The 130,905-nt window shown below is 39.3% G+C and overlaps 4 protein-coding genes across 6 annotated transcripts in view; 2 read left to right on the top strand and 2 right to left on the bottom strand.

Moving 5' to 3' along the window:
* tamm41 (TAM41 mitochondrial translocator assembly and maintenance homolog) overlaps positions 1-1,436 on the bottom strand; it is a 5,921-nt gene extending 4,485 nt beyond the window's left edge. For both annotated transcript variants that reach the window (XM_069146209.1, XM_069146218.1), the window contains exons 1-2: positions 1,075-1,436; positions 1-138 (exon numbers count right to left, since the gene is read on the bottom strand). The exon at positions 1-138 is cut by the window's left edge and continues 45 nt beyond it. In XM_069146209.1, the coding sequence (XP_069002310.1) occupies positions 1-138; positions 1,075-1,212 (276 nt within the window). In that variant the 5' untranslated portion in view covers positions 1,213-1,436. The remainder of the gene's footprint in view (positions 139-1,074) is intronic.
* A 9,615-nt stretch (positions 1,437-11,051) lies between these two features.
* On the top strand, positions 11,052-89,192 carry syn2b (synapsin IIb). Of its 2 annotated transcripts, XM_069146170.1 has the most exons (13): positions 11,055-12,111; positions 52,465-52,522; positions 53,880-53,971; positions 59,583-59,739; positions 60,045-60,134; positions 74,964-75,026; positions 77,645-77,787; positions 78,146-78,220; positions 79,485-79,587; positions 81,960-82,136; positions 82,421-82,487; positions 85,972-86,833; positions 87,207-89,192. In XM_069146170.1, the coding sequence occupies exons 1-13, from the start codon at positions 11,681-11,683 to the stop codon at positions 87,358-87,360; spliced, it is 2,472 nt and encodes an 823-aa protein (XP_069002271.1). In that variant the 5' UTR covers positions 11,055-11,680; the 3' UTR covers positions 87,361-89,192. The 2 variants fall into 2 exon arrangements, 1 of the variants encoding a protein (XP_069002271.1); XR_011178123.1 differs by lacking the exon at positions 87,207-89,192 and having other exon boundaries at positions 11,052-12,111; positions 82,421-85,129; positions 85,972-86,060.
* LOC138196296 (metalloproteinase inhibitor 4-like) lies at positions 61,019-74,033 on the bottom strand. Its single transcript, XM_069146197.1, has 6 exons — positions 73,859-74,033; positions 73,511-73,741; positions 65,833-65,930; positions 65,121-65,235; positions 64,465-64,589; positions 61,019-63,079 (listed from the first exon to the last, which is right to left on the bottom strand). Exons 2-6 carry the CDS (start codon positions 73,647-73,649, stop codon positions 62,882-62,884), a joined length of 675 nt encoding a protein of 224 aa, XP_069002298.1. The 5' UTR covers positions 73,650-73,741; positions 73,859-74,033; the 3' UTR covers positions 61,019-62,881.
* Positions 89,193-111,455: 22,263 nt separating the features above from the next.
* On the top strand, positions 111,456-126,830 carry pparg (peroxisome proliferator-activated receptor gamma). Its single transcript, XM_069146185.1, has 8 exons — positions 111,456-111,752; positions 112,100-112,266; positions 115,568-115,706; positions 120,577-120,776; positions 123,431-123,548; positions 123,979-124,178; positions 124,879-125,122; positions 126,493-126,830. The coding sequence occupies exons 1-8, from the start codon at positions 111,461-111,463 to the stop codon at positions 126,738-126,740; spliced, it is 1,608 nt and encodes a 535-aa protein (XP_069002286.1). The 5' UTR covers positions 111,456-111,460; the 3' UTR covers positions 126,741-126,830.
* Positions 126,831-130,905: the final 4,075 nt, after the last annotated feature.

The raw sequence follows: 130,905 nt of genomic DNA, 5'->3' as shown, positions 1-130,905 counted from the left end.
GCGGTCATTTTGTATGGAGCTGATCATGGTGGGGCCCAGCAGTTTGAGGATGGAGTAGTGTTTGCGATTCTGCAGCAGATTCATGGTGTGCCATGTCACTGGATCGTCCACCGCAAACACAAAGTCCAGCATGTTCTTCTGTTTATATTCGAGGTAAACATCACATTTTAGAGTTTAGCATGCAGTGAGAGAAGGAATCATTCATTATTGTTTATAAACTCTGACTGGAATCAGGTTGTGATAATGTAATTGTGCCAATAAAGCTCTGCTGTCCAAATTAATTTAATTTAGTCATTTCTGTATCACATAATTCATGGTTTTCAATGTAAGGAGTTTCATTCCCCAGAGTTTTGTTGTTTGCAGCATAAACTTAGGCTCCATTAACTTGAACAAATACCTCAGAAAGAGCCCCGTTTCTGTTTGTAATATCTTACATTAAAATAGTTTTACAATCTATTTCCAAAACATGCTTAGGTGTGCTGCTTTAAAAAAAAAAAAAACAACTAAACTATCCGTGATTCATGTCTTTGCTGTCAAACAGGCAAATGGATTTTCAAACTAAAATGACACACCTTTAACTGACAGACTTCAATGTACTCAGCCTTGTTCCTTATTAAACAATTTTAACTAGTACATTTCGAAAAATTTGTGTTTACACATTGAAGGACGTGACTACATATCCTCCTGCGTTATTCTGGCGTTTACTTTTTAAGTGCTGCCTCCACTCCCCGTGCAAACATCATGTCAACCACATTGTACACCCTCTGCTTTACAAATACTGAATCTTGCTTCTAACAAGATGCACATGTTTTCTGTTCGTCTGTGATGCTGGAAACCTACAAATCCCCCCCCGCCCCCCAACACTGCAAATTGCACACACAAAAAACAAGACAATAATAATTAAAAAAAAAGTGTAGGAAATACTACAGAATAACGTCCCATTGTTTTCGTTACTATGACCAAATGATACGCAACTTTAATGTCACTATACCGATGTTGTGTAGCTACCTGACATGTGCATGTTTTAATGTCACGAGTGCAGTTTAGAAACTGTCAAGACAATGCGTCTCGTACCTCCATTTGACCTTGGCTGGTCCCTTGCTGCTTAAACACGCCGGAGCCATACGCAAAAGCTAAACTGATGTCCTGTGGAAACTGTGATAATATTCTCCGGTAGAGCACGCCGGTGTTGTGCAACACTGGAAGAGTCATGTTGAACCAGCTACGACAATTGTTCAACAATCAATAACACGGGCCGGTCAGTGGCAGGACAACAAACTAAAGCACGCGTAAAACCAAAGTATCGGCTGCGTATAACGAGAGACACATTTTAAACGGAGAGGTTGAGTAACACTGAGCCCGAGCACGGCTGTAAAAGACTAAAATGAACCGTTTTATCGTTAAACTCCGTCCGTCAGGTCGGTTTGGGTCAGCTGTTTGTTTTAAACAAACAGTCGACTAAAATATGCGTCACCAGATGTCGCCGCGCATCTGTGGGGCTGACGGGAAATGGAGTCGGAGGTGGAGGGCGAACAACCGGAACCCCCCAAAACAACGTTTGCCAAACAAGCCCAAATGTAAATGTTTTGATTATTTTTAAACGCGTGGTTGAATACTTAGACGCATTGTTGTAGTTTTACTACTTGGAAAACGGTTAAAGGAAATGTGAATGGCTCTAAATTTAGCCAGCAGAGGGCGGTTTTCCTCTACGTTTTGCTGGCAGGGAATGCTACTAATTTGTGATGGATAAGCTACCTGCAGCAGCAACGACACGTGTTTACCCTGTTTTCGCAGCATGTATGTTTTGTTACAAGGTAAATTACTTTTTTTCCAAAATTATTGAATTAAGTTAACATGAGGCCACGTAATCCTTTGACTTTGTTCAAAGCTATTATAAATGCACTCAGTTGCCAGTTCAACAGCTGCACCCAGCTCAAACTAGTGAAATCTTATACAACCGTAGACTGTATATAACTTTCTTCTAGTAAAAACCGACCTGCATTTACTTGATAATGTTCAGTTTATGTTGCAACTGTTTTGGAGGGGTGTTTCTGTTATGTAGCCTTGATACAAAAGGGGAGGGGGGGGGGGGGTGGATACTGGACAGAAACACCTGTTATTATAGTGCTGTGCAATTTACCACACAATAAACTCCATCCCCAAAAATAACAGTACAGTTGAACTGACTGTCTCTGAAGTAGTTTCAGCAGAAAATACACGATAACCTCCATGAAGATAGGATTTACGACGGGATGGCTAATAAACCCGAGTGTAAATTCCCTTTATTCTGAAAATCACAATTTCTTTTTTTCTTTTTTTTAACATAACTGTATTTATTTTTCACAGGTCAAGGCAACAGGGACTGTGAAGATTTTGGGTAAACTTGCTGCCTTTCTGTTGGTGAGTTGAAGCACGTGTTTTGATTTCTTGTGATGATTTTTTATTAATTCGACGGATCAAACTCACTCCCTATGTCTCAGTAAAAAATAACCACTTAGCTTAATATTTGTGACAATTTTGTATTCTTTTTGGTTAAATATTTGGGCCAAAAAGACAAGAGTCACCTTACCTTTGGAAGACTGTGTTCTCGCAGTTTTATTGGCTTGTGAATCAACAGATCAAAAATAGTTATTGAGCTTCTTGGGTCTTTGTAACTTTTAAACTCGTGAAAAGTGCATGGACTCACTGAAATGTACAGTGTGGATATGTGAGTGGAGGTTGTGCATCAGGGTCTGTTGCACACTCTTTGGCTTTGTCATTAATATGGATCTATGTTCGCTGATAGGTCTGCCTTTCAGAGTGGCTGTGCAAAAGCTATTGTGAATAGTGTTTCCGCACTAATATCACAATGAAGATAACTGAAGCTGACATACTATTTTGAGTATTTAAATAAACTGTTGAAATGCTAACTTGGGCAATCATAAAAGTTAGGAAGGATCATCCCAACTAGTTTTTGTCTATCACCAAGTTTGTGTGGTATTTTAATAAACACATCCTGTTTCATAAATCTGAAAATGCAATGATACAGATAGGACCATGGTGATTGCGCCAGACGTTATTATAGCAGAGTGTTGGAAACGAGAGGAGATAGTCCATCGAACATGTGAAAGCAAACATTTTATTTAAACTGTCTTAAAAAATGATCACAATGCATAAAACTAAAGACCCACAAGTTGATCTGAAGTGTGAGATTCAAGTAACATCCAACTGGAGTTGTAAAAGACAAAAGCCTGGTGAGGCCATCATCAGTCTTTACCATTGCATTAGCTGCAAGTCTTAAAGGCCCAATCCTCACAATGTTTTAAATGAATTATTATTCAATGTAGATTCATGACAGCAATATGTCTGTAGCTCATTAAAGGAATGTCAAGATCGGTGCAAATACTATCTTCTTAGTAATTGCTGTGAGCCATCTTCTCAGCCAGATGAATATTGATAAGGTCACTGAATCCTGACTAACAAGCTAACTCACTGTGTTTGAGTGCCTTGTTAATTCAGGGACAGTGAAGTACCAGTAGGAATAAAAGGGTATTTTTTTTTTTCCATCCTGCATTACATCATGTACATTTTAAATGAACCCTTGTGATTATAGTCCCAGAGATATTCATAACTTCAAACTGCACATGCCTTCCGTAGACCTGCAGTTATTTCAACCAGCGTGGTTGTATTATTTCAACCAGCGTGGTTGTATTATGCTGTGCATCCTCATAAGATCAAGTTTATTGTGTGTTTCCATGGCCAAACAGTTCTTATTCATTTAGAATTTAAAAGCAGTAGTTTATATGAAGGAATCTGAATGCACATGGTAAAGGAAAGAACAATATTATTGGCCAAATTATCATGGCCAAAAATGTCATATTACAAACCCAATTAAAGGCTGTAGGAATTATGACTCATTCATCAGGAGTAAAGACGGATGTTGTGTAACTTAATGTAAAGGGTTAGTTTGTAGGATTTAGGAGGATCTTTTGGTAGAAATTGAACATGATACATAGCTATGTTCTCATTAGTTTATAATCACCTGAATCTATCAGATTATCATTACCATAGAGTGAGCCCTTCATATCTACATATGGATCTGGTCGTCTTCCATGTGCCACGCTGCCTCGCCATGTTTCAACAGCAGGCCAGAACGGACAAATCAAACACTTACTCGAGAGAGGACATGTCACGTTTTCTCGAGTTTCGCAGGAAGTGTAGATTCACCAACACGCTTGGAAAGGCAGGATGAGGTGATGGTTGTTCAGTTGGTTGTGTTTTGCTGCTAAATCCTGAACACTGTTTCTTTAAGAGCCACAAAGCGCACATAGGGAGGATATTTATGGTGGTGTAACAAAACGTGTGACATTTGTATGGGAGATTGCTGTTTCCTTGTTTCACACAACGTTCATAATTTTTTTTTAAATTTTTTTTTTTACCATAACGACAAAGGTACCTGTACATAAACAGAGTTGTTATCCGAATTCAACCCATTCTGTTTCTCTAACCAAGTCGTTTTGTGCAAAACCTAAATCATTTTCACGTTTCCACCACTCATCACTTTTACTGCTTTTGGAAGGTGATGGAAATGATGGCATCCTGTGGATTAATACTTTGCAGTAAGAGTATGTACACACTAAAGCATGAGGTTCTTGCCTTTTCTGCCATCTATAAGGACGCCAACTTGAATGGATCACTATGTGCTGCATACTAACCGTGAGAGTTCAATGAACCAAACGCTACCAAGCTCTTAGTCCTTTTTAGTAAAACACAGTTTAGTGTTAAGAGGTTAATATCAAGTCATCTTCTTTGGTGAAGGTTGTGAAGCAGCAGCAAAGCATGTTTGAAGCTGGTTAACACAAAGAATGACTTGTTAGATATGCATAACCAACCACACTGAGAATCCTCCCGTCACACCTCCATCTTCCCTCCCAGTGTGTGGGCCTGTGTGAAAATGACTGCAGTGACTAGAGTGAAAGCGAATAATCCTTTTCTAATGTGTTGTTTGGAAAAAGAACAACTAATTAAAGCGGATCAATGTTTGTGGTGATTGCACGTTGATTTTGTCATTTTTAAGTGATGTTTCTATCCTGTAAGTTACTGTGAAAGCGCCACGAGATCTATAATTTACAGTACCTCTCATGGAGTTTGAGTAACTACCTTACAAACAATTTATTTAAATGCCCACACGTCCGAAAGCCTTGGCTTGGCAAAGACTCAGACTTCTGTTGAGCTCGTTGTTTACTGTCACTGTTCAAACATGTGTCAGTCCGAAGAACTCAACACTGCAGAGCACACTGAGCGATGCAAATCTTCAGAAGCGGCTTAAGGCACGCTTAATGTTAAGTATTACACCAGCTTGCATAACTACATGTCAGACCAAAAACACAAATGCAAAATTACACACACAACGATTAAGCAGGAGAATCTTTTCAGCGCTTGTGCACGCCTGTTGCCATGGAGATTGCCATTGCTGCCCAAACCTAGGGATGGAACATCAAAAAGAAAATGCCCCATTAACCACACACACACACACACACACACACACACACACACACACACACACACACACACTTCTGTAGCAGCACAGCTGCTCCAAACCTTCACAAGAAGAGACAAAAATGAAAGCAGCTTCTTTTATCTTAACCCACAGAACGGTTCCGGTGTCACCGAGCATGGAGTAAGCCCATAACCTTCCCAACATGACAGTCAGAAGAGAGTGATAGCCAAACTTAAAAGCAAAATTAAGGTCAAAAGTGACACTGGTTAGTACCATAAATGGCACTTTTAGGGTCCTACCAATTTTACGTTGAAATACTTTCAATTGATTTGTAACGGAAAAAAATACTTCAATAGTTATGTAGATTGTTTATTTAAACATTAATAAAACCTAGGACTCTATTAATTTCCCCCCTCGTTCAGCTGGCAGGTGTTTGTTTTACATAGCAACACCTAAATGTTTATCTTTTGTCTCTAAAAGCCAACATAGAGGGTAATAGCAGCGTAAATGAACATGTGTATTGATTTTACATTTTACAATAAATGGTGTGTACCATACACCTTTCTTTACCATAAATACTGCAATACACTGGTTTCTTTTTGATTATTATTCAAGCTTTTAGGGTATGTTTCACACCGCAGTGACATCAACAGACATAGTTTTTTCAGTTTGTTTTTAGGTATGACGTAACATGAAGAAAATTATATGTCAACTGCACCCAGGTAATGTTGAATAGAAGCTAACAGAAGAATTTTAATTGGATTTTTACCATTTCAAGCCAGCTCAAGAGCTAAATCTTAAATTTCAATTGAATGTGATTCACAATCAGTTTACTTACATTTGCAGCAGTCGCCCATAATGATAAGTTGGATGTATTTGATTTCTCCATTGTAGAACATGTATCCAATTATTCATCATTTAATGACAGAGAGAGATTAAATCCATAAATTCTGGTCATTCATTTTTCGATCTTGTTGTTTTAAATAGTTGTGGGCATTGCGGTGTCAAAAATGTGAAATCTATTGTAAATGAGGGATAGACATTTGATCTTTTACATCTAAGTTACTTGTTTACTAATTGGCTAGTGTTTTTAGGAATGAATAAACCATGTTGTTTATCCAACTATTTAAAAATGTATTGATTGAAATGATAGAACCGTATCTGTCCTGTAAAATGTTTTAACAACAGGATTGCTGGCTGGTTCGGCCCTGGACTTGCATCCAGCTGGATGAAATTATTTTTAGTGGCTTTTCATCCTCAAACAAGTCTCTGCAGCTGCTCCAAGTGTTGTTGAAAAGCCCTCCCAAGGAGAAGAGGCTCTTTCATCAGCCACGGTTGTGGAAGGAAATTAAAAACTTGTCGTTTTTATGCAATGCACGCTCTGCAATATGATGCAGCTCTGATGGTGCTCTGCTCACTTTTGCTCTTCTTTGATGGATGATGCACTGCTGTCCTAAAAGCTTTGCTGTAGAGCTGCAGAAAAACACTGCTCCAGCATCCGCCTGTAGGTCTGAGTCCTAGTTAGTGAGGAAATTATTGTTTTCACTCCCTGTTCCCTGTTGTGTTGTACCTGGTATGTCGCCGTGGTGGAGGGAACTGTGTTTCCACATAATGATTAATGTAAGATAGCTGGCTGACCGAAATGTTTATCATACATGGTGGATTCATTAACATTGTGGTGCTGTCATTATTGTACTAACTGAGCAGGCGTCTGCTCTACTTGTTGCCATGGCAAGTTTGAATCTTGAATTTGATGTTGTGCACAGTGCAACTATTCCTTCAAGCATTATTATTTTCAGCTCTGCAGCACACTCTGCAAACTATGTTTTGCTGTGTGTGTGTGATTGGTACGCGTGTTGCGCACATGCGTGGCAAATTTGCATCTATGTAAGTTGTGGGTGTAAATCCAATTTCGAGCTTCCCTTGATGTAGATTCAAAGGCTAGAATAGACATTAAACGTGTTCTCATCCCTGTTTTGTTCTGTTATATCGACTTGAGTCACAACATCATTGCTCATGTCTAATGCAAGAGGCACAGGGAGGTGACTTCTGTCAAGGTCTACCATTGTAAGAACTTGTGGTAAAACAGAACTCGACTGTAACTTTATAATTGCATTGTCCTATGATGACAGTAGCTTCCCGGGCTGTGCCGCCTGTGTTTTAATTGACCTGCCAGTACATCTAAGATTACTCCCTGCAAGGCAAACTTCCATTCAATCCGTGTTTTCCTCACTCGTAGCTTCCCTGTTACATAAAGTAATTTCGAAGATCATTAATCAGTTGAATAAAACTTGAGTAGAGATATGAATGTGCAATTATACGGATGCCCTCGTGAGGCTGTAGAATGTATTTCACCATGTAATGAGCGCCCATTGTCAATGCCAGAAACCAGTGTTCCGATTTTTTGTTGATTATCTAAACCATGAGTCCATGAAGTCACAGGTTTTATTCACACACACACACACACACACACACACACAAAACACACACAACACACAACTCAGGCCTTTTGTAGATAAGAAGGGATCATAAGAATATTTTGTATTACTGAATGAATCAGTGTTTGACGTAATGATGAATGTTTTGGTGCGGCATCTTGATTTAATGACCCACCCTTTCACTGAGTTGCGACCATGTGTGTGTGTCTGTATAGCTCGGCATTAACAGAAACGCTTTCAAGACAAAGGGCTGCATACAGGAGGGCTGAAAGTGTATGTATGTCAGCATCTGTGTTTTATGGAGCGGGTAGTGTGTGTGTGAGGATGCCTATTTGAGTCTGTGCTCATAGTGTATGTGGGCATGTGTGTGTTGACAGATGAGTGACGCTGCAGCCATTGTGGACTTACTGTGTTTGCGCATCTTTACCATTATTTCTCGAACACAGCAGCGCAGAACAGATGATAATGCCCTCTCCAAGCTGCAGTCGTACTATACTGAACAACACTCACTGAAGTCAAAAGAAAAGGAGGTGAGAAAGGTCGGAGGCCCATAATACTTAAAGCCCCTCTTATTTCAAAGAACATGACAGTTGACCCGATGGCCGACTGGTTTGAGCGTACACCAGACAGGGTAATAATAGTTGCGTGTTTGACTCCTGGCTGCCTGGACCTGTTTGTCTTTGTAAGGGATAAAAATGAGAAAATAAACTTCTAGCCAGCTTCTAATACACACAAAAAAAAAAAAGCCAATGCAGAGTTTTATTTGTCGCCAGCATAATTACATGCACATGTGTTTTGTACTGTATCATCGCTGTTAGACGCGTGTTATGCGGTGTGTATACGTGTCGACTTGAAACATGTCGGCCAGAATGAGCTTAGGATGTGGCTGCAGTTCACACACTGCCGCTGTGTGACTCACTCTGGCTTTCTTCTGGTTGACTGAACACACGCCCCCCCCCCCCCCCCCTCCCTCCCCCACGGGAACTGACTCATCGTGACTTGCTACGAATGTGCATCCTGCATGTTACGTAAAAGAACTGAACACAGGTCCATTTCTCGATCACTTCACAACATTATACTGTACAACACTATCTCTTTGATGACAAGACAAGCGGGTTCTCCGTTTTTCTGTCATCAGCACATTTTCAGTCACGCTGCACATCACATCAATTTGGATGCACCCTTGAGGCATTGGACTTTAATCAGTCTAAAAGCCAGGGCTCTGTAGGGGGTTGAAGTCCAACTAAAAGGTGAGCGCTGGTCACTGATGGAATTTGGTGCAATAATGTGCAGTAATCTAACAGCGTTCATGCTCACCTGCAAATTGCAAGAGTTTCCCACGATAACAGAATCACAAATTAGGAGTCGCAAGAATATCTGAAGTTCAAAAGAGAAGTGGCCGTATGGGTGGTTTAGACTGCAGCTGAAAAACAACCTTTCAGGGCTATAAAGGTCAATGAATACATTTCCATCAATCGACATTGTATCAGTGTTCAACAAATCTGTGTTCAGCATGAAAGCTGCGAGTTTCTAGAAATCTCAGTGCTTCACTGTGAATGATTAGTTTTGGGATAAATTTGCGAAGTCGATTTACAACCTTCAAGAAACATTTCCCCGGTGAAGACGATGATGAAGTTGCTGTATTATGGGTCTTTATTTTCCTCTACTGCAGTCTTTTACTGCACACTCTCCTCCTTAATGTTTCTCAGACGTGTGTGGGGGGATTTTCTTCCCGCTTGAATAATCTTCTTTCTCCCTCTTTGTCCTGTCATCTTCAGGCTGTTTTTTGAAGTAAAGCTTAGAGCAGCAAACGGGGCAGACGCAGACTGCTGCTGCAGGCATTTAGGAATCGTGCTCTCCTCTCATGCCCCCGAAATAGTGCATGTAAGATAAAGCCGGGTTGTGGCAGGAGGTGTTTGTTTAGGAATTAGAAGTGAAGAGAAAGGAAACATATAGTCGGTGTGTACAAAAGAAACTGTCTTGACTCTTAAATTGAAAGACTATGATCTTGTGAATGTGGTTATGTATTTGTTTACCTTCTTTGTCATCGTTGTTGTAAAGAAAATGAGGGTTTGCGGAGACTGAGAATGTTCTGGATACACTGATGTTGTCGTCCTAGAAATTGACCGTTTATTGACCTTTGATGGTTGCTGATTTACACGCTGATGCTACATTGCCCTTAAGTGAAGTCATTAGAAAAATCGTACTGCAAAAATAGCCACGACACATACTGTTGCAGAGATCAGAGCGCGATGCAAAATGCATCTGAAATCATACCACTGAGTCTAATCAAGTGTGGTGAGTGCTGCTCTCTTAGATTATAGTACTGGACACATTATTGAATGTAGGTTGGTTAATAGAAGCCAGGAAAGAGATTCATTCATGCCTTTCCCTCTTCTCCTTCCTGTGTTTTCTTGTGTTTATTCTGTGCCCTCTACAAGTCAAGTCACTTGTATTTACCACAAATCACAAATTTTCCCAGAGGGCTTTTACAATCTGTACAGCATATGATCCCCTCTATGCTCAAACTCTAAAAGAAAAACATATCCACCATGAAGCCCTGAGAAGAGGACAAATAACAAAAACACACAAGAGGAAAAAAATTAAGCGCACCATTAACTCATCTAGTAGATTGAAGCAGGCACACAGGGAGAGAGTCAAGTACAGCATGGAAACACACAACACAAAGACGGTAGGCTTTTTCACCACAGTGTTTTAAATTACAAATCATCCACGGCCTTCATTATGCCATGCGCTTTTTAAAACACAAGGACAAGCCCAAATGGATAGCGTTTTCAATTCCACGGGACTTTATCCGCCAAAGAAAGCACCAGCGCTGTCACACACGCCGATGGGCAAAGACATGGAGGGGACGACATTTTGAGCAGGAGGTAGGAAGATGGATGAGTGGCAGGAGGGGAAGGTGGGGCTTGCAGAGCTGGGTGGATGTTCGTTTCTGTCTGAATTCCACCCAATGCACGCTTGCAGGAAACCCCTTCCACTGGTTGCGCACGGCACGCATCGCTACAAGGCTGCAGCACGACACACAAACGTGGTCTATGATGTAGGAGGATGATGACAGGGGAGAGGAGGAGGGCGAAGGGGGGGGGGGGGGTGGAGACAGCCCAGCGAGCGTGCCGAGTGAGTGAGTGAGAGAGCGAGCGTGCCGAGTGAGAGAGCGAGCGAGCGAGCGAGAGGGAAAGGGCAGAGGGAGCGTGAGCCAGTGAAAGGGTGAGATAAGCAGAGAGCAGCATCTTTTCAGTGCATTCAGCTAACAGCAGCTCAGGAGGCAGGAAGGCAGAGTAGAGAGGGGAGAGAGCACCGAAGGGGGCACCACCACACCGCTCTCTCAGACACACACACTCTCTCTCTCACACACACACACACACACACACACACACACACACACACACACACGCACGCACACACTTTCGCGAGGAGGCGTGAGGCTCAGGAAGAGGAACAACACATACACGCGCGCTGTTTTGTTGGCGTAGCTGCGCTTTGGAGAGCTGTCTCTTGAAGACTGGACCAGAGCTGTATCCACCGCCACGTCCATCCTCTCCTCCTGCCTTCTGTTCCTCCAGCGCAGGAGAAGCTCTCCGTCACGCGTCCCTCGTGCATTTTGGGCCGATTTTGCTTTCTGTCATTCGTCTAACCTCTGATCAAGTGTGTCGCCGCTTTCACGCCACTAAGGCAAGAGAAGCAAAGTCAAGAGAGAAACTAGCCGACCGCCCGAGAGACCCACCTTTCGACCGCAGCCATGAACTTCCTCCGACGCCGTCTCTCCGACAGCAGCTTCATGTCCAACCTGCCCAATGGCTACATGACAGACCTCCAGAGGACTGACCCACCTGCACCTCCTCCCCCCACTGCCTCCTCCCCTTCCCAGCAGGGTGCTGCCCCTGGCACAGCTCCCGCTCCTGCCCAGTCCCCGACCACGGCTCCAGCCCCGTCCCAGGTGCCAGCCGGCTCCCCCGCAACCCGGGAGCGCCGCCTGAGCCAGCAGGCTCAGTCGCCCCAACAGGCCCAGTCCTCCTCCGGCAGTTCCTCTGGCTTCTTCAGCTCCTTCACCAACGTGGTCAAACAGACGGCCGCATCCGCCGCCGGGTTTGTGGAGCAGTCGGCTCCCGCCCCCTCCCTCTCCAAGAAGTTCAAGATTCTGTTGGTGATTGATGAGCCCCAGCATGAGTGGTAAGTGTTCCAGATGCTCGCGATTTTAGTGATCAGTTGAGTCCTGTCCAAATGCCTGATGGGAAGTTGATGCGGATGGCGGTTGCGTTGAGAGTTGTTGCTGAATAAAACTGGAATTCTTGACGACCCCTCAAGTAAAGGGCTAACTGTGTCTTGAGTTTTTGGAAGGCTCTCCAAGTTTGGAGTAAAACATATTTGGTTCAATCTGCCAGAAAGAACATGGTTTTCTGTTATAAACCAGCTAATTTAAGTGTGGGCGCACTGGCCTAATGCTGACTGGCACCAATTTTGAAAAAGAGGAACATGGTTGATTCGTGTAGTCCTTGATGAGATCTAGATAAACAAATGGTTCACATGTTCCAATTAAGTAGCTACACACACATTTAATGATCGCATTTTTTGGTGCCGTGTCTCTGTATTACAATATGTTCCATTCTGTCACTGAAGAAAAAGAAAATAGAAACAGCTTTATGAATCTAAACAGATAGGACAGATTTTGCCCGAGGTGTGGATTCACACATCTCACCACCCAGCACTGTCACCTGTTTCTGTTCTTGTGTTTTTGTGTCGTCATGACTCGCGCGTGTGTTTGTGTGTGTGTGTGTGTGTGTGTGTGTGTGTGTGTGTGTGTGTGTGTGTGTGTGTGTGTGTGTCTGTGTCTGTGTGTCTGTGTGTGAGTGTTAGAGAGCTATGAGTAAGTGTTCCTATCCCTCGACAGCACAAGTTGGCTCCCACGATATAATCCTTATGCTACCAAATCGTACATCATATGCTGTCATACAAGAGCATGTAGCTCTGAATAAAACATTGTCTTCTACAAGTGAAATGTGAGCCCTCATGCGCTTGTAATGATGTTGCTATTCCACTCGCTGCTGTCCCTGCAAATCACATTTTCAGACTGTAAACATATCTTATGGGGATGTTGATGATGGACATTATGGACGCTCAGTGCTGTCATTATCTAGATTTAGCTTTATCTTGTCAGCCTTGTATTGGACGGAATAAGTGGCCTTAGACACTTTTTACCTTTTCAATTTAATAGAGGCTCTTTAATGTTGTCATTTTGCAATTGATTTTTAGTACAACACATAAAACTGAATGCGCTTTCTGGTGTGACATGGTTGAAAGCTTCAGAAGAAGTGAGTCAGTGGACCTTGATTTATACTGCTTCCAAAGTCCAGAATGAACTAGCAGGCGAAACTTTTAAGCCAATATGGGCAAGAAGTCGTAGAATAATGAAAGGTTTGAACATCTGAAGCTCCAGGATAACTGAACAAACTCCATCTGCTGATGAACACTATCTGATACGGTCAAAAGCTCACAGAGAAAGCTGATAAGTGGACTTGAGAGTGTTTTGTTCGGTGAGGTGTTCACTTTATTTTCTCCGTATTATCTCCTTCTATTATGATTTTAAAAGCTCACTCATCTCAGTTGAAACTGCTCCTTGATAGTTGCAAAGGTGAATTGGATTTTTTTTTTTTTTTTTTTTTCTCGGTTTTTCTAATTAATATGTTCAAACATGCTTTAATGACTCAAAGTATGCAAAAGCGTCATTCTTTGGGATTTTTCCCCAAAATTTTCCTAAAACTGATTTATATTGCTTGGGTACAAAGTGTATTATTTAAATGCTATAATACTCTTTCCAGCTGTATTACTGGCTTCTGTTTTGAGATAAACTAGTGCCATGTACCTTGATGACTTGATAACTAGTGCAATGCCCGAGTTAAGGACTCTGAAGGTTCAAAATGGACTGAATAGTTTTCACTGTTTCTTTCCAACCCTCAGCACAGGATTATCTTTATAAATGTGCATTATGCATGTGTGAATGCATTCATGACTATCGGAGATTCCACTACACCGTACTGACTGAATGTGACTGGGAGCGCTACGTTATGGTAATCCTGCTGTGACTGTTTTGGTGGCTTATGATTGGACGTCTACCACACATGATGTGGCAATGTCTAAATGTGAGAGACTGCAGCCTTATTTCATAAAAGATTCATTTGAATGCATGGCTTTTCTCTATAAAATCCTACTTGTATAACATCTGCAATGACTCCACAGAATCAGTAGCTGGTTATAATATCTTTGAAAAGGTGAATCCATGGCCTGAAAAAAGCATTTCTTGCCATGAGCTGCCTTTTACCATCATACGTTCGTGGATCTGTTGTTGCTATAATTTTCACTGTCTTGTGATAATCATAATAAGTGATTTGTGGCTACCACTTACATTGTGGGTTAACTCGCATGATGCACTGTAGTTTTACAAAGAAGGGGTTATGGTTAGTGAAGATGTGCGCAAATTGATGCTGAGTGAGTTTGTGTTGACTGCAAATTCATGTCCCGATGGAAATTGGTGCAGAATTTGTACTGTAAAATATACTATACAGATGTAGTTTGTAATAAAAAAAATTGTCGCAGGACAACGGAAAATACATAAATATAAATAATTAGAAATATGATCAATGTAATGCAATACATTTGCAATTTAAGTGACATTATTTATTTTTCCAATTTGTTTATAAACATCTTTCATCCAGAGATGATATTACATAAATATTAATGTTTTTGTTTTTTCTCTCTTTTGGGGGTGGGTGGGGGGGTGGGTTCATATGGGCAAGAGAGTCATTCTACTAAATGATATTGATTTTCCACTCAGCAACGAGCAAACCTGAGGCTGTCAGTAATACAACTTTGAAACCAGAAAATACTTTCTGAAAATATTGCCTCTGTAAAGCCAGAATTTTACTTTGAGATCCTTTTCACTGGAGTTTATGATTGGATGCCCGCCACCCATGATTAGCAACGTCTGAATGTAAGAAACTGCTGCCTTAATTCATAAAAGACACATCTAAATACATGGCCTCCTTCCATGCAATCCTTCTTCTGTCACATCTGCAAGGACTTCGCGGAATCTGTATATGTATCTGGTAGGGATGAGACGAGGAGCCGGGTGAAAAGAGTATCTGGTATCTGGTGATTAGTACGAGTAATATCCCAGTAATTGTGTCCAACATCTGCACTGGTTCAAGCTTGTAACGAACACGAGCTGTGTGCACACATGCAGGCAGCTTCACTCAGAGCCCCGCCTCCTTTCCTCCAGCTCTGTGCCACAGGCCTGCTCAGTCTCAGGAATTAAGAGCAACTCGTGACTCTTCTGGTTAATTTCTGGCACTGGCTCGTTTTAATCAGGTTTGTATATAATATCTTCAGCCGAATTACTCAGAGAACTTTGCTCTTACCGGACGAGTCGCAAGTTACAGTGCAATAAAAAACAATACAAACTTGCTCTGTAAATAGCTATGCTACTCTTGTGATAAAAAGACATTGCTCTGAAGCTCAGTTCTGGGGCTGTTCTGTAAATAGTTCTCTAATTAATAATACATTTAGCAATTTCTGATCAACCCATATCAATCTCGGGTTTAAATGAACTACTCCAGGTTAGTTCCTGCCCACTTCCGGTCTACACCCCACCCCATCTCGGTTTAAGCCCCGCCCCTTCCGAGTACGGATATGGGTACAGATAATTTAGTTGGTTTAAAAGATAGATCCCTAGTATCTGGTAAGGATACATTTGAATGGTGACTACATAACCTGAAAAAAACATTTCTTCCGAAACAAATCTTTACTTTGAAGTATAAGTGCACACACGGACATATACAGTACATCGGTAAATACTGCAATATTATAAATTGATGCTACACATGCACATAAAATCACACAACACTCGAACATTCTCAAAATGTCATCTCAAATAGATGTTTTTTTTATATGATTTTTAAAGGCTTTTTTTGACACTTCTGCCAAAAAACAACAACCCAAATTCAGTCAGTAATAGCTCCTCAACTATAAGGCCAAAATGAACAACCGTAGGCTCTGTAGATAAGAGACACTTGAAATACAATAAGCCTTTTTTGTCCCCATGAGATTTGAAATTTTTTAGAAAACACTTAAAAAATGTCATGCTGCCGAATCTGAATTATAGTGAGTTAATAACAGCCTAAAACAGTCAGTCAGTAAACATTGATGTGATTAAACCTGTTGTAAAAATTCTAGACTGGAGCTCTACCAAATTTTCTGCAGCAGAAATCAAGCACAACACCATATTAATTTTAATTGTAGTCCTTGGCTGCCTCACCATTGAATGTGTCCTCGTTCTTTAGCCCTCTCACAATAACAGCTGATTGCATTTTGATAATGGGTACAGCCTGATCCTGGAGCAAGGACTGCCGGGGGGGAAAGGATAAAAAACCAAGCAGTAAGATGTTTAAATCAATTCGACAATGAATGGGAAAATCAATGGAGAGTTCATTCAGATGCTGCTGGGCCAAGGTGGAGAATAACCTTGAGCAAGATGGTCACTCATGATTACAATAACCTTTGAAAATCAAACTAGAACTTTAGTAAAGACACTAAGCATAAATTACACTTTTTAATGTCGGAAACGCATTTGGTCAGTCAAGAATTTCTCCTTCAACAATGTCAGATCAACCAGAGCAACCATATTTGTTGTCTTCTAAAGATTTAACACAAACAAAGCCCAATTTACACCCACACCCATGAATTACAAGCAATGTCTAATGAGCAGATTGATGGAAAGACTAAAACAAATTGGCATGCAATTAGTAATGGTCACTTCCACCTGTCACTGTAATGAACTAAGATAAAAGCTCCTATAACATTCATCATTGTATTGTGTCTTGAGTGGATGATAGTAATGACAAGCAATGAGGCTTTTACTGCCTCTTGCTCTGTCTGTCCTCATTTAGTTCTTTGTATTCTGAATTCTCCATTTCACGTAATTGTACTTGTTTTATTCCCTGATTTAAACTTCCATTTCTCCTTGGCGCTGGCATCCGCTTCTAAATGCTGTCTGGCTGTTGTATGGCAACCACGGGTATCATGACTCTCTGCAGGTGACAGCTCGTATACATTCTCAAGCATCGACTGTGCTACTGTGAAGACTTTTCCCAACTGTGCCACAAAAAGAGGCCGCAATGGGAGTCCAGCAGTGAAACAGCATGATTAAAAAGTGGTTGTAATTTCAGGCAATTCCGATTGTGGGTGTTTGAGTAGCTTGAAGTAGTCATTATGTAACAGACTTGAGCCCATTGAGATGGATGAGGGAAGAGGCAGTGTCCTCCAGGGCCTTTCAAGGTTACAGCGGCACAGATGGGAGGCTTAACAAAGTGAGAGGGAGAAGATCTGGGAATCTCCCCTTTATCACTTCCTCTGGATGTGTCTCTCTTGTTTGTTCCACCCTCTCTCTACATTGTTTTTTCTCTTGTCCGTTGCTGCCTCTCTCTCTGCCTTTTATATCATGACAGACACTCTGTGTGGCTCCAGAGAAAGTGCTCCAGGTTCATGATGCGATGAAGTAATGAGAAGAGACGTGGTGATTCAGCAGTTTCCGCCCAAAGGCCACATCTGCACTCCATCCTTTGCTCTCTGTACGTCTGCATATCTCTCATTCCCTCTTTTTTTTTTTTACCTCCCTTTCTTTATCTCTCTATTTACAGTATCTGATGAATATATTCTCTGCAGTTTCTGCCTGAGTGCCAGTGAGTGTATTCTCCAGCTAAATTGCATAAGTTTCCATCAGAGGAGATTATTTTGGATTGTTGACTTTGGAAATGACTCATGACGGAGGGTTTTGTTGGTTTGACTGCACGTTGAATGTCACCCGATCACCCTGCAGCTAAAGCTTGAGCTTTAAGTGGTTGATATTTATGAGAATGCTGTTTATCCAACAAGTTGCAACATTTGAAATTACTTCACAGAAAGCAGTTGGACTATAAACTCAATTTTACTCCGTTATTAATATTAAAAACCTGACTATACTAAGTCTATACCATGTTATGCACGCTTTGAGCTAAATGCTAATGTCAGCAAGTATATTAAGGCTATAGCATGTTTACCATCTTAAAACTTGTCCACACTAATAACAGATATTTTCTCCCTCTGTTTAAAAAAACAGTTTCACCTTGCAAAATATCTCCTTACACCCGAGAATGCAAAAACTTAAGCAAATGCTAAAAAAAAACATGGTTGCACCAGACAAAAGTATCCTGAGTGAAGTATCATGAATTAGTTTTGTTTTGGCGATAGTGACTTAAAATTAAACAAACAAAAATAGTACCTAATTATTAATTCATTCACAGTTAAGCTTTAAACTCGTGAAATTGAGGTGTGATGTCATTGTTTTCCCAAATTCTTCATTTTGTCCACACATAGAAACTGGAATTTTTGGCGAAGCGGCACGTTAGAGGAAGTCCATTTTAGTGACATAAAACTCCATTTGTGTGCGGATGAGAAGTGAAATATGAAAGAAAAGGTTTGTTTTGCAAATTATTCATCTAAAACATGACTCACCTTAGGTTAGCATATCATGCTAATAGTTGCAGAGAAATCAAATTGCAGCAGTCTGTGTGTAGCTGCCTCAATGTGTGCACACAGCTAGTGTCTGTTAGAAGCCTTGATCAACAAGGATATTGACACATTTACTCGGATGATACTCGTGCTCGTCAAAAGTACATTATCTGTACCGGATGCTCGTTTCAGCAGAGTACCTGTGTTATCCCCATAATAAATAACAGCATTTTTCCACAGTTTGTTAGTAAGGGAAAACCCGCTGGTTGCACTAAGAATTCAGACGATCACCAATGCTTGTTGAGACATTTCTATCTGGATCAAAGTGGCGGATCAAAAGGCCAACAGAACGACCAATCAATATTGGCATCATTAAACGGCATCGCAATTTGTTTGGGTTACTTGATTTCCTGTAGTTGCACTGCATAAAGTGACCTGATTGAGAATAGTGTGTTTATGTGTGTCTGGGTGCACTTATTCATGCCAGTGTAGACAGGATTAGACAGTGAGAGCAGGTGTGGAACACAGACACACACACACACACACACACACACACACACACACACACACAAACACATATTACCAAGCACCTAGATTCGCTGTTTCTATTTTCTTTCGTCTAGTAGAAAAATAAATATTTTCCGCAACAATTCAGCATTTTTCTGTGTTTTCAGTGGTTTGGGAATAAAGTAGTTCATTGCTGAAGGTTATTTACTAAACATAACATTTCCAGTCTGAATATGCCTTTTCACAACCCACCTCCCCCACCACCACCACCACCACCACAGAACAATACATACACTATAAACAGCAAACGGTGTTTGTATTTCCCGTTGGCAGTGACAGTGATCAGGAGTTATTGGTGGCATTAAGGTTCTCTCAGCTGTAGGTCATATTTCCAACACACACAAGTTGAGAACTGACCTTATTACAGCCGGTGGCAATGTCATGTGGTCTTTACAAGGTGCTCTTGGATTCCACCTCCTGGTGTCTTGCACCTCTTAGCTATTGTTCTACTAGATTGGTGGCATTTTGAGCCCCACGGATGAGACACAAATGAACCCCAAGGTAAAAACTGTTACCTTGTAACCGCCAGCATCGGAAGTCATATTTTTAGAAACTCAAAACTTGGTCATTTTTTTTTTAAATTACTATGTGATTAATCCTAATTTTAAGTGACTATCACAATAAAGCAGCTGCATTTAACATTTGTTTAAATGTCTAATACAATACATGTTTATGACCTCTAGTGGCTGTTGACTCTTGTTTGTTGGCGGTCAGATTTGAAATAATACAGAAAGGATTTTACAAGTCTGGAAAGTTATCCCTTGATCACAAGTTAAACAGCAGAAATACTGTACTTCAGAGAATTTATGCTCTTTTAAAGCTAAAGAGTGGTCACACAATATATTGATTTAATTGAGTATTTTTCTTTTTACCACACTTTCTGTGAAGTTAATTGATGAATAAAAACGGCATTCTCACCTCACTTCTAGTCCCACAATCATGTATATTACTGGCCAGTGCAGTACCATGCATATTGATGTTGTATAACATGTTGTGGCTAGATTTGATCCCAGATTAACCTGTTTTGCTACACTGTAAGGAAACTGTGCCATTATGGCCTCATTTATTTTTATTTTTTATTTTTTTACAAAGGGTTCGTGTTTACCCGAAAGCAAGCCAACTATATTGTCTTCCTTAAGCATAAGCGAGTAGATTTTTTGACTAAATGAAACAATCCCTGCAGCAGATAAAGCGGTCAAACGGTAGGTTTAGGTTTTACAATGAAAACCGACCTGTGCTGTTTGAATGATTTGTTTGTTTGATTATAGCCTGTGATTTTTTTGGGGTTTTAAAAATATATTAAGTATGATGTATATTAAATACTCCTTTCTTATTTTCCTGAGTGATACACCTTTTAAGGTGGTTGACTTGGGCGGCATTTTATAATGTGCTCCCGTATTGTCTCAGTGAGGAATAACAAACAGAGGACTTGTGCTTCTTGCCATGAGACCAGGCTATTAGTGAATACAGATTCGTGACACTGGCCGTGTCAATATACCCGTTGACTAATAACCAATTCAAAGAAGAGCTTTTATCCCCTAGGCGTGGTGGGACACAAGATCACAAATTACCCATTAACTCAAGGTCTAGACAGTTAGAGAAAGCCGTTATCTAATAGCTCATTTGAATGTGACAGGAAGGAAAATGTCCCCTCTTTTAGTATGCATGATTCCCTTTACTTTTCCATTTCTTTGCCAATTCTTTCACTCTCTCAACTGTGGCAGACATTTGCATAGACAATTAGATAAGCACAGCAGATACTGCCTGTGCTTTCTCCATAAATTGACACCTCAACAGGCTGTTAAAATGTAAAAGCCAAACAGCCTGTGGGGCTTTAATCCCAAAAAAATGGAATTTATCCAAATAGCTGCAGGCAACAGTGGAGCCCCAACGAATGGTTATGTGAATGATGCCAAAACACAGCCAAGCTGACCTCTTGTTATAAAAAGCATCAAAGAATTTACCTGGAAGAAAAGAAAGTTTTAAAAGATTTGATTTAACTTAACAAACAAAGCTTTTCTCAATTTCTACGTCAAATTATCACCAAACCTATTTAGTAAAATGCCTGTTCCTAGTGAGAGAACAATGAAAACACTAGAAACCCTGAAAAATAGCTAACGGAGGAAAGTAGCAGCACTAACAAATATATGAGCTACAACTGAGCTTGCTGAAAACTGTTTTTGTCCAACTGAGCAGACCAATCATGTTTGTGTTGTTTCATGATGCAAATATCTTAATATATGCATGATATTCTGTGAATTTGATCATTTTTTTCTATATAGTTTAAAACAGGGAATTTGCAGGTCAAAGCATTTTCTATGAATTATTGTAATGTAGCCTCATGGAGTCTCAGGCTGGAAAATAGATTACTATTTTAGAATGGTTGCCTTTTAAAGGTAGAAAACCAATTTTACAATCAAAGCATGTACAATGTAGGCACACAGAAATACATTCAAAACTTAAACTACACAAAGTAAGCTCAGTTATTAATTAACACTTAAAATGTCAACATATTTCTCTTGAACTATTTATGACAGCAGTAGTGCAAAGTATTATACTTGAAGCTATCATACTTCCCTCGCAGTGTGGAAATTTAAAATATTGCAGAGTACACGTAAGTGCATCAACTTATATCTAATAATACGAGCGTCAGGGGAAAGATCAGTGCCCCAGCTGGCATATATTAGGGTTATTTGAATTTAATCATTGTCCATTTTTACCTTTAGTCTGAATGTAACAGTGAACAAACAGGCCTCTTCAATCCTCTTGTGTTAAGTGGCCTCTTCAGTAAGATGAGGAAGCTCTACCAATGAACAAACCACTTTTTAATAAAGCAGAAATGTGTAGATTTATCCGTTTTTTTTAAAGTTTTTTTTATCCCACCCTTCAGTTTACCGCTGCCGCTCTTTTCTGGCTCCTGGCTCATTGAATTCTTCTATAGCTGTGTGTGCGCTGCAGTGAAATGGTTGACCAACAGAATTATTTTTATTCGACTGATTGTGTCATTAATGGTTGTATTTGTGTCACGTGCAACTCCTTTGCAGTATTCCAGGGATAAATGTGTTAATGTGCATGAGGCACACAGATACAGATACCTTTGAGGGCCATAAACAAGCCCAATCAGCATCACAACCGCTGGTGAAATAGCCCACTGTTGCTATGGCAACAGGTAATCCCCTTCAATGATGATCTTAAAAATGTGTGGTTGAAAGGAGGGATGGATGTGATTTCATGACAAAGATTTTCTACAGTTTACATTCAGTTTTTCTGAACGAGTTGCACAAATAAATGAAACAAAACCTCAAAATAAAAAAAAAAATTCTCTACATCTCGCTTGAACTGTTTTAGACATTTGAACATTTTAGCATTAAATACAATGTACAATTTTAACAAATTCAGGAAGGAGTAACTATAGTTTGCAGAGCACACAGCACATATATCTATCTAACTTCTTACATTATGAAAGGGTTTTTTAATAAATGACTTCCAACAGATTACTGATTCTCTGCTTACAGGACTGGAAAGAAAATTATCTACTGATTCAGCAGTTGGAAACTTTTTTATTTACCGGCACAATACAACCATAAAACTCTGATTAGCCTCTTTACATCATGAAGCTGGGGAGTGGATGCACCCAAAGACTAAGACAGCTGCTGTTCTCATGATTTCATTTTCAAGAATGAATGAAACGCGCCACTGTCTGCTGTGACATTACACATAATGTTAGGTTTTACGGTTAGGTAGTGTTTAATGGTTGGGCTTTGAGAAGGCCTCAAGGAAATAAACGTAAGTTAACGTAATGTCCTCTGAAGTGAAGTAAACCCAACTTGCGTGGTGTGTCTGTGAGAGAGTGAGAGAACAGTGTTGGCTCTTGCTGTAATAATATCACCAGTAGAGGAAAGGGAGCTATAATGTAAACACAAATATGTAACTAATTCAGAGTATAATTAGGACTGAGCAACCACATTCAGTGCAGATGAATAAGAACGCTTTTACTGGTGTTCTTTGTAAACAAATTGGCAATGCATGCCCTATCAAAGATAAAGACGTCGGACTCAGGGTGACAACCGCACATAATTTGTCCAATAAATGGGCCGATGAGAAATTAACTTGAGGAAATGGTTACTTCTGGTTTATTGGAATAAGGAGCGTTAGTCATTCACTTGGAAATAGGAAAATCAGTGGTGCAGGCTCAGGACTGTGGCGGAATGTAGTATATTTTTTTTTAATATGACCGTGGAACAAGCTTGTGTTGAGGCTGTAGCCCTCCTTTTCTTTAAAACAGTCCACGTAATGTGTATGAGCACACGCAAGCACAGACTCACAAACACAAACCGCCTAATGACGCATACATACCTGCTGTCACAGTAAATTACTGGACTGATTCAATATTGACATGCATTAATGAGTTATTTTTACCTAATTGGATTTACACTAAAAGATTGATGATTTGTTTAGCAACTCTCCCCTGGCTTATGGGCAGGGCAAAACAGTTTGATTGATGACATATTTCTGACTAATTACCCAGGCAAAACATACAATATTGGATTTATGATTGATGCCACAGGAAGGGCATGCTATAGTTTTTTTTTTTCTTTCTGCATAACAACATTAATTGAAGGGAAACCCTCTTAAATATCTGGACAGTTTTCATCCAAGTGAGGGGACACAGTGTTTGACCTCATTACTATTTGGCCTGTTAATGAGATCAAATTTAGTACAGGTCATAAGGGACTGCATCTTTAGTACAGCAGATGGGGTAAAGCAAAAACTCAATCATGTTTTTGTTTTTTTTCCACAAATGTTAAAATAAGCAAAAACAACAATAATTTTGTACTGCTTTCATAGCATATTCCTGATTTCAAACAGAAACTCAGACATCAACAGTGTAATTCTGCTGTCCTAGTTGCTATGGAAACCTACTAATTCGATTGTTTTGGATTATAGAGGCTGGCGTGAATTATGTGCTGGATTGTTGTGGTCATTAGTGCAAATCATTTTACCTCAGCCCCACAGAAATGGTGGGATTTTTCATTAGCATAACTGGCATCACCATCGAAGATGAAATTGTTTGACATGGAGTTAGATGTCAAATAGCCTTTCTAAGGCAAGTGAATAGGATGACAAGTGATAAAGGGGGATGTGACTGTCATTGAGATTTATTAAGAATATATTATGGTCTACGATAGGCCAATCTTACACTGTCAGGTAATAGTGAACAATTATCTAAAAAGATAATATGCTGAAAGAAATATTAATTTTGCTTTAATTTCGTAGTCTGGATTATGTATTTAGTTTTTGTTCATTTTGCCACCATTAAACTCTAAAAGACATTAATTCAGGTCTAATACGTTTTTTTGGTTTTTTTTTTTTTTTTTTTTTTTTCAAATGCCATGAGGCGTCTACAACAGTTCTGGACCACTCCTGAATTGTCGTTTGCAGCAACAAGAAAATTGGTGAATGCTACAAAATCCCAGCACAAGCCACTTAAGAGCACATCTGTTTGTGTGAGTGGTTCCAGCACGAGTTTTCCTTTTGTGGAGCAGCATATGCCATTAAGTGTACTCTAATTGTCATGAGAGCACATGTAATTTCATCAGTTCAGGAGTAGTGCAATCCAAAAAGCTGACGAGACCAGGTTTTTTTTTCCCTCGAGCCTTTCCTGTCTACTCCCAAAGTGCCGTAGAGACCTTTGGGAAGAAACAACTATAGTTTTTTCTTACAGCATGTAAATCTGCTGTAAGATTAAACACGAGGCTGAGGGCTTCCGAAATGAATTCCGAGGTTGTGTGGATTCCCTCCAGCAAAATTTAGATGGAGAGTCATGTCTGCTCAGTGTATGCCTTTTGTCTGAGAGCTGTGAGGAGAGTATGGGTTCAGGATGCCTTTGTTTTTTTTTTTCCATTAAACTTGGTTCGATGTGAATTTTGGAGTCAGCAGGGAATCGGCGGTATCTGACAAGATAGTGGAAACAGGCAGTGAAGGAGAAAAATAGGGGGAAAAGAGAAATCAGAAGATAATGTCAGAGACAGCTGGTTTGAAGAGCAGAGACGGACATGAAAGAGAGAAGATTGAGCTCTGCTGAGGGAAAAGCTTGACAATCCCTGTATTCTGGCTGTAACCATTAGATACTTATTGTGTGTAATAAGGCCTTGTATCAAACAGGGCTCTGAGCTTCTCTCCCCTGGTAACTCTCTCTTAGTGTCTGTTGCTTCTTGCTTTATTTTGCTATCTCAGTTCAATCTATATAATGAGAGGCTCCGATCCATCAGAGGATCAGATAGGCCGAAAGCCAGTCTGAGCCATTGGCTGCTCAGCCCACTACTGACTCAGTGTTGCCCACACATTAGTTAGTAGTCCTTGTTATACAACAAACAGTGGACGACAGACATTTACTATGTCTTGTATTTATTTATTTAATTCTCTTGAGATACATCATCTCTTGCTAAAATGGCAGCACAGAATAGTCAGCACTTTGTCACTTAAGAATACAATTCATTTACAGCATTTACATATCCCACAATAGAAATCCTGATTGTTTAAAACATTAACATTCCTCAGGGAACATTTTCAGTGTGGTTTTTAAATGCCTCATATGAACACTGTTTTTTATAATTAAGTTTATCTTTTGCAATTATTCCAGCTTTAGTGTACAAGTCTTGGAGTACAAAATCATTTTTTTTTTGCCAAAATCAGAACAAACACTGGGGACAAAGGAGATTTTCAATGTCAATTATATGTTTCCGTATCAGTCAGACATAGAAGAAAAGCATGTTTGATCTTCTTAAATCTGTCTTTACTTTTAATTGTTGATTTGAGATGTTGGCGTTAAAAATAAACTTTTCTCAATTTTAGATTATGATAAAGATACTCCACACGTGGAAATGTGCCAGTTTTCTAAAAGACTGAATTATGGAATTAACAATTTCTAAATGGTTTCGTTTCGCTAATCCAGTGAATTAAACACTCGACATATGGAGGCACTAACGATATTAATGCAAAATCAGTAAATCCTATATTATCATAAATTCTCTGCAGATTGACGAGCGTACGATCGTATCGAACGGGCCTCACTGACATCAGTGGCACGAAATCGTAAGCGTTTACAGTGTTGGAAAGGTGAGGTTGTGCAGAAGCCAGACCACTGCGAAATTAATCAGAGGAAGTGTTTTGTGAAAGATGAAGTAGGTCAGATAATGAGACGGCGCCGACCTTGATTCCACAGTGTTTTGTCATCATTTTCTGCACCAGGCTGTACATGTTGCCAACAGAGATGACATAAGAGTACCACACAGCGACAGGGAAACTGCAGACCCGACACAAGCTGTAAGCGGCCATACAATACAGAAGCTGCGCTCTGCAGCCGTCCACCAGTGTGCCCTGCCAAATTGTGTGTCTGCTGAAGCGTGTTTCTCTCTCCACTGTTGCCAAAACTGAAACCAAATGTTATAAAGGTGCTGGATAGCGGGATCAGCCAAACCTAACTGTGACTGTAAATCCAGTGAGGCCTGGTGAGGGTTTTAGCCAACTGCAGCACAGTAACGAATAATAATTCTCTGAGGTCTTAAATGGCTCAGTTGACCATATGGTGTAAGGTGCAGTGGTGCATTTTGGCAGGACATACAGTGAAGTTAACACACAGGCGCGCACACACACGTTTGTGCTTCCACGCGTTTGACACAATGCATGGCGCAGGAACAAATCATAGCCGAAAGCACTGCAAATAGTGCTGATTTGACTGTTTTGTGCTAATCCGCTGAATTAAACAGCTCGTATGACGAGTGTTGGCGCACGGGAATCCAGTGAGCTAAATTACACAAGAAGTCGTTTGGACCAAGAAATGTGATTGGTCAGCTGTGCATTTGGAGCGTGCTCAAGTTAACACGGCAGCACACCTTGCTCGTAGCTGGAAAATATTACTCCACCATCTCAACATTTTGGATTAAGGCAGAATATTTCCTTCGATAAAAACATTTTATGAATTTTGGAAATAATTGCATGTATCCTTTTTTCGATAATTTTGACTTTTCAATTTTACAATGCTCTGGAGAACTGTTACCCTATTTGGGTTTGGGTATTAGCTGTGCCGGGTGACAGCGCTACTATCTTAAAAATACAAGTGACCATGGATTTCTTTTTTTTCAGCAGATGGCTTAGTTCGAACAACATTGAGCTAGCAAAGCGGTTTTGTGCTTCTACGTGCTGTATTTATTCAATTTGAGAAATCCCACTATCTCTCCAAAGCATTCCAACGGACTGCAAATCGTCTCTGTTGCTAGGCCGTTCTTAAAGGTCGGCCTAATTGCTGGAGTAGTAAACATTGCGTACATTACACAAGAGTCTACTGACATGACTGATTGTTTTCCAGTTATTAGTCACATCCAAGTATTGCCATGAAATTGGAGATGGCACCAACAAAAGCTTTTATATTTTGAGAGCGAATTGCCCCCCCCAATATAAATACATAGTGCAAGCGCCTCAGTCCTGACCACATCACTGTTGTGCCAGTTAATGACATTAATGCACAGCCTGTTGTGTAACATTGCTTAATTGATTTCCAAATATAAATTGTAAGTAGTTGTGAAACTAAGAAAAAAGTACTGGACAAATTGAAAGATTTTCTGATTCCACTGAAATGCATTGATTTCTTTAAAAAAACAAAAAAAAACAATACATTGCTGTTGTATTTACTGGCTAACCTTTAAATTCTCTAAACGTCTTCTCTTTCCCAAAATGAACTGACTCTTTAGATTCCGAACAACACGCATGTAGACAGAATAACCCTCTATCAATCTGTCGCTCCGCGTCTCACGTACATGCACACCACCCATGGGGTATAGCTCGCCCATGATGCTCTGTAGTAAGTGTCAAACTGTCAATATGGAGAAACTACAAACTGCAAAGGCCAAGTGGGGAATCGCTCACAGTTCGCTGTCTGGTTAAATAAACAGCGTGCACTCTCCCATACATAAACGCACGTTCTATATATTCACATGACAACACGCAGCGGCTCAAACAAACACTCATAAGATGATGATACGTGATGCGGAACCGGCTTTAACTCAAACAGAGGAGTCAAAAATGCACTCCAACTTTATGTTTTCAGTTATTTCCAGTCAAGACTGTGTATTTATTGAATAAACCAGCATCAAGTATCCAATGATACTGTAAGTTTCTTGTTTTCATTTTTCCACTTAAGAGAAAGTTATGGACATATTATAGTGGCACAGACAGGATAGGAGCTAACAAAATACTATATCGGTAATTACAATATACATATCATATTATATTGACTTTTTATACTTTTTAAATACATATGTAGAATCCTTCTACTTTTTGGCCAAGCTTCCCATTAGCAGTCATTTCAGTGTCTACATGCAGCCCACATGTTATATATCCTGTATGCAAACAGAGCCATTTAAAATCAATGGTTAGTAATTGAACTACTGTATGTGATTGCTGGGATCAGATAAGGAGAAAAAAAAAAGAGGTAGAGTCAAAGATTTCTTTTAAAATGGAGATCTAATTGTGGGGGCTGTTTGTTTTTGATGATGGGGTGTAGACAAGTCCATGTTCTTGTTCACTTTGTACATAACTGACTTCCAGTACAACTCGGGGTCATGCCATCTGCAGAGGTTTTCTGACGGCTCTGCGGTGGTTGGGTGTATAAGTGATGGACGGGAGGAGGAGTACAGGGCAGTAGTGGAGGACTTTGTGAAGTGGGCTGGTAGAAATCAGCTGCTTCTGAACGTGGCCAAGTCCAGAGATGTTGATCGGCTTCAGAATGAACAAGACGGCTCCACAACCGCTGAGTGTTCTGGGAGAGGATGTGGACACGGTGGAGGAGTACAAGTACCTGGGTGTCTCCATCGACAACAGACTGAACTGGAAGACCAACATCAACGCCGTCTACAAGAAGGGGATGAGTCGACTCTTTTTCTTGAAGAATCTTCGATCCTTCAATGTGTGCAGCAAGATGTTGGAGATGTTCTACCAGTCTGCTGTGGCCAGTGAACTGTACTTCTCAGTAGTCTGCTGGACAATCTGGAAAAGGTGGTGGAGAGGAGGACGCTGAACAAACTGTTATCCATATTGCATAATCCTGACCACCCTCTACTGCAGGGACGGCGGGGCACTTTCCCCTACAGACTCCTCCAGCTCCGCTGTCACAAGGACCGATACAGGAGGTCATTCCTGCCCACCGCAATCAGACTGTTCAATAACTCACCTCTGCCCAAATCCATCACACATCAATAACACTGTTGTTTCTTTGTTTGTTTAATTTGTTGCACAGTTGTTTAGTTTCATTTAATATTATTCTATTTTTATTTATATATAATGTGCATTTTTAAATGTATTTCATTTAATATTTTGTACTACCTCCATACCATCTATCTATCTATCTATCTATCTATCTATCTATCTATCTCTATCTATCTATCTATCTATCTATCTATCTATCTATCTATCTATCTATCTATCTATCTATCTGTTCTCTACAGATAAGTCTGGGTGTGTTTCTATATGTGCATGCAGTGTAGGTGTGGGCTTGTGTGGGTGGGATCGCAGCGACTGACTGTGTGCTGTCGTGCTGAGCTCGGCCTTTTCTACATCCACCTTTCACGCGCTTGTATTTCACACACCTCAGGGGAAGTCACATGATTCATCTAAGCGAACGCTTTTCTAAACCAGCTTAAAGAATTATGGCAGGAATATGTCAACATTCAGCTAAACATGAGTGTGTGTGTGTGTGTGTGTGTGTGTGTGTGTGTGTGTGCGTGTGCGTGCAGAGCGCACTGCCGTTTGAGTCGTGACTTGAAAATATCCCCCCTCCTGAGCTCGACTGAAACACCCACATTGAGGTTTTGCTGCTGCCAGTAGGGAGCTGCAGAGTGTACTGCGGTGTTCCATGTATTTGTTTGCCTCAGTGTAAGAGCTGCCAAGAGCAAAGGGCAGGGAAGAGGCTCTGGTGAAATAGTGGCTGCCTCTCTAGCACCACAGGAATCCCTAAAACATGGACTTCTAACTGGCAGAAGCCCAGCTTTTAAGGCAGTAGTGATGAGGCTTGATTGTCCCCATCATCTGCTTTCAGCTTCCTCCTCACAGGTGGTGCAGCTACTGTGGAGTTTGGGGTTTAACCTTATTTAACAGATAGCAGTTTATCATGGACAAGACCTGTATGAAGTGGTCCTTGGGGTCAGATCAATGTCCTGGCTGATCACAGTTTAACATTTCACTTCAAGATACTGTGCCGTATATATATCATCTCTCTCTTCTGCTTCTCCACCCAAACTGCATGGTGTGGCCTTTTTTTTTTTAATCATTAACGCCATCCTTAACCTTCTCAACCCAGTGGATATGAAGACACCCGTTCAGTCTGTTTCACCCTGACTCTGCCCTCTGGCAGTGAGTATTTAGACATTTGCACCCACTGTCATATTCATGAGTAAACTGGAGCTCTAAGAGAGAGACTTTTTTTCACTCGAGGAAATAAAAGATTGACTGAATCCAATTAACCCCTCTCTTTATTTCATCTTCAGGATTCTCAAAATCAGACTTCAATCACTGATGATTATCAGGACAAGCAAAAGAGCTACGAATAGCTCTTTACTTGGTCTTAGAAAATCAGTCTTGTGTCCTCGGGACACTTTAGCTAATTTGGTTGTATTAGTGTTAATTTAGCAGACACTACTGGAACATCGTCTGCATCATACTACAAAAAAAAAGTTCAGAGACTACTTTTGTTACAATACACTAACAGTCTTTCAAATTACGTTTCGAATTTTTTGAAATTTGATATGCACTCACTGCTCAAGTTCGAATTGCAGATGTGTGTACCGTAACTCGGGTGCTGATGTTGATCAAGTGACATCATTCGGAGTATTTACTCACAACTGTTATAGCTTCACCTGCACATCATGGGTCTACACTCTGTTCGTGCACAACAGGAATAGTCTTGGAACTTTTTGATTGCCTCTCATATATGACGGAAGTTCTTTAAAATGGGTAAAAGTGAAAAGGTTGATATTGTTCACAGTCCTTGAGCCCTTTAGCAAATGTGACAGCCAGATCTGAGCCATGTTTTCACCCATCACCTCAGTCTTGTCCCCATGACAGTGGCTGCTAATATATTACAGTAGATTTATCCACAAGTCTTATGCAAAAAACAATAATAATAACAGACAAACGTGTGATTTTTGACAAAACAGTATTTTAGTATACAAGATTCACTCTTGAAATGAAAGTCTAACCATTTTGCTTTGGCATGAGAGAGATTTAATTCTCTGCTTTATTATTATATTAGGATGTTTCATAAATAACAAACAAGCCTGAGGAAACGCCAGAAGGAGAAAAGACCATGTATTTGTTGAAGCCTTTGGATTCTAAACAGGAATGACGATTATAACATTGCCTCTGTTTTCTGGCCAATAAGTATGCAAGAGGAATAATTACCCTTCAGCTTTGAGGAGAGATAGTAGAGATGGCTGAACGGAGGAGAGGTGGGGGGGAATGATAAGTGTGCAGAGGCCAGGATTTATGAAAAAAGAAAAGTGAATCTGGAGGGCATGGCAGGGCTTCACCCACTTCCTGTGATGGCACTAGGTGTTAGTACAAAGGCAGTAGATGATGATTGCAAATGAATGGAGGACAAAATAACAGCAGGGGCATTTTTATTTTATTTTTCTCCCAAAGTGAGACAAAAGATTGGGGTGGAGGGTTGAGGCGTTGAAAAGTGGGGAAAAAATATCTAGAAATGACACAGTGGGCTATAGCAACTGAGAAATACAGGGCGACGGAGGAAGAGGGATGCTGAGAAGGCAACAAAGACGGGGGGGAAAAAAATGCTCACAAGGACATAAAAAGGATAAATGAATGCTGAGTGTGTGCGCGTGCGTCAGAGGTTTAAAAAGAGACCGGTTAGCTCTGAATGCTAACTGGAGAGATCTGCGACACGTGTCTCCATCGTCCGAGTGAGCACCACGGCACATGACTGCCCCCGGGGCCTCTGCACTCAGCCATGTCATGGCTGAACGATCTCTACACACAGGAACAGACCCACAGTATGAGAGACCGACAGCAGGGTGAGAGGGTGAGAGGACGGAGGAAATGGAGATGGAGGTGTTGAGAGACGGAGGGAGATGAGGCCGGATTGGCTGCGAGTCAAAGGCAGAATGTCATTCCAGTGTTGCTGAGATCTGTTCAGATACAGATATGGATGTACAAATGAAACCAGGGAGAAAAAGAATTCCTCAAATCAGAGAGGAAAATATTGTGGGCATCAAACTTTGCATCTGTGTGACGCTATGTCCCATGAGTCATTTATTATTTGTGGATAGGTGAGCCTCAATATTTGAATGGATCAAAAATGCATTTAACATTTAAATGACAAACATTTAAGTTTGACTGTGGAGTGGAGGTATGTAGTAGTGAGAATACATCAGTTCTGTAATGTGAACATGCAGTGGGAATGAAACTGCCTATGAGCCTGCAACAGCTCCATCCTTATTATCTTGTATATGTTTGATACCTTTTGTACACTGATTGTGAATGACACAGCCTCTGTACATAAAGGAGAAAGAATAGAGAAATGGATGACAAATAGATTAGTCAAACAAACTGTATGGTGGCCTGGCCTGTAAAAATGTTTTGGTTTTTTTTACATTTATGTGTTGTTTATTTTACATTATTTAACCTACTGCAGGAATAGCAACTATGACTCAGTTTTATGAAATAAGGCTGGTAGTAAACACAAATTTATGAATATGAATGTCTTGAGATAAATCATGTGACATATCGTGCTTGATTTATTGTTTTCTCTGCAGGCAGATTAATAACAGTTTATAATTGCTCCTGTGACATAATTTATATTTAGAAAGGACACACATTAAATTAATAACAGCAAAAGTTATGAGGATATTATTAAAGTCATAAAAAATTAGTGAAATTATCTTTGACTGATGTTTTGCACACTTCACCCCAGTCTTATCCGTGCGTCACCGTCTACTGATCTCTTTTACAATTCAATTCAAAGTATTATTAATCACACACTGGACCTTGTGTCATCTGATGTCTGAGATTACAAGCAATATTCTCATTGCTTATTGTCCAGCGCAGCGTTTCACATCACTCATGTCTGTAGGTTTGAATTTGAACTGTAATGAGGTGATAAGAGGGTGGTAGAAATGTGTTGTGCTAACTCCTTGGAACAGCTTTACACTTTAGCATCAGCAGTCTCAGATCTTCTAGCCTGTTTTTACAGAATTGTCTTTTTTTTTTTTTTAGCACTGGAAAGAGGTTATTGCTTGAAAGGTGCTCTAATTTAAAAAAAAAAAAAAAGTATTACTAGTATATTATTATCATGAGCCTGATGCCAGCGTTTTGTGTTGTATTACCTTAGATAATTTGTCTTGTAGTTTTAGCTAATGGTCATATTAGCAGCCAGTTGTTTTTTTTGGTTTTTTTTCACTGAAATTTGCACTTGAGAAATTAATTCAGCAATAAATCTGAGGAATGAATGAACGAGGCACAAATGTGGGAATCAAATCCCATTCAAATAATTGTATCTGCTGCCAGGTCTATGCTACTGAAATTCTTAGGTAATCCGTATATGGATGACTTGACGTTAGTGACCACAACTGCAGCTCGTGTGAGGCGATTGTTGGGGAAAGTGAATGAAAATTTAAAGTGGTCTAAGTTAAAGATGAAGCCGAGTAAGTCACGCAGCATCTAGTTGGTGAAAGGAAAGTTAAAGAGTGGCGTTTTTTTCTAAGCAAGATCAAATATTCCCTGTTGAATAAGAGTCTATGGAGATGGCACATGAGGGAGTTGAATGACGTTCAGCAGGTTGAGCAGCTTAGAAAACATGCTGCTGAAGGTTTAGAAAGATTTCAGGACTTCCAGGAAAGCTTAAGCTGTGGTGTCTACAGTTTGAGCTATTTCCCAGGGTAATGTGGCCTCAGTAGTGTAGCACTGTATGTAAGGGGAATCCTCCGTCTCCTATACACTAAAGTTTGAATTTCAAGTGTACTTGGTGTGTTTAATAAGATTATTTCCTGAGATTTTGACAGTAATTTCAACCTTAGCTTTGTGTTTGGAAAATTAAAAGAAAGATGAATTTTATTAAGTGGAATAAAGGGAAGACTGGGCTCGTTTCTGTGGGATGGGAGGACCTCTGCTGTCTATTGTCGTTGCTTCTCTAGTGTCTGTCCTGTTTTCTGACCCCTTCTATGTCTCCACAGAGTACTATGAAGTAAGATGTTTGCAAGACCAGAATTTGACTGAAAAGCCCTTTATGTTATAATTCTAAATAAGCAACTTTTTAAATAGTAGCACGGAGAGACAAACCTCTGCTGAAAACTCTGTGCATTCAGTGTGATATTCTTTTTCCTTCAAAACTCTATCTCTGACACACACACACACACACACACACACACACACACACACACACACACACACACACACACACATACATACACACACACACAAAACGACAATGCCGGGTGCATCACTAGATGCAATTAATGAGTTGCACTGAACCAAAAAGAAGCAAAGGTCCTTGTTTTAGCACTATGTGACAACTATTATGCAGAACAATGAAATAGGGAAACCACTTTAAATTAAATGTATGCTCGCTGAACAGCCCGAATTCGTCCTTTGCTTTGAACCTTAGCTCGAATGATGACAAACGACCGACACACTACCTGTCGCTCACCATCTGTCTTGTATTTATTCGACTGATCCCTCAGGGTCTGTGCACAATGGATCAGGACGCCCTGGATTGTTTCTGATGTTTCCACAAGGCGATAGGAACTGCATGATGGGACTTTGGGGCAACCAAGTTGTCTCTGTAAGCCGTCAGCATTAAAAGTGACTCATTTTTCTTTTTTGTTAGATTTGAAAATCATTATACTCTAAATAGGAAGCTAAAGCCAGAAGTCAGTTAGCTTAGCTTACCATAAAGACTGGAGCCAGGGGTTCAACAAACAGACAGCCTATCTCTGTCCAAGGGTGACGAAATCTGTCTACCGGCACCTCTACGGGTGCCTCCACACTTAATACTATGTGCCGCACTCAAGTACATTTGAGCCCAAAGTCCAGTATGTTTGTTAGGCGTGAATGTTGCGTAACATACCCAGGCACAGTACGACAGTCAAGGTCCTTTTCAAAGAAGCGCACTCAGGTGTTAATGTGCAGGCTGGCCTGTAGTGAGTCATGTTGTAGATGGCTGTTGGCCTCCACCCACACTCCCCTCTGCTGTGTTGTTCGATCATTAAATCCCGACTCCGCTCTAAACAGGCACCTGATCAACTAGCAGGATTTACTACTTCTGTCTCTCCACCCACAAACACTGCCAGGTGCATTCGATTGAGCCAGACTGATAAATTGATAAATCATTCATCTCTCCGTCTGTGTAATGCCGAGTATTGTAAACACACAAAGTGGCACATTTGTCATGATGGGGAGAATTCCCTGTCGTCTGCTACTGATGCAGATAACCTTGGTAAGCTTGTTAGCCTGGGTTGCACCTGCAAACCGGTGTCGAAACTCATGTTCCCATGCACACGCCACTAATTGCTTGCTCTATCCAAATTCCAGTTTGCATTGTTTTATTTGAATAATCTTGACATGATTTTCTGAACTCATAATTGAATTCTGGCATCTGAACTGAAGCCTTCTTACAATGTGTGCACCTCTTTGTGTGTTTGTGTGTGCACGAGTGTGTTTATTAATGTTTGTGGGGGCACAGTATTTCAATTATCTTGCGGTGATGAATGGTAACTTGTTCAGGTTTAATCTCTATTAACCTTCGTGCAATACTTCCACCTCTCACCGGTTCCACAGATTAAACTGATTAATCCATTGGAGAAGAGCTCTTTCACAGTTCCTTTCCCTCTAACCGTCTTCATCGTAACCAACGTTAATACCTTCTTTTATGGCTCTTGTTGTCTTTGTCTTCCTTCTGCACTCTGTTGGAGAGTTTGAAAGCTAAAACGAACCACTGAAGGAAAACAGAATTGTCTGTTCAGTTAAAATCCCAGTCATAGATCAGCTCTAAACTTAATAATGATTTTTACAAGGTCTGTAATTGGTTTGATTTAGGAATGGATAAGCGACAGTAAATAATAATAATAATTATAATAACTGATCAATTTGAAAGAGCACTGGTCCAAACCATTTATCTCCGTTATGACTGCAGTTATATTCAGAAATGCACAAACAAATGTGAAAGATTTATAGCAGGGAGACACATTTACAAATGGAACATGAAGTCTTTTATAAAATGTTTCTGCTTCATTTTTGACAGGATTATCTAGCCATCGTGAGACAGATGAGATATCTGTAGCCTAAAGAAATAATCCATCCGTACATTTTATTGTGGCACGTAGACGACAGAGTGCTTAGCCATGCAAATTGCATTTGGGACACATCTGCCACATAAAATAAGCCCACACAGTACCTGAGCTGCAGCAGATACATATTGTAGGCAAAGCTCTGTGCATAGCAAAGGAAGCGCAACATTAACAACAGTCAAGGGTGTGTTTGGTCTTCTGTCCCACAGTTTGTAATTCAAAAGGAGCTTCAGCTTCTCCCTGAGGAACTAGTCTGAAGCCTATATGGTTAACTGAAACAGAATAGCATTGGAATTAATGCACGACCATCACTGTTCACATGTAAACATTTTCATAATCTTCATAAATTGCACCAGTTAGTAATCCCAGCAACAGCAATACAGACACCATATTCCCTTCTCTCTACTGCATAACAGTTTTCATTCTAGAAAGAAAACAGTCTCTTTGCAATTGTTCTCTTTAAGTACAATGTTTTGTCCAAACTACCCTGGAGCAGTGGTCCCCACCATGAAGAACTGGAGCCCCACAGGGGTTGTAAAATATATAGGATCAGCCGTAACATTAAAACCAAAGCATAAAGTATAAAAACAGCCCAGGTATAAATTCTCCCTTCAAAAGGATCATAATGTTTCGTTGTTATTCAGTCTCATTGAGAGAGGTGAATATGAATATTAGGAACACCTCCCAGTTTAACAGAAGTTTAACAGTCATTAATTACAATCTCCAAAATTACAAAAATAAATAAATCAGCACCTCTCTCAGTCAGAATGAATAACAAATTAATGTTATTATCATTATGAAGGGAGGGTTTGTTGCTGGGCTGTTGTATCACATTTATATCATGCTTTACCTGTCAGTGGTTTTAATGTTGTGGCTGATCGGTGTAAATCTGAGGGGTTGATAATCATTAACAGAGCACATAAATGAAAAATTTGTAAATAGAATAAATAATAGCAATGTTGCCTGTCTGTAAACAGAAAGGTGGCAGTCCATGTTTTGTATTACATTTTGTTTTTTGCACTTTGGTCGAGTAATTCCTGTACTGCAATTCCACATAAATTCCCACCAGGATATTGGATATATGTCGTCATTTCACACAATACTGTGTTATATCAAAAGTTACTCCGAAATATCACAGGTTATCAGGATTTGGACTGAGTCAACAGGCAAAATGTGAAAAATGAAATAAAACAAAACAAAGTTATGTTGAGTCTCGCGCCTGCAGATGATTCATGTCAAAGCCCTTCTGGTGTTTTCACCCCCTCTGAGGTACAATTAACACTTTTTAATTCAATTTTTGAATATACCTATTTTGGGCTTAAATTTTCTGCAAATACAGTGCTTGCTTGGAAGCTTGTTTACATAATACAATCCATCCCTCTGAAACTGTAGCAGTTCATCACCTCAGTGTTTGAATAATCAGTGATTCGAGGACGCCTCTGCTGGGTCTGCTGAGGTGGAAAGGTTTACTTTCGCATTTTCACAAGCTTGGGTGTTATTCCTGGAAAATGTAACTGGAGAATGGGTTGAATAATAAGCACGCTAGTTAAAAGTGTGGCTCACTATCAGGACCCAGGAACAATGCCGGCTTGGTAGCACGTGCAGTGATGCAGTAAATTACCAGCGCTTCTCTCGCTATATTTTCCTTTAGTATTAGGTGAGTGGCTCTGGAGTGTGTCGGTATCTTTTACATGAATGGTATATTGTTTGACTCGGTTTGTTTCATGACCCTGAATGACAGACAGTGAAATGAAAACCTGACTGGATGATTGCAAAAAGATACTGACTTTAAAACGCAGCGCTTTTACCGCACCATGTTTGTGCAGGTTCAAAGCTCATGGTGCAAATGAATGAATAGTGTCACTTTGCATTCGGATAATTTGATGTGGTTTGGTTACTTTGTTGTGTAGCTCCATCCAAACAAATACACCAGTGTCAAGTTGTAGTGACTCAATATTTGAATATGTGTCAGGCGGCACACAGCAGTTTAGATATGAAACAGGATTATGTTTCCACACATTAAAACCACCTCCTACACATGAAAGCACATTAAGCAGTTGGAATGGATTCATCTAGCGGAGGTGCACATGACCTCTCCAAATTCCCTTTTATGAATGATGAGTTTTTCTTGTTTGGCTTGATATATCATCTTTACCTAATATATATTTAAATACATGTGAATTTTAAATTTTAAATAACTTGAAATATATAACTTGAGTTGTAAAGGGAGCGTCCTTTGTTCTTAAAGCCTTATTTGGAGTGATGTATATTTGTCTAATAGGGACGCTACTCCTCCTTAACAAAAAACATTTAAAGCGAAGACACTCGGACTCCCCACCTGCCCCATTAGGAAACTGTCAGCTGCTTCTGAAGATTAAGTCGATGTCATCTGGCATTGTTGATGGCTGTTCCAGTTCCACCTGCCGATGATGCATTCTCCCCCCTAAAAGTATTCGTCTTACTCCAGCCTCTTCTCAGATTTCAACCATATTGCACGAAGGATGCTCTTCTTACTGTCAGCAAATGATAAAACATGCACACTTGTGTATTCACATGTGTGTTGTCCCCCACCCCCCCCACCCCAACACACACACACACACACACACACACACACACACACACCTGTATTTTACAAACATGAAGCACAGTGCAATCCTAATTCTGCTGAAGGGTTTTGTTTGTTTGGCTTTTAGTTGAATTTGCACATTCAGCAGACACAAAACAAAATTTGTATTTGGAGCCGTGTGTGGGGTGACGTGATCGATGTGTGCATAACAATTGCTCTTCTTTTATCCTGTTTTTTTTTTTTTTTTGTCAACCAATTCCTGAAGGAAATATGTTCACCAGCTAGATCCCAATTATTTCTGTGTTGTTTGGTGCTGGGCAGGTAGCAATCAGTGGCTTTGTCTGATCTATATCAGTGAAAACAGCTGCTACTACAACTGGAAACAAAAGCTGTTGAGAAGCATGAGACTGAAAATAAACGAATAGACCAAAACATTGCTGAAAGAGGCTAAAACCCGAAAATCCTTGAGCTGAGGAGATATTTACGCACGAAGAACCCCTTTCACATACAGGGCCATACAACTAATCTTTATCATTTTACTGTTTGAATATATGAATATGTAGTGTTTTAAATGAAGTGCCTTGTACATCATTTACTATATATCTGTGGTGTGCTGGCTGTCCGGTCATTTGGCCGTGGGAACCGGAAACCTTTGGTTCGCGACTCTTCCTATTAGGCAAAGAGCCAGTAGGTTGATCAGCAATGTCTGTGCCCTTTCTCTCCATGTCCCTCTAAATTAAAACTCAGTGCTCCAAGCGTTGTCATGACAAATAGGCGGCGTGGGCGGTAGACAAACACAGACACACACATGAAACTACACACAATCCAAGTTCTTAACAAAAGCAGAACAATAATAGTGACGTGATGATGACTTTGCAAACAGGGACATTGTGGCAGTGAAATAGTGTGTGGGGAGTTGTTTGTGGGTGTATGCCATATTTATTTGTAAGTGTTAAAATGTATATGAGCGGAAGGAGGTGCGCGGTGTTTCACCTCACCAGGCAGTTGTTATATAATCTATCATAATAGTTTTTTGTCATGAGGCTGAAATTAGATCGATAAAACAATAGGACATTGAGTTTTTTCTTGGATGTTAACTTGTTGCATTTCTCAGATCTGTCCCCTGTAAAAAGAGGTGTAATAAGCAACTTATTATGCCTTGTAAGTTTCATTTTTGACAGCGCAGTCTAATGGCAAGAGAGGAAAGAAGGTGACGTATTTATAGAGCCACAGTCTGAGCAGTGAGGAGGTCAAGGTGAATGGACAACACATTGAAATTTACCCGAGGGCAACCATTGCGTGTTTCCTGTTTGATAGCGATAGTGTTTCTTCTAACCATAACTATTCCATAAACGTATTATTGTAACAATGACAATCAAGTCCTTTGTTGTTGCGCAAACCCTAATATTTGCCCATACCGAACCAAGTTATTTTCAAAGCTATTTAGAGGTGAAAAATATCTGTGCAATATTTACTGCTGCCAGTTGGGGCGCTCTATTTTGTTCCATTACTCCATACAATATTTAAAAGAAGCTGAATGGGTTGGTGTGCAGAATTTAGTGCGGAATTTTGTGGCATCCAGCGGTGAGGTTGTAGATTGCAACCAACTAAACCCTCCTTGCCTCACCCTCCTCATCCAAGCATGTAAGAGAATCTACAGTGGGTGTAAAACTTGCAAAAAAAAAAATGCAAAAGACCCTCTCAAGAGCCCGTGTTTGGTTTGTCCCTTCTTAGGGTTACTGTCAAAACAAGAAAAAGAAAAGGACAACTCTTTATGAAGATAACAAAAACACAACAATTCTTAGTTTTGGGTGATTATAAACGAATGAAACATAATTATGGATATTATATTCCATTTCTGGCTAGAGAGCTGTCCTAAAACCTACACACAGAACCTTTAAAACACAACTGCTGTCAAAAAATGCTGTAAATGATCACGTTTTGTATTATAGACACAACTTTGCATTTCCTGCGACTGCTTCCACATTGTTTCACCAGTTAACTTCTTTAATTTAAACTTGCGGCACTAAGAAATGTTTTGGTTTGCATTAGCACTTATGTACAGCCCTGAAATGTAGACCATTGCAAGAGGTGATTCTTTAATGTGAATATATTAATGTTAAATGTTGTAAACTGTATTAATGAGTAAACTTTGTCACTCAGATTTAGCAGCTACCATGGCAATAAATCAGTTTGAAGGACATTTGATCTGTGGTGCTTAAAGTATAGAAAAATCTCAAAATCTCAACAGAAACAATGCCTTGATTTGTACTGTTTTTTAATTTGTTTTTAAAAGAACTATTTAGTACTTAAATACAACCGTCTCGGCACACGGAAAGACATTTCCCAGTGCTCCTCCTACAATGTCTGCGAGTGCCCTGAAAGGCCGTGGTTAATCTCATCATCATGTAGAGAAACAACATTAGATATGAAAACTGAGCTGAGACTGAAACCCTGTTTTCATTGAAGTGACAAGGAAATTCACCACAAAGAACTGACAGCATATGAACCTGAACTCGTTGTCAGGAGACAAAGTCAAGTGATGCTTTACTGGCACCATTTAGTGGCAGACTTCTTGAAAAACCTTACTCAACCCTGAAATAGCCTCCATGTCTATTTCTGTGACTCGCCTGTGCTTTTCTACGCAAGTGCAATTGTGATTGTGTGTGTGCATTTGAAGACAGACAGCAGGACAAATAAAAGACTAACCTAGACAGAGATCTGGATATAGTGCGCATAAAGTCTTGTTTGTGCCAAGCTCCTGCGGGGTTGTCTGTTGTGATTTATCTGTTCTCCATCTAGCTGCAGACAGACACTCGGTCTCACCCTAACATTAAACCAGGGAGAGTGCTCACCTAAGCTTCACTTCGCTCTGAGATGAGTCAGTGTGTGGCTGTCATTTCAGGACTGGTCATCTTATTGCAGAGATCTAGGGCAACAATTTTGTTCTTGGAGATTGTGTGCTGAAATTGCATGCCTTGTAGAAGTTACACATCTCCCTGCTACAATGGGGTCACATTGTCCACTAAGTACAGCTGTCGAGGACTAAAATTGTGCCTTATAAGGGAGAGATACTTGTTAAATTTGTACTTTTTTACAAGATGCTCCCTTGCAAGAGCACCTAATTAGACTGGAAGCGTTGTGGATCGAAGCCTGAAACTTAAACTGCTGTCTCCTGTATCTATCTCAGCCTTCAGTCTATAAATACAACATCGAGCGTGGAAAGCCCAATCTTTAACACTGATAACACAACTCTCCCAATCCTAAAAGCCCACAGAGAAAATATATCCTGGCAGGGAATATATCTCACTGAGAGAAACAATAGAGCAAGCAGTTGCTATAGAGCTCTCAGGTACATCGGTTTCATAGGAGAGCCACAGTTGCTGCATTTCATAGAAGAATGGACGACTGGCGGAGGTCTGCACTCCCCAAGTGCTCTTCTAGTTCGAGTTCCCAGTAACCATGTTATGAAATAAGGACAAGTGAATTGGCTAATTAAAGCAGAAATTAAACAGAAATGTCAAACAAAGGAGCAACATAGCTGATATATTTCAAAACTGTCAAGCAGAAATTGAAGCCTGAAAGAAGCCTGAGAAAAGAAACGTCAACACCCAATGAAGTAATTGTTGAAACGTTAGCATACATTTGACAACCTTTTCAAAGTTGATACGTTGTCAAACATTTTTGTTGGAAACCACCTGCATGTCATTGCTGTATGTGTGCTTTGTTCTAAATTTTCATCAGCTGCGAAGCTGAAATGATTAGTCCACTTAGTTATTAGTCAAATCACAGCAAATTAATCTGCATCTGTAATTCACTAATAGTTTCAGTCATTCTCAGTCTTGCCCGTGGCGTAGCTGCAGGGATTTCCCACATTGCATTCATCACTTTGATCTGGACGGAAATAATTCAATAACTATTGGACAGATTGTCATAAAATTGAGTGTGAGCATTTACGGTTTCCAGAGGATGACTTTGCTGACTTACCTGATCCCCTCACTTTTCTTCCACTACCACCACCATGTGGCTCGCCACGAAATTTTGGTTCATTTATGTCCCTCGGAGAGTCAATTTGATATTTATCATTACAATAGATCCTAAAATTTTCATCTCGTGCCATCATTAAGCCAAATTCATGGCCAAATACCTGCCAAACCAATTACATTCCCATCAGCCTCAGCTGTACCCTGTGTTGAGTGCTGAATGCTAACATGCTAAAAATGCAGAACATGGATATTTTGTCAATATCAAGGATGTGCCTTTAGTAGGCTGCCATTGTAGGATGTTACATCACCAGATCCCATGAAAGGCCAGTTCCATTGTTGAGGATCCTTCAAAAGTCGTCCAAGGGCAGAGAATTCATTCAGAGAATTTTAAAGGAAGCATTAGGTGGTCCTTTATGCTTCCACAACATGTGCATGTACAAGGGTGACACCTTTTCAGTGATGCATACCGAGAAAATAAAGACTCTACAACACAGCAAAGGTCATTGTGTTTGTAAAAACCCTTGAAAGGAAAAAGACTCTTCCATTATGTGTTCTCTGAGCACTGGGGATGAGTCTGGCTTTCCTCTGGAGACCTATCTTACCAAGGATGCGTCCTTGATAGTGAGAAGTGGACATTTTTCAGTATTTTTAGATATTTTACAGACACAAAGATTTACCATTCTATCTTGAATAAAATCGACAACTCAATAATGGAAATATACATTAGTTGCAGCAGTAATCTGCTGTGTGCTTTAGATCTACAATTCATTTCATAATCGGTGTGCTACCTATAGTGTTGCTAACTAAATCAAAGACGATGGCAGATCCTTCACTGGGTTGTTTTTCTTTTTTTCTTGGGAAGTATCCATTGGAGAAGACAAATACAACAGTCGTAATCACAGTCATAAAGGCTTTTCTGAATCACTCAACAATTTGCTGTAATGAGGAGGTTGGTTTTCTTCTTTCTGGAGAACCAATCATGCCACACTTCTTCTGGTAATTGTTTGGCTTTGTCACTCAGCTTATTAGTGAACTGAGACTCAGACACCACTGCATTCAGGATTACAGTTAGAACAGGAAAGGAAACAGCACTGGGTCATACAGGTTACACTTTGACGGGCATGAGGAAGGCAAAATATTCACACCAAATTCAAATATTACAATATATTTGACCATCTACCTTGATACCAATATTGCTACAGTAGAGTAGGGAAGACTATCAGTGCTTTCACAATGCTGTGGATTTTCAATAGTGTGAATATAATGTGGATGTCTATATAATGACCAAGTGGGTAAAGGCAAATAACAGAACAGCTAGAGCAGTCTGGTAAGATCAGAAAATGGCATCACTTTACTGCAATGCTGCCTTTAAAATCTGAAAAACACAACAATTATGACAAATTACAATTTTACAATATCCAAAATCTAAGATGAATGATATGATGAATACTGATTATATCACCCATTCCTACTGCAGCAAAGCAGATATGAAGTGCATAGAGAATATTTATGCCTCGTAAACAGTTTATAAAGCTGCTAATGCTTTTAATAGTGACTTTTCCCCATTGATATACTGCAGTATAGATTTCCAATAAATCTTTTGAGTCTAATAAATGCCTATTTTGGCCTTATAACACCTTAAACGCTTCCTGATTACCATTCCCACTCTCATGGAAGGATCAGTGTGTCCATGTATGGATTCTCACGTTCATTTACACACTATTTATGACTGTGGATCATTCTCACAGTCCCTCACCCTTTTTAAAGGGTTGTGATCAAATTGGTAATCTAGATATTATAATTATGAGTCAATCATAAATTCAGCAAACACTGAGCTTTTTATGCATGAACTGTTTTCATTCTGAGATTGTTTCTGCCCAAGAATGTTTTGCACATCAGAAATCCACGGACTAAATTCTGGTGACTGACTGCTGCTGTCAGCTTCAGCTTCAAACGCTGACTGAGGACGTGCTGGGATCCAGAAATATTTTTGGTCCACTCAGCTTTCACATGATTGTTTACATTTATCTAAAAATGTTTTAGTTTAAAATTAAAAAGGCTTAAAAATTATTTTAAAGAGTCAGACAGTAAAGGATACAGTTGACGATATTCTGTATTTTTCTAAGTTTTGACATCTGTGAAAAGAAAGAACAGGAAGTAAATTGCGTATTGCTCTGTGCCACCAAAACTATTAATAACATGCAGTCAAAAAGCAACACCACTGCACCGAGTGACATCGTCCTGGGTAATATAAGCAAGTCCCATATACACAGTCGTACAGAAATACTCACTAATTGTGTGTTAATCCAGGGCTATAAATGGTCCCTAAGAAATGCACTTGTTGAAAGTAAGAATAATGCCAGCTTTATCCTCAGACAATGAATCCATGAATTCATAGATTCTCTGCCAAAAACAGCTCCTTGATGTTAAAAATGGGGGGGGGGGAAAGATTACAAATGTTAATAATACAGAAAACACAGGAGACCGAGTGGATAAACTGTGAGCAAGTAGAGGGTGGGCGAGGAAGAAGAGAAGGAACAAGAGAAAGTCGCAACATGAAGTGAAAACAAAGCTGTCAAGTTACAGCGAGAAGATAAAGGAGATTACTGTCACTTCTGCCTGTTTTTTAAGGACAAGAAGCACATTAACTACACACTTATACACTCTCACACAGACAGAAAAGTAACCCACACTTTAAACACACACACACACACACACACACACACACACACGCACGCACGCACGCACGCACACGCACACGCACACACACACAGGGTGCAGTGACAAATCACTCCATTTCTGCAGGTGGAATTCAGCAAAACCTCAAAAGCAACAATCAACTCTGCTGTTAGTTTCAAGACGCTCCCTCGACAAGTCTGTTTCATTGATGCGCTCTAGCACACACACAAACAACACACAAACACACACACTGGCTACACAAAGCTAAACTTCTAAGTGTGCTTGTGTGTTTAGAGAACAGCCTGTTTATCACAGTAATGTAATAAAACCCCACAGACAAACCGCAGGCACCGAGTCCTCTATCTCTACATACAAACAACAACACAAACGCACCTCAGACTCTCATTTGGTAAACGATGCAGGAAACCTGGGAAGAATCCTTCAACTGGAAAATTATTGTCACATGTTTTTCGATCTAGAAATGCTCAAATGGACTGCGACAATGTCCAGATCACAGGTATTTGGACAAACATGCATTTTTTTCAGACAGAATATAATAATAGATACTACCTCAAAGTGCCAAGTCTTGTTTACTTCAATATAGAAACAACTGATAATGATTTTAATACTAAAGTAAAAGAGTTCAAAAGTAATGAGACGGATACAAATAAAGTGTCAAGTCCCCTTTTAAAAATGGCCTCAGGGCAGCAGGTTGAAAATCCATTAATTGACAACATATCAATATTTATAAATGCAGAGTTGATGGGGTGTCGACAAAGACGTGTTAATTCTTATTCAGCTGAGAAATATAAACAGTTACTCATTGCATATTCATTGCTTTACAATTAAAACCAATTACTATACAGCAAAAGTAGTGATTACATCTAACTCTCAGCTCAGACCTGTCATAGGTGTGTTCATCTAAATCTAAATCCAAAGCATTGATATCCACATCTTCTGTGTTGAACACTTGTAGAAATATGACGTTGTGGCTGTGAAGCTGCACACAATTTGTCTTCGGACACAAAGCAGTTGAATGCTGAATGTACTTGCTAATGGCCGGCAAGTTAAGTCAACTTTGGAGTTACTCCGGCCTCCACACCACGCTAACGCTTCCCAGTTTGTACACATCACCCTCAGAAACAAAAACAGACACAAACCAGCCGCTGGTAAGACAGCAGAGGGAGCAAACACAAGACTTATCAAAGTAACAGAGCGTTACCGGGATTAACTAATGCCGGCATGTACAATTACAATACCCATGGGTCACACACTCACTAATAAACCATTAAGTCTGCAGTTATAAATGTCAAAGTGAATCCACCTTTGGGTCTGAGGGAACGAGATTAATCCTGTAGAATTTTATTAAGTCCTCATACGGGATGTGCATGAGTCAAAGGGTGTCCTTATGTATGGCTTAATATAAAGCTACTGAATTAACTTAAGACAGTGTTTTTCCAATATGCTGACATATTACCTGCTGCCCTGACACACAGTACTAACCACAATTTACAGTTTTTGCCAGACACATTGACTAGGCACATTTATGAGTGAGGGAGGTGAAGTCTCAGGGGATACCAGCATTTCTGCAGGGCACAGAGAGGGAGGATAGGAGCAGGAGGTGTTGCAGCCTCCTGTGCTACGGCTGAATAATTTAAGTGACATCTTCACCTCAGGCAAGAATGCATTAGCCAATACCGATGATTTGAAGCTTTGTATGCTGTGCGTGTTCAGTGTGTGCAGCCAATCGGAACTCTGGTTCTGCTGATCAATCGTAACACGCATATAATGTGCATGAAGGCTCAGTGATGCTCGCCGACGCTCAACAACAAATGTCAAATTTGAACAGTGACCCTCTGCTCAGAGACAAAAAGACTGAAATTTGTTCATGTTCAGCGTTTAGTGTGCGTTTGTTTGGTTCCTGAGCCATTTACTGTGGTCCCCTCGACTACTCTGTGTTATCAGATGGCTGGTTTGTTGTGACAGAACAAGCTTGGAAACATGCATTGTGAGATTATGACAAATCAAACAGAGTCAAGTCAAGGTTGTGATGGGGAAGAAACATGTATTATGACATAATTAAGAGACAGTTAAAGAAGTAAATATGGGAAGGAAGAAGAAACACACGTTGTTTGTATGTTTATTTCCTAGTTTTGTTTATATCGACTGACATGTATCCAAACGCAGCGTTATCTTTGGTATTTGCTCCAGCATTGCTTGAGTTTTCAGCCTTTTCTCCTTAACTCCAACATCCAGATCCTAGCCAATGATTTTAGCAGGTGGGTTTTTATCTGTTATCAGTAGTAAAACACTTGTCTTTGTACAACTGAAGTGTTTGGATACTTCAGTGCAGCTGCAGCTTCATGATGTCCAGTGACAAGGATGCCTCCATACCCCTCCAGTAAGGTCCAACATGTTAGAAAGTTTCCATAGAGACAGAAAATAAATTCTTGGTCTGCAGCCATCACAGTTCACACCACTTCTGCTTCCTTCAACTGTACTCCCATTTCCATGCACTTACAGTGTCTGTTTGCACCTAATATCTTCTACCACACTCAAGCAGAGTCGAACGCATTTTGTGCCCTTCCATCACAACAGTCGGTGTCTTGTTTTTACACAATATCCACAACTGTTGTGGATCCATTTGAAGAGAAGGCCACCTGTTACCGTCTTGCATTGACACCCCCATTGTGTGCTGGGCCAGAGAGGGATGACCGTCATTTCGTAAATAATATCTTTTTGGGGTTTTAGAGAACTGCATCAAAGTCGTAACTACTTCTGTAGCTCTATGTGCTATTACACAGTTTAGTTTTCATCAAATGTGTGTGCAAATGCTTCACTTCACTCTTTGAATTCTGCCATCTTGCCAGTTATGCCAGTATGAGGCTCCCAGAGACGGATGTATTTTCGACAGCAACGCGCCTGCACGATTAGTCTCGTCTCACTGAACCCATTAAAATGCAGTCGCTTATCATGCATGGTTCATTTGTATGCGTACATTCCATTAATGTGTCTTTACTTTGAATCGATCAACGTAATCTACGGAGGGAAAAGTAGATGGGTGGAAAACAAATATACATGTGAACTAAAGATGTGACAGGAGACAGAGAATGGGGAAAAAGAGGAGAAAGAGAACAAGGAAGTGTGGGAGAGTGTGTGAAGGAACATCTCCTGTCACAATGTGATGTTTATCATGCTTTCATGGGCAGCAGGTGCAGTCATTATAGCCTGATAATGGCATCTTTTCTTTTCAACTAAAGCCCCATCATATGATACAGGACTTCAAGCCGTGTAAAACATAGCTTGAGGAGGATTGTTGTGACCATTTGAAAACCTTTTAGCAATCAAATGCGTGTGTTTATTTTAGGAGAGTTGTTGCAGGACGTCCGGGAACACTGAAAATAGCGGTCCATATACATATAAATCATTGATTGATGCATTTGGGTCAGATTCATTGAAGAAAAAATTAAAATCAGGAATCTAGTGTCCACTGGAAAGCAATGAACAATACACAGCTATGTTGAGAATGATGCAGGATTCCAAACTGCAGTTATTGTACATTATCTTTTTTCATTCTGTATCTCCATTTGCAATGCTGATATCACTTATTTATCTTCTTTGTACTTTTCCCTCATCTGGCTTTGTCATCTTTCCCTCCTTCTATCTCCCTCTCAGCTATTACCATGACTTTTTTTTGAAAGGTTGGATTTCTGTGGGCTCTCTCTGACCATTGGACTCCACAAATCAATAATGAAAGTGGGATCCGATCGAAGGACCCTGAAAAATGAAGACAACAGAGCTCAGCTGTTGAATTTAGACCAGCACAGAGTTTGGTCATGCTGTTTTTTCTGTGGTATCCTGTTAATTCAGAAACCTGCGTCACAGCTTTTGTCATGTAGTGATAGTAGAGATGCCATAATAGGAAAATTACCAAATGTTTAGAGATTATAATGGGAACATAATGCTGCAGTATTTCAATGCCAGCCTGTTCACTTTACCCAGAACCATTAGTGATTGCTGTACACCACGTGTTTCTCATTTTCTGCGATTTTTGTCGTCTTGATTAAATTGCAGGTATCGTTCCAGTCTTATTTCTACACAGCTAAAATTTGTCATCGTCATTAATGTATTGTTAGGTGACATTTAATTAATTGTTGATTTCTGCTGCAGCGTTCTTTAATAGAGTGTACACTCTCATTTATAAAGGCTTGAATAACATACTATAACAAAACAGCATGTGGGTGTCTGCCTCGGGGAACACTGTACTTATTAAATTTAACTGAACTGCATTCAGCAAGGTTTACTTTTATGACACCCGTGTGAACTACAAATTGAATAAAGGAAACCCTATGGACAACCTGTCAGAGATGATTTGTTGTTCACAACTTCCTGATGTGTCGGCTTAGCAGAACTAAAATCTAAGTCACGTTAGCTTCCCGTGAGGTTGTATATGTCATCACACTGAAGAAAACTGAGTTGGATGGATATAAAAGAGAAGATACTTTTCAAGTAATGTGATGTGATAGTTTGGCCTGAGCAGTAGTACATCTCTGTTGACACCGGGAAGAGGTTTTTCTACCTTTTCTCTGTTGAAGTATACGGTGTAGTAGCTTTGGTATAAACTGTGGCTCCTGTTCAAAAAGTAACGAAACACCTGCGGAGTCGTCTTTTTGCTGACCTCCAGTGGTCCAGCTGGACTGGCTGCAGTGACGTCAGGTGTACTCCAGGACCATCTAATGCCACTAGTGGACGTGTGTCCAGGTTCAACAAAGCAAACCTTTGAACTCTCTTCTTCCTACCACGTAGAACAGAAAACCACTGCTTTTCAACCTGGTGTTAAGCTACACTAAGCTGCAGATCAAGCACGAGTGTTGCATAACATACATCAAGCAGCCTGGCAGAAGTGCTGATCAGATGTAACAAACCACTGGTTTGCATATTACATGTCAGAAGTACACTTCTGGTCTGGCTGAAATGCTTTACATGGCAGATCTGTGTAATGTATTTAAAAAGAAATTTCACATTGGCCAGCAAATCTCTTTTTGAGCTGTAGTAAGCAGCAGGTGAAAACGCTCTAAAGAGCCAGTGTACTATACCACTACTTACCAAACACCAAACAACAGACTGTCTGGTGAACAACACAGCGGATCATTTAGCTTCTAAATATCAGATTCTTCATTCAAGAGGTAGGGCAGACCAAAACAGATCTCCATGTCCACTAATGTGTAAAAAGGCACCTAACAAGGTGACAATGTCTCACTAGTGAATTTTCAGCCATTTTACAGTAATTGACCACCGACTTTGCAGATGTCGGCCTAAACAAACTCTTTTTATAAAAAAAAAAAATGTATATAAAGGTTGTTTTTGTTAGAAGCACCTTTGTCCTGTGAAAGCACCCACTCATATTTATTACAGCTCCGCTGGGATTCCGATTTTTACATGGTGTGTTTTGTTTTGTCAAATTTAGAGGCTAAATCAGCCTTCACTAAGATGCTATTGTTGTCCATTACTGTGTTGGCCTTGCATCGCATGTTTTATTGTTTAGTTTGAGCCTCATCTGCTCTTAGACCCATTCATCAACAGTGGGACAAGAGATGCTTGATTTTTCAATAAATTGTGTGGAGAAACTGTGAAAAAAAATCACACCTCCTTGCAGGACCGATAAAGATATATTGCTATAGCTGTGAGGTCATTCATTTTGCTGGCTTGGTTATTGATTAGTGGAAGCTAAGGCGTGATACCCTCAGTGCGTTTCTCTCACAGATGGTCGGCTCCTAATGAACCAGGGTAACAAGCCAGATGCCTTGGTGCTGCACTATGCGAGGTCCTGTGAGACCCTATGGAAGCAATCCTGCAAACATACTTAATTGGCAGCACATAGAGGAACCATGAGTGCTGATGCAATCTGAATTAATGTCAAATTATGGGAGGTAAGGTAGGTAAGCAGGCATTCTGTTTGTTGAAGATGAATGAATTTGATGAAGGATTCCATTTTTTGTAGATACGAATGAGATTAGATGGGAGGTTGTGTTGCCTGAACGTCAACAGTATTATGCATCATTGTGTTTTCTGAAGTGAAGTATTTTATGGCGTAGTTGCTACATGAACAACATAGAGAAAAGAAGAGAGGCAAGATTGGACTTGTATAAAGTTATCTCTACTTAAGTACCACTCAGGGCTTCAACTCTTCCGTGTTCTTGGTTTTTGCTTTATTTAGCTTCAGTGCATGGTTTCTATGATGGATGCAGGGTAAACCATCTGTGATCCATTTACGGTGCAGTTTATAATGAAACGTCCTGAGCATCTTGTCTGTTTGGGTTTTGGCTGGCAGCCTGTGAGCGTCTCTGCTTGTCTCATTCCATCCTCCCTGCCGGTCTATCTTCGCCTGCCCGCTCTCCATCTGCCTGCCTCTGTGTGTTTTCTTGTTATCTGTTTTCTACATCACTGTTGAGCGAGTGACTGACGACACATTAGAAAGTCAACTTCAAACCTCGCTTTTATTGAATACATCCATCACTCAAAGTGTTAGATGAAATTGAATGCATGCAGCCGCATTAGAATTTAATGTTACCAGTCATTGTGATGACACTAATTTCAGTTTTTGGTACAGCCACAATTGTCTGCTGCATCTTTCTAAGCTGTTACAACGGGCTCATTTTTAATAAACATTCCTTTATAGCTGAGAAAGTTTGGCCATTTAAAGTACACGAGCAGGCATCCATTTTCTGTTTTTCATTTGTTTTATAGGCCGTGTGTTGTCCAGTAGAGGGCAGCATAGACAACTAAGAGGTTTGGAGTGTACAAACTAAACCTCCTCTCCTCTCTTCTCTTGCAGGGCCAAGGCGTTTCGAGGAAAGAAGGTCCTTGGAGAATATGATATCAAAGTGGAGCAGGTATAATATTGATTTTTATACATCTATGAAGCCACAGAATAATTTGTAAAGGATCGAAATGGATCAGAAAAGTTTGAACTGACATCCTATTCAATATTATTGATGTTGAAATATCTATATTTACTCTAGGTCCTTAGAGGGTCAGTTTAAATGCTTTCTCTATACCTACAAAACTAACAACAGTCTCTCCAGCCTTAGCTGTACTTTATGTTACTCTAATTATGTTATCTTAATAAGCAAATGTCAGCATGCCTAAAGGGTATACAAATGATAGTGTAGCTGGTAAATATTGCCTGCTAAACATCCTCCTATCTGAACTGTCACTTTGCATATTAATTTGCTGATGTTAGCCTTCAGCTCAAAGCACCTGAGAGCTGCTTCGATGTCTCGACGCTTAATTCTTGTCTTCATTCACACAGGAAAATATGTAACAGGGTTGTATTTATCTTTTCCAAACATTTACATTTGTCATCTTCAGAGAACTTTTCTTTTGGGCTGTGAATGTGTAACTGTGAATAAATGTGTGACCACACATTCAAAACCACAAGTACTGTAAAATTACACCAGAACCTTTCACAATATTATACTGTGGGGACTGTGACTTGTTAAGTTTTTACATCAAGTTTTAAATGCAGCATAACATATTGGTTTCATATTGGCTAACCAGCAAACCATTTTGCAATATTTGGTGACTGCATTTGCACTGCGTGTTGTCGTCCCCGACAATAGGCACACCACATCACAACAAACAGTTTCACACCTAATAGATGTTGACAGTTCAATAACAACCTCAAGCCTCACCACAGAAACGAAATAGACACCAGTGGAGACAGAAGTCGGCAGCTATGAGTCACAGAGAAATCCTCACTGCGTTTTCAACCACACCAAATTGCAGCTACATGCACTATTTTACTAGAATAACGATATGGTTTATGAATGCAATATAATATAACAAGAATATGCAAACAAATAACAGCTGCAAAAGAGTGTGCAGTGTTAAAGTGTTTCCTTTCATCTCGTTTTACTGCTTCTGCAAAAGGACGATCGTCAGAATAAAAAATGATTCAGTATTTATTTTGATCCCAGTCCGAGTCATTAATTCAAGTGATAAAAAAAGAATGATGTGGCTGTTGCGAAAGTCGCTGTTATTATACAACATTATTGCCCGAAAACCTTGAACACAGAAAATGAAATCCTGTTATATTCTGTTTCATGTAAGTTTCTACAGCTGGTTATTAAAAGCAAAGCAAACCATTTATTATAATGTCATGTATATTTATGTCACATTTGCCAGCTACAGTATATCAACATGATGTCACTGATGAAACTGTCCTGTGTTCTCTTTCCTTCCTCGCAGGCCGAGTTCTCAGAGGTCAATCTCATCTCACATTCAAATGGAACCTGTAATGTGGACATGCAGGTCGTCAGGGGCGGGACCAAAGTGGTCAGGTGAGCACACACACACACACACACGCACACACACACACACGCACACACACACAGAGATTACACTGACAGTTAAAACATAGTTATCCTAACTTTAGTATTGAGATTAAACCCAAAACACAAAGAAAACGCAGTGCAAATTTATTAAAAAAAAGTTTTAAAACAATACATATGGCAAATACAAATGGAAATTTTGAAGCCAGGTTGAAGTTGCTCTTGAAGGTTAAAGTCTACTAATCAGGTTAAATTCATGTCATCTACAATCCCAGAACCGAGGACTACTTATTAACTAAATAACAAAACATAATGCAATGAGTGATGACCTTTTTCTGAACTGACATTCATGCCTCAAGTGGGGATCCAACCCAGTTACTTCTCACTGTGAGGCAACTGCTCCAACCACTGTGTAAGCATGACTTCTGAAATATGAAAAGAAAAGTTTGTAAGTAAAGTACTGTGTCGTCCAAATTATGAAAAAAAAAAAAAAAAAATCATACGTTAAAATGTATTAATGGGATTTTGGGGGATAAAGTTTGTGGTAGTTCGGACAGAAATCCAAGAAGACACCCTTTATTTTTTGTTATAGACTTTTTATTTTTGTTTGAGTTTTTGTTTTGTTTTATTGTTGACCTTTGGTTTGGTATTAGTATGACTGCATTTACAAGACAAACCTGAAACCAGCAAACCCGCAACTGTGTGGCTTACCCTTAGAAGGACTCGCTCTGTGTGGACTACCTTGAGCGGGGCTTGACCCGCGTCTTCATGAGGAGGAGTTTGTTAAAGTACATTACGTCAACTCAACAGGAAGTCCGCCATTTTGAATTTAGAAGCCATTTTTGGCAATTCACACGTATTGTTGCAATGTAACTTTTTTGTACGTCACGGTGTGATACACATGTCTACCGATTTTCGTGCATGTAGGTAAATGTAGCCACCGGGGCATCTCTCTAGGGGGCGCTAGCGAGCCATTTGGCCATACCCACTCACGACTCCACTAAAATAAGATATTTTTCGCCGGGAGTCACACGCATACCAACTTTCATAAGTTTTTGAATATGATAAAGCCGCCAAAAATGCAGTTATTTACGGAGAATAATAATAATCGCTTGAATAACAATAGGGTTTTCGCACCATCGGTGCTTGGGCCTTAAATTCAACCAAGAAAAATAAACCCAACCTCGACCATGAATCTGACCCTACACCCAAACCCTCCCCTTGAAATGAGTCTTCATAAAAATGTTCCCACTTGGGAGAACATTTGGTCTTCACGAGCGTACAAACACACAAATGACTTGCATCATTTTCCAAACTCCAGCAAAGTGCTGCTTTATCATTTTTATGCATCAATCAATGACGATCCAAACACACATTTTCTGTGAGATCAGACAGAAAAACATTTGGAAATTTACAAACAGACTGGTTTACTGGGATCTCTGATCAGTGGAAAAAGGGCAGAGACGTATGACCACAACCAGAACCCACAGACCAGCACAGTGAATCTGCATACAAACATACGAACTCATTGCAATCACACAGACACAGACACCGCAAACCACAATGACACAGACAGCAGTGCCCTTGCTAAAGATTGGCAGTCATTAGGCGAGGCTGTAACTCCTTCTGGTAAGCAACAAATAAAGCCAACAGGAAATGAAGACAGCAGCATCAGTCCAATAATCAGCATCTCTGCCCTGTAATTATGCTTTATAGGAGGCTGGTCTGCACATGTTCGCACACAAACATACAATAAACAGTGACAATTGCTGGAGATAATGTGGAGTCAGGCTAACGCAGAATGATTCACGCTAATCTGTCCTGACTATGTGTTACAGAGGCTTTATTCTTTGTCACCAGAGCTCCTCATAGACCTCCAAAGTGGTATCTGAACCTCGTCCTCACCCAAACATGAGCTTGTAGTGGAGACTTTTATTGAGTTCACAACATAAACGTCAGTCCGTTTTGTTGTCTGCCTGAGTTCAATGCACGGTTTTTAGACCTGGACGTTTCTAACTACCTAGATTTGTCTCTGTAATTACACAGTGTCCATCGATTTCAAGTCAAAGCAGCGATTTGCTAACTGCTCAATGACTGTGTTGCTAAGTAACCTCCATCCTGAAGAAGATCTATTTCTTTTTTCAGACTCTAACCATGTCAATAAACAATCTACAACTCTACTACACTCCAGTACATTTCTGATTTCCCCCTTTGTTGTTCATCCAGACAGCCAGCAATCAAAAATTACTGGCTGTTCTTCAAACCCGCTTTAAAACCAGAGGTGACTTTTCAAGCTGTCCCACCTGATTTATGGAACGCTCTCCCCTTGTTCATGCATTTTTTTAATTTTTTTTTTTAATTTTAAAAGATAATTGAAACATTTTTATTCAGACATGGTTTTGGTTCGCACATCTTTATAACTGTTTTTTTTTTTTTTTTTTTTTTTTTTTTTTTTTATAGCTTTTGTGCTTGTTCTAATGTCTGTCTGTCCTCGTTTGTTTGTTGTTGCTGTGATTTTAACTGTTCAGTCTTGTGTTGCTTGTTGGCGTTGCTGCTTTATTGATGTAAAGCACTTTATGATTTTATATCTGTAAAAGTTGCTATAGAAATCAACTTTATTTACTTTCTTTCTGTCTTCTTTTTGTTTTTTTCAGTAATAATATAAACAAATAAAACAATGGCAAATAATTAACTAGCTCTAGAATACTTAGCAAGAAGAGAACAATTATTTGCAATGTCCCTCAAACACAGTATGTACATTTGGAGCTGTAAGACCGAAGTCAGACTCTTGCTGGTTTTGGCTCAGAGGCCCTCGTGGAACATTTGCTGATCACTTTGGTGCATGCATGCATGGTTAGCTTCCATATGGTCAGCCACACACATGTACAACCTGGTCAAATTAGAGAGAAATGTACTGTTACTGAAGGGACAATCATACTTAATTATAGAACTTAAATATGCCATTCAAATCCTGTAAATGCTACTTTGAGCTGGTTATTTTTTTCATTTTCTTAAGGAATAGGGCTGGAATTATTTGATATTTTTAGTGTCACAAAATCCCATAAAAAAAAAAAAGCAGAATAATGTCCCTCCACTCCTTATAGTCACCTTTTTGAATGCTTCTTACTTTAGACAGCTGATAACTAAAGTAATTCACAAAAATCCAAGAGGAGTAAACAGTGCATACACAATGCTCATGTTCATGTCACAGTGAAGTAACATGTCAGTCAGTCCAGCAGTATGCCTCATTGAAGTGTTTTGGATTGGACTGACTGTAAACATGTTGGGCAACTAATCTCTTTGGTGCATGCACGGAGAGCTTCCATATGCTCAGCCTTACACATTCATGAAGACAGTTCAAGAGACCATTGGAAATAGTTGCCATGTTGACTTTGTTGTCTCACTTCCTTTTACTCACCATGGCATTTATGAAGAAGAATAAAATCACAGACTTTCTCACACATTTAAAGTTTATGGGCCTTTGTAAGCTCCAGTTCATACTGGAGTTTATAAATAAAGCTCGGGGCACACAAGTGCACAGTGAAAAATCCAAAGTGAAAGCTAGTTAGGATGACTGGGGCGTTGTTGGCAACACTAAATCAGGGTATAACCCAGAGTCATGTTGATCTCCTCTGCCAGTAATGAAGAGCTTACAGTCACATTAATTGCTGTGTCCTCTCCACCAGAGTCTTTTTAGTTTCTTGGAGTGTCTGATTAGTATTCTCGGTGCATGAAGAGCTGGTGGTGGTCACACTGCGCCAGAGTTTTCGCTCTGTGTCTCTTTTCTCTCCCTCCACTCTACATCTCTCTTTCTCTGTCTTGTTTCTCACACCTCTCCCCTCCCTCTCTGCCTTTCCTCACATTCCCTCGCTGTCAAACAAGCCTGCAGAGACAAAAGGAAAAATAACAGGAGTCATGCCCTATCACCGTCAACCTTCCACTGAGTTGAACTGCACTGAATATTGTTTTTGACCTTACTTGTCCGGTCGCAAATTGCCTCCAATCGCTCCAGTGCTGTGGTTTTAGTTTTTTTTTTAAGCTATGAAGAGCTTTAAAGTAGAGCATGAAACCACAAACTGGGAACATTTTCCCATCTGCCATTTAGCAGTATTTACTTATTAACAATAATTTGTCCTTTTCTCTTTGTGGTTGAATACCCGATTCCTCTGCACTGCAGTCCTCGTCACTGCTAACGCTGCTGTTGGCCTGCAGTGCAGACAGACCTCTGTGAGATACATGTCACCAGAAGCTTCGTTTCACCTGCCAGTGACGAGGTTACCCAGCAGGACAAAACATGTGGGGAGGCTCACGCTGCTCCCTGCCCATCCATTTCTACACAAAATTAGATTTCAGTATAATACCAATAGCATGGCTCTAATTAAACATTTCAATGCTTGTAATAACTGTGGCTAATGCACAAACATTCCCACATGTTAAATAATAGTATGTAGTTAAAATTAGGGGTGAAAGTTTAATGACAAGAACTAAATAAAACAATTTGAATGATGAATGTGATCTAATGTAAGACTGATCCATCATTTTTTTTATGATTAAATGTTACTTTCAACACTGAAAACAAGATATTGATACCTACCTCCTACATTGTAGGCACCCTGACCATCAGAAGGCTCAAACAGATTTTAACAGCCTTCTTGAGAGACACTTTCATATAAAACTATGAGCGGTTTTTGTGGTGAGTTGATGATCTCTACAACTGCCCCCGGTTATCTGCTTATTGTCTTAGGAAGTAATGCATTAAAACATGACAGGTCATCTATCATTTGGCTTAAGATTTGCTTCTGGACTTTATTAAAGCGCTCCCAGATCCTCAGGTTTTTGTCCACGGTCGCTGCTTGAAACGCAAGCGTACACAAAAAAACAAGTTAAATTTGATTTTGAATTATCTGACAATTTCCAAGGTGAGCCTCAACACTGAAGCAAAACTAATTTCTCATTTAAGTTTGCGGTTACAGAAGAGGATGTTGCAAGATTTTAGTCACACTGGTAAAATCATTTAAAAAAAAAAATCATAAAGTCATGTATTTTAAAGGGGCATACTGTTCTAATTGTTATGTTAATTATTTACATACAATGTGAAAATAAATGTAACATCAAATACCTACTTTAGGCTTCATTTGCCACCTAATTTGTTCTTGTGTTTAGTATCCAAGCAAAGAAAGTTCCCCTTTCATGTGATTTAGCAATCCAAAACAGGATTCTAATTAAGATGCCATCACAGATGATAATCTATTCTTAGAGGAGAGATATAAGTGCTTAATTGTCCTTTTTTCACAGTCCAATTGACTGTTTCCTTCCTGCCACAGCATCCTGGAAACTAAGTGGAATAGATACATTTTTATACCATTCACTTTGCTTTGGCTTTGTTGGTTTTACTCTGGACCATGACCTTTGTTTAATGCCGTTTCTCTTTCATCCATCCAAAAATGCAGATCTGGCCTCCAAAAACTTTTCTTAAAAAAAAATCAAAAGCAGACTCTGATTCTAATCTTTGTTGTGGCTCTGATTGCACAAGCTTTGTTCAGACCTATATGTGAAAGTGCAGTAAAAGTGTCCAGAAATTTATATTTATTTTAATCAACTCTCTCTTTTCTGACTCCAGGTCATTCCGACCTGACTTCGTCCTGGTGCGCCAACACGCCTTCAGCATGGCCCAAAATGAGGATTTTAGGAACTTGATCATCGGTCTGCAGTATGCAGGCATCCCTTCAGTCAACTCTCTGGACTCCATCTACAACCTCTGTGACAAACCCTGGGCTGTAAGTGATTTCAGCCAAACAAATTTACTCTGACAAAAATCTACACAGTATGTGATTCACTGTAGATTGCAGAAATGTGGAAAGAATCAATTTAATACAGTCCGTTAGAAGCACTAATTGTCATGCTCATTCACAGTTTATACAGTAAAAACATGATGACTATAATTATTACTACATGAATACTGTGCATATACATCTCTGACTAAAATAAGCATTGGGTTTTATACTCATTCAGCTACCCATGTTTAATTTGCAGTAGATTCACCTTTAACGTTTTCTCTGTCTATTCTTCTCCTCTCCTCCAGTTTTCCCAGCTGATCAATAATCAGAAGAGGTTGGGTTTTGATAAGTTTCCTCTCATTGATCAGACCTTCTACCCCAACTACAAAGATATGGTAAACTTCTTTTATTTTAAATACACACCCTGTAGCCCTGCAGCTCACTCACATCTTAGAAACATCAATGACTGACAAAATAATATGATCTTAAGATTCACAGATTGATTTATAATTTTCTATATTTAGTAATGTATTGTTTGCCTCAAGGCTCTAAAAGCAGAATAACACGTCGTATGTCAATTAGGTTTGAGGATGTCAATAAAAATAAAAATGCACATTTATTAGAGAATTATTTTCTAAATTGCAGTGTTGCCATATTTCTGGCATAAACCACTTTAATATTTGGTAAATACATGTATTTAACGTGAAGTTGTGTGAACATGATACCTTTCTAATAATTATGTACAATAGAACTACAGCCCCAATTCAGTTCATTTTCATTACTGTGTCATGCTTTCATGTTTTATGTCTTGAATAAGGTAAGTATTATTATTTCACACTAAGATGTGTTGAGGTTTCCAAAAAGGTTCCAAATTTAAACTACTGTAAAGTCAGATGAAAAATGTGTAAAAAAAAAAAATGGTTTGGTAAGTATTTTACTGTAGATTCATGACAAAGATTAACCTTCTTCTTACCTGTAACTCTACGATTCCCATCATGCATTTTACCTTTTATTTTCACTGAAGCATTTATGAGGTTTTGGGTAAGATATGATAAATATATTCTGTGCTCTGCACTAGAGTGCTTTTAAATTGAGACATGCTTAAATTACTTTGCCTCTTTACCGATATTCTGTAACAGCAGAAACTCTTGGCAAGCTGAGAAAAACCCTCATTAAATATGTTCATGCTTTCATGTTAATGTCACCCAACCTTTGTTTTGTAAAGAGTCGTACTTTCTACTGAAGACATTTTTTTTTATAAAGAGACGGCGACACGCTGTTTCACTGAGACATTTTATATACATCTTTTTTGGTACATGGAAATAGAAAACTCTATTCAGACAGAAACAGAGACATAAATACAAACCCAAACAATTCTTTCAGTATAAAACAAAAATGAAATTGTTTACCACTTCACTAAAGCCATACAATTATTATGCATTGTCATCATACCAGTCATAAAATTACAGGTAACTATTAAGACATTTTTAAATAGACAATATGTCTGCAATGAATGAGGCAAATTACTGCATTAAATGTAAATATTTTACTGCTGAACGTGACTTGGATATGATCTTGACATACTGACTACTGCATGACAGTAGCAAGGGATGATGCACATAATCTCTATGACTTCAGTGAAGTAATCCAGTAACAAGACAGGGGTCAATTCAGATTCAGGTCTTTTAATAAATGCTGAGTCATTATGTTGGACAACACTGAAATCATTAATTAATCGTAGCTCATTCATCAATATCAGTTATTTCTCTTCATGTTGGTTAACGTCTTGTGCCAGAGATTGTACTATCTTGTTTGAAACATTGATGAGAATCCACTTCCTGTTTTTAAGGAGTTAAAATAGTGAATTGAACCATGTCCTGTTACATCTTTTCCTCTAAGGAGAGGTGGCTTGGCTTCTACAGGTGGCAGTGCTGTTGTTAAAGCGCTGGATTAGATTTTTGGCACAGGAAATAGTACAACCAAGTTCAACCAAGGAAACTAAACACACAAAACCACAAGATAAGAATGTCTATGCTATAAGAGAAGATCTGGTTAGCCTTTAAAGGGTTAATTCACAATGAAATACAATATTTACAGTCTCATAAATCTGAGATAAAACTGTGGTGATTTCGATTTACAAGAGTTACGGTCATGTATAATTACTGTCAGATTTAATAGATTTATTCCTGTGTCAGATTTAATCAAAATATAGTTATTTGGAGAGAATCTGGTGTTGCTTTTCTCTATGTATAAGGTACACTGCAAAGGTTTTTGGCACATAGGATTGGTATTCATTACATTATACCTTCAATTTTGGACCCAAATTGCAGGATGACCCCAAACATAGTAATATAGGATTATATGAAGAGACAGAAAAAACGGAGAGGAATTGTGGCAGGTTTTCTAAGCTCTGAACAACCCTCCTGTCATGTACCTTAAAATATTGTGTGCAAGTGTACCTTGCAGATTTGGTGCTAATTTAAAGGCAGTGGGTGCTCACACCAGTCACTGATCTTATTTATAATTTTCTTCTCTTTACTGCACTTTGTGTGAATTCAATAAAAATAAATTCATTACGTTATTTTTTAAAAGCATTACCATTAAGTTTTAGTGCCTTAAACTTTTACACAGTACTGTATATACAGTGTATTTTCATTTGCATGGGACAGCTGTGTGATAATATATAAAGGTAAAAATTCATTTTTTTTTTGTGGGGAAAATGTGGCAGTGCAAACAAATTTGAGGTCTTCAATTTTTGTTCCAGTTGTGCATTTATCATCAGACTAAAGATTCGCTCTGGGGTGAATGATTTGCAGTGGATGGTGTGCTGCTATTCTTACTTTGTGGAAAACGGCAAGTGAAGTGGAAAGTGTGAGAGTGAAAAAATGAGTCAGAGGAATGCCGAAAGCCCCTGCAGTTTAGAAAATGTTTTCAAGCTTTACTGTAGCAACCACCTGAACTCTGCTAACAGAAGCTCAGCGTCAGGTTATGCTCCCTCAAATCTGAAATTGGCCAATTTTTTCAATGAAATCAGTTGCTATTTTGTGCGCCTAATCTAAAACTACACAAGCCAAAGCAGTTTTCTTTTTTCTTGAGGCATTTCAGGAGTCCGATGGAGTACAATGAAAGTCAGAATTACAAGTCAAGGGTCAGTCATATCCAAGAAGTCTTTCTCAGGTGGAGGCCCACCCCGGTACCAGCTACAGCTTGTGTCGGAGCGGCGAATACAGGCGTACTGCCGGGCCTGCTCCCCATTTAAGCTGTTATCCAGCAGCCAGTCCGTCCACAAGCACTCATTTTCTCCTATCGATGCACACGGCACTGTGTAACAGGTGTTGATCTGATAAGAGAAGAATAATTTAGTCACTTCTTTACTCATTCACACATCTCAGTCTTCGTTCCAGAAGTAGGTCTCCCCTGTGTTATGAATAAAAGTCTAGTTTTGGGTGAACGTTGGAGAAGAAGTGGAAGAACAATAGATAGATGGTTTGGATAGTGCTCAAACCGATGTTATACCAAAACATGTTATTCACCTTTCAGTCCACTAGAGGATATCATGCCAAAGAGGCGTGAAAAGGAAGGCCCCAAAAACCACATCATCAGGGTTAGAAAGATCACAGTTCGGGTTAAAAAGGGTCATTTTACATAAGCAATGTTATTAGGTGACATAAACTACTTCGCATACGTTAAATATATTATGTTTTGTATGCTACTTACTTACATTACTTAACAGAAATCCACATTGACTTTTGCTTTCTCATGGACTCGAACACAAGTCCAACCACCCCTGGCCTCCTTTCTACTCTGACTTTCACTGTGTTCCAAATGGGGTACTTACGTACTAACTAACTATTCTAAGGGCATAATTACGTTCACTCTGTCAAGTATGGTAACATGCACTGCACTACCCAAGTACCCAGAAGATGCACTCAAAATGGTGTGTAGAGTGTAGCGCTGGACACTTTCACACTCAACAATCGCCATATTGGTTACGCTGCAGAGACAGCTGCAGCTGTTGCAGAACACTGCACAAAAGTGTTTATTTTTCACCACCATACTGCTGTTGGATGAAAGGCATCAGTGTGTTAATTGCCTGTGTTAAACATAGGGCACAAAAACACGTTAATGTCTGCGTAAAATAAATAAAGCCGGCAGATGTGTTGGTGAGTGATGCTTTCAAATGCTTTCAAACTGTTATTTCCGGTCAGTGCAGAATGGCAGTGTGTGATTTGAGACAACACTTCCCTGTCAAAATTCAAATACTACCCAAGTAGGATTCCTAACTTGTAAGAGTTCTATTTGTTAGTGTACTAAGGAAAGTATGCCATTGGGAACACAGCCTTTATCACTATGTGTACTTCAACACATGACCTCCTTCTTCGACTCTTTACATTTTCACGCGTAGTTGAGGCAAAATATAACACTGAAGCAGTATACTTTAGTGGACTGACAGGTTTATCACATGCTTTGTTGTGATACTGGGCTGTTCTCTTAACACATGATGCTATAAAGAAGTGTTGGTTGGAAAAAAATAATCAGATGCTTTGAAAATGTTCAGACCAAAATAGAAAAAGAAGATCTGAGGCAGAGTAAAAGATGAGAAGTGAGAGCATTTTGCTGTCACAGTTGTTATTTTGTTTCTGTAGTCAGAGCTTGAGAGTAGACCTCTCAAAAGCGTGAGAAAGATAAACGTGTATAAAAAGAGAGTGAACAGTCCTTACTCACTCTGCACTCACAGCCCATCTGGTATCTATAGTTGAGATTCTTCTTTTGTGACAGTGATAAGTTGTCCCAAGACTCTACCAGGTCACACTGGCCAATGGAAATCCTCCCATCACTCCACATACTTCCTGTTTAGTGACATCACAGCACCAGCATTCAGCAAAACACATTATGTAGATGTATTTACAAGCTTCACTTTCAAAATCCTTATACTCCTGATAACAATAAACAAAAACTATAATTGCAAACATTAGTTCAAAGCTGTTAGAACTCAGTTTGAGCAATACAACTATGCCTGCTATAATTATGGGCATTATTTTTACAACATGTACAACAAATGAGCTTGTTAAAAGAAATTGTTGAACATGCTTAGTTCCTTATGAGCGTTAAACGAGAAGATCAATACCATGATGTAGCTGCCTCCCCTTCTCACCAGTCTTTATGCTTAAGCAAAGCTAACTGACATGAAAGCAGTGTTAATCTTCTAATAACGTTCAGCATGAAAACAAATATTTCCCAAAAATAGAAAAGCAATTTTATAAGAAGAAAATCCTGCCACTGGAAACTCTAATATTCCCAGTAAAACCATCCCGATGTACCAATTGTTGCTTTTTGCTACTAATAGAGTAATATAAAAACCCAGTTATTTTAAAATTTACCTGAGAGCAGATACCCTGCTTTATTGTTGGAGTCCAGTTTTACTCCGCACAGTGACGAGAAGACAGGAGTATACACATACTGGATGTCCTTGGCTTTGTCAAAACCTTTGAACATCTGGACGCAGAAACATACAGGGAGAAATTAAATACAGTATATGCAGCAACACTGTAAGGAGGAATATTATATGTTCCCAACATATAGCGTTGAGAGTTTTATTGTCTTAGAAAACTCAACTCCAAAATATGGAAATGAATAAATACAAGTTTTTACATTAAGCAGATAATATTATACTATATAATATAAAGTAGACTTTTGCTCAATATTCATTAGTAACACCATGAGATCAAAACATACAAGAATTTGGATAATTTTTTTAAACCTTTTTTTATCACATTATTTGGGGCATTTTGCCTTTATTTGATAATTGATAGTGTTGAGAGGGACAGGCAACAAGGACAGAGGGGGATATGTAATATGAAACAAAGGTTGGAAATCAGACCGCAGATGTTGTAGATGTTGTTTGGGGTATGTGCCGCCCTGTCAGACTTTAAGGAAGTTTGAACTGCCTCTCTGCGAGGCCAGTTATAATTTTTGTACTTCCCCTGACAGATGACATGCAGACAACATCCACATAAACCGCACAGCTATGTATCATACGGCAGCATACACAGTAAAAGTGTTCTATATCTGCACCAGCAGCAGGGAGCTCACCTTGATCATTTTGATTTCGTATTGGATCATCTTCATGTAAGGTGAGGAGCTGTTGCTAGGCGACACAATCTTCTCCCCAGAGATCTTTGCCCTTATCACTGTGAAACAAAGGGAGGGCGGGAAAAAAAGAAAAAAAAAGAAAGGAGGGTTAAGATCAATTGAAATGTTAGGTGGATAAATGGAGGGATGGGCGGCGGCCGGAGACAGACAGACAGACAGACAGACAGACAGACAGACAGACAGACAGACAGACAGACAGACAGACAGACAGACAGACAGACAGACAGACAGACAGACAGACAGACAGACAGACAGACAGACAGACAGACAGACAGACAGACAGACAGACAGACAGACAGACAGACAGACAGACAGACAGACAGACAGACAGACAGACAGACAGACAGACAGACAGACAGACAGACAGACAGACAGACAGACAGACAGACAGACAGACAGACAGACAGACAGACAGACAGACAGACAGACAGACAGACAGACAGACAGACAGACAGACAGACAGACAGACAGACAGACAGACAGACAGACAGACAGACAGACAGACAGACAGACAGACAGACAGACAGACAGACAGACAGACAGACAGATAGATAGATAGATAGATAGATAGATAGATAGATAGATAGATAGATAGATAGATAGATAGATAGATAGATAGATAGATAGATAGATAGATAGATAGATATCCATCCCTTCTCCTCCCTCCTTTTGTATCCTTGTCTGTCACTCTCCACACACAGACAGTGTATCAGTCCCTCTCAGTAGTGATACAGGATGTGTCCCTCTTCTCCTCTGGGAGGAAAATCAAAACCCACATGGAATAACAAGTAGCTCTCTGCTTGCTCATTCCCATTACCCAACTACACATACACACACACACACACACACACACACACACACACACACACACACACACACATACAGTATACAGTACGTACTCCACCATACACACTGCAGAGTACATTTTAATTTTACAACTTCTAAGAATATTCATTATAATAAAGAATATTATTAATGTTGTTGGTTTTACTCAGTCAGTGGCCGACATTGTGCCAAATCAAACCTAATTATTGTAGGTTTCATTGCCAGAGAACTATATTTTAAATTCAAGTCTCCCATAACGTTAACTGACAAATTAATTTCACTGTCTAATATTTGATTGCTTTAATAACACTGCGGGGGCTAAATGAATCAAATTTAATTGGCTTTACTATTGTAACTCTCAGGTTAATCTCATGAAAAAGTCCTGCTGGTAGCTGCATTACCTCTGCAGCTAAAAATCAGTGGTACCACTAAAGGTACCTAAAATGACCTGTACTGATTTAAAACATTAAGTCAAATGAAACTCTTTGCTGAGCTAAACTTGTAACACTAACATGAAAACCATAGACTGTATGTAAACGTAGGCGTAGTTTCTTAGATTTACTCCTTAAACTGCAATACTATGCTTGGGATTGGCTCCAAAAAGGCTCTGACTCCTTAGACTGCCATTCAACTTCTTTCATGAAATACCAAGCCAATAAATGTTTTCCTTTAGTCATTAAGGTAATTCACAAAATGTCCTTGTTATTGGTCTTCCGGGATTCCATCTGGAAATAATCCCATCGTTAATAGGCCTTAAAAAGTTATATGTTTGGGGGCATGTCACTTTGATTGACAGGCCTTTGGTGTAGTCAGGTTTCTGCTATCTGTAAGCAGGGTGTAGTGTCCTTGGGTTTTCGAAATCAGATTTAACCAAAAACAACAGGTTACAAGTGGTTGGTTGTCGCTTGATGGAAAAGTACAACCATAATTTTTTTTTTTAAATAGAGCATTTATTTTCTGCTTAGATAATTAACTGGTGATGATGCTGGATTTTTTTTTTCCTGGGACATTTAGCTTCAGCCTCAGTCGTTCAGCAGATTATTATTTATGTATCATTCAAGAGCACATTGAAGACCTTACGGAGTTCTAATTTGAAAATGAGTTAGCTGCACACAGAAAAATTTGCTTGAAAAAGAGTTTCAAACCAACTCATTTCTTCGGTAGCTGCAATGAAGAAAATCTGCATCATTTCAGCCAACAAAATCAACAGACAAGATACGAACGATGAGCCGTCTACTGGTTCCACTGTATGAAATTAAAGACCCATAGTTTTACAAAAAGGATTTCATGGGCCAGATCTGCCTCCATTATCAGTCAACATATAGCTGATTTTGTTTTCTGTATATTGTGTGTATACTAATAACATAAATGTAATGTTCTTACTTGTTGTTTTTTTTGGTGAATTTGCTGTAATTCACATTATTGGTGCTACGTAAAGTAAATGTCATTCCCCTATCTTCCACATCTTCCTCTGTAAAAGAGAAAAAGCAGTTCCCTGTAGCTGCCCCAAAGTGAGATGGAGAAAGAGAAGGGAAGAAGCAGAGAGCCAGAAGTGGATTGAGTAATTGTGGTAAAAGCCATGAAAGAAAGAGAAAAGCAACAGTATTAGAGAGAGTGAGGGGAGAGAAAGTGTGAACCTCATGCACAGCTAAGCAAACCACCCCCTTGTTTTTCCTTTTCACTCATCACATAACTACGCCACGGTTTTGTGTGCTGGTAAGAGGAGGAGGAGGAGCTCAGCGTGTTCTGTGAAATTGGCTCAGGAGAAAGGGAGCCTTATTTTTTTTTTTTTATTATTTGTTAAACATGCAGGAAGATAGAAGTGTTACAGTAAATCAGGGTGCATTGCATTGCCTGCAGTGAGACAGCTGGTCCAGGCACGGACACTTTGTAGAGAATGTCAGAAAGCACAGTTTTAGATGCCTGTTTACAATAACTCTGATATACTGCCTGAGGCTCAAATAGAGTGTGGCATTTGAAAACATTAGACCTGCCTCCTACAGTAGATTAATACAGTGCTGTTGTAGCTATACAATGTTTGATCTCATAAGGACAAACCTGTGTATAAGGTCACATGCACACACATGTGCAGCTGCGACCTGAAAAAACGGCTGCAAATAAGTAGAGCTCAGTTTGATTAATTTGTTGGTACACTTTAGAATCAGTAAGGTATTATCAAAATGCAGCTGTAACCTCCCATACATTAGTACAATTCTGAGGTGTTTCTACTGCACGAGTATTAACATTTTTGCACCGCTTTATACTTATTTTGTGCTGTTTGATTGAAATGCTTATTGCATATATTTAACAGATACAGATTTTGATAACTTTGCAGGTCGAGTTTTACACGCTAAACATACTGTAGACTATCGTAAACATTTCACTGCCTAAAATATTAAGTGATACGAGTATAATAATAGGTTGTAGTAGTTTTCACTACTTTACTACAAATTAAAATGCTGGTTAAAGTTGCATGAATCAATAGTTTATAGCTGAAAGAGTTATTGTACTTTTGATACTAATGTTCATTTTGATGTCAACACTTTTGTATTTCAGTCAACTAAAATTTTGCATGCAAGGCTACAGTATTGATTAGTTGGAGCTTGACCAATACGGTATATTTTAGGTTTATTCGATATAGATATTTTAGATATAGAAACTATAAAAAAAAAAAAAAAAAAAAAAAATACAATTATCATATATCAGCCAATATTGGTTTATAAAAATGAGGATTTATCATTGCAGCTCCATTTGTAATCTAGTAATTTTGCATTGGGATATTTTTACTGTTACTTACATAAACATTTACTTAGGAGTTTACTTCGTTTTCACTGTTGGTCAACTGTATTAAAGCAAGAAGCTGCAAGTGCAGGGCAACATCACATCTATCACTGAACCTTAAAACGTCACTACACCCACGTACTTAGCTATGATTACACCACTGAATAAGATAGTCACGCTCACTACACAGAAATGCCATACTTGCCAGTGATGACTATCATATTATTGGCCTCTTTGTTAGTTCAACTCTTTGATCTGCACTTCCTTTGGCAAGAAGAAACATATCTCAAAGTAGATGAAGTGCTTTGGCAAATTAGCCGTCCTACTTAAATCTTCCATTCTGAGCTGAATAATGGGTCTATGTGGCCTATTAATGGTAAGTAATACACCACGGCATAACAGTGCCCTGTGTAAGGATCAAACAGTTGGCAGTGGGAGTTTTGGTCATGTATCAGAGCAAAAACAGAAGCTGTATTGGCTAATTACCCAGGAATTTTACAGGCACTATTCATTACAGTAGGTTTAATCATTTTTTGAGAAACTGTCGGCTCTCGGCAGATAAAACAAAACAAAAATATAGGTTGGATCCCCTTCCAGACATAATAGTTTTTGGACAGTGTTTTAAATTACATTTATTGTATAGGTTACATGTTCAAAACCTTCCAGGTTTGTTGTCTCCTCCTAAAATGATTCTCTTAGCCCCGATTCTCTGAAATGTTTACCTCCTATTCAGACATCTTTGAACTGCACAGGCTGGGTTACCCACTCCTTTCAGTTGCTGCGGCTGTGTTATGAACAGGATTAAGGACAGACAGGCAGAGTGAAAGTGGCTCTGCATCTGCACCACAGCTACATAACCCAAGAGAAATATTGCAAACTTGTACCATGAGAACTGATGTAGTAAGTAACTTCCCCCTCCCAGATGAATCGGCACCCTTGTCATGCTCACAAAGCTGGACTGTCAGCAGGCTTTCACACTGATATTGTTAGTATGCAGACCATTAGACCAAGCCTATAGACATGGAAATGAAGTGGGGAGAGAGAGGGAAAGAAAGCGAGAGAGATGGAGTAGGCTGTGTTGGCACGGCTTGGCCTCTGTCCAACAAACACACACTCACACACATACACACAATGTCAAATACACAAACCTGGCCAGGGTATCGTCCAAGGTTTGTCCAGATGGGATATTACTCAGATGTACTGCTTTATTCCAAGAGTTGATCCACTCTGACAGCACTGTCAGGTCAACTAAAGGCCACCACCAGCTCACGCTTAGAAAACAACCAGGACAGTGTAATTACAGACACCACCATATGAAAGGTTTTCTTCTGAACACTCATGGTAAAGGAGGGATTTTCCTTATTTGTTATTCATGGGTCCAGAAATGTGTGTTCCACCTGAAAGGGGACCACTGACTTTATCCATTCAGAGGGACTCATACATTTAAAACTAAAAACAGATCAGAGCCCCCAAAGCAGAACCAGAGGAAATTAGGACCCAATTACAAAGCAACGAGAGGTCAACGCCCCCCCCCCCTTTAGTTACTGTTCAGCCAGTCAAGCTTTATGATCTCGCATAGAACATACGGAGGCAGTTTACACTAATATGCACCACTTGAATTTTTTTTAATTTTTCAAGCATTAAAAAGAAATGGGTCCTAGATCTTATAGAAAACAGCCAACAGCTCTTGATTTTGCCATCATATTTTGTCATAGCATACAAGCCAGCTCGTCATTGTCACCACCCTAAACTGGTTGAAAACTCCCCGTTTGTTTTGGGGGAAGATATCATACAAAAAGAGGCGGAACAAAGTTGTTTTGTACTGCAAAATTTGACATTTCTTTTTTGGGCTATGTATAAGTATGAGAACGTAACGCTGCCCCTGCTACAGTGTTACCTTCCCCAAATCATGACAGAGCCGTTAACATTACACTGAACTCTAGAGTAAGAGTAGGCTAACAGGTTAATATTTGCAACCTAAAAGACAACACAAAATGTCCATTCTTGACACTTTTGCCACACTTCTGTGTTTTGGTTTTGGAAAGGCTAAAAGAAAATACGGCTCTTACAACACACTTTATCATGTGGAGAAATCGAAAGCCTGACGGTGCCCATTTACGGCTGCTAAGCGAGGATCGGATAATCATTGTTCTGGGGCGGGTTAACTGTTAATTGAAAGCGTTTTGTTTGGATCCAGTGGTTCAAAAGTGTTAGGTTTGCTGCTTGTTTTAAAGACATCATTTCCGTTTTTCAATTAGCCACACAAATTACATGAGAATAACAAGAAGCTTGAATCTCTGTTGTGTCTTGTCAACAAAAGGGTTTTGGAATGGTTTCTCACTGATGTCAGTAGCACAAGAATGATTGTACTTCATAGTAAGCTCAACAACTACCCTTTAATGTCTAGATTCAAACATGCGCCACGGTTCACTATGGCCTGCGCAACTGGAACCAAAATAATGAGGGCCTCTCGCATAACAGGTCATATAGCGCACAAACTCTCCTTGTTCTATCATATTTGTCCAATACTGCTGCTCACACTAACAATTTCGATAGATTTTATTTAACACCATCCCACCTTGTGCACTTATGGTTTTGAGTTACAGCTTATTTTAAGTAGGGTTATTTTTTGTTATTTACCTTTATTGAAATTTTCCAAAGCTGCATGTTTTTTTTTTTAATCAAAACTATTTATAATTTCTAACACTTACATGCACCTATTTAATTTGGTTTAATTTGCTTTATTCTGAAAAGTTACAAAGGAAGAATTGACATTGATTCCTGTTCTTTTGCACTAAAGTTACAGAGAAAACACCAACATTTGAAGTCCCTTTTTTTGTAGGAGGCTTATGGGAAAGCCCTAGATTTTACTTTGGAGAAAACAGAATAATCAAACCTACAGGACCTCCATCTCTGTCATGGATGGCACATTTCATACGTAAAACGCTGTGCTAAAAACATTGCCCCAAATACTCTCATTGTGTTCCCATAACCCAGATCTAATTTGGCTTTAGACCTGGTGGTTTTGAAAACAGGTCTCAGCTTCCATTTCATACTGACTATATTCTGAGACACATTTTTGAAGTACTTTGAAAGCACTGACCCTCTAAACCTGAAGGGAGATACAAACCAATTAGAAAACAAGACTTAAATAAAAGCAATTACTTTTCTCTTTCCCTCTCCCTCTCCTCTGCTGGAGTGTAACCTTTGACAGGAGCACATACTCCAGCTTTCCACACTCTGGGGCCAAGTACTCAAAGTCAGAGCAGAGTGTTGGTTTTGGCCTGTGCTTAGATGAGAAAGAACTGGATGATGGGGACGGGGGAAGGGGTAGAGGGGGGGCAGGAAGACAGGCAGAGAGCCCGACAGACAGCCAGACAGACAGCCAGACAGACAGAGAGATAGAAAGTAGGCCGGGGCCACTCAGTGGTGATTGTTTTTTCAGGGTTTGTTTTTATGTAAATTAGAGCAAGACCATGCAAATATGTTACTTAAAAAACAGATGGCAGGATGGAGAAAAAGGCCAGTAATAGAACAACTATGTGTTTGCAAGGCCCATGAAACTTTTTAACTTCATTTAAAAATAACAGATGCACACCTCCAAATTAATATTGACTCCACTCTCATACTCATATTTCAACTAGCTTCCATAATAGAGCTTTACTGTCAGATTGCTTAGAATTAAACTGATCATTTGTATGAATCTGTAAACATTGTTGTTGTGTAAATAGCTCAGCCATGCAGCTCTATTGATGAGTTCACACAGGGGATTTGATTTTTTTTGCCTTCTTAGAAAATTGAATTATTAATAAGCCTTATCATTAGTCAATTAGTTAAAATGGAGGAGCATTTATCACATTTCAAAGTTATACACCCCTTTTCTGTTTTTACATTCACACTCTGAAGAACTTAAAATCTGTTTTCTACAATAATTAAACGCAATAGCTTTTATATTCTTTATGTTTAACATTTATATGAGTGAACATAAATTAGTCTCCGGTCAATAACTTACCAATCTCAGCGCTGCAGAAGAGATGCTGTGGGTGTGCTGGGTGGCAGCTACATCCCTCCACAACTTCCTCCATGCCTGCACCAAGCAAAAGGAGCACCCAGAGCCCCAAACACACACTCCGGTCCTGGGACACGGCCATGATGACTCTGGCTACCTCTGACCGCTCCACCACTTAATGAACGCTCTGCAAGCTCTTCTGATCCCGTTAAGTCCCCCGGGAAGCAAGTCAGGCTGGCAGTCAGCAAGGGGGGTGGGTGACAGACAAGAGAGTTGATTTGAAGTAAGATGAGCTCTGCTGAGCTGAAAGGCAACAGCGGATAGAAATGCTTTCATAAGTTTAAAGTAAACCTCTGAATTGAAGCTGCAGCAAATATATTAAGTAGAAGGGAAGGCTGCTGCTGCTGCTGCTGCTGGTGCTGCTGCTGCTGCTCTCTTTTCTCTTCTTTCTCTCTCTCTCTCTCCCTCTCTGCAGACAACACACAGAGAAACTCACAATAGTTGGATCCCCTCACACTCTGGTCTTGAATGCTGAGAGGGGTCTCACACAGGGAGCCTCTTATGTGCTCAACAATTTAGGGACAGCCTCCTCAAACTCAGAAAAAAAACCTACCATCCTTTGCCTCTTCTCCTGCCCTCTTTTTGATGTCCTCCATCTCCTCCCATAGGCTGCCATACGTCTTATTCATTGAGTTTCTCCTTTCACAGAATCAAATCCATTTGGGAGCTTTTTCGTACAAGTTTAGTAAGATCTTGTTTTCAGAACTACCATCATTTTTTGTCTTTGTGAATCAGTTGTTAGGACCTTGATCCCCTGATCTTTCATTCATATAAGATAAAAGTTTGACTTTGTCCATTACTTTTGTTTATGAACATGCAAAACTAACCCCATTAGCCTCCGCTGTACTTTTAATTTATAAATGTAAGGGATGGTAGCATGCTATACTAATATTGTAAATATTTATGCCAGAAAAACATAAACATTGCCATTTTGAATATGTTGCAATTCTTTCAAACTCCAATTTAAGGGATCCTTATGAAGTGTATTTTACATCATGTTTCAAACAAAATGTGGGATGTAACATTATTATATTTAATGAATTACCATAAATCAGTATAAGTATGGATCATATTTAACTATCAGTTTCCTTATTCAAACTGACTTTGAGAAGTTTCTTTCTTTAAATTATTGAGTATCATAATCTTAAATTATATTTTTAATGAAGCAACTAACACTTCAAGAATTAAAATTTGATCAAAAGACTAGTTCTTTGTAGCAGTTTAGTGTCTCCACACATTGCTGTCATTCATTGATAATGGCTCCTGCTAAAAAAAAAAAAAAAAGTCACTTATTTTTCACTGCAAGCTTTCTGAAGTGTTTTGTTGAGAATAACTGCTGTGGTCATTTTGTATTGCTCATCATTATTTATCCTTAAATTTTCCTGATTTGTAACAGATTTCAACACCAAGTTTCCCGGTGGTGGTGAAGATCGGACACGCCCACTCTGGGATGGGAAAGGTAACGTTGATTCCTTTACAACGGTCCATCTTTTTATGAACTGCCAGATATACAAGGGATTTAAATAAATAAGCCCTACAGACATGTTTAAAATTTATAAAAGATAATTTGCTTCGAATAATAATTTGTGTCTGGCAAGAAATTCCAATTATCTTGTAATAATCCTTTAAATGACATTTAGTTTTTTACTTTTTCTTACTTGAGTTTAACTGCTGGACACATAATGTCTTACATTTGGTGTAACATTTGTATCATTATGTGTGCACTGGAGATTGTAAGTTTCCGCATCATACTCGTATAAATTGACTTAAGCTGGACCAGGGTTGCTTCTAAACTATTTGTGATGTCACAAGTCATGCTAGTAGGCCCACCCCTTGAAATCTGATCTTCAATGAGCACTGAGAAATCTTTCTCCTTCCGCAGATAAATGTCAAGAAACCCTTATAGGTTTAAACTCTGCACAAACATCTTTATGCTCAGTGAAGCTCAAACCGTTAGCCATTTCACAACTACGAGGGTGAAACTAAAAAGTTCAGAGACTGCTGCGGTTGGGCGCAAATGCTGTGCAGCAACATGTCAGATGCGGGAGAAGCTATGGCCTTTGTGAGTAAGAACTCAAAGTTTCATTGCTTGATCAACACCAGCGCCTGAGTCACACACGTTTACGTGATGACTGGTCCGTGGGCACAGCAATTTCACCATGCACCTGAAACTTTAGCAGAGAGCGCTCATCAAAGTTTCTGTTAATTATTGGGAAACAGAAATAAGTAGCAGGGAGCCAAATTTAGTAAGATGGGGCAGTGGGGAGCTATAATTGTGTTTTTGTGGGTGTGAAAGCTGTGCGTTATAAACATGCTGTGAGCAGGTGTGTTGTCATGTTAATGAACTAAAGTGTCATCGCACCAAAGTTCAGGTCAATTGCACCAAATGTTTTCCCTCATCCTCCACTCTGGAGGATGAATTCACGGTGCACAACTCTGTGAATGACAAAAAAAACAAAAAACGCCCCTGGTTGCGCTCCTGACCTGATCCATTATTTTTTGTTTTTGACAGTGACATTCTCCCTTTCTTCAAATGCGAATGTCACTCTGAACACCCTTCTAGGCCAGTTGCTTCATGCCATAGGCATCCTGAAGCATTTTAACGGTCTCTGTTTACAGAGTTTAAAACAAAATTCGCTGTGTGGCCTCTAGCTTCTCTTTGCTCTGTGTACGTCACATTTCTGTGCACCGTTTGTGCACAACAGTAGCAGTCTCTGAACATTTTGATCCTCCCTTGTACTTTATTAACCTAAATCCAATTGATGGATAAGTATACACACAGAGTTTGACATAGTGAAATTAGCTGACATTCAAGCAGTTGTGGTGATAAAATGGGCACATCAAACTGTTTTTGTCTTGTGTGAATGGCAACACATTCATTCAAGTGGAGAAAATAGCCACATTTGGCCTGGAGCCCGCCAGTTACCCTGATCCTCATTTGGGAAGTGCTCTAAACTCCTTGTGTGCTTGTGAGATAGTTAAATGGTTACAATAAAGCACCACCATGTTGGGAACCGCATCATTTAATACTGTAAAGTGCTTTTTCACCACTAAATATCCATCCCTGATTTCCCTGTTTTCCCCTTTTTTTCCTGTTTAAATGTCTGTCCTTATTGCTTTCTTCTTGTTATGAGTATAACACGTCTTTTTTTTTTTTAATTATTATCTTTCAGTCCTCCTTTGCTCCTCTTATTGTGCTGTTATTGATTGGCAACTGTGTTAACAATTTCTGGGAGAAATCAGAGTGAATTGATCCACCACACATTGTTCCCAAGAACTGCTCAATCCTATGTGATTAATGGTTAAAATATTACCCTGTCTGAGTCCATTTAGAACATGCACAATAATACTGGGTTAACTTTCCAGCGAAGGTGTTATGTATATGTTATTGTTGGGTGACTGAGTTCAAACAAGCTCTTGTCCTAGATGATTTGCTTCTCATAGGTAATAGGTTATGTTAACCACCTAATGTCTTTGGTTAACCACCTTTATTTTGCTCTCCAAAAAGCCACATAAATACTAGCATATTTATAGAATATTTTATCTTAAAGATGAGAAACAAGGAGAAACAGCTAGTTTGTTCTGTACTAAGGAAACAAAATATGTTGAAGTCTGTCATTTTATTTAGTTTTTCACCTATTTTACTTATCTAAAAAAAAAAAAAAAAAAAAAGATATAAGATATATATAATGTGTTTATTTGTGAAAATTAGATATGCTGGTGGGTGGAATTTTTTTTGCTATGGACAGTCAGGCGAGCTGTTTACCTCTCCTTCCAGTCTTCATGCTAAGCTCACTGTTTGACTGTCTCCCGGCTCTAACTTCAGTGTTTAACTCTCGTCAAGAAAACAAACACTGAACCACCATTTTTATAAATAAATTAGAATTTTAGATAAAGAAACATATTGATAATGTTTAAATTACTGGTTGAAGAGATGGTCACATTATCAAATCAAATCAAGTTTATTGTCATTTCTTATGATGACGACAGAGTTGTGTTCATGACAACATTTACATGAAGAAAAAGCAGTATGCTGTTCAATTAAATGGTGTTTCTGCATGTGTTATTTGTTTGTAGGTCAAGGTGGACAATGTGAGTGATTTCCAGGACATTGCGAGTGTGGTTGCTATCACTCAGACCTACTGTACTACAGAGCCATTTGTAGACGCCAAGTACGACATCAGGGTACAGAAAATCGGTGCCGACTACAAAGCTTACATGTAAGTGTGTTGTCTTTGCTTATTAGTCGGGTTCAGAGAAAACTTCTTCTCATTTGTGTGCATGTGTATACTGCAGTGTTTGTACCTTAAATTTGGAGCTCAAAACAAGAGCATCAGTTGGCCCAGTGACATTGGTTTAAAAAGCTAATTAATTAGCCATAAAGTTAAAAGGTACAGTTCAGCACACCCATCCTCACCATTGTTTGTTGTGTAAACCTGCGCGGTACAACAGAGGGCATGTGGTAACTGCTACTTGGTTGTCTACTTCTGTCTGCCTTTAATTACCTGCATTCATAATTTCTAAAGTGAAAGGTCACGTCTATGATAATTTAACGCACAATTTCCTCCTCATTTCCAGGCGAACATCCATCTCTGGTAATTGGAAAAGCAACACTGGGTCTGCCATGCTGGAACAAGTAGCCATGACTGACAAGTGAGCACTGCTTTCACATAAGTGATCCTCAGGCTGCCCTGGCGTCACACATGTCGCTCTCGTGTTATGTCACAGTTGATTACAGCGTACTTGCATAGCAAATTCTTTCACCTGAAAGCAGTTCACATGGGTAAACACACAGATGTTTGGAAATCTGTAGATATTTTCCGGATGCTGCACTGTGCCTTAATTTTTTTTAATGTTTATATTTGTCTTTGTACGGATAGAAAGAGATTAAACTGAGCTGCTACGACTTTGGTTTATGATAACCCAGGTTTTCCCTTAAGAGGCTAAGAGAATGTTTTTCCATTGATCTGCTCTGCTCATAGCTGAAATGTGGATTAAATACTTTTTAAAAGTGTGTATTTTGACCTGTCACAGCAGGAAAAGAACACAATACATGCTACAAGTCAAAATTTGCTGCTGCAACAACATCTGTATGGAGCACCAGTGAAAAACAATGCTCAAGTATGGAAAAATACAAATTATAAGAAATGATACCAAAAGTAGTTATTTTAACTTTTGCATACAGTTTCTAAATCATCACACAACTTCTAGTTCAATTTGCCATTTTCTGAGTCTTCAAAACAATGCAAGACAAGCCACCCCGAGCCTCAAAAGAATATGGAAGAATTTGCAACTTTTCCTTAAAGCCTTTTTGATTGTTTATCTTTTTTCAAAATTTAAGTGGGCAATATTTCAAAAACATGAAATCAGCAAAGGTTTCTTTAATCTTTGATAGCTAGTGACAAAGTACAGTACAGAGAATATTAATGTGAGCTCAAATTATTTGGTGAGCCTAAATGTGGAGAAAAGTAGAATACGTGCCCGAGTACAGTACATTATCCTTTAGGCGAGTATTGATCTGTCTGTTTTGATCTTGTTTGATTGTGTGCGGTCTTCCAGACAGCAAGCCAAAAAAACAAGCAAAACAGGAACAGCAACTTTTTGGGCTACCGCCAACTGAGCCTGGAGCTAGAGGTGCTCTGTAACAGGTTAAATGTCAGGATGAGTGCCCTGAAAAGCAACATTTGCACTCAAGTACTGTGCCGAGGTGATCTATAAGTCAATAGTATTGATGAATTAGTGTGCATGAACAAAACTTTTTTTTAGTTAAGGCAAAAAATTTGGCATGTTTGATGTAGCAAAGTAAAATAACTGCAACTGTTCTTGTTGTTGCACATAGAGGTTTTCCTTTCACATTTTATGACTGTTATGAGCCTTAATCCAGTGAAGTTGTCACATATGCCTCTCTTTGTGACAGGTATAAACTGTGGGTCGATACCTGTTCAGAGATCTTTGGAGGGCTGGACATCTGTGCCGTCAAAGCCATATGTGGCAAGGACGGTAATGACTACATTACCGAGGTGAGGAAAACCCATAAAGAAGGAAAAGATGTTGAAATTGACCAAACTGTTGACAGGGAATTAAGCAGTGCATCACTGTATTTTTGACTCCTGCCTTTTATGAGGGAACTTGTTGACATCTACCATTGGGAGTTGTGTTGCAGAAGGGCACCAATAAGCACTTTGAGTATTAAATTTAGCGTGTCTGGCCTAATTCACACTGCAGGGGCTTTAGAGTGTCTGGCTGGGAATAAAGTGCCTGAACTTAACATGAATGCACAAAATGAGTTTGATAGCGAGCATCTGGTAATATGTCAAGGGTAAGTATGCATATCTTCTTTGATAATGTGTCTGTCTTTCTCAACAAACTTCTGTGTCTGGTCTTTTCAAGCTTTCCTGTCTCTGTATTAGTCTTTAACCCGGTCTTTCCAATATTCATTTTGCATCTTGGTTTCATGTTTCATAGTCTTTAGTCATGACCACAATGGTTGTGAATACATGAATGTACAAATGTGCTCTACTGTAATAATACCTTCCCTAAAAATTAAACATTTCGTGGTCATGTCTCAATATGGAAAAATGACTAAATTCTTATATTATTGAGTTTTTAAAGCCAAGTTGGAGATTATATACATGCAATGACGCTGTTTAAGTACTTTAAGTTTGGGAAAATATCCGGTTTGGACAGAAAGGGTCTAACAGGAAGACTGGACCAGACTCTGAAGGTTCAGGCTCAGACAAAGAAGAAGCTATGATAGCGGAGCAGGGACTATATACTTAAAGACTGCTGGGTTGGCTGACAGTGGAGTCTCAAAGTTGGGCATTCAATATATTAAAGTGCTGAAGGATGAGGCCCAGAACCCAGGAGAAATGTGTTTGCACCCAGACACATCAGTAAGTTGACTCAAACCCCAAAATATGACCAGCCTGCAAATGATGCTTGTTGGGACTTGGGGTGGCTCTCCATCGAGGCACCAGGGAACATAATTGCTAAGAGGTCTGTGGCTGGATGGCTTTCAGAAGGGCAGGCAGAGAGCTGCCCAAGAGGGGCAAAGGAACGGAACCAGAAGGTTGTTGGGCAGCAGGTAGAAGGCTGGACAACAAGGATGTTAGTTGTAAGCTAGTCAAAACTGAAGCTTTGGAAGTGATAACTAGAAACTGGAGATAAACCAGGAGACTCGTAATCTGGATCATGAACTAATTTGGCCACAGGATTAAGATGTTGAATGGCCAACATTTCCACCAGTTCAGGAAGCAATTTAACATGCCAGGGTTTGTAGGACACAAACTAAAGTGGTCTGGAGAGAGCTGATTCTCTCTGGATGCATTTTGGCAGTAGGCATGGAGCCACTTAATGATGTAAGTCAACTCAGCCTCCTCATCCGTGGAAAAAGCCTGGTCAGGTTTTATCAAAATTCTGGTAGCTGGCAGTGAATAACTGGACCAAAATGTAGACATTGACACTGGACATATGGTTAAAGACAGTTTGCTGTTAGAAAGTCAATAAACAAGCTTACAATTAGTCACGAGCTGGCAGTTTAAACAGGCAAACAAATCCAATGGTGCTGAATTGCAGGTCAAGGTTGAACAGTTTAGACTGGTAGCTGGGGAGATCGGGTGCCTAGTAGGAGCATGCAATTATGAGGACGATGAGTGGGGTAATGAGACATAATGAATTAGGAGTATTATAACAAATCCCAGTGATAGTTTAAAGCATCAGAGGGAGAAAAGGAACATACTGGAGCCACGATAACACCAACAGCCAGTCACTGTGGTATCTAAGCCTTGTTTCTAAACACCTCATTTAATCTTGGAAGCAGCATGACTGTCAGAAGGATACATCTGGTTTGATAGGAGGTAGATTAGATACCGAAGTGGGAAGAATGGGACAAAAAAAATAGATCACCTCCTTGGCAAAGTGTTTTATTATTATTATTAAAAAGAATGAAAATTGTTGAGAGAATATATTTTGTGTTTGTTATTTGACCATTTTATTTCTTCTTTCCTCTTAATCAGTTATCATCTTTTCATGCAGTGAACTTATCATGCAATGAAAGAAAATAACAGAAGCAACTTCCCTATAGTCCTGACATCAGATTGACACCAAAATGGAATATCCCAATAATAAACTACCAAATGTTTAAACAATTGGCATTGTAGGTTTATATCAAAATAAAACCTTGGTGAAAGTTAACAACGAAACATTAGAAACCTTCCAGTATACACCAAAACCCTCCTATTTGAATACAAAATTAATGTCACCTATCAGCACACCTACTTGTTAACCACTGTGCTGTTTAACATTCTTTTGTTTGTAAGTCATAACTTAAACAACATTTCAGGTAATAATAAAAACACATTTTCTAATGCATTGATTGTGTCCTGTTTTGCAGGTTGTGGGTTCATCTATGCAGCTGATTGGTGATCACCAGGCAGAGGACCGCCAGCTCATTTCAGAGGTGGTGCTGGCTAAAATGAACCAAGCACTGACTGGCAGGTCATCCAGTGCTTCCCGCTCACCTGCTCGCTCCCCTCAAAGCCAGAGGCCAACTACGGTGCAGCCTCAACAGGTGAAGCCTGAATGAAATGTTTTTTTTTTTTTTTTTTTTTTTTTTTTTTGTAGTGCATTGCCAAACATAGTCTGTAAATTTATAACGGGCCACCTCAAATAAATATGGACAATATTCAAGTGATCTTCAATTGCTTTAATTCTCTCTCAGTATAAATTAACAGTTGTTCGAGTCCTTCAAAGTTCAGTACTGATTCCTCACAAGAACAATCTTACTCAAGTTTGCCTTTATGTCTCCCCTCCCTCTCTCTTTGTCTTTTCTTCTGCTTCCTCACTGTTTACCAGAGTGCTGCCCCTAAGGAAGGACTGGCAGATCCAAACAGGACCTCAGGCCAACGCCCTCAACCTCAAGGTTGTCTGAACACTGTTCTCCCTTGTAATAGTGCTGCCACTGTGGGGCCAAAGCAAGTCTAGGGAACCCTGTCTGAACAAATCACTGGACAGTTTACTTTCTGCCATCATAACAGATTTTTCTGAAATGAGGAATCAACTCATTGATCAATATAGCGCATTCCCCCACTAAGTACTGCCATCAGAAGAAACACTCACTGTGTAAGATTTTAGCGAACAAGAAGAATCTGAGGTATTAATATGGGTCAATTTTCAGTCCATTGAATTTGGAAAAATTTGAAAAGTGGTTTACAGTGTGAGCAGAAATGTACAGAGATATTCCAAATCCCCGGTTATCAAAACGGGCATAACAACCACGAACCTTAGTCATTCATAATCAGGCGATTTGGCAAATAGTTAAAGGAATAGATTGACATTTTGTGATATGTATTTACTTTTTGGCCAGGGGTTAGATGAGAAGATCCAGATCGCTAATATCTTAAGCATGTATGTCGCCACCACCGGCAGCGGATTATTTTAGCAGAAAATCCAGAAACCAGGAAAACAGTTAGCCTGGCTCTGTCCAAAGATAATAATATCCACCAACCAATAACTCTAAAACTCACTACTTCTCACAAAAACTTGAATGAATTTGCTGTACGATTATTTGGTTGGACTCAGTCGCATCTTAGATTCTTGGTGTTGCTGTGAGTTTTTTTTAATACACATATCCTCCATAGATAAATATCATACCTTTGTTTGTTGTATAAATCAAACTAACAAGACAGAACCTATTCATGAGTGAGATTACAAGGTGCTCAGAGGTTTAGGCACAAAATAAATTGGTCAGGGTTAGGGAAAGATAATAGTTTGGTAAACACGGGTTTAAAAAAAACTGTGCCAACTCGAAGTTTGCTTGTAGTATCGAACCATCCAACCAACCTGCCTCCATCTAAAAAGGAGAAACACATTATATGCATCATCTGAACTGCGTCACTATCTGGGACACCAGATTGTTGTTATTTATACAACCATTTGAGCTCGTTTAAATTTAAGACAAGTAGTAGGTTGCTTGCACAGAACACTTTTGGGGTCGTTTAATGAAGGAGAAATGCCTTTGTAGATTTTGTTGTCTTTGGACAGAGTCATACATGTTTCCTCCCGTTTCTAGTTTTTGTTCTAAGCTCCGCTAATGACCCAATGACTGTAGTTTAATGTTTACTATACAGGTATACGAATGGTATTAATCCTCTCATTCAACTTTAGACAAGAAAATGAATAAGTGCATTTCCCAAAATGTCCTTGAAGAGTGACTATTGTATTTTGTCTGCATATTTATCTCTGTTCCTTGAAGGTTGGCTTTAGTGGTGTTGACAAGTAATGATCACTGCAGTAGTCTGGGTCCAAGAGCAGAAAAAGTCCTCTGCTGGCCTTGTTTCTCTTTAACGTGTAACAGTTAGTTCAATTAACAAACAAATGTACAGTAGACTGCACTTAACCGTCGTGTTGAGTTTAACTGCAGCTGTAACTTCAGTGTTAAATGTGTTTATGGTGGTGTTTGTGCTCAGGGCTGATGTTTTAAAACTAAATGTGCCTACTAAAAGCAATGCTAAAACATCGTATAATGTGGTAAACTAACAAAGCCATTATCATTGGAGTTCTCGTGTTTGTAAGTGAGTGTGTGTTTGCATGTTTGTTTATTGTGTTTTGTCATTTTGCATTGATTGGGCGGTGTGTACACTCTTTGTGGTGCTTTATGTGTTAGGAATGCCTGCTTTTTATGTGTTATGGTATTAGTTAGAGATGAACATGTGCCTGGAGTAGCAGGATGTGCAAATTAGATTGAAGCTTAATTTATTTTAATAATTTCCTTTCAACAATAATAGTTTGACACTTTGCAGCAGACATAAACTTCTACATAGATGAATATTTTAAGCATTTTAAGCATTTTTAAATGGAAAATAAGATAACTTCTTGTGCAGCTAGTTACATTTCTGGCCATGTGGGTTTCTGTGGTTAATGTTTGAATCATTTTTATAATCTTTAAGTTCTGCACCTTCCTATGGTAGTTATAGTAAACAAATTGATTTCTCTCTTCTCCCTTTGCAAGACCTCAATGTTTTGTGAATAATGCTTGGTGCTGTTTTTTCTTATAAATGAACCTTCATTATTTTGTATTGTAAAACTGGAGACAAGAAAAAGTGGCTTTATACAGTACAAAATACATATTTTCTTGGGTTCTGGGATTAATTAAAAGTTTCAAAGTACATAAGCATCTTTTAATTTCTCTGCATGATCGTTCCCTATTTGCCTGGATCCAGACCATTGAATGACTTGTTCGATCTTCACACATCACCTTTTTTACAAAAATAAAAAAAGACTTTAAATTTAAAATTTATCTGATTTACTAGATTAAAGAAATTTTGTTAGGTTAAAGAGTTTATCAGTTTGTTAATTTGCATGACATTTCCTCATTATAATGTATAATCGTGACGCTAATAAGTAAATCTCTGAGCAAACTGCAATAATGTACAATTCGGGGTTTGTATCCAAGCAAATTCTTATTGTGTCACTTATGTTTGTTCAAATGGTATTTTCTTGGTTTTTATGCGTCGTGAGTCCAAAGCAACCATTGGGATGCTTTATGACAATCTCTGATAAAACGTAAGACTCATGGTCATTTAGCTGCCTGACAGCAGTGACGGTGTGGGAACATCTGGGATGAATTTCCATGAAGGTTTTGTAATGGTCAAGCATGTAAAACCGGGTTTTTAAAATAGATCAATTATATACATTTTACGAGCCGCCCTCAAAGATTATTTAAGCTGTAATTTAAATACCAAACATTGATCCTGCATCCAGGAAAGTGACTTATCAGCCACTGGAAACTCATCCCTGTCTAGACCCTTCTTACTCAGCATGTGTGATCATTTGATTCTTTTGTGCTGCTTGTCAAGGTTGCTTTGCTGCCTGTGTTTGAGTCAATTGTTTGATACAAATATTATTTCTTAGTTATATCATCTCTCCTTTTGTTATACTTTCTTTCATTGTCATCTCCAGCTCTTTTCTGTCCTCTCGCTGCTTGTTTTCATCAGCACAATTCTAATGGTCTCTGAAGTTACTGTGCACCAAAGCAACTAAGACTTGGCATGTTAGGCGAGTCACCACACCTTCTCTTTACTGCTGATTTGCCGCCCCCTGCTGGTCATTACAGTCCAGACATTGAGCCGGCTGTCTGTTTTTGACACGAGTTGGACAGGGCCACTATGAATGTTAGAGGTCACTATGTGAATGGGCATGTTAAGCGTTAAGCTCAATATTAGTGTCATGTTCTGCTTTGGTCTTTGGTGGTGGTTGTCTTACTGCACTAAAACAACAGGTGCTAGATTTTTAAATAATGATGCTTTATTTATTTCCTTTTCTTGCATTTTGCTTTTTTGCATTTGTGTGTTATAGAACTGTGGAACTATAGTTCAACATAAATATCTTATATCTCAATCTTTTAGGTGCACCAAGGAAATCACAGAGTGTGGACACATCATCAGAATCCGCCAAGAGAGCAACTGAACCGGTACCAAAACCCAGCCAGGCCCAGAAACCCAGTCCAGGTCCAGCTCAGAAACCAGCTCAGAAACCAGGCCCAGTCCAGAAGGCCGCCTCAGTCACAAAGCCTCCAGTGCCAAGGCCTCCCCCCCCGATGACAAGAGCCCCATCCGTCACAAAGCCACCTCCAGATTCTGCTTCCAGCTCAGTCCCAGCCAAAGCTTCACCATCATCCCCAGCTAAAGCTGCAGCAGCCGCCGCTTCAGGTTCTCCCCCAACCAAAGCAGCAGTTGCAGCCGCAGGTTCTTCCCCAGCCAAAGCAGCAGCCGCAGCCGCAGGTTCTTCCCCAGCCAAAGCAGCAGCAGCTGCAGTATCTTCCCCAGCTGCTGCTCCTACCACAGAGCAGCCCAAGCCCCAGCCTCAGGGGTCCCCATCCCCGGCCCCTGGAAAACCAAAAGATCTGCCCCCCAAACCCGCACCACCTGCAAAGCCCATCCCTCCGGTGCGCAGGAATTCTAAACCACAGCTTCAGCCAAAGCCACAAACCCCACCTCCTCCAAAAGCTTCCCCCAAACCCCAACCCGCTGCCTCAGCACCCGCTCAAGCTGCGGATACTGCCTCAGCCCCAGCACAGGTTCAGTCCCCAGCCAAAGCCAGCCAGTCCCCGCCTAACCTCCAGTCTCCAGCAAAGGCTCAGCCTCAGGCCAAGCCAGCCTCTCCTTCCCCAAACCCTGAGCCTGTCCCAGCTGAAGCAGCCGCAGCACCCACTGATGCCGAGGCCCCTGAGGAAGAACAGCCCGGGCAAAAGACCCATCCTCTGCTGAAGTAAGAGCTGAATTATCAACAGTGTTGATAATGCAAAGACATGTACTTTATTGGGCCATTCTCTGTATTTGGGGTACAAAATCATTATCCTGCAGTAGAAATATAATTTATTTCCATATTTTGATGATCTAACACTTAAATTTGTTTTAAAAGTATGTTCATATCTAAAAAAAAGTTTGCGTATGTGACTTTCTGGCCCTCTTACAAATTTCCCTGTCTGTCTTTGCTCCTCATATACCCCCCTCACTAACTCAATTCATGTTCACATTCCCCTCTTTTTCCCTTCCTTAATTCCTCTTCTATCCCATAATTAAATCCCCTTCTTGCTGCCTTGTTCTCTTCCCTTTCTTTTTCCTCTTCGTTACCTTCCCAGTAAGTCCCAGTCCCTGACCAATGCCTTCAACGCCTTCAGCGACACCTCTTTCTTCCGCGGGGTCTCGAGCTCCGGAGGCGACGGCCAGGACGAGGCGAAGGCTGAGACCATTCGCAACCTTCGAAAGTCCTTTGCCAGCCTTTTCTCTGACTAGACACAACCGAACCGTAGTCGGGCCCTTAATGATTCTGGCCCTGTGTTTACCGTTGGCCAGCGATGACTTGATTGACATTAAATGTGAACCAGTCCGAGATTAAAAGTTTGTGTGTTAACTGTACTGTATTCCCTCCGTCCCAGTCCTTCTTCTGCCCCACTTTCAGCTTCCCTGCGTGAGTAACAGTGAGGCCTGCTGGGTAGGATGTTTAATGAATGAAGGTGAGCCAGAGCAATTAGCTTGAAGGAGTTACGTCATTGACGTAGAACAGAATATAATATAGTAGAATAGATTAGAATAATAAAACAAATCTTTATTTTTCCCAGAGCACACTTAAGGAACACATTCTGAAGTATATGGAGAGTATAACATTCAAGACTAGAGAAAGAATGTACATACAGTATATAGACACTATATAAATATAAAAGATATATAACTATAAAGGGATATAAGCCAATAACTGAATAAAAAATAAATCCAGCAGCACTTTTCAATTTTGTCAGTAACTTAACTCTTTCAGTCAGTGGCTGGATTTATACACATTTTAAATCATAAGATATTTGACATTTAATGGTTTTCTTTCACAATAAGTCCATTTTGGTCTACAAGTGATTAAAGGAAAAAAACAAATTCCTGTGTAAATCCAGCCGTTGTGTCTCTGGTCCTGGGATCGTCGTTGCTGCCCCTTTTACGTCTACAAGCCTTGAAGTTCATTAATGTGTGAGGGAGTAAGAAATATGTGTTCATCTGTGTTCCCGTGTTATGCATGGCTCCTTTAGGTGGCTCGGTGTGACTTTTGGAGCAGATGGGAGCTCTATCAGTGTTGAGTTTTGCCTTCCGTTGCCTCTCTCTCTCTCACACTCTCTCTCACTCTCTCTGACTCTCTCTCTCTAGATGTTGTAGCCTTATTGTGAACATGTTTTCAATGCACAGCTACGTTCGTTAGCTGTGCAGACCTGGGGTCAACTATAATTTGAAATGCATTCATTTACGTTTGAGCGGTAAGCATTTAAATGAATAAGCTACTAAGGGGAACGACTGATTGCAAGTGTGGGCTTGGTAAACGAATGCATTTCAAATAGGAACTCATGTCTGTAGCTGTGACTGGTGATTTCTTGTTTCACCTCTGTGTAGATCTATCAACAGTATTGTAATTTGTTGATTATTCTCATGAAAAGACATTGAGACAGTAGTGCAATAACACCTCGACATGATTGTTGAGCGCTGTCACCCTATTATAAATATCAATATTATTATACATACAGGACCTGTGTATCTGTTAAATACCTTCTTACATTCCCTTTAGGATTCCTGTCAGTGGTGACTTTCCAGGTTGCTCTTTACCTGCAGTCAGCAGTCGGGTGTCTGGTTAACAGCCCATATTAAAGTGTTGGGGCTCGTCATTAATCATATTTGTGTAAGTGACTCGAATTGAACGCAACCTGGAATTAACCCACTGCCTTCATATTTTCAGTTAAATTGCTGCAATTTAAGTGCATAAACTCTCAACACTTACAGTAAGACCTGCATATCAACCTGTCCGCTTATCCATTTCCAGTACTATGTTGCAAGTAAATTATGACCTATTGTATTTGTATGTATGTATCATCTCAGGAGTTTATTTTTTTTTGTAATATATCGATTGATTTATTTATTTTTGAGGCTCCATATTTATGGTACAGTATATATTGTTTGTATTGTGTTTTTATTTGTAACGCAATACTGCTTTGCATGATCTGGTGACTGATGATGTTTTTTTTTTGTTGTTTTTTTCTGTACAGATAAAAGTTAATAAAGATGTGGTTCCATCATTCCATTGATTCAACAGGTGAGATTCATGCTGACGGCTGCGTCTTTTCTCTGAGAGACATTTTCTTTGAAGATTCCAGTTTTACAGTCATTGTGAGGAGCATTTTACTCCGCCTGTGAAAGCAGCTGCTTAATGTCCTCTATGGCTCTGGAAGAACACCCGAGGGGCATAACACGTCCCTGGAAAAGGTGGGGTCTAATGAAAAGCAGCTATTGAGACTAGTCATGGGAAATACAACATACAAGAACTTTGTAGCTTTATGTATAGTATGGACCTTAAAAGCTGGTGTATATTGGCCTCTGCTGCTTCTGTTCAGATGTTCTTTTTTTTATTATTATCGTTATTCATTTTTGCATATAACTCAAACTACAGTAGTAAATACCAGGAAGACCCCTTCCATTTTATGAGCGAATGACTGTATGTAGCTGCTATTGATTTTACAAATTTTAGTGAGACCAAACAAAAAAAACTGTTACAGAAGAAAATAAAAAGGTATGCAAAGTCCCAATAAAAGACTAATTTAATTATCTGTGGCTGGTGCTAAACCAAGATTATGATTAGAGGGGAGGACTAGATCATTGATCCTCAAGTTGTTATTCTGGTGTTTTATACATCTGAACGTGTCATTAAATAGTCAGGAAGAGACTGATGATTTGTTTCGTGTCCAATAATCATACTTCAAGTCTTCTGCTCCTTTATGAAGGATGGATAGTTTGAACTACCTCTACTAAGCCAGCAGATGGCGCTATATACACATGGAAATACAGTGTGCTGTATGTTGTTTTTCCTTTCAAAAATGTGTTTATTGGTAAAGCATTGCAGAAAAGATATATTTGTTACACTCCTAAAAAAAAAAAAACTTAAATATCTAAGGCAAAACCCATCACTGATCACAGAATATCATTATCTTGAGGCGATGGTAGCAAGGTAGTGACGGCCGTAAAAGTTGTTGTTCTTGTTAACGCAGCTCAGCTCTCACTTTGCCCACTGCCATTCTCAAATCCTTACGCTTATTAAAATCCTTAATGCAGCAGACGTCAATGCACCCAGACATACAAAAACACACATCATTCATATCCGATCAATAGTTTACTCACGTTTTTTTCTCGTCATGCATTTTTTGGTCATCTTCCTTCTGTCTCATGTTTTTCTTATCCTTCTCCTCATTCATATTCTCCCTTTAATGTCAGTTTGTTTGTCACACCGTTAACACTTTCCACGCGTGACGCTGTTATGGCTTCAGCATAAACCACACTATTTACATGGGAAGCAGGACTTTCTTCTCTCGTCTTAAGAGGCAAACAGTAAGTGTGAACTAAAAAAAACGTTAACAAAGTCAAAGGCTTCACTTTCATCACAAATGATTTCCAACTGACCTTAATAAAATTGTTAAATCACCCCCCCCACTCCTTCCCGCCCCCCTTTAAAAAAAAAAAAAAAAAAAAAGATATATTTCTCCAACAAAGTCTGCCATCACAGATGATGTGAAACATACAGACTCTTTGTACACAGTCTGCATAGTGACGACAGAGGAAACCCACTTTTGGTTCTTGGTCCATCGGACGACCAGTCAGCAGAGATCTGTGGGAACGTCTCTATCACAGTGCTCATAGGGACAAGGATGTGGGCGGCAAACCCACCAAAGCAAGCCTACACTAGCCAAACCATGTTTGTCTTGGTGCTCATCCCAACCTGCTGGAGCCACACAGAGAGCTTTAGTTGTGATATCATCCAGTATATTTGAGGATGGAGAGACAAACCATTTGGCTGAAACATTGTTACGTTAATTTAAAGGTTTTTTTTTTTTTATCACCACACACCACATTGATACTGAACAGCCTGCCGCCCTCGCAGGCCTGAAAACATTCGGGGGGGTTTTTCTCCCCTTTTATAATAATTAGTGTCATGACAGTGTAGGAGAGCCGTGTAAAGATACACAATCACTTTGATGATGAACATTTTCAGATACCAGAGCTCCAGTCTGCTGGGACTCGACTCTATAAACAATCAGGAATTATTGCTTCATTTTGTTTGTGACAGCAAAACTCTCAAGGGCATCATTTTTTTTTAAAACTCAGCACAAGAAATTCTGCGTGGGCAGGACATTATGCATGTGAGAGAGAGCAAGGGAATGTATGTGTGTGTGTGTGTGTGTGTGTGTGTGTGTGTGTGGTTTTTTTGTGTGTATAGGTCTGTAAATTAGCAAAGTGTGCCTGTTGTCTTAATTCACTGCGTTGAGTTATGACAGATCAAAGGCAGCTAAAATCAAGCTGATGCCACACAGTCAAAGTAGTAGAATTAAAGTACATTTTACTGCTTTGAAATCGGTTCTTGAACAAAAAATGATGTCGACTTTCTGAAAAATGTGCAGTGGTGTTTCGTATCTTTTGGTTTGCGCTGCTTTAAAAACAGGTAGAAAAGCTGCACACAGGAGTTAAACTGCTTTGATCTTTGCAAAGTGACACTGTCTAGTATCTGTTCACACGTTTGGTTGAGTTTGGTTTTGATGATGAATCCCGCTACACAGTCAGTCATTTTCTTTTTGTCACGTCGGAAATGTTGGGCTTGAATTTTTAGTCGTCTTGGTACATTTTGTTTATTTAACTATTTATGAAGAATCACTTGGTTCAAAAAGGTAGAGATGGTGGATCTTTGCAAGTGGCGCCAACAGTAGAGCATACGGTTCAATAAGAGCGTTAATCTTCGGGACAATTTTTGAACAGCAGAAAATGAAAATTCACTTTTGTTCTTCTTGAAATAACCATCTTTTCACCTTCATATCCAGCCACCACCACACAGTGTCATTCAGGAACTGCATCCCCACAGTAGACAGGTCAGAGTCCGGTCAAGTGACACTTTGACAAAAAAAAAAAAAAAACAGGAACATCTTTTTCTCAACTTTTTGACTGCGGAAACGTTCTCTTTTTTTTTTTACCAGGCTACCCTGCTGCTTGCTGTGTGTCTCTGTGCTGCCACAAGTGTGAAACCAAACGTAACCACAATCTGCCAGCATGTCAGTAGAACATTTAGCAGAACTCGTGCGACGCCACATTTCACTCTGAACAAGTTGTCACTGAACATTTAATGATACTGTGACACGAGTCGACTGAATGTTGAAGATTTGAATCCGCGACCTCAAGAAAAGCTGCTTCTATCTATTATTACCACCGAGATATTTACAATAATTCAACATCCGATCTCTAGCGCGATGTAATTTCCGGACAAGTGGTCTGAAATAAATTGTGAAGAACCACAACTGTTTTCCTGTAGATTCTGTAGTCTCTGGTTTAGAGTTAAAAATGAAGTCCACAACAAAATCTAAAGAGAAGCGGCATGCGGGCAGAAGACTATTCAGTGTGCATCATTTGATGGTGAGCTAAACTTCCAATAGTTTCATGAAAGACCGAGTACAACAGTAATATCAATCGGACTCTCTTTCCGCATCAACTCACAGTCACGACATTATATTTAGATTTTTAGTAAACCACATTATAGACCATCAACCAGTGCATAAAATCACTGCACAAAATGTAGCATATTTTCCTAGCTTTTGTTACAAGTTACTTACTCACTAAAACAGGAAAAAAAATAGAATTAATTTAGAGGATTCAAAGCATCGTTACAGATAAAACTACCTAACGGATAAGTAAAAAAAAAATTATAAAAAAAAAAAAGGTCAGTAAACTTCTACTGACACACTTTTGCACCTCTCAATCTATCACTCACAGGGCACGTTTTTTTTTCTCCATTATAAATATGCATACTTTAAGTACATAGTAGCTGAACTGATATCTATGGGGCTGATTTTCCATCGTGGTAATGCTACGCTCACATTTGTCCGTACCAGCTCGAAGTTAAAGGAGAGATTCGCCAAGCTTTAAGATACCGGTAGGTTTGATTTTTTTTTTTTTTTTTTTAATTTCTATTTTTCATAACCAGCGAGCTGTGTCCCCCCGTTTGCCGTTTTTAGTCAAGAACTTCACTCAAACACACACCTATCAGCCCGCCAGCTTAGGCACGTTAGCACATAACTCACACGTGTTGAGAGTAAACGTGCGAACAAAATTCACCCCTTAAATTGAATGAATCTTATTTGGCTAACTACTAACAATGAACAAACAACCCGTTTTCTTCCATTCAAGGGAAAAGAAAAAAGAAAGAAAAAAAAAAGACTGGAAAAAAATAAAAAAAAATTAAAAAAAAAAAATCCAGATAAATAAAAAGATTATAATATGAAGCAAAAGTGTTATCGAGGGGTAATTTGACGCCTCTGCGTGTGTCCTCGGGATCCCGGGCGGTTGTGCGTTGGAGAGGAGGGAGGAGAGAGAGGGGGCAGGCGGGCGGGCAGGCAGCCAGGCAGGCAGGCGGGCAGGCAAGCAGCCAAACACCGACCGCAGCAGCAGCAGCAGCAGCAGCATGAGCAGAAAACTCCAAAGCACACGGACCTGACCACTTCGACGCTGCCGCGCTCCTGTGAGCACGCTGCGGGGACGCCAACCGGTCTCCGAGGATTGACCAGCGACGATTGACAACCGAAGGAGAGGATCCAGCCTCCCCCCCCACCGCCTCCACTCCCCCCCCCTCCCCCCCCCTCCAAAAAAAAAACACAAAAAAAAAAAACAAACCAGCGAGCGGGCTCCCGTCTCCTTGTCCTCTGCGCTGCGCTCAGGTCAGTCACCTTTCCGCTCGGCTCACAGTTTTTTGCTCTCAGTGTTGCGGCACTCGAAACCACCGGAACACGTCATCCGACTTCATTAACGCTGAATAAGCGTAGTAATGAAATACAGGGTGATGCAAAGTGTTTCTTACAAGAAGAAGAAAAAAAAAAAAAAAAAAAAAAAACCTACATTTTCCGTTTATCGTAATTGGATGTCAAAATTGCTTGTAACAGCGACTTTCAAAACTGTAGACCGCTTTGCATTATCCACTGCTGTCCAATTTCCCTATAGTTATGTCTTCCTAGTTGACACTTGCAGGCGTGACAGGTCACCAGTGGCTTCCAGATTAGGGGTGGTGATGGTAAGAGGGGTGTGTGTGTGTGTGTGTGTTGGGTGGGGGATGTGAGGGCGGGAGGGGGTGGGGGGGGCGGTCATGCCACTTTCAACTGGCACACAGTCAGGTGTTGGTCCACAGTGTGTCTGTGGTTCACAGTGTGAGAGTGAGTTTGACATGCAAACACCAGGCAGCGAATTTAACCATCAACGTGGTCACAGCTTCTCTGGTGAGTGCAAGAGATAATACCTTGTTCCTCGATCCTCCAGGGGTAGACGATGCTGAGCAAATTTTTTTTTTTTTTTTTTTTTTTTACGAGTAACTCTAGGCATTTATGGAAGTAAAAACGTAGGCTATTTTTATGCATCTTGTGCGTTCTTCTTTTCCGTCTTCAGCTTCTGTGTTATACGAGGAGTCTGTAGATGTTACGCAAGACCGGCAGGTCTGTGTTTTGAGTCGACTGGAATATAGTTGTTGTGACTCAGCAGTAATGTGGAGATACGCTCAGGGTCAAACACTGGTTTCTCTTTGAGGTTACCTGCGCGGCTCTCGGATGACGTGAACAGTTTAATGACCTAGTGTTATTTAAGCGGAAAAGATGGAAAGAAAACATGGTCTGTTAGACAAGAGCCAGACTGTCACTGCCAACAGTGTGTCTCGCTGTTCAGGATTTCCAAGGACCTCTTTTTTTCATCCGTTTGTATGATCCTCATGTCTGTATTCAGGTAACAAAGTGCAAAAAGCTGTGAAAACCTTCAGGGGATGATATTAATATTCCCATCTAATGACTACATATTGTAAATTCAAACAATTGTTTACACGTTAAAGCATTTTCAGTCTTTTTGCTCCTTATGTGCGTAGACGTAAAGGGAAAGCTCAGACAAGTTCCGTTAAAGTCACATTACTTCATGCTTAAAGAGTAACGCTAATATTTTTGCCTGTTTAGTCCATTTCCGTACTATTGCAAATATTTGTCCTCCTCTGAGACACCAATTCATTTTCAACAGTTTCATCAACAAGAATCGTCTTTTGCTCGAGATATAAAAAGGTCCCCTTGCTTTACTTCGTACTACCGTACTGCTTTTGTGTCAGTCAGACCTAATGTGGTTGTGGTTGAGGCAGCTGAAAGTGCAGACGGCACTTCATTATCACACCATTATAAATCAATATGTACAGTTGGCTGTGATTGATCATCTGTTTCGAGGACATTTAAAGTCTCGGCATGTTTTTTTTTAATCGTGTATTCATCTCACTGAAATCCATCGCTGCCTGGAAGATAGGAAATCAATCTAAAGCAAATGGAAATATTTGCCAATTACATAAAGTACATATTGTTGGTATAGAATGTGCTAAAACAGTCCTGTTGTTATGTCTTCTGGCACGCAGTCATAAGAACGACGGTGGAAATCAACAGCGCTGTAAAAAGAAGAAAAAAAACCGATAATAACTGTAAAGCAAACATAAACATGCGGCAGCTCGATGAAAACATCAGAGAAATAGGTCAAATACGATTTCTTAAGATGAAAACAGAGAAAGGCACTGAGAAAAGATAAACTGGTGCAGGTATTTACAGATGATCTTGTAATTACGAAGCAACATTACCCATCAAAGGGATACTATGCATTTTTACAAATTTATCAGAATGATAACCCTGATTTTAAAGTGCAAGTGTCATCTCTGATGAAACATGGTTATTTTAAAGTAGGAAAACTTAACTCTGTGGTTGAGAAATAAGAGAAGTTATAAAAGGTCACCCCTCTGAATAGCAATGCACGCAATAATGTCATAATATCACATTTTAATGAAGTCATTTGCTTAGCTGCCATTATGGTTTGGTAAGCATTTTCCACCAGCTGTTCTGAGTTTTTTTTTTTAATCTTTTAAGTTCACAATCTAGAAAGTTGTGTTTAGCAAACAAACAGATTAGGATATACTTGTCTGAAACTTTAATCAGTCGCAGGGATACCTGCATCTTTGGTAAAATTGTATTGTAATCTCTGCATTAGCAACTTAAAGTCTAACCGCCTGGCTGGGTGTGTTGTTACTTCATCAGGGAGTGAATTATTTCTCATCAAGTTATATAATTTCTAAAGATAGGTGTGTGTGTGTGTGTGTGTGTGTGTGCGCGCGTGTGTGTGTGTGTGTGTGTGCGCGCGCGCGTGCGTGTGCGTGTGTGTGTGTGGTGAATGACTGAGACAGACTTGTACTTTGGTCTGTTGTCATAAATGAAAAGAGTGCCTCAAGATACCAAGCTATGTTTGTGTTGTCCATCACGTGCGTCATGTTTAACTCTCTGTAGACAACATACTTCTGCACAAAGCTTGGTCAAAGTTGTTGTAAAGACAAAGTTCAGCTTTTTGAAGATGCCTCTACACCATTTGTCTTTGTTTTTTGGTTGTTTTTTTTTTAATCTGTGTTCATTTAAAATCTCTGACGCAGTCCTTTAATCAGTGGCTTTAAAGATGTAATATATAAAACCACTGTGGGAGCTAAACAACCGCTGCATGAAGGGAAGAAGGTCTTTACATTTGTAACTGAACACTTTTTTTTCTCTGCACCGTCTACTTACGGCAACAGTTCGGCTGCAGAATTGGATTTCTATTGACATCAAACAAAAGTTTGGCACAAGCAAGCTGTCTGCGAGGGAAAAATTCAGCTCTATTAGTTCATCTTTTATGTCTTCATCTCACTTTGTTACACATTGAAATCTTTTCCTCTCACCTACAATCAAAATATCTTCCTAAAGCTCTCGACTGAGTTTTTTTTGTGTCATCAGTGAGGATTGACATTTAGATTATCAATACGGTTTTTGCAGGATATTTTCAGTGTGATTATTTTTTTTCCAACTGGTGTTGCAGTTAAGTGATCTTATTTCTAATTTTGTCTTTATCTTTAACAATATTTAGCAATAGCAATAGTTGTCTGGGCGTTCATGTTCAAATGACTTTGATTTAGAAGTTTAGTTTGTTTTTCTTTTTTTTTTTATTCAATATAGTCTTATCTAACATTTTGCAAAATAGATCAGTTATAATTTATTACACATGTTGAAATTTCTGCCATCTGACAAGTGACAGCATCAAAGCAAGTTTTCAGTTCTCACATCTTTACACTGCACACAAAGGGACACCTTTTAAATTCAAGGTGTAAACATGACGGCTGTCAGGCTATTTTTTGATGAAATTTTGAAAAACATTTTTCCATATACTTACAGTAGGGGGGATTTTTGACAACCCAATACTGACCTTTCTTAAAGTAGTGCCATTTAAAAGTTAATTACAACAATAATAGCAATTATGACAATAATTAGAGTTGTTTTTGTTTTGTTCTGTCGTCCTTTCTTCAGTGAATAAAACACACATAAAGGCTGCTTAGTATTCCATTTCATTTATAACCCTCCCCAACTCATTACTACCTCCCCTTCCATCAGCATGCTTTGAATAGAAAACATGAAAAAGGATCTCTTATTACATTTTATTGGGGCCGATTATTAGTATTTCTGATTACTAAACGAAGTACTTGGTTGTTGATGTCATCAGATGTTTGGCACTTTGGCCTGAAAAATTAAAAACATTAACTTGATCATCAAACTTGTCCCTGCTTAATTTTTTTTGTAATTTATTATATATTTAATATTTTGTTTTCAATCATTGTTTCAACAGTTTAAAGCATCATAAAGTAATACAGTTACCAAGTTAACGCCTGCATTCATATTATCATAAAGCCTTTTAATAAACCCACAAGTCAGGAAAACCTATTTGGTGGCAAAAAGATGCAGAGCACAATAATTACCCCAACTGTCAAATGTAAAAATGAAAAGTTAACAGACAGAGTGCCTAGTTTAATTTTGATCTGCCATACCGACTGTAGTGGGGGATTATTGTTTCATCTTTACCTGCGTTTGGTTTTACCTCCAGATAAAGTCATTTACTAAAACAGTTGGCTGCATGATCATTTGAGCAGTTCTCTTCGGTATTCTTCAGACAATGTCACTGTGTTCTCTCTCCTTGGCTATTACTATCTTGAATACAGTGCTATCAAAACAGAAAGAAAATGATGGCCAATCCTATGAAAATATGATCCACTTTAGTATGAAGTGGAATCATCCTTTACTAGTCCACAATCAGGTAATAAGGAAGGACCTGTCTGAAGACCCAAATCTCTGCGTCCTCCCAAACAGAATAGGAATTAATTGAATTTCCATAAAACAACTGACACACACACTGTGACTCTGGGGTCTGAGGCCCAATGCACTTTAACATAGAAATTGTTCAACACACTGTTGGGATATGCAGCAACCTTTGTCCTAATTTCCCTTTTAGGAAGATGTGGGACCAAACAGCAGCTCCTCAGGTCTAAATGTTTTGTCTCTAGTGGGAACTTAAGACTGACTCAGACTTCATGTGCACCCGCTTCTCTGTGGGTTCACTGGATAAGCCATTGCATGAGACATCACTAGATCAGGCCTTGGGTTGAATGATCTATGACGCTGTAAGCCACCCCCTCAATGTAAAATTGGCTAACAATAAAATAAACGTCAAATGCTGACGTATCTCGGAAATAAAACGGGAACAAAGACTATCGTTACGTTCAGGTCTTTTTTTAGGTCTTTTTGTAGTTCCAATTGGTTATTGTCATTGACTATTCATTGATAATTTTGAATATAGCCTATTTACCATTGGGTATACTCTATCCCGTTAGTTTCTGTTGCTAGGATCGTTTCTGGTTGACTTGTACTGTTTCCAGCTGACTCCTAAAGGCTAAAGCTTTACTGTTTGTCTGCGTAAAAGTCAGCGTCCTCACCAACTGATGACATACGAGTTATGTTTGAAGTTGAAAAAAGGAAAATAAAGAGCATTTTTCATGTATTTCAGTTTAAGCCTAGTTGGTCCCATAAGAAAATGAAAGATCCGCCTAATGTTTTTGTCCTTACATCACCAAGTTTGGCTGCTTAGCTTACATACTCATCTCACTTATAATTTTGCAGGAAACGTTATCAGAATCAGAGTCGCTTTGTTGGCCATGTATGTTGACACATACAAGGAATTTGACTCCGGTTTTCGGTTCGCTCTCAGCCTCCAAAAAAAACAAAACAGACGGACATAAAACCTAAATAGACATATTTACAGGATAGAAATGAATGAATGAACGGCTTCCACATAGTGGCAAATATGACATGGCGAAGGTGTAAATGCACCTTTACAGACAAAGACGCTTTTTTAATACAATTCTTATGCTTGCGCTCACGTGAATATGGTTTTGAAAAGGCTAAACATCACCCACAAAACTTTAACTACAGCGCCTTTGCACACTGGTTCAACACCGACCTGTGGTGCCTAGTTACGGTTGATTGGACTGTCATGGAGACTTGTGCTGTGTTCCAAATGGCGTACTTGTCCAAAACAGAAGTGTAAAATGCTGGACACTTTCCACCCTAAACGGTTGTCATCTTGGCTCCATAGAGGAAGGGGCGGGGCCACCGGCGTGAAGAATTTTCAAATTAAGGCTCTGAGGAAGCTGCAGCTGTTCCTGAACACCACACAAACCTTTTTTTTTTTTGTTGTTGTTTATTTTTTAACACTACTGCTGCTGGAAAAAAATAACCAGTGTGTTTTAATAAGTGTGTTCAACAGAGGAAACAAAAACGCGTTCATTTCTGAGTAAAATGATTTAGGCTGCAGATATTTTGGCAGGTGATGTATTCACATGATGAGGTCATTTCCAGGCAGTGCAGAACGGCAGCGTGCGATTCGAAGCAACACTACTCTCAAAATTCCTGCTCTACACAAGATTCCAAACATGGAAGTCCAGTATTTGTTCGGGTACTACGGGGAAGTATGTCATTTGGAACACAGCATTGGTCAGCAAAAGTTCAATTGTTTAGCCGCCAACTCTCACCCTTCTCAAACCCCGCCCTTAAAACTTCACACACAATTCAAGATCCGCTTCTTCTGCGTACACCTTTCCCGGTACACCATTTTACAGTACGTTCTGTGAATGAGAGTCGCGTCACGTGCTGCTTTGTTATTGTCCAGCCAAACAGCAGCCGAAGGCAGCATCCTCCCATCCTTTCCTCTCCACTTCGAGGAACAGGGCATGATCCTTCCCACATTGTACCTCTCCACTTTCCTACCGCATTGCCCTCCTCATACTCCCTGTGTCTGTCAAAACACAAGTTCAGCTATAAATCTTCACTGCTGTGATTTCTCACGCATCTTCCACACCTGAGATTACAAACATGGGGATTACTCACCCATGAGATCATCCTAAATGGCAATATAGACAAAGAACCATCCTCATTTTCTGTCATCCTCATCCTTATTATTTCGCTCCATTCTCATTTTTCCACGTTTTCAATGCAGCACCTCTCAAGTTCAGAGGTGTGTGTGTGTGTGTGTGTGTGTGTGTGTGTGTGTGTGTGTGTGTTTATGTGTGTATTTAGGTGCGTTTAAGATCGATAGATTGTTCTCTTGTCATAATGGAAAGCGTGTCCTGAACTGTGATGCTTTAAATGCCTTTCAGCGTGATGGCATACCTTCTCTGGGTATGTTTTTGTGGGTGTGTGTGTGGGTGTGTGTGAGGCCTTGACAGCATGCACCACTCCTTCCTTTTATCCAGTGAGGAAGCTCTTGAGGGTCAAGGGACTCATCAACCATTAACGCATAACTATTTAAAGAAATTGGGGGAAAGTTCATGTCCTCAGATTATTGTGAAAACTCCAGATTCCCAGAAAGCAACATATGTAGCAGACACGCACACAAAACACACACTACATGCCTCCGAGTCTCTCTCCTTCCGTACGTTTACGTATGCTGACCTGTGCGTGTATCCCTACCAGTATCTGAGTTTAAATAGCGAGTGTGCTTACAAGCCCTTGCATGTGCAAATATAAGCAACACATTGTTTATGCCTTAAACTTTCATCTTTTTTTGCACGAAAGGGTTGGATGTGTTTCAGTACGATAAGCAGTAAGCCAGCTATCGAGTGGTCCAAGAGCCTCTTCTCATCCCAGTCACGCTATTATTCTAAAAACTGTAGAACATTACTGTGTCTGTAAAGGTGTGTGCGTGTGTGTGTGTGTGTGTGTGTGTGTGTGTGTGTGTGTGTGTGTGTGTGTGTGTGTGTGTGTGTGTAAAGCTGGTAAGCCCACTCTCAACATTAGAATGGATAATTGTGGCTAAGTGAGTTTTTTTTAACATTATTAACTGCACTGTAAAAAGAAACCTATATAATCTACTCAAGAAAAGTGAGGTAACAATTTGCACTCAGTTTGTTTGGGAAGTTTTCACCCCTTGTTTTGAGTAAAAAAAAAAAAAAAGAATCTGCATTTAACAGCTGTGGCACACTAAAAGAAATTAGGTAAAGTCTACTTAATATTTCTCAATACATTACAGAACTGATTACTTTAAAAAAAAAAAAAAAAGCGAGTAATATGAACAATTAATATATTATCAATAATAAATCAATATGACTAATTAAACATTAGCTATTTAGAAAAGGTAAGCTTTCTTTAAAAAAAACTAATGTCAGACACAGGAGTTGATCTTGTCAATTACTTTTTATTTAACAAAGGTTACAAAAGGACTCTGTTAATTGAGCAGAAGCCAAGGGTGTTGAACACTTCAAATTTGTTTGCGTGTGCATAAGAGCTAAGACTAAAATATATAAACAAACCCAGAATTGGAAGCTTCTTGGAGTATTCATGGTTGAGGGCGTAGATCAGTCTTTCAATATAATAATAATGATGATAGTAAACTTTATTTGTATACCACCTTTCATACAAGAAATGCAGCTCAAAGTGCTTCACAGCAAGATAATTACATGCAGTGTTTCACATAAAAAAGTTTAAATAAAACATTTAAAATATAGAAAAGAGAACATCAATAAGAAAGCAGATTAAAAAAAAAAAATCATAAGAAACAGCCTTGATTTGGTTCGTTCTCTCAGTTTATGATATGAAGTAGTGGAAACAGAAGTTGTAGCAGTTGTACGTCTTGTGCACGTTTCCAGAACTTTACTTCACACAGTCTATAATATTACCCCGTAATACATATAACGCACGCCAGTGCAACAGTATATTCTTGCACAGTGTACAACGTCATGCACTGTTATTAATACAGACAACTCTACGTACTGTAGTGTGTTGGGATAGGTAATGGGGTTTTCCCAGAATGTCCTTCGTTAACGTGTTAATGTTCGTATTCGGCACCACGGGTGACGCGAGCTGGGCGTTATTGTACTCACCCCCCGCCCCTTGGGTGTGTGTGTAATGTTAATGCCGCGTTCTCTGGCTGAATAAATAGCAGTTCCCGGGGGTGTGGGACACAGGATCTGCACTAAAATAGAGTTCGTCTCTCTGCCTGATCTTTTTCTGTTAAGAATCCACCGGCTCATTACAGTGTAATTACATTATCATACTATACTCTGCACGACAGTACAGCAGTGTTTATTCACGGGCAAAACTAAAACCTCTGCTGGATATTTGCTACCACTTGACAACTTTACAGCTAATTTCTTCTCTGCTCTGATCACAACAACACCACCAGCACTCTCTCTCTCTCTCTCTCTCTCTCTCTCTCTCTCTCTCTCTCTCTCTCTCTCTCTCTCTCTCTCTCGACCACACACTCGCTACCCACTCATTTCTTAAAGCAGGCCGTACTCAACAAGATAGCCGGTTCGCAAGCGTTAATCACTAGATAGCCAGCTCATATTTGGAGCCCGACAACAGGTTTAGCAGTGGAAGCACACACATTGAAACCTCGGCCGTTTTAAATATCACGACAAGTCGTCTTTTTTTTTTTCCTCTACAACATTTTAGAATTATTAAGTGGTTAAGTGGCTCACCTCGCTTACGTGTTCAACTCGCTTGCTAATTATTAACTAACGGCGACTAAAGAAGTTTGCAAACTTAATTCCCAGTGTAACAGAAGCGCGCTGAATCTAACCACTGAATACGATAACGTTTGAATTCGTGATGTGAGAAGTGTTAAACGGGAGTCTCACTAGCAGCTCCACAGTCCACAGTCCCGCCGATGAAGTGAGCCTCGGCGCTTGAATGCTGACGCATGCGCACGTTGCACTGCAGGGCTAATATCTGGGGGTACATTTTTATCTCATTTAGCAGTTTTTACTACTAACAAAGAGGTGGTGAAGGTAGAATTTACACATTATTATAAAATTCACTTGCAGATAAATATACTTGGGTAACATTTTAATGATTTCCATAGATAATAACTACTACCCTCCAAAATTCATTTTTTTTACAGTGTGGACTCAGATCAAGCTTTAGGAGGGCACATGTCATGATCACTGAGCGTACAATGCATATAAGATATTATGATTGAAAAGTTGTCAGAGAAGAGCGAAGTGGAAACACAGAGGCATGACGAGTCCAACCCAAGTGTTTTCCAGTCTGGGACAGCTGGTATTGGCCATGTGGAGTTGTATGATTCGTATCATTTGTCTTTTCAGTCTGTGATTTTCATGATTGATTGATGATTTGAAATGATACATTAACAGTCCTTGGATTGTAAGAGCTTCTGTGATTTTATTATTTTCTTCATCAGGTTTAGTCACAGTTCGGTTTAAAGGAATAGGTCAACATTTTGGATAATTCACTTATTCTCTTTCTCTCTGTTAGAGAAGAAGCTCAATACCACTGTTGTGTCTTTGCGCTAACTTCTGAGCTTTTGTTGTAACTCCTTTTAAACAAGGTGTATTTTCTGCTTTTAGACATGGGCAGGTTGGCTGTTTTCTCCATGTCCTGAAGCAGCCAAGAACCACTGTGCATTTTTCAGTGTAAACTCACTGCACAGTTCTCATCTGGCCATCGCTTACACTGCATCTGAAGATATTTGCATGAATTTAAGCCTTTCTCAAGTTTTCCCTTAAGTGTAGCTGGGCTCATTTTGAGTCTGGGATTTTTGGGGGGAGATGGGCTGTCTCATAATGCCAGGTCTTGCATGAATAGCAGCATATCCCACCTTTTGAGTCCATATATACATTTTGCTTAATGATCACTTTTCAGTATAACTTGTGAACCCCTCTATGCTCACGTAACTTGTGTACAAATGCAGATGAAGGCAGAAACTTAAATAGCCACATTCGATAAGAAGAAACCACTTCTCTTTTGTTTGGCCAGGGGACGTGATGTTAGTAGGATTTGAATGCGTTTAGTGTGAAAGACAATGACTCTACAGAAGGCTGCTTTATGTGGAATTGTCTGATCATCTACTGTCTTACAGCCTGAACTATGCTGCTTCAGTTCATCTTTAATTATATTTTTGAAAGGATACAATACACATTGATCAACATCACTGCAAATATGTCAGTGTTAGTCAAAAGTCAATTTTATTTAATCGCTGTCCTTTAGAGATATTATCACTTACCCCTTGAAAATAACACTGAAACATACTATAGGTTAAAAAAAAAAAAAATAATAATAATAATACAAACATAAAGTCAGGTAAATCAGGCAATTTCAATATAATACAAAAAAAATAACTAAGTAAGCTTTCATGATTCGGCATAACCTGTCTGTTTTTAGTGCTGTACACACAGATCGTGAGACACTACATCATCTACATTTGAATTTTGGATTAAAAAACTTAAACTTCTGCTGAACTTAAAGTCAGAACAATAAAGGATACAGTGAGTATCTGACTGAGCACTTATATTCTGGTTCGAAATTGGTATCAACAAATAACCTGTATGCTTTTTTTTAAATGAAATCTGAGAACTAGTTTGTTAGTATTGTGTTAAGGTTATATATTGCATGAGGAGGACAAGTGAGTGCGTCACCACGGTCACATCGACATTGGGTGAGTGAGCAGAGGGAGAGAAGTGCAACCAAAGAGGCATGATTAGGTTGCCTGTCAGAGTGAAGCAACAGGAAATCATCTGCATCTGATGTCTACCACCTCACACACACACACACACACACACACACACACACACACACACACACACACACACACACACACACACTTACAAACATAAACAGGAGCATGTACAAGAAAACACATTTATGCGCATGGGTGCACATGCGCAAATATATATTTTATAATAACACTGACACATGCGCACGTAAACAAAATGAGACTGAAAGACACATGCGCACACACACACACACACACACACACACACACACACACACACACACACACACACACACACACACACCACATGATAGTTTGCTGTCTGAACTTCTGCTGAGCCCAGACTCTGTCAGAGAGAGAAAATGTGCATATAGTTCCCTTTCTATCGGTCATCACTTCCTGAGGAAAAGCATGACCACACGCGCACACACACACACACACACACACACACACACACACACACACACACACACACACACACACACACACACACACACAAAACACTCTCCTGTCACTGCCACTGTCACTTGCTGCTGCTGGTCAGTGAGCTGAGACTGAACACTAAGAACTGAAACAGGAGAAACCGGGTGAGTGGACAGTCCTATGCCCTGTGTGTGTGTGTGTGTGTGTGTGTGTGTGTGTGTGTGTGTGTGTGTGTGTGTGTGTGTGTGTGTGTGTGTGTGTGTGTGTGTGTGTGTGTGTAGGCTACTGCTACATTTGATGATGATCAGATAGCTTCATGAATATATTTGATGGTGGCATCTGGTTCGCTGATTTCCCTTTTCTGTTGATTGAGAGCAGAAATCAGTGCTGTCAGTGAGCTACTTGATGTCGGCTTGTTTTGTTTGATATGCAGTACGTCATCTCTCAGACAGTTTATCACTATCTATTATCAGTTCACTTTGGTTTGAGTGCAAGATGAATGTCATATTTGGTCTCACCAATGAGGTAAAAAAAAAACTGCAGTTCATAGAGTTTAGTGTTTTTCCCCCCAAATGAGGAGAAGAAAATGTAACTAGGTCATGTGAGGTGGCTCCATACACTTTCTGACTTTGTGTTCTTCTGTATTTCTTGTGTAAAGTCCTTTGAAGTAAAGACTTGAGGTGTAAGTTACAATTAGACACTAAGTAGTCATGATATTTTAGGTAAAAATAATTTTCTCTAATAATTAAAACCTGTTTTTCCATGTTTGTAAAATATGCAGATGTTTTTTTTTGTTTTTTTTTTAAAGTAAAGCAAATTGTCCTTTCATTTTTCAGTCATTTGTAAAATGTGTTGCCTCCCACTCAATCTGACCTCCGGTTGACTGGCTGTTTATCAGTACAGTTTCCCCAGTTTTAGAAATTGAAACACAAAAAGTTGTCAAAATTAAATTAAAATCAAAGACTAGTTGTCTGGGTGCAGTTTTACTCTGTGGGTTTTGCCAAGAAGATAAAGATTGTAGTTTCTAACCTCCCACTGTGCCAAGCATTGAAGATATTTCATGAGTAAATTCAGTACTAACTAAACAAGTGGGTTGTCAGACGACAGGAGACTCTCGTTTCTGTAGAGAAGACAGCCCAGACCTCTATTTGACACTTTGGGCACACTTTGTTTTCCATTACTCTTTGGTTTGATCATTCAGGTGCAGAGGGGGAAGGCCCTTTCAGGTGATGGTGGCTTCACACCACCAGATAAAAAAAAAAAAAAAAAACAGGCCAATTTCCTGAAGAGTGAGGCAAGATGGCCTTTTTTTTTTTTTTTTTTTTTTTTTTTTTTTTTTTTTTTTTTTTCACCAAAACTACATTCAGCCTTTAATGCTTTGTTGTTTTTGATGAGCAATATTTCAGGAATTAAGTTGCTTTGTCAAGCAAACCACAATATTTTTGCATGCATTTTCCGGTGTCCCACAGTTTCCTTAAGCTGGACTAATCAGACCCAAATCAAGCACACCAATCTTTTCAAAGAAGTTGTGGGGACTGTGAGGCAGACGTGCAGGCGGGAGTATCTTTGTTTTACTCACACTGAACCACATGCCGTGTTACATGAAGGGGTCAGGAAGTCACAGAGTTTTGTGCACTGACTCTATCTCTCTCTTTCTCTGTATGGGTGTGTGTGTGTGTGTGTGTGTGTGTGTGTGTGTGTGTGTTTTGTTTGTCACAGAAAACACATTCATGTGTTTGATAATATAAACGGCTTACTGCACAAATTGAAAGAAAACCACACCTTATTCTAGAGGGGAAATACTCTGCAACCTGTTATTTTATCTTCAGGATGTTATAAAGCCAACAGAAAGCAACTCTACTACAGGTGGCATTTTGAAATGTACCTGCTTGCAGTTTTATTCATTTAGTAACAATGTATAAAAAAAATTTAAAAAAAACTACTTGCATTAAAACATTTGCTCCCTTTATAGATATTGTACCTATATTTTAAAGTGTTTGTGTAAAAACCCTTTTTACAAAAAATATACGTTCAGATCTCAAAATATGCTGTTAATAGAGGTTTTTGATGAGAGATTGCCCGGTTTGAGATTCGTAGTTCAGTCCTCACCCACAGAGAAGACGCATGTTTTTTTTTTGTCAAATGGAAAAGATAAGAGCCTTAATGCCTTGAATGTAGCTGGGCAGGTTTTCCCTTTTGTTTCGCACATTACTAAATAAACCAGACTGGTTTCTGTGTTAACTGCTCTCTTGTCCTAAACTCCTCTGGTGTCCTAAACGCCTCTTTACCTTGTACATTTCCATTGCCTGATGTGTTAAATGAGTAAAGACGAGAACACTTCTTAACCATCAGAAGAAATGATGATAATACTATTTTCAGACTGCAGGTCATTGTTGTTGTTGTTGTTGTTGTTGTTTTTTTTAGCCTTTTTCATTCTTGTAGTCTTTGTTTAGTTTTTGTTGCGGTCTATAACTGCTGCTGTAATTGTTTTTGTGTATAAAGTAATTAAATACTTATTTATTCAATAAAACGTCTTCGTCGAAGTTACACAAAGGACTTTACCCACTTTCTGTGCTGTCATTTGATCCCCTGCTTCAGTCCGTTTTGGACTGAATCATTTTTGTTGTGAAGAAATATTAAGGTTAAAAAGCATTGCGTGAGTTTTGCAACTCCGTCCCCGAAGGAAAGATTTCACATCTTTCAGCTTGAACTCTTGGTTTTACCTCTTTTTCAGGCTGTACGAACAGCATGACATCCTCTGTTAAAGTAAAAATACAGATTTTTTTTTTTTTTTTTGTCAGCTTGTACACTCACTCATTCCTCTTCCATCTTTAAAAGTGGATAATATGTTGTTTGCTCAATTAAATTTAATCATTCTACATGAAAAAGTTTATGTTCTTCACTGTATGTGTTGGCTCACACACACACACACACACACACACACACACACACACACACACACACACACACACACACACACACACACAGTTTCATTCTGGCATGCAGGTACAGCAGCTCGCCAGACCTGCCTGCCAGTTTGCCGTTGGCCCTTTGTCATGATGTCATGACTGACGCAATAGCCTATACAAAGTACTCCTACGCACTGCTGTCTTACCTGGAAGTCAAGTTCTGACATGTGGAAAACTGAGAGCTGGCTGGAGACGCCGGCACAACTGTCCCACGTGCTCACACGCACACACACACACCCTTGCGAACGGCAGACACACTGCATATCCCTCACTAATCATCTGTCACCTTTTATAATGTCTGACATGTTCTCCCGCACAACAGATACAAACATGTTGAATTCAGTGGATTGTTACTACACTGTTTCCACGAACACAGGAGAGAAGTTACGGTGCAAACTTATTTTTTTACCATAAATTACAACATGATTTAAGCCCCTTGGTTTAACCGCCAGGCTGCTGCCACCTTCCTTTTTTTCTTTAAGCGGTCTCGCTCTCTTGTCACCTCTCTTGCTTTATCTTCCTCATTCTTCATCTCTGGAGCTTTCTCTCCCACTAGATTTCTGTCTCCATATGACTTTTATGCCAACTAGGACACAAGTGTCCCCAGTGCTTCTTCTATTTTAGCTTTGGCTCGACTGGCAACTGGCCAGAAAATGGAAAAATAACCAGATTTCTCTGGTTATTTATAGTCTGTGGCTTCTAAAGCAGTGGAAGCTCATGCCCATGGAGACACACTCTTTCGCTCTCTTGTTGTGGAACAATGTTACAGTCGATGTGAATTTTAAGTGGACCCCTGCTGATTTTTGCTGCCAAATTCCAAACAAGTAAAAAGGAAACGATATGTAGTTGAGAGAGGAGGATGTTTGTTCCGCGGGGATGTTTTGCCAAGTAATTTGGAGACATTTCAAGCCATTTTTATACCTGGTGCTACTGTGCCATCGGAGTATTGCTATTTTAGTTTTTTTTCCTGTTGCATAATTCATTGCATTCTTTGTTACATTTATTTCCAAGTGAGGCGCAGGAGGTTGATTAGCGGAGGTTTATTTTGAGATTCAATGTTGATTATAGAGGTTGTTTGGCAGGTCAGGTGGTGTAGTTCACAAACCTTTAACTCTATTGATTATTTATAAACTGATACAATGTTCTGTCTTTTCCTGTTCACGGTTGCTTTAGTTTAAATTAAGGCCAGAAATTAAGCACAACCCTGTTTAAAAAGAAAAAAGGTTTACTAATCCATTTGGGGTTCAGCACCACTGGGATGTCCATGAGTAGTAAGTGACGGATGAATGGGGTTTCTTTTTGTTGTTGTTGTTTTGCTCTTTTCATAGGAATTTTTGACATTAACAGAAATATATATTAACCCCAGCTTGTGCTTAAAAACCTTTGTCAATATTATCTAGCCTTACTTTTGAGAGTACCATCTTGCTGGTTTTAGTGTCTCAAAGATATTACACTATTTCTCTTGTCACAGATTGAATCAAGTGACTTATTATGTAGAACCATTGTTTAAAAAAGCCACGACAAGAATTTAATACAGCCAACAAACAACATATTCTTTGAATTTCAAAATTACATCACATTCCTGTACAAATTTACCCTTGCTTGGCTTGTACATGGTTTGCTTTTGTGTGGACTGAGGTAACCTCTTATGACCGAACTTTGATCATCTCGGCTGAGTTTTCTCCCCCAATGTCTGACCATCTGTGTTAGATATTGGAACAATGCAAGAGCCTTCTATAGTTTGTATCAACAAAGAAATGGGTGGTAGGAATCTACAGTACTTCCAAGACTTTTTTATTAATTATTCAGGAAATTGTATTCAATAAAGAGTCCAAAACCAAAAATGAACTACTAACAAGTTGTCAATGAAGCCAAAGTCTGATAAAGCTTGTTTCTCTGTGCCATGGAGCTCCTGTTATCCAACAATTATTAACAACAAAACAGGGAACACCATCATTGTGCTGGTTGACATGTTCCAGTGTACATTAAAACACTTTCATATATTTTTAAGTCAGTCCTACATTGTTCTGCCGCTGTTAATATTTGCTATTGCACCAAATATCCAATGAATACGCTGTTTACACTTGTTTGAGTAACATTGGCTAAAAACCATGGCCCCTAAAGTTTATTTATGAATTTTTGTATCCTTTAAAAATAAAAAATAAATATATTTATCACCTTTTTTTTAGGATTTACATCTTTAGTAGGAATAAATGAACTAATAGCTGAGAACCACAGATTAGTTCAGTTGGTCTGAAAGTATTGAGAAGGACAAAATGTTGGTTTTGGTCTTTCTTTAGGGTTTGTTATCAATTAGAAAAATACAGATAATCACCAGTTGTATCCTCTAATAATGCTGACCAAAGTAAAGTCTTCAGGAAACAATAATAAAATCCTGAGAAGTTAAAGAAGGTTCCTGACTGCACAGTGTTCAATTTTCAGTGCCAACCCAGTCCTTAACACATTTCAACACTCAGAAGGTGCAGTCTGTTCCACTCTAAAAGCAGTCTACATCCTTGGCCTGCTTTTTGTGTCCTTTGGTTGGGCAATCACACAGTGAGCCACCCAAACAGCAACAGAGGAAGACAGTGTTTTGAGCAGAAGAGATGTTCCTCAGTGCCAGAGTTCGTCTTGTACTCCCTGTGACACAATCTGCCTCCCTGTTTACTAGATAACAGACAGACTGCAGGAATGAGCTCGGGGACCGTGTGTGCTCCTCGTGGTGTTTGTATGGGAGTGTGTATATGTCCAAATGTTTTAAACTTTTCTTGACAGATGTTTTTAATGATCAACACTATGTAAAAGGCTGCTTTTTGACTTTTCTACATGTTTGTTCATTGTCATATTTCTTTGTGTTTCTTGTTTTCCCCCCTCCCCCTTCTTATCTTCCCTCTCTGTGTCAGTCTCTCCAGCTTTTTCTCTCTCTTCAATGGTACTTGTATTATCATTTTCTTTTATCAAGGCCGTATACAGTTAGCAAATGATAATGCATCAGCTAACGCATCCTTTCTTCATCTCTCTTCACAGTAGACATGGTCGACACCCAGCAGCTCCTAGCATGGCCTGTTGGTTTCAGTCTGAGCACAGTGGACCTGCCAGAGTTGGACGACAGCTCCCATTCTCTGGACATGAAACATTTGTCCACGTTAGACTACGCCTCCATTTCCTCCTCCTCCATCGTTTCCTCCCTGTCTCCCACGCTTGTATCCTCCATGTCTTCCTCTAGTGTGGCCTATGACCTCAGTCCACCACAGAGTGAAGAACACCTGACCAACATGGACTACACAAACATGCACAGTTACAGGACGGAGCCGGACACGCACAGTAAGTTCAGTCTGTGTGGTGGGCTAGTCAGAATAGAACATGTTTAAGTGGGGTTTTTTGTTGAGCAGAAAAATTGTATTTCCAATTTCTTTTTAAGTTCTTAAGGAATTGTTAAAGTGAAAATGCTTCAGGTAAATCACATTAAGTGGTGAACTGATCAAGATATTGTGTTAGAAACATCAGAATCGCATTTTTAGCCATTACAAGATTACAGGCTGACCATTTGAAGAAACCAATAGGGTTTTAAACCTGAAAATAGTTGTAACAGAGAAAGGCTAAAAAGTTTTAGCTGTCTGTATTTCTGCCTAGTGTTTGTCCTACCTGCCTGATGATGTTTCTTCTATCAGATTCAATCAAGCTGGAGCCAGAGTCGCCACCACAGTACTCTGACAGTCCTGTATTCTCTAAGCTCCCGGACGATGCGTCGACAGCAGCGCTAAACATCGAGTGCCGTGTGTGTGGGGACAAAGCCTCGGGGTTTCATTATGGCGTCCACGCCTGTGAGGGCTGTAAGGTGAGACTGAAAGAGACCACGAACTCCAATAACTCCGAAATCCAAACTGAACAGATTACATTAGACTGGGGCTGAAGCTAACAGTCATTTTAATTTTCAATTAATCTACTAATTATTTTCTTGATTAATCAAGGTGACATGGCTTTTTTTGTCCAAGAAATAGTTTGTGTTCAATTTATTATCACAAAAGACAAACAGAAAATCCTCACAATTTAGGCTGGAACTAATTTATGTTTGCCATTTTGCTTAAAAATTTTTTTTAAATAAACCAAAGCAAATTGCTCTCAGCTTCATGGGGTTTCAGATGTTTACCATTTTAAAGTTAAGAATATTTAAAAGGGCAACTTTGTCAATGTAACCCTCCTTTATGAGGGTGAACACGTTACAAACAGTACTCTGCTGTCATTCTGTTGCTCTGTTTTGGAGAGGGGTTTCTAATTTGGTTTGCATTAATACTAAAAATACATTAGTAAATATTAATAACAATACATAGCAGTGGAGATTAAACTAATTGCTTCTCTCAAAAAATTTGCTGAACACGAAGGAAAAATCGCGATTACCATACCACCATAGACTTGTGTCAGGAAATGGCAATGGGTGTAACAATTTCTACGGCGACACAATAAGTTTTGTTTCTCTGCCACGCTTCCTTTTCTGTCACCAAACCAAAGGGTGAAACACATTGGTGGAATAAATAATTCTATCATGCATGGAGAGGAATGTGCATTTTTTTTTTTTCATCTTTTTGATGTCTGTCACTAACCACAGGCCCCATACATTTTCCACTCTGTGGGGGCACAACATAGGCATCTGCTTCTTCAGACATACAGACAGGCCCTTGAACTCTGTCTGTTTGTCTGTCTGTATTGAGTATAAATAACTAATAGAGTGTGGGGGAAGTTTCAGACGTATTTCCATGTTTCCATTTTCTTTGTAATATTGCCCCATTAGAGGAAGATGAGCTGTAGATTGTGACGTTGTGCTCTAAACACACAAGATGGATTTTTAGAATCAGCAGCAGTACTACATATGCACCTGTTAGTTTGATTCCAATAAGTTTTCACAAGTCTGAAATTAAATTATTATTAAAAGCTACTACACTGTGCACATACGGTATATATTGTACATGTACATAGCTTTTTTAAAAGGTTTTATTTCTCTTTATTGGCGTAAATATATATCAACCATTTGAAAACATATACACTTTTTTAATGCTGTGAACATTATGTCAATAACTATGGCAGATCATCTCAGTTGTTTTGGAAAATGTCAAATATTGAATTTCTTTATTGCATTTTTAAATGGAAATCTTCACTTTGATGCCATCAGAGAAAAAAATTAACTTTGAAATCCAGTGATTACATAGTATGATATAACTCAGTATAATACAAGAGAGCTGCAATAAGTACAACCACTTACCAGGGGAATTTCTTGTAATATTCTGTTGTTTTCTTATTTCTTTTGTTAACAAATTCCATGAAAAGACCAATAACCCCAACAGATTCATTCTATCAGCAATTACTGTTCTCAACAATGAGCCTAATTCAATTTATTCACATTTTTAATAGTTCCATTGTTATCCAAAAATAGCTTAAATGCATAGAGGATCCACACAATCACACTTGTTCATTTATTACAATTAACATGGGCATTCACATTTAATTTGAGTTGATATTACATACACTGTCCTGGTGCAGTCAATATGGCTGGTCAGGGTATATATTCTATAGATAACATTAGATTGTCTTAAAATGTGGGGTGTGATCGAGAGGCACAGTCTTGCAGTTTATCCTCTCTTAAAGAATCACTTAAATGATCTCTACTGCTCAACTCCTCTGGCTGTACAGATAATGCAGTGGTGAGATACTAATAGGAGTTTGTATCAGTTCAGGTTTCAAACTCCTGCCTCCAGAAAGCATTGAAAGACAGACTTACACACTAATGATTCATTTTTTCAGTGGTATTTATTTGCATTCAGTAAAATACAGAATATAACGAGAGTTGTTCTTTAAAATGCTTAGCCTTTTGTTAATATTACAACTTCTGTAAATTACTTAATTGTATGATGCTTCTTGTGCATTTACACTGTGGTGGCGTTGTATTGGTCTGCATTGTATTCAAAGATGTTTTAGCAGCATCCTTTAGAAATGACTCGAATGACAAACTACAACCTTGATCACTACCAGAAAGTTGAAACAGCATGTCTTTGACACTGTTAGGACTCATGTGATACAAGAGTTTTTGTTTTTCTGTCCCCTTGGACAAAGTTATACTGTACCGTCAGGGGCTGAATGAAGGTGAGGTACAGTAGTTATTGTTCTGCTATAATCTCAGGGGAGACTCACCAGAAGAGGGGGTCAGCCAAGCAGGCAAACACTTAATTGTTTCAAAACAGAAAACATTCTTTATTGAGGTGGAGTCTTGGCCCGTTTTAACTTCCTCCTTCTTTAAATAACCTACGATTAAAAAAGGAACATCTGTGTATTGTAGGAATGCAGATGCCAAACGCACGAGCCTTCACAAAGAGTCCAGATGGCAATTTGTATGCTGACAGAACATTTTATTCGTAAAGCTTGCAGCCCTCAGGGTCTTTTTGAAGTGTCTATTTTACACCAATCTGTTTATCTTTCCTTTAGCTTTCTTGGTCAGCATAAACAAGCGCTAAAGCCAGCAACAAACCTGTGACTTGGTGTAGGACTGTGTATTGCGAGCTTGACCATTGCTGGATAGTTAATAGCTGAGATATCTTAGGTCTCATGGCTTTTTTAGTCCCAAGGTTAAAAACATCAAAGAGCAAATCAACTCTGAAACAATCTACTTTTATGATGGATTTCCTCACAGATCACAAGGAACCAGGAGCCTAATTAGTGTCTGTCAGCCTCTGGATACAGGGGAAAACCTCTACCAGCAAAAACTTGAATCATAATATAAGTTATTGAATACTAACTATTAAAACTGAAAAAAAAAAAGTGTACGCCTTAAGGAGAAAATGATGTGATCTGAAGATACAGTAACTGCTGTCATTTTAAGTTTTCTTTCCTGTCATTTTTTCACTTTCCTGCAATGACCCATCTTTACCTTCTGATGTGTCACTTTTATCTAGAAACCATTCTTTGTATTTACAAGACACATATTGTATCAGCAAAATCGGTCCAACACGTTTTCTTGTCGAAGAAAAGTTCTTGCACTAGTGTAGTACAAATCTCAAAACCATTTTCTTAATTATTGGCAAATTATTAAAAACACAAAAGTCTGCGAGGACAATATCTGTAGTAACTGTCTGTCTCTCTCTTTCTTGTAGGGCTTCTTCAGACGCACGATCAGGTTAAAGTTGGTGTACGATCACTGCGATCTTCATTGTCGGATTCACAAGAAGTCCCGCAACAAATGCCAATACTGTCGCTTCCAGAAGTGCCTCAATGTCGGAATGTCACACAACGGTAAGATGGTGATACTGTCATCCACACATTTCACAACAATCCGTGTACGATTACGTTTTTTTTTAATTAAGGATAAACTCGTATGAGAAATTAAGACTCTTACAATGTAATCACATGAGAGTAACAGAAGTCAAAGCTTCTGTACATTCAGGTGTTTTAATTTTCACATCTATTCTTCAGACAGGACTGTGACCCATTTAGCTCACTTTAAATAAGCAGATGTAGGTAAAAAGACCAATTCTTTTTCAAAATTGTGGTCCAGGAAACGCTTCTTCACCGACCAACTCCTCTGCCTCTGATGGCCTCTGAGAAAAGCAGATACATCTTGACCACACTGCAACCAATTTAGTCTTTGAGGTGTGGTGGTATTGTATCCAGAAATCTTCACTACAGCCTTACATGTTACCAGTTGTTTTTTCTGTGGTCTTTGGCCTGTATCTCACTTCTCAGGTCATGTACCAGTTCCCATCACTTGTGCAATGTGCACCTGAGCATGCTTCAAAGATGACTTTGCGGTCGATGGCTAACTTTACCTACCCTCAACCTTCTTAATTTCCACCTGGCTTTGTGCTGTATTCTACATGCAGCTTCGCAGGGCTCATAGTGGCGGAACTGAAACAATAGATACGGGCAACCGTCTTTAGATGTTTGGTAAAGCTCTCTGATACTTGTGCTACTCTCAAGCAAACAGTGAGCTACAGATTTTAATTAATTAACATCTCTACCTGGAGCTGGGTGACAAACTATGCTTTGAGATGTTCTCCATATTCTGATGTTTTTTTTTACTGTGGACAAACAAAACCCACAGATGTTGTGTCCCCCTTGAATGTGTGGAGAGTCATAGGTTGCCGTTTTAATTTCCATATGACCAATGTACACAGCATGATTGTGCATCAGTCACATGAGTTGACTAGTACAATACAATATAAAAAGGGTGCTCCGGTGAGAGATTGTCAAGACTTTTTTGGGGGCCCTGAAATTACTGAAACTTTTATCTAAAGCTTTGTAATAAACAGTGTTGTAAATGCACGCGAGATGGATAAAAGCATCTTTAATATCTGTATTCTTCTAACACACATGTCACAGTCACTTTTTTACAATAGGGACATCTTTATAGTATGTTGTCAGTTTAAAATTTACAATTTCCTGAGTGATTGAACTTAACCCCTGTTTTACATACACTATTATATAATGCTTTTGAATTATTTAATTCAATTTTAGGTTAGTTTAAAAATACATATGATACATATAAATATCAAATAAAATTCACATATACAGCAGCCATATTACAACCACACTGGTGTTTTCACTTACACTGCATGTCGGGGGAGATATACACTGCAAAGATCTGCTGTCGACCAATCAGTCATGCTGTCAATTCAAATGCACTTTACTGCTGCTTATACTTATGTTGCTGTTTAAGTCCGCATGCTGCATCTTATTCGTTTTTTGCTAAATCTACAAAACATGGACTGTAATTTAGATTGATTGTCAACAATTACACACTGACCACATTGTTGTGACATTGATCATTTATTTGAACTATTGTGAGCTTTGCCCTCAGAGCTGCCTTTCATCTGCCACACCTTCTCTTTCTACCCTGTGGTTTGAAGTAGACATTTTCCCTGAAATACATGACAAAAGCTATTAGATGAGAGCGCCTTCATACCTCCTCAAAAGAAGTACAACATGCAGAGAAATCGTCTACTTCATAATATAATCTTTTCCCTCGCCCATCACTGTTCAGCTGCAGAATGGTTTTGTTGTGTTAGCCTTTGTTGACCACTGAGGCGCATCAACTGGCAGAGCTGATTCCGCCTCTCCAGGTGTGTTTTAGCATTTACCTCTTGACTGTTCTGTATGAGCATACACAGGTTGTGCTTGATTGATGACTGCCTGACTCTCCGCTGTTAGGGTGGGACAACGTGCAGCTCTGTCTCTCTCTGACATGTGAACGTTGGTGATATTTGAGAATTCTCAGCGAACTCAATAAGCCAACAACCACATTTACCTTCCATCCACAAAAAATGCTTCCCAATCTGCATTGAGAAAGAATGTGATTTCATAGGTCCAAATTAATTATTAACCTGAACTGTGATGGTGCCAAAATAACATAATATTGGTTGGCCACGCAAATTTGCCTGATTAATTAAAGCTATAGGGCTTTTATATAAAAATGAATGTCCAAGCCCTTACAAACAAGTTCACACAATGCTGAATAAACCTATGTAAATCTCTTTTCTTTTTTTTTTGTAGTTTTTAAATCTGATGCTGGGCATGCTCTGTGCCCAGGTTATTATCTAGTTTAGTCTTATGCTTACTAAAATGGTGCAGCTCTTTTGGACTTTCAAAATGTTGTTGGACTTATTGGATCAAATTCTGACAGTAAACCAAGTCATTTTGCGGGGGATGTGAAACTCAAAGATGTTAATCCACAGAATTACAGCCACAACAATAGCAACAAAGTATGCTCAGTGAAGCTGAGGTTTTTATAATTGGTCTCACTGGCAGAAGGGGGAGACAAAAGTTCTGCACTGCTGGTATACATTTATCAGCTGTTCAAGGCTCAGTTTAAGCCAGTAAGAGAAACAGGATATTGTCACAGAGATTAGTGTTGGTGTGACTGCACCTGGATGCTGCGATCAAGATTTTGTCCCCTGAAAAAGTATCCGTGTGAAGGCAAGAAGGTTGCAGAATTGGAAATAACATTGGCAGGGTTGTATAACTTTTTTTTATTTTTTTATCAAACATTTGTTATTATTGTCATTACACTTAATTGTTGTCCTTGCAATCATCCTTTTCGGCTGCTAGTATTTCACCATACACATATATAAACGACTATTTTCTGAACAAGAAGTCAGTCCGAACCCCTCTTTCGAATCAAACTGGACTTTGGAGAGTCATATTATTTTGTCACATCCTGCTACTCTGTGAAATTAATGGGGACCAAAATCCAGTGGCCGCACCTTAAAAAGAGGTATAATTAGATTAATAATTAAAAACACTGGTGTGATTGCATGTTATCTTTATGCTGCATGTACAGTATATCACCAAATGACAAGAAAAAGAAAAACACAGACTTAGACTTATAATTCCATAAACATAAACATTCCTAATCAGCCGCTTGTGGTTACAGTTTAAACAAAATAACATCAACACGTCATTATCTTGTACAAAGCACATTTCCTGCCACATGCATTAGAAGTTATCAGGCAGCTGCTTCTTGAAGTTCTTAGTTCAAACTCTGTTCTGGATCTGCCCTTTACAACATTTCCAACAATACTGACATTAAAATTGTAGTTGGCGAGTCGGAAACGTTTTACTGTTCATCGTAGCAAACGTCCTTTTAGCTTTTGTCAAACCAAGATGAAAACTGACAGTTTGAGATTCAACAACAAAACAGCTGCACATTTTTACAATTAGCATCTATTAGAGTTATTACCACTGGAGCGCCACTTATCTCTTTGTCTGTGTTCTCTCCCTCATATCACTCGTGTCATTTCGTCAGTAGCGCCGGTGCTTTGAAAATCTGCTCTGTGTGGGTTTTTATTTTTATCAATGATTGACATCTCAGAGTGCATAAAGCTCAACTGATTTCTCCAACCTGCTGTGTCATGGCTGCAGGCTCGTTGCCCAGTAAGCGGTGGGGCCACTTCAGTTTGTATTCATTTGCTTAAGGTGTGCACTCATCACAGAAACAGCATTACACAATCACATGCAGTTTGAATGGAGGCAGACGGATAATTAATGACTTCCACTAACAGAAGAAGAATGGTTTGACCATTTCACACCTTGGCATCAAATTTCACTTCCTTCTTTTACATTCAGCAAAGGATTAAGACTGCAATTTAAACTTTCAGTATAATGCAACTTAGTAATGGAAAAGTAATTGAAAAAAATACTGTCGAGGAAATTCTTCATTGAGAGATTTAACAATTTCAAAAAGGTTTTTAAGTTTAAAAAAAAATTTCAACAGCGATAGAAAAGGTAAACCAGTCTGCAGTTACATTAACAAAATGTCAAGTTATGAATACAGTCAAATTTACATTTAGTAAAATTGGCAAACCAACGAAGATCCTAAAATAAATATTTAAATATTCTTAGACAAAACACACATACACACATATCCTTTGTAACTGGAACTAAATCAGGGCTCTTTTGTTGGGCATATTTATAAATGCAAAGTGTAACACTACCTGCAGCAGATGGGAAGGGGAGGAGAAAAGAGACGAGATAGAGATACGTTTTTCAGGTTTCCAGTGAGCTGTGAAAACATCATTACCAACTCAAGTGAACAAAATGTTGTAATCGCTCCTTGAGGCACACCTCTTCAAATCACTGCATGGAACATTTATCATTTGCTGCTGACAGTGGATTCTCCCTTTTACTGAAAGATGGCGTGAGCAGTGTGACTCATTTGTAGAAGTTGTTTAAGTTGTGACTTTTATTTACAGGAGATTGGGCCCCCAATCTTTGACTTCTTAGAGCAACCCTGGGAAGTTTTCTATTATTTACAATCAGTTTGTCTACATTCACGTGCTTGACATGAGGACTGGTTGAAGAGTTGGGATTAAATGCTCATATTGTGAAAAGAAACAACTAAAATGAAGCCACACAGCTCCACACATGAAAATATTTCACCAACTACAAATAAAGTAGATATTTTAGCAATAATTTGATTGCTTGAGGTATAAAACAAAAGAACAGCAGTAACGCTGTTTTATTTCTTGTTATAAAAATCATTGTGCCAAAATAGACCCCAGGCTTCATGTTTTGTCTGATTACTATCCACATGTAAAATGGATTTTTTTGTTTGTTTTGTTTTGTTTTCGTTGTGCATCGATGTGTGTTTTTCCGTTTCCTTTCCCAGCCATTCGTTTTGGCCGAATGCCCCAGGCAGAGAAGGAGAAACTGCTGGCCGAGTTCTCGTCTGACATGGATCACATGCACCCGGAGGCAGCAGATCTGAGGTCTCTGGCCCGGCATCTGTACGAGGCCTATCTGAAGTACTTCCCCCTCACCAAGGCCAAGGCCAGGGCCATCCTCTCTGGGAAGACCGGGGACAACATGGTGAGCGGTGTTGCCTTACTTCTACCTATTACTTATTTCATTCTCACTTTTTGTGTAAAAATATGGGGAATGTATGTTTCACGTATGCCACATTTTATACTGAGGCACAAACAATTAGTCATACAAAGATTGTGGAAGAGAAAATCAAGCTTTGAAAATAAATGAATGCTTGATGTTTAACGTTCACTCAGTGAAAGCACTATGGCGACTGCGTGATAAGTTATTAGCCGTGTGTATTTGGTTTCAGTTATCTTTGGATTCCAGGGATATATCAACCATATCATCTAGATTCACTGTACATTCTCGTCCTCCTCTGATCCAAGCAAACATTGCACATTGTACATTTATACCCAAACATGACACTGAAGAAACAGGCCAAGAAAAGAAAATTCAACATTGTTCATTATGATCTGCATCTTAACTGAAAGAGTTTTACATTTGAAGTAGTTCAAACTTGTCAACTCCCTTTATGTTTTCCATTTTTAACCAGCGCCGTCTTCATGTCGCCGCCCTCAGTTTTGTTCAGATGTGTTCTATTCAGGCTTTTTTTCGGCTCAACCACAAATAGTAGACGGACTGGTTTCTACGCTTTCTTGGCTGTTAGAAAATATCAGATTACAGTGGTCAAGCTGTGAAACTGGATGACACTGAAACCCAACATGTCATACTAACTTATTATGACTTTTGGAAATTTATCCAAGAAAAATATAGGAAATGTGTCGTGGGAAAATCATTGAAGTTTGAGATACCTTCTATACCTGCTTTTTTCAGGTTTTGAGATATCAAAGCTCAGTATTCTAAAGAGACCTAATCAACTGAAATACAAGGAGCAGATCAAAGAAAATAGAATATTTTATGTTGATGCACTGAGCGTTTGTGGCGAGGACGTACCGTTTTGTGGTGGATTTTCCAATGACTGAGATGTCTGATCTAAGTTTTGTCAAAGGCAACTGAACTTCTTTTTGGTTTCTCGAAGATGTTTCGCCTCATATTCGAAAGGCTTCTTCAGTTCTTAGAATTATTTAACCAAGCTGCTAGTATGAAATATTCACATTGTTGGCCATTTTTTTTCCCAGTAAAACCTGACTAGATAATCTTTATCAGTTATATCTTAGTAACATTTTCAGAATGTCTGAATACATCCTACGTTTCTAAATAACAGCAATTGAACCTCACTTAAGTCAAATGTCATCTGTCAGAATAAAGTAAGAGCTTTGAAATTCTTTTCATTATTATTTCTATTATATTAATATTATATAGAAGCAGCATCAGAGTTTTTAGTTTTTTCCTGTCTGTAGCTCCTCTTTGTTAAGTCTGACGAGTTCAAGGTTGCTCTGCATCTCTTTCGTCTGCCTGTTATGACTGTTAATCACAGCGATATCAGCCAAATGACACTGAATCCTTTGTTTGTCTGAGGGACTCCTGGGTTATTTACTAAACCGCAGCAAACCTCCTACAGCAAATTACACTTTTCAACATGCATGGCCTTGATATGAGTTGATAAATAATCTGTGTTTGACTCCACTGGAGCTGCAGCTCCAATGACGTAACATTTTGTTTGTTTGTTTGTTTGTTTGTTTTATCATTGGTAATTGCAGTTATTTCCCAAATGAGGTGGTAAAAGAGGACGACTGCTATGTTTCTGTCCAATAGATATTTGACCTGTAAATGGTTATGGCTAGGTGCTACCAGATTGCTGTGTCTTGGTTTTTTTTTTTAAATTACTCTTTAAATGAATGAGTCAGACTTTACTAGTAAAAGGCACACAAGGCAATTGTGTACTTTTTGCTTCAGTTCAAGCTGTATTGGTTTTCTTAAACAGTGGCTACTTTGGTTACAAGTAGGAATTGTGGAATAATGACAAATGCTAAAATGTACATAACAGTAGCACAAATAGAGAGGTGTCATAAAGACTGACAAGGGCTGTTATGCAGCATCTGGTTATAGCGGAGCAAGTAAGGCAGTAGCAGCAAGCCTGAGTGTCTTGAAAGAAGAAAGAGTGTGTTTAATGCATATGAATCAAACCTGAATGAAGGTACTAGCTCTTCTTTCAAAACGAACCTGCTGCAGTTGTGCTTCTCCTGAACTTTATATAAATGCTGTAACAGACAAAAGCATATATAAATACACTACGGCACAGGAAGCACAAACATCAAAAAAAAAATTTTTTAAAAAGCACTAAATTTGACTTGGTTTCTACTCTTTTTCATCCACACACATATGAAATGATTGTTCATGTCATAACTTTTTCCGCTGTAGGACTTTCCATTATAACCTTTACTGCTATGAAGAAGGAAGATTAAGTGTTTAAACAGTAGTTCTTCTCTTTCAGGCCTTTGCATGTCTTTGCCAGTTTTTTTTAACTAAAGAATGCGCTAAATGTTCTTTACCTGGATGTGGTGTTTTTTTCTGCCTCAGCCTGCAGCTAAGACTTTACCCAGCGTATCAGTTGTGCGATGTTTGCTTTTGCAGGCCTGATGAATGTGGCGTGAACAAAGTGTACAGACAGTATATGTGATTCCATGAGAAGCTGACATGTCTTCAGAAGACCTCTGAAGAGCTGACACTGTTTCTTTATTCTTTCTTTTCTTCTCTTTTCTCCCACCATTTTTTACCTGCTCTTTGCCACTCCCAATAATCGTCTCCACCTCTAGCCTTTTGTCATTCATGACATGAAGTCTCTTATGGAAGGAGAGCAGTTTATTAACTGCAGGCAGATACCCATCCTGGAGCATCAACAGCAGACCTCCACCTTTCCAGCCGAACTCGGAGGTTGGTATTGCTGTATTTAGTCTTTTTTTTTTTGTTTACGGTTGCCTCTTCTGTCATTTTTAATTCATCAACAGATGACTTGATCAAATCAAATTTCTACAAATCTCTGTGAAAACTGGATATGCATGGTGATTCAGAGATCTACAGCACGACTACAAACAATACTGATGTGGATCAGAAGTGATACTCAATTAGGCATCACTTTTAATGCAAATTTTGTGTTTACATAGCATTAATAAAATGCTTTTGTTTTAGCTTACAACATAATTAAATGTAGTCAACAACACAGAGTCAACAATAAACAGGTTTTTATTCTTTTTCCTTGTTAAACGGGCTTCAGACTTTTTGCCGCCTTGATGATTTTCTTGTAACTCTCCAACTATATTGCTTCGTCAGGGACTAAAGTTTATTGTATACACCTCTCACCCAGTTTCAGGGATCACAGGAACTCACCCGGTTTCCGATTGTAGCGTTTTGGGAATGACGAGCATCATTGGACAGGGACCACAAGACACTGTGGAGCTGCGTTTCTTCCACAGCTGTCAGTCACGTTCAGCAGAAGCGGTGAGAGAAGTGACAGAGTTCGCCAAGAGCATCCCAGGATTCGTAGAACTGGATCTTAACGATCAGGTGAGATACGAGGATGCGTCCATTGTTAACAATCAATCTAATTTAAGTTAGAGCTGAATCAACTTTGATATAAATGAAACACCAATTCTGATAATGATATTCATAATTTTGAGGGCATAAAACCCCACTAGTTCTAGCTTTGTTTAACTCCAATGATAATAAATTCTATATATTTGGAGTTTGTATGTATTGTTTGGACAACACAAGCGATATAAAGGCTGTAGCTCAGTTGGTAGAGTGGGTTGCACACTAATTGGAAGGTTGGTGGTTCTATCCCAGCTCCTCCTGTCCACATGCCTAAGTGTCCTTGAGCAAGACACTGAACCCTAAAAAATGTTTTTGCTCCCGATGGTGTACCATCGGTGTGTTGTAAGTCGCTTTGGATAAAAGCGTCAGCTAAAGGAAATGTAATGTAATATAAATAAGTCAATTTGGACTTTGGAAAATCATAACATATATTTTTCATTATTTTATGATTTTACAGAGAAATAACCGGCTTTATTGTGGAATTCATTTTCAGAATTGTGAAAATAATTATTACTCGCTGCTCTAGATTTTGATGTTGACAGATGACCAAGTTCATTTTAAAAATATCTTTTTAAGTTTTAGGAGACGCCATTACAAACCCACTATCATTTCTGATCATGTAAAGTGAAGAAATCTAAAGGTTTTTACACGATCCATGTACCCGTTTTCTCAGGTAACTTTGCTGAAGTACGGAGTGATTGAGGTCTTGATCATCATGATGTCGCCTCTGATGAACAAAGACGGGACCCTAATCTCCTATGGACAGATTTTTATGACGCGGGAGTTCCTCAAGAGTCTCAGGAAACCTTTCTGTCAAATGATGGAACCAAAGTTCGAGTTCTCCGTCAAGTTTAACACGCTGGAGCTGGACGACAGCGACATGGCACTGTTTCTGGCTGTTATTATCCTCAGTGGGGGTGAGTGGTTGTTTTTTTTACCAGTAGGATGTTCTGTTAATGTCATAGATCATTACTTTTTCTTTTTTTTTCCCAAAAGTTGAGTTTAAAAAAAGTATACCACTCAAATGTATGGAAGCAGGTTTAAACAGGTCACCTGGCTGTGTCCTAAAATAAAGTAAAACTACCACTATCATACCCCTTATGCCCACACTGCTTCCATTGCATCATTTTTACACCTCAATTTCTGCACGAAGCTAAGCTAACCACTTCCTGTTTCCTTTGAGCTTCATATTGAAAGGACAATTACAAGACTGGTTTCAACCTTCCCAATTCAATAATCAATGAAAAAAAACAAATAAACATACAGTATTCCCCACAATCTCTAACAAGCCTGAAGTGCACAATTGTTTAAATTTATAATATCTTTAAATACTATATCTGTAAGCAATCCAATTTTAATTGCATTTAATAGATTTCTTTGGTTGCGTTGTAACAGTAAAAGATGTTTTCTGGTGGAAATGAGGCGTCACATTCATTTGGATCAGTGTGAATATAAATTGATGTAAATTGGCTGCTATTAACAATGACAATAAGATATCAAATCTTTGTATTATTTACTCTATCTATGGCCTGCCTTGACTTAGATATCAGTTTTGTCAGAGGCACGCGATATCAAGAAAGTGGAGCAGAACTAAAGGTGAATGAATCAGATTCACGTGTGAACAATAAACAGCAACAACATCATATGTTGCAAGATTCAATAACAGCAACTGGCATGACGGTGATACAATTTTCAGTCACTGAAACATAAGACAGGTGAGGTTTCACAGACAAACACGAGCGACTGAGAATCACTCAAACTAGTTGTGTTGTCACATTAAACTCAGTTCGCGTCTGTGTTTTAATAATCCAAAATCGACTGCATCCTCACTTACTCTTGCGTGTTTCTGACAAGATCCCATTGAGTTGTAGCGTGTAGCTGCTCGATAAAAAACAGACCTTGAACGTGATAAGGATTCAAATCAGACATTTAAGTCAATTGTTAACTTAAATGACTAAGATTATAGATTGACATAAAGATAAGCAGGCTTTTGTAAATAGCAATAATTCAGCTTGGAAAGGTAATAAGCAATAGCTACAATAAGGGATTGTTCTGCTTGTAGAAAACAATACTTGTTTTTTAGTTTTTTGCACCAAATGTAAATTCTACAAATGTAGATCTCTTTTATGTCTGTGTCTTTTTAATCCGCCAGCGCCCCTCCCCCTTCTTTTTACCCACCCACCCCCCCCCCCCCCCCCCCCCCCCCCCCCCACACACACACACACACACCTACACTTGTAAAGATACGCGAGGTCCGACATGTCTCTTGTCTCTGTAACCCTTCCAGACCGCCCAGGCCTGCTGAACGTGAAGCCCATCGAGCAGCTTCAGGAGACTGTGCTTCATTCGCTGGAGCTGCAGCTGAAGCTAAACCACCCAGACTCTCTGCAACTGTTTGCCAAGCTGCTGCAGAAAATGACAGACCTGCGTCAGATCGTCACCGATCACGTCCACCTCATCCAGCTGCTGAAGAAGACAGAGGTGGACATGTGCTTACACCCACTGCTGCAGGAGATCATGAAGGACTTGTATTAGAATCGGACAGAAGCAGAGGACAAGTACAGAAAAGAACAAGAAAATGGAAAGAGAAAGTGAAGAGTTGTTGTTTTTTTTGTCAAATCATGAGTTGAGATGAAGTTCTTTGTGTTGCTTGTGACTTGACTACAATTGAGAAAGAGATGGGGAAGAACAGTAAAAATAGAAATTAAGGAGAGAAATACAGAATGAGTGTACGATTCTGTCTAGACAGCCTGCATGTGAATAACTTGTGATGCACAGTCATTTAGCCCCTGCTGGGCCTGGACATTTTGTTATGAGTCGGCTGCCAACTTAAATACGAAACTACCACCTATTGCACCAATGAAGAAGAGCGTCTGTGACTAACTGAAAGAGTGGGGACTTTCTTATTGGCAAACTCGAATGTAAAATTGTGAACGCAGCCGGCTTCAAGTGCCTTTAGGAGAAATGTATCACTGTGAATGTTTTAGCGCCACTTCTCACGCGGTCCACTGTGTGTTATTCAGGTGCAGCTTATCTACATGTCGCGTTACAGCCATCACAGGCAGCAGCAGTGTTTACGTGCTTCAATACCTCACGCATCCACGCATGTAGAAACAATGCACAGTCCTTTTTCGGTCTGTGGCATCAGGGTGAAGGTGCTATCTCTTTTTAATCAGCTTAACCAAAATAGAAAATCTGATTATTGCCTGTAACACATTTTATTCTCAGACACCTTCAGAAACTGTGAGAACATGATGATGTTCGCTCTTTGTTTGAAGATTTTAGTTTTGCTTGTGAATGAATGCAGTTTTATATATTATACATATAAAATGTTTAATAAATATTGTCTTGTATTGTTTTGGGTTTTTTTTTTTAGTATATGAACCTGTCAAATACAATTGGCTCTTCAGCTGTAGTTGTTTTAATTCAAATACTGAAAAACCGGTTGTGTTATAATTTTTACAATGATCTGCTATGGAAAGTGTCTACTACAGTATGTCTGATCAATCATCGTCTTAGGGAAGAGCCGTGCAGGCAAAGAGACTGGATTGATGCCACTGAGGGAAAAAGAGGAGCGATGTTGTAAATAAAATATTTTTTAACTTTTTACTTCTCAAGTCTGTCTCCTGCTTCTTACTGGCATATGTGTGCAATTGCAAATGTACTGTCGAAAATCATTTCCAAATAATGTCTTTACTAAAGGCATACCACCCACTCAAACTCTTGGAAATCTGTTTTACAGTCCTTACATCAGCTGTCCTCAGAGTCTCTTAACACACACACACACACACACACACATACACACACACACACACACACACACACCCACACATCCACACCCACCCCTTCTGGACGGATTGCAACATCTGAACTCTGCTGAACTGTGCCGGAACACCAAAGTCTGAAAACAAACTTGATCTGCATGCATGGAAGTTTTTTTGTAGGTTAATGTTTTTTTTAAACTTTTTTTTTTATGTGCTGTTTTTTTTGTAAGGGGCATCATCTATTGTCCCTTTTGTACAGGTTCATTTACAGAGAGAGGTGAAAAAATAGTATAGAGAAGGGATAGTGGACAACAACAGGGTAAGTCAATTTAGGACATCAAACTTTAGCCCATTGAGACATCTAGTCACTTCAACGCAGGGTCATTTACACAGCTTTCTCACCGGGTCACTATTTGCCTACATACAGTACATGATTGCATGTTTTCCTTAGATGTATATTTAATGTCGGGGAATTTTTATTAGTTAAATTCACCACTGGGATTAAACTCTTTGGTAATGTGTAAATTAAATACTGTGATAATGTATGTTATCTGTTGGGTTGATTGATGTGACAATTTCTGATCTATCAACTAACCAAAAACCAGATACCTGGAAAACAAGTCTGTGAAAACAAGCAGCATCTTCTTTTAGGTTATATTACAACACACATATGCTATGTTTCTTCATGTGAAAGTCTAGTATGTTTTTAATACATATTTAATAAACCTCAGTCTTTATTTTGTGACCTTTCTGTGTGGATCCTCTGGAAACAGCTGCTTTTGATCATGAAACAAGACTTGGGTATCACATTTTCTACACACTGTATTTTAAGAAACCGAACATCTGTAGGGCTTTATGTTTTTCTGTTCTTCTTCCCATTCAAATACTGTTTGTACTGTCATAAATATGTGTCATTCTTGGTTTAAGAAATATACCGTGCTAAGTGTTTACTTGAAACTGGTGAAACCAGATTGTTGGATCCATTTTTCTTCTTTGTCACTCCCCTCAATCGCTCTTCTCATTATCAGCAGAAAAAGACATTTCATCGGAAATCTTTAAACTATAAAATACGTGTCCGTTATTGCCATTTTCATTTCCATTCAGGTTTATCATTTTATAATAGAAATAACAGATTTTTGGCAACAACATTTCACCCATCCAGATATTGCAAAGCATCATAAAGTTGGAAATGGTTAATCTCATTTAGCTCCGATTTTGGTGTCAACCAGCTGTTGAGTTTGCAAACTCAGCGCTAGTTTGGTCTGTATGCTGTTAGCCGCTGGGCAGGTTGAAAAGGTTTTGGCTGAACAGATGGCACAACTTATGTCTGGCACTGAGTTAACCATTGGTTGACCGTTTTCAATTTTAAAGCCCTTGTTTCGTATTAAAAGCCCATAGCATTTAATGCACAGTCCAACCATACACTAGCCTTGCCTCACCACAATATTGCTCAGAACTTCAGATTTCTTTACTGTGATTACAGTCTGGAAACCCTCTTCACATTAACATTTGCACAGCTGACCAATCAGCGGCCTGTGCAGAGTTTTTGGCATACAGTATACTGTGGTCTTTGCTGATTGGTTAAAGGTTGTGTGGGCAGGGCAGGGATGAAACAGTGTCCATTCGCTCAACTAGTAAGCACAAAGTCGAGGTACATAAACTTAATGTAAGTATTTTCATTTGATGATGTTTTTAGCTATAGTTACAGAGATTTAACAAATATTGAGGTATTTTTGTAGATCAAAGAAGCCAGACGGGGACAAATATGTTGAAAATGAGCTTCTACCCAGCATATGAATTGAAATTTACTCAGTAGTAAGGATTCAATAGTAGCGTAATACTCCCAGAGGCAAGTTTTTGCAGTGAGTGCATTTACTTTTTATCTTTATAAACACATTTTGCTCAAAACATTTTTCAAAACAGAAATTTTACATTGAGTGAATTCTCCAAATATGTCCTCCTTCCCTGTGTCTTTTTCTCTCAGGTTAAAAATGTTCAGAAGAATAAGATCTGATCAGGATGAATATATGTGAGTTATAAAAGGGGACAGCCAGGCACACATGCACAGAGAACCACCTGGAGGACGTGAGAAAGCAGCCGAGTAACGGAGAAGTTGGTCCCCTAAAAATAAGCCTTCGAATTGGCAGATAATGGTGTGGGGGGGGGGGGGTTCTGGCTCGGAGCCGGATGGTCCTCTTGGCGGCTGGATAGTGATGGTAATCAAATGTGTTCTTTATGTCGAGTCAGCATATCCTCACTTTGTTGTAGTCGGTCTCTGCTGACCAAAGGCTGCCAAGATTCCCGTTGCTAATCTGCCAAATAATTTTCAGAAAGTATATTTCTGTCCACACCGAACCAAGTCCAAAGATAGCTTTTGTGATTTACACAAAGAAGTTTTGTTTTTGTTTGAGCTCCTTAAGAAACAGCAGCTTCATTTTTTATCCTCTTTTGTTTTAGTATCATAGAGGAATGTGACTCCCACCCGTGTGTGACACCTGATATGTGTGTGTCCTTGTACAAGCCCTGTCTCTGAAGTGATACACCTGCCACTGTGAGATGAATATATCTCTCAAGACACAGTTTTGTTTAATCTGGTGTTTGCATAGAAAACACCTCAGGAATTTAGGGCACTTCATGTTCCTGCGAGCAAAACATTTTAGACTCAGTCGCAGATACTCAGTGTCAAGCCAGCTATAAAGGGAGAGTTCCTGTTCCTATTGTAAAACAATTAGTGCAGCTATATAATAATAAATATATAATAAAACATGGTTTAATATTGTTCAAAGCATCTGCTTTAATTCAATATTTTACCATAATACTGTTCTTTTATATATATATATATATCTATATATATATATATATATAGTGTTATCCTTTAAATAGGTCAAGTTAAAGCTTTTAAAGGAAGTTTTACATTGTATGAGTTTAATATTATC

This window comes from Embiotoca jacksoni, unplaced genomic scaffold (genome assembly GCF_022577435.1).
Source record: "Embiotoca jacksoni isolate LCO1_2020_lvr unplaced genomic scaffold, fEmbJac1.0.p SCAF_1, whole genome shotgun sequence".
In the NCBI taxonomy this organism is placed as follows: domain Eukaryota; kingdom Metazoa; phylum Chordata; class Actinopteri; family Embiotocidae; genus Embiotoca; species Embiotoca jacksoni.
This window is presented reverse-complemented; position numbering and strand designations above follow the sequence as displayed.

Coding starts and splice junctions, on each gene's coding strand:
- LOC138196296 (XM_069146197.1), bottom strand. CDS start 73,649: ATGGCCGTGTCCCAGGACCGGAGTGTGTGTTTGGGGCTCTGGGTGCTC. Junction 65,236..65,832: donor ACGAAATCAAAATGATCAAG/GTGAGCTCCCTG, acceptor TTCTGCGTCCAG/ATGTTCAAAGGTTTTGACAA. Junction 64,590..65,120: donor AGCAGGGTATCTGCTCTCAG/GTAAATTTTAAA, acceptor GTCACTAAACAG/GAAGTATGTGGAGTGATGGG.
- pparg (XM_069146185.1), top strand. CDS start 111,461: ATGGTCGACACCCAGCAGCTCCTAGCATGGCCTGTTGGTTTCAGTCTG. Junction 120,777..123,430: donor GGAAGACCGGGGACAACATG/GTGAGCGGTGTT, acceptor CTCCACCTCTAG/CCTTTTGTCATTCATGACAT. Junction 124,179..124,878: donor AACTGGATCTTAACGATCAG/GTGAGATACGAG, acceptor CCGTTTTCTCAG/GTAACTTTGCTGAAGTACGG.
- syn2b (XM_069146170.1), top strand. CDS start 11,681: ATGAACTTCCTCCGACGCCGTCTCTCCGACAGCAGCTTCATGTCCAAC. Junction 60,135..74,963: donor ACCCCAACTACAAAGATATG/GTAAACTTCTTT, acceptor GATTTGTAACAG/ATTTCAACACCAAGTTTCCC. Junction 86,834..87,206: donor AAGACCCATCCTCTGCTGAA/GTAAGAGCTGAA, acceptor TTACCTTCCCAG/TAAGTCCCAGTCCCTGACCA.